Genomic DNA, 144,179 nt, shown 5'->3' with positions numbered 1-144,179 from the left:
TAGTCTCCAACCGAAAATAAGCGTACAATAAAATATCCCATAAATACAGGAGCACAGACAGCTACGAATACCTTCCCGTCAGACACTTTTTCTAATAACTTGACTAGCATAAAATCATCACTGCTTATTAGTTTTTTGTTTATCATTAATGGTTACTGTGAACCAAATTCTACATTAAAAATTGATAACATGTATTTATATTTTGATTAATTGTAATTCATGAATATTCTTTAAATTGTATTATATACATACATATATCACTATCTGTCAAAGTTAAAAAAGCTTAAAATAATTAGATTACAGTGAAAAAATCTGACTTTCCCCAAATTTTCAGTTATTTTATTAATCATTAGGATCGCGAACATCAAAGGCAAAGGGAATCCGCTTCACCACAGTCCCATTGTCAAGTTTAAAGCTTTTCGGGACGGCATTAAAGCCAGGGTAATCCATGAGCGTTCTTTAAAGTTCTATGAAAGTGTTGTAAAAAAGGGTCACATCAAAATTCCACCTTTGTCCTGCGACAAAACGTACAGCCCCCTATAAGATGGAAAAGTCGGCTCGTGTCATAAAGAGACAACACAGCACTTGACTCGTGACTTTGGCCCGAGACGTGTCACTTAAGGGAACAAACGTACCAACCCCACGTAGTCACCATTTCTCACAAACAACAAATCCACACAACTATGCCACGCAGTTAGGCCAATGCGTGTTCACACAAATGGCATAAGTATCAAAGGGTTTAAATACATTTTTTTTATTTTTACAATTGATGGCTATTTTGAAAGCATGGTAAATCACTAAAGCAACTGTTTAGTAAAGTTTTGATGTATATAAAATATTCATTTATTTTATTAATGACTTACACATAAAAAATGTATACACATATTTGAATAAAAATAAATATATATGTATAAACAAGGAAGAGTCAATAATTTTAGGAAGCGCAGTTGAATTGATATTTATGTATTATCACAAGTTTCTGTTTTAGTTCTAATGTTACTTTCATGGTGAGCATCATAAGTGTCAATATAATAGCATCAAGAATAAGTGTTTGTGCATATTATGTATGTATCATAACAATTTACATACACATACTGATGTCGACGCTGTTGAGCCTCTCTAAAACTTTGAGGTATTAGCACATCCTCCTTATAGTTTAGATCTTGCTCCTTCAGACTATTCCTCGTTTAGTACACTCAAACATAAATTAAGGATCCGTCGTTATAAATAAGTTCGTACAACAGAGAACCAATACGTGGAAATTAAGCAATTAAAATAAAATTTACGGTTGTTTGTAGATAACTATTTCCTTAACCTCTATTCTTTCTGTAAAGCGTAAAACTATTTAATTGAAACGTAGCATTAAATCGAACAAACACTAGCTGGACAAAACCTTTAAATTCATTTCCGATTCTAGGAAATTCAGATACCCAAAACAATAACAGATTCCTAAACAACCATGTTAGTCAATCATTTTAATAATTCATGTGTAAATTTAATGTGTAGTGAATTTTAATTATTTTTATTACATAAATATGATAAATAATATATAAAGAAAAAGTAAGTAAAATATATTGCCATTGACCGCAATAAAATCTTATATATAAGATGAGATTATTATAATTTTGTAAATTAACGCTTGTCTTTTTTTACAAAAATTAGATAGGACGGAAGAGTGTAGTCTGTAACGTCTCAGACTAGTAACTCTGAGGATGCAGTTTCGAGCCCCCGGCAACGAAACTCGAATTTATATTTATAATAAAAAATACGCTCTTATAAAAAAAAACCGGCCCCAGCTGCAAGTTCTAAATTGTATTACACATAATAATTTATAATTATTAAAAAATTAAATGTCACAGATTCCCAGACTTTCAGTCTGGTTGTTGATACTTATTTTGTATTATCTCGTTATAACGCATTAGGCTTTACGCCTGTCAGGTTACAACAAAAGATTTAATAAAAATAAATACATATGTATGTACGTGTATGTATGCAAAAAAACGTGCTTAAAAATGTGAATGTGAAAAATTCTGAAACGCAATCGCGTACGATTTAAAAATCGCTGACGATAATAAATCTAGGTAGTATTTAAATTTTTATTTTTATTAAAAGCACTGCTATTATTTTAATATTTATTATTATTTTAACAAAGTAATACGATACAATTTATTAAGTTACTTTTACAAATGTTTCAGATTAATAAGTCCTTTCAGAATATTACGCTATTTTTTGCAATTTTTTTCGAAACATGCCTATATTTTTTTTTACTAATACAGTAGTAAATTTTGTTTTTTTATATTGTAGGATTAAATTTAAAATAGATAATTGGAAAATTTAAATTTAGCAATATAAAAGCTTACTATAAATATACTATGGAATTCAACTAAAAACTGGCGATAAATACAACACAGCCATTAATCCTCTAAAGGAAACAAAAACAGAATTTGATTTGTGCAAAAAATACAGGAAAAAAACTAGTATTAAAAACTCACATTCATCGTCTGACCAGGAATCTTTAAAGGAAGAATTAAAAAATAAAGGACATAATAAAAAATAAAAATAATAAAAAAACTATTGCCACTGTTTAACATTGATCTAGAACCAAAACAAAATAATAAAGATGTACAAAAAAACATAATTATTGAATTGAGTTCTAAAAATCAAGCTTCACTAGTTAGACAATAAATACCACAATTTAAAAAAGCCAAACATACTGTAAGGATGCATTTAATTAACAAATTTCACAGATAAGTCAAAAATAATGTCTTAAAATATGCAAATTGTAATGGAAATTACCCAGAAAATTGAAGAGGTTGTCTGATATATAAGCAGCTGCAACAAAAACAACATGCACAACTTAAAACAAAACAAATAGAACCAACCATCGCAAATACAACAGGTTCAATCAAGAACAAACCATCATATGCACTAAAAGTTAAAAATGACGCTACGCAACCGATCAAAATATTAATAGAAAACAATGAGTTATCGGAAATGAAAAATAATTATAAAAGAGCTAATGCAACAATAGCTCAATCTATTACAGTAATTGTCTCTAAAATGTCACAATGACTGTCTTACTACACATTGATATATGGAACGCCAACGGTATATCGCAACACACAGAAGAATTTTTTTTTCAACAATATCAAATATACGTCTGACTAGTCTCGAAACTTATTTACGAAAAAAAATACTGTGTTTATATTACGAGTCATACAGACTGATCTGCATACGGAGACATATCAATAATAATTAAAAACGATATTCGAAAAAATACATACAAGCGACTAACGTTAAAATTTGATTCTCATTCTGCCGTATATTATCCCCCAAAGTACAATATTAAAAATTATAAATCCTTTACAGCCTACTTGAAGCAAGTAAGCACACCATACGATCCTGCAAAAAAATCGCAGATTATCTAAAAGCACTCTAGCACGATTTAATTTTATTAACATCGACACATAAAAGTAAATTTAACCTAATAATGATGATCAAAATTGTAAGTTAATTATTTATTATTATTTACTTTGATCTCTACGTGGAAAATATCAAGGCTTATACAGATTTGAGTATAATATTATATATGGTGCTGATTTTTGCTCTTTTCACACTTGTCCCACATTTATATTTTCATAAGGGATCAGTTTAATAACCCCAGGCATTTTACCAGACAAATAAATTACCTAATGAAAAGGGTTGAATTTCAACGAGGATTAATTAAACGAACAAATTTATCCAATGACGGGATGTTCAGAAATTCCGCTGTTGTATTGGAATAAATTAATATTTTCCCCACTGGTGTTGTTGTAGCATATTGTGAAGAAGATAAGGGGTGCGATTCGTACACACACACAAAGCATGACGAATGCACGTAGGGTTGCACATGCCCCTTGATAGTTAGCGGTTCACAAAGCCTTTTCTTGGGTTTCACGAAAGCTTTGATGTCTTTAAAGCAAAACGGAAACAATCATAACTGGAAGGCACTCTTTAAACATACGCCACTAACATTCAGACAATCTGTGAAATCGTGGAAGCAAACAACGAGGATTTGCATAAGAGAGCACTCAAAGTCGCCTTTATTCATAGCAAAGAATACTTAAATATATACTCTTACTTCGACACGAAAATATATCAATTTAGGTGATGTGGTATTTTGATATCATAAAAACTATTCGCTTCACGTCATCATATATGTATATGTTTTCTTACGAAACTTTTAGATCGTCATTATTTACATTCATATTTTTTAACATCTTTGTGGCATGTGAGTAAATCGTTGGTGATATTTTTTTTTTCTTATAAATAAGATTTCAGTGCTGGGAGTCGTTGTTGAATGCAAAAGAGTCCGTATACTAAAATACTAATAACCCTTATTTATCATCTTCAATTTATTATCAGTTATATTAGAGACATGTTTTGGACCATGGAGCGTCTAATATTTTGTTCTGGAATATTTGTTTGATAAATCATAAATTGTGTTCCATAAAAATACTATTTCCGTACTGTATTTTTTTAACTAAGATTCTTAACTACATATATTTCGTATCATTCTGTTTATATTTAACCTATTGACATATGACATATTTTAATGATAAATGCTACATAGATAATAACATTCTTACATGAATCTGTTAATTATGTACAAATGTATTGCTTATAGAATTTTCAATTACGAATTTCCACTTTGTGCTGACGATTTTAAAGTATTTTCAATATTAAAATTAATTCTATTGAATGGGTAAGAACGTGCTTCATTGCACATATTTCGTAACGGATTTGAGTGATAAATTTCTATCTAATTGAATATTTCATTATCATATGTATGTGTTCACATACAATAAAATATGAAGCATTAATAATAATTACGAGAATTAATAATGTATCATCTTAGGGTATAAATATTTCATTTTAATTATTAATATAATTTTAAGGTATTTTTTCTTAAATATTATTGAATACGTATTAAAATGATAAAACTATGTATATATTATAGAATATTATTGAATTAAAAAATATCATAGGTTAAAAAATATTATTTGATATATTTTGTCGTAGTTAAAGATACAAAATCAAAACTTACTAATATTGTGCAACGTACTCCCACTTCCACTTTTCTTGTCGCTACAACTTTTGATCCCACTTCCAGAAGGGTCACTCAATACATACATATATTTAATAAATAAATAAATAATAACTTGGACTAGCCTCCAAATGCTTACATTTAGTACATATATACTTAATGTTTTATTCTGTTGGACACTAGCTACAGATTTTTATACTTTTATCTCAATAATATTGACGCAAATATAAATTTTCTTTAATATTTATATACGTTATTTCTGTAATTAAAAAAATAAAAATAACGGTAACGATCATGATACAATTAGTTAAATAAACGTTTATCTAAGCCTAATTGTCTGGAGCCAGAACAATAGACTTGACCACCTGACCACAACTTGCTGCTAGTTTCAACTTCGCTTGATTCTTGACACAAGTGCAAGTTAAATTGCATATTCAAGTATAAATAGTTTAGTTGTAATGGTTAGGCTAATATTTAGGTTTAGGGTAGAAAAATGCAAATAAAGGCAATATTAATTCAAAAATATTAACTACTATAAACCATTATATATAATAAATTTATTATTGATTTTTATATATTTATTAAAATAGCGTTTAACCTATAATGCTACAGATCATCATCTATCCATGAGTGCATAATATGGTTTTATGGTCTTAAATTTGCTGAGCATATTATTTATAATTCAGTGTTAATTAAATACTGGCAATAAAAAGTTTATACAAGAGATTCTGTGACGCATCGTACAGACATTAGTCGATTCTTACTGGCATGAATACATTACGATCCGCTCACACCTTTTCGCGTGATAGCGAAGCCTAGTGGTCATGTGTTCACGCAATTTTGAGGGTTATAAATAATAACTTGAGATTGTAAAAATGTTGTGTAAACGTTAAAAATGCGTTCATTTAATGATGTAAATATATATGTATGTACATATATAATTATTTTTGTAGCGAAAAAAATATAATCGTTTGTCAAAAAATATAATTTTTTTTAAATTCCGCAAAAATGGCAGCCCTGATATGTTAAGTCCAGTGGTATATTTAGTGACTATTATCTAAAAGATCTGGGTACAAATCGTAGATGCTCTATTGTGTTTTTTAATATTTCTTATATAATATATAATGAAAATTAACATTAAAATCTAATAAAGTTTGTGTAATTAATCACTATGCACTGTAAAAGCAATTTATTTTTTTAGAAAAAAAATTAGCCACCTATTGATATTTTTTATTTATTTGTAAGTCATAGTTAGTATTTTAACTAAATTTAAAAAAAAACTGTTATATTTAATTAATTTTAAGACATAAATAATATAAAAATGTTTAACATAATAAATTCAAAATTTCATTTATTGTTTTCATTTGTTGCATATCTATTTTTCACAAAATTGTTTATTATGTTTTATTTGTTTTATTTACATAGTTTCGCAAATGTTTTATTTATTTTTTTAAGTCATAATTTAAATCTTTGGCTGTTCTCTGGTGACTGCGTGGCTCTTAAACATTGCAGATTGAAACTAGAGTGCTGCTCAGCTTCGTGTTTTTCTCTTAACAGTAAGTCATGAATGTAATATTAATTTTAATTCTAATATAAATGTAAGTCGTGCCTTTGAATGGTGTTTTAGTAAATTATGTTTGTGAGCAACCTCAATGTTCTTAAACTTCATTATGTAATAAAACGTATTTTCTTATGGGAGGTCATTTTTTTATCGAATATGACGTTTACCTATGGCGAATACCTTGTGTCGTCATTGCTTTAAATATGCCATAAAATGCGATTTTTTTTGTGGTGCCAAATATATTTAGAAATCTATTCCTTTTTATGTGGGTGCATTTTTAAAATGTAATGCTATAAAATAAATTGATATGCGTATTATTAAAATTCTGATATTTAAGATTAAAAAGTATATGTTTTTTAATGTACTATGAGTACCACAAATTTATTTGTTAAGTTTATAAAAAAATACGCATATATTTAAGAATAAATATTTAGTGATTATTTCGTCAATTTTTAATACACATATATTTAAATTTAGTGTACATGTCAGGTTTTTAAACTATTCCATCTCATTTGGCAATCGAGAATTAGATTTATTTATTTTCCCTTTTTGACTTTAAACAGTTCTGGCAAAATTTATTTCTTACGGGAGACTATTGTATAAATATTTATAAATTTTTCTAATTTAAGAAATTAATGCTTTGTAATTGTCAGGAATTTACAGTTTTTAACTAAAAGTTCTAAAGAATTTTTCAAAAAATCCTTCCTTTGGTATATTTTTCATTACTTTTTCAACCGTTTTTTCCAAGACGACTTAAGGCAAAATAATTTTAAAAATATTTCGTGAAACCATGCAAATCCACTTAACTCAAGAATCGATGATTACGACAAAACAATACTTAAATTCAAATACAAACATAAAATCCCCGAGCACATATTGCTTTGTAGCAGTTAAACCTATTGTAATGGCTTTAGTTTAAGGTCCACAGGATTAGGTTTGAAATTATACAATTTTGTATATGTTTTATATTTCATATGTGTATGTACATATATATGTTTTTATATATATTATTGGAATCTCAGGATTCATCGCGATTTACACTTACTTTATTTCTATATTTCGGTTGTGATGCTCCAGCCATGATCACAAACTTTCTGTAACTAAAGATTAAAAAAAATCGTGTCCATAGCATTACAGCCGAAATATAAAAATAATATTCCAATAATATTAATACTCGCGAACCTTCAAAAGTCCATATGTATGTATATATATACGTATATGTATATGCGTGTATATTTTTCTTTCTTTATTTTCAATTAAATAATAAAACATTATTATTTTTGTACCATAATTACGAATGAGGAGGAATACGTGAGCGATCGTAATATGTGCGGAAATAGTTAGATTTTATTTTATTGAATAATTTAAGTATGGACTGAGTGCGTTGATGTTAAATCTTAGGTGCTCTATTGTGCGTTCGAACAGCACTTTACTCGGTGGTTTTCTACTGAGATTATTCCATTGCTAAAAAAAGCGTGCCTTTTATTATGTTATGTAGTTATGGAAGAGATCGAATTATTCGTCTGCTCTCAAAGAATTTCGGTCATTAAGAGCGCGCGTTAAGTCTGTGATGATTATCTGTCATCGCAATTATTACAAAAGTTAGTAAAAACACAGATAATTAATAATCCCAAAGCGTTCTGAAAATTCATTTCCACTAAATGACACTGAAGGTGATGATGGCGACGATAAAAAATTATACGCTTCATAAAATATTTCTGACGGTTCTGTTTTAGAGAAATCTTATTCGCTTACTTCTTCTTGTTCTTGGTCTTCTTGGTCTTGAAATTGAGCGTTAAGATCTTTAGTACGGCTTTATTTTTTCCAGATTTCATTTTAAAGAGTTGCAAAGTCAGTCTCGCTGCTCGTATTTGGCCCAGGTTGGACTTTTAAGGAGCCCCCGAGGAGGTGAAATACTCTTATGATTATCGGATGTCATGGTTTTAAACTATCTACGACTGCTTAAATAACTCAAGAGTTAAATCTTTCGAGCAACCGAGGTACGACCATTTTTTTAATAATAACCCATAGTAAACCTTGTCAAAGGCTTTCTCAAATTCTATATATACGACGTCTACTTGAATTCCCGCATCAAGTTATCATTTTAGTGAAATACAGAAGGTTAGTATCAGTGGAACGGCGGGACGAAACCCACGCTGTTGGTAGAGCAAAATTTTACGAAAGTGTTTAAAGACGTATCAATTAATAATTATTTCGAACAATTTCGCAAGATCTGACAACTCTACTTCCTCCCCTTTGGTACGCCACTGTATTTAGCCAACAGATTATTGCGTATTTAAGTATTTTAATAACTTCTTACAAAGTAAGGTTCTTCTTAAACAACCAAGCATCTGGCGAAAGTGCATTTTGATTTTTATCAACTCTATAAGTCACTAAAATGAAAAAAAATTGTACGTTATTTCTGGTATACTTTTATAAATTTAAAATTCAGATTAAAAGCTTTCAATTGAGCTGAATTTTAACTAGTTAATTCGGCTTTCGGATAATATCTAAAAGCTGATTCGCCAGTCAAAAATATTCAACATGTGTGCCTTCGTTTGCGGTCAACGAGTTCCATTGTGTAGTTTAATTGAAATTCGCATACAGACAAGTATATGTACATATGTACAATTAGAACCAAAATACCGCGTATTATAAACATATATATTTCATCTGAAAGCAAACATATTATATAAGTATATTCCACATATTATATATAATATTCCACAGAAAGAGAATATCTTTTCTCCGAGCTCATTTTTTCTCATCTCTTCCGCCCCTTGGGTTGCAGAAGGGTTGTGGAGAAGGGCAAGAAATGCACGAACAAATGTGTGTAAGCAAGCGCCACTTAACAGAAGTGCCGTTTTGAAATAACTTTTATGATGATTGGTCGTGTTGTAGAAGCGTGTTTTTGGCATCTGATATGATTGAAAATATTTTTTTTACGATTTTTTAGCACTAAACCAATATCGTGTGTGTATTGTACGTCCATCGTGATATACAATACGTCGATTCTATATTGTAATAAATGCGTATAAAAGAAGCACAAAGGGCACATACATAAAACTATTTACCAAAAAAAATATTCAGTCAATATTATCAGATTATTTTTTTTTAAATACTTAAAACACAGTTTAAAAATACTTTTAAATACTTAAAACACAGTTTTTTCATCACCTTTTTGAATTTAATCAAAAATATCTCATGGCGTTCATAGACAGTTATTCTAAAACTTTGCAGTCAGCTCGTATGAGTGATATCGATTCAGTGTTAAAAACATTATCGATAATGGAAAGTTACCCTTGAATCTATATCTAAGATTGACGGTGCCATGTTAATTATAAAGTAATGTCTTTGTAATTTTAAGTGGTGTATCTATATAGAGCATATATCCATGAATTCGCAAGTTAAAATATTCGAGATATCACGTCCAAACACGGTATCGAAATCGTTAAGTAGCAAGCCGCCTCTCGGCGAACTATACTATTTTTTTTGATTTTGATGGTGTATCGTTAAATCTATATTTCTATTTGAGTATAAATTTTTGTTATTTATCAACAGCTTTATATATATATATAACAGATTTTAAACCGATCTAAATATTTAGTCAAACTTAATCTATAAAATCCATAATCTAAGCAGATATGTAGTATGATTCTTCAAGGTCCAATTTTCACGCCTATCGATCAGAAAGAAAAAACTATGTCTCCGTGGGTCGCATCCCAGAACTAATCCTTCAACCCGGCTCAGTGCGGGTTTATGAAGGTCGTAAATTCACGTTAACCACGGCGAAAACTTAACTAAAATAACCTTCTTGGCATTGATTTATGCAATTAATTTCGGATATGGATTCGTACGTGTGGAATTGGATGAAATATGTCCACATTACATAATAAGGTTTCATCGGGCGTCGACGACACGAACAACGTATTTATTTACACTTAGGATTATTGTTAGACGTACCGGAAAGAAATCAAATTTTATCGTATCGTAAAAATGGTAATTTGTGCGCTGTCTTTGCAAAAATATCTAAACATAAATAGTAAGGAGCTGATATTTAAAAAAGTTCTGTAAATGTTTATACTAGATTTATTTTTTTTAGTTTAAAAAATTTCCATCAATTTAAAAAACTCATATATTATTATATTTGTTTCTAAAAATCAATAAAGAATTTTTTTAACTAAAAAAATACTAAATTTTATTGAAACAGTGTCACAGTTTTTGCAAAGATGTGCTTAAAAATTCTGTACTAATAATTACTTACGCAATTTTGATATAATTATTTATGTCAATTAAAAAGTCGATTAAATGATTTATTTTCCTTTCTTTCTCCAGTCTCTTATAAACCAGAATTCTGCAGTGATTTTGGGTTTTGTTGCTTTGCTGATTTATAAAGTAAATAGCTGCCAGAAAATCTGTTAGCTTTACAGTTTATATAAATAGTTATATTGTTTAACGTTTAACCTTGATTATGAAAGTACAACACTTCTGATAAAACAAGAGTTTGTTTTCTGCTTTCACTACACTCTCTGGAAGTTGTCCGAACCGAAGTTCAACTGAAGTCGGCCAAGGTCGCCGACTTCCGAGTAGCAGCCACACTGCCACAAATTTCATATGCCGTCCGGATGGTGGGCGTGAATGACGTACGTACGGCGGCTGTTGTCATGTACATATTTGCGCGCGATCAAAAAATGTGCGAAATAATCGCAATTTTTAAATTGTTATTTTAATAAAATTACGCTACTGATAATTATATAAGTTTGTGTGGGCTCTCACCAATACAATATCAGTGAAAATTTTTCGGTCGTAAATATTCAATTTACGCAAAATCTTTATCGGCTCTTGCAAAATGCCATAAGGCATAAAAATGATACCTCAGAAAACGATCACCACATCTGTGACTATCCTAGAATTTGTCGCCTTCGATTCTAAATAAGAATTCGTTATGGCATTATATAATTCGTGACATTTATATAAACCGATCTAGGAAAATACATAAGGATATTCGAAACGATTTTTTTAAACAAAATCAAGTACCACTAATTATTTTTTAATTATGTAATTTTATATGAAAAAAAATATAATAACGATATCTGTTAGAAGAATATACTATCAAAAATATAATTAGTCCCTTTTGGTGCCCTAAAATATTTAAATATGTCAGTAAGAGTCTGTTAAAGTCCCGGATAAGCATGTGGTATTATAACTTGACCACGTGACCACGATGCAGCGCTTGACGTGCGTGTTAACCATAGGACGCCTACGCGCATATTGAAATTAAACCGAGCTACTCGTTCTATTTCAGTTTGCGAAAAACCATATCATTATCTCTCTCACTCTCGTCACTTAACACGCGAGAGAGCGAAAGGTGAAGTATCTCACTGCTCGCGCTTGAAAGAGCAGCTCCAACTTCGGTCCGTTTGCCGACAATTTTCGGAAGCGCTCAAAGCTGGCCAAGTCGACTGAATTACTCCCACTTTACCTCCCGTTCTTGATAACCTCAGACAATTTCCGAGAGATTTTAAGCCGAACTCGACCAAAGTAACCCACTATATTCTCCGTCCTTGGCCAACTTCCAGAGAGTGCAGGCATTAGGGTGACCTTTTATAAGTGAAACCATTGTTGATGACAAAAAAATCAAATAGCGAAATTATAAAAATAGTAAAATAAATCTAACAATCACATTCACTAATTGTTTTTGGTAGATATCTGATAACAAGTATTTTAAATAGACTGTTAATAACATATGCCAACGCAAAATTGATGAGTAGATTTAAAACAATAAATTAAGTTGATTACTTTCTGGTACCGTAATTTACTCACGAATGACGCAATACTCGACCAAAATGTATACGTCATAACAATAACAGAGTTATTGTAATATATCAGAGGGTCGGCGTGTGTTGAATTACATTATTATCAAGCGTTGATTCATCGATAGACTATCGCCGGTTCGGCGGCTCTCAAATATTTCAACCCCCGCGGTCTCATAATGCGATAAATCTCGCCGCCGAACAAATTTCTAACAGATGAGTGTGTGTGACGCTAAAATTCATGGAATCCAATAGGAAACCGTGGGATTCCTGGCGTAGACGCGTACATAGGTACTCCTGGGAATTTCAATTTATTTGGACCGACGCACTTATTTTTCAATCACACCAGCCATTTTACCTTTTAACCCTTGCCGGCCGGAGCGGGGGTCGGTTAAATCCTTTACAAATTGATTTGTGGCCGGGGCAGGTCATCAGCGGACATGTCGTTGGAACGCAATTTAGCGTTTTTGGAATTTAATTTAATATGTGTGTGTTTGTATCGTGTGTAATGTGTTATGGAGCTGTTCGATAAATGTTTACATATTATATATATTTAAGTATATGTACATGGACTTTTTCATTTAATTATAAGTCTAGGGAAAACAATGTAATTTGTTTTTGAGGAAAGATACCATTTAATATTAATTATTCGAATATCGCATTGCAAAGTATACGAATAATCAAATACTATATTAAAATTAAGACCGACCGAACATGAAATTTCAGTTTATATTCAGTTTCAATCGTTGTCAATATCAGCAAATATAATGCTGTTTGTTCATATTGAGTAGACATAAGACACAAGCCATATTATCTGTTCGAGTGCCTTATTTTAATTTCTTTCCAAAATTTCTTTAGCTACCAATCATATTGAGAAAAGGTTGCGACTTAATGCATATCCATAAAAACATCTATTAATCATTTTAAACCAGAAGTAATATATTTAGTAAAGCTGGACGTCAGAAAAAATATTATTGCAATGTCCTCATATTTTTCCCTATTATTTCAGGTGCCTCAAATAATTAGAAACAAAAATTTTTTTTTCTACATATTTTACAATTTACATTTCATTCAGATCAGATAATTTTTAAGACACTTAAAAATCTGTCAAAGCAATTAAACCGCAATTGTTTCTAACAATCGGACCATATAATTTAGCTTTAAAATTGACAGGTCCAAAAATAGGCAAAAACAATTAACTATAGCAAAATTTAGAGGTGTTTGAATCCAATCCTTTTGAAAAAAATGTTATATATTTTTTTAATACATAACGCACGGTAGTTCTATGCGATACTAAAAATTTAATTTTTAATATTTAAAACCAAGCAGTTAGGAGCGTTAACTCTTCTGAAAGTCTCAAAATGGCTAGTATTGGGGTCCGATCGAACTGATACATCGCTTGTTTTGAAGCTAAAAACTATTTTTTTTATATTTTATTTAGATGTATTTTAAGCTTCTTAACGTTTCATGTATAGCAAACTTTTTGTTAAAATTTAAAACTACTGAGTTATGAGTGATTGAATTTTTATACTTGTCGCCATTTTGCAAAAAATTTGACACATTGGATTTTGCTAACAAACATACACAGGAAATACAAAAGGAATCAAGCCAGTGACAAAGCAAGCCAGAATGTGATACACAGATACAAAAAAACGAGTTGTAAACGTTGCAACTAAAAAAGCCCTTTTTAAAAAATAAATAAAAAAGGCTTATTAAGTAAAATAGGAAACCACCGTGAGAAAACTTTTTTTGCAAAATAAGTCAAAGTACTCGCTATTAGTCAGAAAGATCAAAAATATTCGTTACAAATACCCTAAATGATACCTTGATAGTACAGGATTTTTAAACGGCAATTTCTTTTTAAAAATACCCAACATTTACTCTTTCATAATAGGCTGTTCTACTAAAAGGAATGAAAAAATAACTCTCATCAATAGATATAAATACGGTAACGTAAGGAATCATCAATCACTTCATTACACACTCCCTAAGAAACTTCCCCAAACACTTTTACTGAAAATTTGCGAGCCGCCGCTTCTCTCTTCGCACTTTTCGCAGTTTTAAAAGGCACAATTTATTATTTTTTATGTGTGCAAATAATTAAGACTGTCGGGTTTAGCAGGCTTAACTCTGGATTATGGACGTAGAGCTGTACCAGCAGATGTGAAGGGAAATCCGGTGGCTTTTGCGGTTTTCAATTGTCTGAAGTTAAGTCAGCCTCCGCTTAATTAAAATCGAATCTAATTTCAAATGTAAATTTTAGTAGAAATGTTTTTTTGAAAGTCTATAGAAAAGTTTTTTGCGAGTTTTTGTATTGATACACATGCTCCTCTTCATATGAAATTTTTTCGCCTCTTTCTGTGGAACGGCCACAATTATGACCCACTAGTTTGACTCACAGGTGAATCACTTGTTGATTATTTTTAAAATGATTTTTTTTTAATTCGTAAAAACTTTTCTATTAGTGCCATTTATCGGTAAACCAAGTATTTTATATATGTATATTTTCAAAATTAGATCCTGACGCGTGCAGAGAAATAACAGGTGACACACTAACTAGTCTCTGGTGTTTAAAGTGTTAAGCAGATTGCCATTGTCCCTTTAAATAGATTACGAACGGCCGTTTGGATTGCAATCCTGAATGCTAAAAGCATTTGTGACTGATAATCTAAATAATTTTTAACGTTTACTTTGACCTAATACGTTAAACGTTTTTCTGAAAAAAGATAAGCTAAAAATATAATAAAATATTTATATTTTTATAAAATATAAACATTTATATTTTTATAAATATAATAAAATATTTATATTTATAAAAATGCAATGTTTATTAGAATCTAGTAGCAAAAAATATTTCAATATAGAATAGTTTTTTTTTTGTAATAGAAAGTAATTAAAGTGACAAAATAAATGTTATTGATTATTATAAATGTAACTTCTAACATATCTCTTACTAAAATGAATAAAACTCAAAAATATTATAGTACTAGCTATAGAAGCAGCACTATTAAGAAATAATAACTACCTCTTAAATCAAAAATGCTCTTTGATAATACATTATTAAAGAGCATTGTTGATTTGAATTTTGTTATTAGCTACAGCTAATAGCAAAATTCAAATCAACCGTTATGAGTTGTCTCTCAGTTATATTAGTTTTCCGACAGAGCTTTAATAAAGTTTAAGCACTTCTGATATATAATTAAATAGGTCGGATGCATCGGCCGTCGAGTAGTAAGTCGAGTGGGAAAAGCGGAATTACCTAATATTCCAAAATATAGCTTCGCCCCGGGAAAACCCTCGAAGCCATCCTTCGTTAATATTAAATCTCACTCCAAAGTGACCCTTACACGCTCCCGGAGGAGGCCGTTGCCAAACTTTTCGCTTTCTTCTTGAGTGGATAGTTAAAAGTTATAAGGTTTTCTCCCAGGCATATTCCTGAGAAGCATAAAGCCCGTATTGCAAAACATACATATTATATGACGTGCACATTTGTCATGACGCCCTTTCACGTGGGGATTGTTTGGCTCGGCTATATTGCCGCCAATGTTTGCACGTGTAATATTTTCCTCCGTCTTCCGAGGGACAAGAAAATATGCAGTTTATATAATATAGTTGAAGTTAAATCGCCCTAAAGTTGTGCGCTGAAGTTAGTTTCTTAAAAAGTTTTTAACCAAAAAAATAAGTAGTACTTCTTGGTAAAAAAATATCGTTACAAAATGATGATGGAACTTGTTTGAGCATTAAAATATAGCTTGAACTTTGTTATAACAATTTTTAATAGTAGCTTAATAAATTTTATTTAATTAAATTCGGTATCAGTATATAGTATATATAAATCAAAATGCAGTTTGCATGATGTCGTAAAGAAGTGATCAAACTATGTTTTAGATTTCTTACAAACTGTATTTCATTGATAAATACAAATTTGTACAAATGTTTCTTAATACATAATAATAGATACGATTATATTAAATATTATATACTCGTACATACGACAATTCGAATATGACAACCTTTTCCAAAGATACTGTCTCATGGGGTAAAAGTTCCCATGCAAACTTGCCCCACAGCAAATCCAACGTTTTAGGTTCGACTATTGGTATTATGAAGCATACTTCTATTAAAAAAGGATAAGTGCTATAAAACCTTATAAAAATAAATCAATTTTCCACATTAATAAATTTAAATGTACTTCATATATAATATGTAATATTATATATTCGATCATTATCAGGAGAGCATAAATTATTTTTATAGCAAATTTTATGAAATTAAAATAATACTTACTGTATATTTATTTATAAAAAATATTGTGATTTTTAGTGCAATGATTTTTATTTTATATATAAAAGTAATAAATGCATCTGGTTTCAAATTATAATCTTGCTTAAATATCCGTGAAGTTTTCCTTAAATATTTGTAAGTGCGGTCTGCCCAATTTTCATACAATTAAACAACCCTTAAAAAAAAATATTTTTAATGGTAATTGTCTATTTTATTATATAATCAATTTTAAAATATTAAATTTGGTTTTCTTCATCAATATAAATTATTTCGTACACAGTAAAATCTTTCAAGATGTCATTTTTGCTCTTTGACTATAAATTTAATAGTATATAGTATTATTTTTTTTGTTATTATCTGGTCTATTTTAAATTTTCCCAAAACACTGTCAATGTACATTTTATATGTTATGTCATAAATTTTATTTTAAAAATTTAAGTTTAATTTTCACGATATTTAAGCAGAAACTAGTCAATAATATCCAAAAGTGTAACAAATTTTTTCGACAAAATCTTTCTAAGGGTTGCAAAAAACTATTTAATTTGCGTTTTATACATTTTTCAGTGTTTTATTGTAGGCGTAAATTCTTTCTAAAACATTGAAAATTTTATTGCTTTCAACAGTTCAATAAGAAATGTGTTAGATAATAACAAAGAGTGCGCTTCGGCTCCATATCATCGATATTAGTCATAAAATCAAAGATTTAAAGATACATTTAATAAAAAATAGATAAGATCGGTGCCCAAATATCTCCACAAGTGCACTAAATCAAATACCAAAACTCGGATTATAAATTTCAATAAACGATGTTTGCAAAATTGATACAAAGTAGATACGTAGGACTTAATCACATTTCTTAAAAATAAAAAAAACTATAGTTTAGCCAAAATCGCACCAAGCTGAGCTACGCCGAATCGACCAAGGCAACCCTTGGAAAACCGAGGCAAACAGTCGCGTTTTAATTCAACCTTCTGAATTAGTATAAAGCAGTAACTTTAATTTAAAAAGTTTAACTCGATCTGCGATATGCAATAATATGGAAAAAACAGGCACATATACATTATGGCTACATTTCCAACGGTAGTAATAAAAATATATTTTTTATAAAAATAATATTTCTTTTTGATATAAATATTTTACTTTAAAGCTTAAACTTTTGAGTTGAATATATTAAATAAGTATCATATTTATCTAAAAATATTTATATTTAATTTTGCCATATTCCAAGATAATGTTTTTTATTTGATATTGATTGCTTTATAAATTCGTGACATAGTTAATGCACCTTTTTATTCAATTTATACTATATATTGCACAGTTAATTTTAACAAGATTCAAAAAAAATTAGAAAAAAGCAAAAATAATATTTAAACCCTAAAAACTTGAGCTTCCTGTATTCGCACACATTGCTAGCTGCGGTACTTCACGATAGTGAGAGACCGACAGCTATTAAGATTAAAATATAATTGGAACAAATTAAATTGTATCATTTTGGAAAGGAATTTGACTGTTATTTTAAAGTTTATAAAAAATGTTTTAATAACGTATTTCAGAAAAAATTCAAAAAAATATTAGGTTAGTAAAAATATGTATCCATACAATTAAGTAAGTTTATTCTTTCTTAATGGACAGATTCAATTCTGAATATGTTTAAACTAACATTAAAAAAATATAGACCAAACCGTATTTTTACATAAAAATGGTTTAATAAAATTAATTAAATATAACTTCATTGAGGATAGTATTAAAAAGTTTAAGTTAAAAAAAAACATTAGACGTGTTTGCATAATGTATGTTATGAGAGTCTGACAGAATCAGAGAAAATTCTTAGTCGATTATTTTCTATCTAATGCAATATAATCTCCCATATGAATTTAAAAGCATATGATAGGTCTCTTGTGCAGACTCTTAAATTTGTCCAACCAAGTACAAAGAGAATTTTACCATAAAAATCCATTAAAAATATTTAATAAAAAAGTTAGCAATTATCGAAAATGCCAATTAATATGATGACTAGATTCTGAGTCGGATGTAACCAGTAAGCAACAACAACAAAAACAGATGTTGCTTATTCTTAAATATCTCAACTAAGATTGTTAGCCAGTCAGTTAGCTATTCAAGAAGTTTTCAACTATATTGTATTTTTTATATCAGGCATATTCGATTCGACATTTCGTTTTATAATAAGAACAGAAAAATATATTATGCTAACATGGATAACGCTAAAATGCTGAGAGGTAAAATATGCCCCTTATAACTTAACAGTTCAACTACATATAATAGAAAATGATGCCGTTTTACCATAGATAACCACGGCCAGACTGGATATTGAAAAAGTTCAATATGAAACGATTTCACGAGCGAACGCTATGTACTCAAATCGTTGAAATGAGTCAACACAGACTATGATTTTTAAGAGTTGACAGCTTTTTCTTTTACCGCCTGCAGCAGAGATTTTATTCACTTTTCTTAGAATTTTTTTGAGTATATTATATATATATTAATTGCAATGTCTGAAAATAAAATAAAGTACACTGGCGGTGCACTATTATACGGATAAAAACAAAGCTCTTTATGGAGCCTTTCGAGTGCAACGGCGAGCTTTCTGTTTGAATAGAAAATTGCACTATATCCAATTCACAAACGTACAGCACAATTGCAATCAAAACGATGTAATAGTTGCACGAGAATGTTTTCCTTTCTGAAAAAATAGCGAGCGATAGACTGAAAAAGATTTTAACGCTGATACTGCAGCTTGCACCTATCAAGAATAATTACGGCAAAATTCAGCGCCAACTACCGCAATATAAACTTCAATATAGATTAAATATATATATATAGTATTACAAAATATTTTACATACATCTTAACAAAATAGCAAACATTGCTATTTTGTGAATCGCGATGCTACTTTTTCATGGCTAATTTATGTGAGTAATATTGTGTACGATCATATGATCTAGCATCTTAGATTTATCATGGTTTATTTTGGCTATATATTTCCAGTTTATATTTTATTTTTTTTTTTAGCTATTTATTTATGAATAATATCAAAATTGACTTTAAAACAGCTGTACGTCCCAAAAATAAACTAATAACAAAGCCAGTTTTTTCATTCAAGCCTCTAAACTATTCACATAAGTCTTTATTTTTCGCTGATAAAAACACTTTTTTCTCGCCCACGCTATTTGTCTGATACGTGAGCACTATTTTTATCATCCCTCGGTCTCTATTTGTTTACCGTGTAAACACACCATTTTCCGAATTCGCGCCCGCATTGAAACACCCTCGAACAATGACGCGCTCAAAACAAATTTTGAACAATTGTAGTTCGAGTGTGCTCGCTCTTGTCATTGTTTTAACAGGTCCATTGTTTGCGCCGAAACTTTTTCATCATCAGCAGAGCGAAAAACACAACTTTTCAGCTTACAAACACCCCGTCGACGAAAAGAAAACTGATTGATGAACCAATCGTCTAAATAATCGAACGCTCAAAGTCAAACAAAACGCTCGGGTTGACAAAGTTCAAACGGAGGCAAATATACATACGCATAAACAGGTTTTATTTAAATGGAAAAATAAATATTTATACAGTCTTTTTACACACTGTAAATTTTTAACACTTTTCGTCTATGAGGTGTTACTACGGCTCAAATATTTAAGACCAAAAAATGAGTAACTAAAAATATTGCAATTTTTTCTAGACTCTACTTTTTTTAATATTCCTTGTAATATAATACATGGATTAAATAAATAGGCTGTAATTGTATATTTATGTTTCATAAATTTAATTTAAACATACTTTGTAAGAGCTTAAAATATAACTAAAGCAATTATATTTATGATAACCGCGAAAAGGAAAACGTAAAACACTATATAAAAAAAAACTTAATGTTTTTTTTATTATATGGTTCCTTATAAGGTTTTATATACATAAACATCCCTAACAAACATTGAAAGTTAATTTTCTAAAATAAATATTAGTGACGTACATTTTAAGTACTTTAAAACATACATATAATATGTACATATATATAATGAAATATTTCATATATTTTTTATTAAATCGATTCTTCCCCTTGTATAAATAAAATATTCAAAATAGTATAATCATTTCTATATATGTTTTATTGCTCTCAAACAACCACCCGGGAATTTGCTACCCTACGTTTTATCATCACCCCAAACAATGTGCTGTGAAATAATTGGAATTTATATGCAGGTTTATCGTTATTCCGTTTTTATTTGATTTCAGTGTTGCAATTAATTGGTTTTCAATACAACTGCATATCTAAGAGAGTAATAATTGACAACTACAATACAAAGCAATTGCATTTTTATTTTATTTTTAAAATCAGTAAGCTAACTGGTTATATAAATACTAAAATATATTTGTTAAATTAATTAATTAAGGAATAATTAAGGAAGAAAAATGTTGTTGTGTCAGGTCTAGCCTATGCTTAAGTCCACACAGTGTACTGTATTACATACATTTGTTGACGTAACACAATGTTACTAATTAAATGACACAGTGGTGCAGTAAAAACACAATTAAAAGGATTTATATGGATTATCTTTTGAATGAGATAATGATATTAAATAAAATACCTTTTTACCTTATTACCCTTTTCAACTGATCAAAGGATATAAAACACTCTTCTCTAAAATCTGGCATTTAATCCAACAATTCAGCACAGGTATCCTCGGCCATTTGAGTCACACTCGATGACAAATGCTTCTGTACCTACCCCTCCATCACTTTCAGCCTTCCTTTGACTCACGCTACGTCCCATAAAATGTACACCAGCAGAACACTTTGTGCAAATCCCATGGTGACTTTGACCGCCCTAGTGAAAAACATCGCGACCGCTATCATTAATTTTGGAAAATTAAAATTGCGCTCTCGCCGAGGCCATAGATTATCTTCAGCGGCGGTGACGTACCTTCATTAGTCATCTGTGCCCCACAGAGGAGCTTTTCCCTTTCAATGCGATTATAATGCCCGCCTCGAGGTTAAACAATTAAGAAAGCAAGCTTTTTATGTGAGGACGCTTAATGGTTACAAAGCGGGCCCCTTTTTTACTTCGCGTCCGAGACACAAAAAAAAAGGGAGAGGAAACCGAAAGATATCGCATGTTTATGCACAATGGAAGTTGTTATTCATGTTTTTTTCATTATTTATTAATATTGTTTCATACACTTTGAATGTGAATAAGGGCGGGTTTCTTACAATGGATAAAATAAGTTAAAATGTAAATTTTGTCTTAGAATTAAAGAGGCGAATTTTAAATTTTTTATTTATACGGAAAGAGCTTTGTGCTTATTTTTTTCCTGTAAAATCTAACAATTTATGGAGTGCCACAATGATCATATCTAGGTCCACTGTTTTTTAAGCTTATCTTACAAATAATTTATTGGACTTTTTAGTATACTCTAACAATATTAAAATATTGGAACATGAAATTTGTATGTATCAACCATCTAATGAACTTTTAAAAAGATTTTTTTTAATCAAAACATCGTATAAACATAAGGCTTTATTATTATATTTATTTCTTAATTCCATTCAGGAAACGCACAACATTTTTATTTTTGCGGATTGTCCTACGAATATTATTATACAAATTCACACCTCCGTACATTACTCCCCTGGTTGTGCTCGTTTTTTTATACTTCTATTAATAAATCTATGTACATCTTTATTTCTTATTAAATACCTATTAAAATAATCTGGTTACATATTATTTTATATCTTATATTTATTTATTTTATTAATTTATTTAGCTAACATAACTAATTTTAATTAAACATACATATAAAACATTATATAACATTAAATGACCTGATAATATAATTTATTTCTTAATGCACAAATGTTTCTTTATTTTATTTGCGAAACCCGCTACATTTTTATTTTTGCGGATTGTCCTAGGAATATTATCATACAAATTCACACCTCCGTACATTATTTCCCCTGGCCGTACTCGTTTTCTTATACCCAACTATCTTTAAATTGTCTCTATTTTTAGTAATAAATCTATTGACATAATTAATTCTTATATAATACTTAATAAAATATCAATATTTCTTGAACATTTAGTCATTCCAATCTTTCACTCATTCTTCTGCAACTGGTGTATTTTTATTTAAGACGACTCTCATTGCCCTATTTTGTAATTTTTGCAACATCATTTTATTATATGTATTAAACATATCTTATATTATTGCACAATAATTAAAATGGGGCAATATAATACTAATGTAATTTTTTGTGTTTAAACTTCATTCTGAATAATAAACTATTTTTTAGTAACTCTATGATGTAACTAAATGTGCTTTACACCATACATAAATTTTATTGTATAGAGATATAAAAAACTAGAATCTTTGCTTCAATACTTTAAGGTAATTACAAAATTTATTAACAGGTACATAATAATATTTTTACATTACATTGATTTTTAATAAAATAATTACGTAGTATTATTATGCAGTAAATGGAAAAAATACACTTAGTGTTATCTGGCTTTTAATCGATCTATTTTGGCTGGCCTTTAAATGTTTTATTGCTAGTAATGTGTATGCGATTTTTTAATATCGTAAACTTTGTACTATATTAACTAAAAACTATGTAAACTTTCAAGCTATAATATGGTATCAAACATAGAAATAATATTTTAGCAATATTTAAGGTAAAGCAATTTTAGGTTATTTTTTTAGATTATTTTTAAAGAATACTACTGTAGGGTATTTTTTTATTCATACTCTATATTTTTCATCCAAGATAATAATTCTATTTTTTACTTTTTTTTTATTGGTAAAATTTAAAAAAATCAAAAACAATGTTCCATGAAATATATTTTTTTATATACAATTACTCCTGAATATTCTTTATTATCAACTATTTACATTATAGTTATTTAAAACTATTTTAATATATTCATATATAATATATCTTTATAATTAACAATAAACAATATTCTTATTTAGTGCAAATACATTATTTTTTAACCATATTACCTAATTTATTTTATAAACTCAATCATAAAAATATTATGAAAATAACTTTTAATCATCAGAAAAATCAGGAATTCCGAAATTGAATATTTTTTATGGATCAAGATAAGAGTTTCAGTGAATTCCTAATAATCTCGATGTAAGAAAATCCTAATAATATTTTTATAATTAAAGCATAACAGATTAACAAAACCTTTTCCAAAGCAATAAAGATAATCTAAATAGAGATATCGACTTCTTGATAGCAAAAGTAAGAAAAATATACTCTTTGCCAAATTGTAAATACCATATTTTTATTTTAATAAGTAAATATATTAACATTTATACTTATAGATAAAATGCGTGTGGTTTTGCATTTTGTGTTTATAATATTTTCTGGTGTGACAATGATGGTGTTTAATATGCATTTTATAAGATTATTATAAAATTGTGTATTATATATTATTTTTATAGCTATATTACTAGTGTTACTTTACATCGGACAGACATTTATTTTTTTTATAATAAGTGCGCTCTTTCTATTAAATATCAGTCTAAGGGCTACAATGGCGGCCCTTTAGAGCAAAATTCCAAAATACGTTTATTAAATTTAATTTTGGAGTCCAGTTGCACTCCTAGATATTTAACGCTTGTTCTCTATTTTACGTTACTGCCCAGTTTATTTTGTAAATGAAGTAAGTAGTGACAGAGTTTGTCAAAGTTTTGTAAAAATAATTGCGTCTATTTTACTTCACTTGATTATAATTTTCCACCTTTTAAAATATTTATTTGTGATTTTAAAATATTTTTTTAAGGATTTAATAAAATAGCTGTATCATCAGCATATTTTTTTTATTTTTAGGATATCGTTCGTATACAAGATAAAGAGAAATGCTTCAAACAAATTTTCCTGAGAAACTCCAGATGGAATTTCACGCGGTATCGAGTGCTAATTATTTAATGAAACAATATAGTTTTTACTTTTTAACTATGAGCGTATTAAGCGTAGCAGATAGTCAGTGTTTTTGCATTCTTATAGTTAATTAATCACACCGTCATGCCACCATTAAAATATCCGTATATTTTTAATATTAAGATCAGCGCATATATGCTCAGTCAAACTATTAAATGATATCGAGTGATTTTTGTGGAATCAAAACTATTGCTTAATAATTTTATTTCTGTAACTGTTTTTTATGTGTACCTGAATAATATTTGACTACGAATATATTCCGAATCCCTTGAATAATTAACGAAAAAAATCACAGTAGCTTATCTCACATACTCGTACATTTATAGTCGAGAAGAAATAAAATAAATACAATTTCGAGCTGAAACTCGTTTGAGCTTTTTGAATTGAAAGTTTTCCTCATAAAAAAGTAAAGCCGGCAGTATTTGTAAATAGACGAGTCAGTCCCTTTGTAAAGTGCAGATAAGAAATTACCTCTTAACCCTAAGGTCGTACCCCGTTGTTTTCCACTGACAAAGGTTATCACAGAAGCCATTCACATTTCGCAAGAAACACTGACGGAATGGCAAATGTGCGTAACTTTGTAAATTGAAATGATTTGTTCTTGGATGTTGGATGGAAGGGGGGAAAACCCTAAATTTTTGAGGGTGATTGTTCTACCTCGGAATGTAACTATAAAAAAACTAGTAAACAATAGACAATATAAAGTTTCTCAAAAGCGTTATCTATAAGCGAACATAACGTTTGACCCTTGTAAAATCTTCTAAAGCGGCTCTTTAGTTTCGAATCAAAAATATAATTTACGGGCAGATTTAAGCACATGACACTATAAAGCACAATTAAAGCGTATTAGCCTTTATTATGTACCTAATGCAAAAGGGCCAAAATATGACAGTTATGGGTTTTATATGGGATAATAACTAATTTTGGTCGTTATGTATTCATTAAAATGTATTTATACTTGTAGTGTATATCACATATGTGTGTACGTGCAAAGGTGTGTGTATTTATACAGTGCGCGCTAAAGGGAGCGCCTTCCATTAGTCGTATTTGTTTTTACTCACACTTTTTGAAGTGAAATGTGTATTTATCCATCTAAATAGGGGAAACGCCCGAAAACGTATGCTAACTCTCTATGAGCGACTTTATCCGGAAAACTCCCGTTCTAGAGTTCCTCGTTCGAAGCTTTTAAAGCATTGGAAAGTTTTTGAATAATCACGTTTGAAATTAAAATTCTCGATTACATCGAAGGTGGGTAGGTGTGTTATATGAAACATCGAAAGCTCATTAGATGAAATGATACGTGGTGAACGAACAATTCATTAGTAGGCAATGAATATATGATAAAATTGTATTTTAATTATATAACTCACGCATAAAGTGAGCTAATGAAATTATTTTATATTGCTAGCTTCTGAGTTTTATATTTTATATTTTTTAATACAAATTTTGACTGTAAGATTGACACAACATAATTTAAATGGTTCACTTTAACACTGCTATGAAAAACAAACTACTGCTATGTTATTGTTACTAGCAAGTAAATGACTTACTGTTTCTGTGTAAATAATTAATAATAAAGAAAATCAATTCTACACCGTATTTCAGAATATTTCTCTAGAAATTTTTTGCTAATATTATATTATATAATAATTGTAAATGTTTATAGTATTTCATTTATTAGTAAAACTGTGTGAGTGTTTAATATTTTTTTAAACCCAATAAAATATTATATTATGTTACAAAATTATACATTTATTTACTTGAAAGTAATGTTTTAAAAATATATTAAGAACTAATTGTCTACAGTTAAATTCTGCTAGCATACAATTTACCTTTTTTTTAAAGTCATCTCAAATACCTCAAGCTCTTTAGTTAGAGTCTTATATTCACAATCACAATTAACTACAGATTTTAATTATTTTTAGCTGTCCGTTGTAGATAATCTTGCTAAAACTAGATAAAATGATATACATACCTAACCTAACCTAACCTCACACGTCACGATAGTCCAAAGCATAATATATTGTGCCTTTTTTACATGAAATATAATTTTCTTTAACTACTTAAACGCCAGCGACTCACCGGTGCGTTCTCTTAAGATTATTTTTTTAAAACAAGATTATGAATTCATAAATAAAATATATTTTTTTTATAATTATTAAAAAGATATTTTTTAATAATTATTAAGAAAATATTTTTTAATAAATATTAAAGATTATTGTACAAGCTTTATTATTCTGTAAGCCAAGTAGTTTATATTTATTTAAAAAAGGAGAAACAGACGCGTGAAGAGAAATAACAGGTGACTCACTGAAAAGTCGCTGGCGTTTAAAGGGTTAAGCAATGTTCATCTTCCAGTATCAAAATACTTTTAATTATATTGAGTTTCATATACGTTTTATAACAGTATATTTAAATTTCTTAAAATACGTCTAGATTTAAAAAAAATAGATTTGCCACAAGTTCAAGCAATTGTAAAAGTAAAATATGCTAACAATCATTTCTAGCCTATAAAAATTAAATAAAGTACTACTAGCGAATAATTGCTGGCGGTGAATTGCTGGTCATAATTTTTATACAGAATCGACCTCATTATTTAGATGAATAATATTGTGATTTTTTAGATATTTTGTCCTCTGCATATGGTAAACTTATTTTAATTTAGTTACAAATTTTAAAAATCTGACATAATAAATTTAATTTTTTTCTAATTAAATTCCATTGGTGCCGGACTAGCGTAACCAAGAACGAATACACCTGCTCAACAGTTATTTTATATATAAAAATAAATATTTGAGGTTCATTTCTAATTATTTAGACTCGGTAAATTGTTGATCCTTACCTCTGTTAGTATGTGAGCCATAGACTGGCATAAAAAGTCACTTTATAAGTATCACTTTATTTTTTTACTTCCATTCAGAACCTTTGCTGAAATTTAAGCTTTCGCTTTCGACTTGGAATATACTAAAATCTAGCGGTCCATAAAAAGCAGCCGCTTCCACTTTGACCTTTAGCTCTAGTTTAGCCGAATAGTCACTTTCAATCTTTAATTGAACTTGAACTTCGGGATGACTTTGAGACTTACGACGCAACACAATGGCGAGAACAATACAGTACGTGTTTATATTATAATATATGTCCATTGTTATAATTGTGTGACTGAATTAAAACTCTAATATTATTTTTTTCAATACGCCTCATGTTGCATATTATTATAAAAATATTTTCTGGCTTAAATTCTAAAAATGCAATATTTAATGTCAGAAATTTTACATTGGACAAATAAATTTACTCTGGAATGGAAAACGCGCCCGTGTCGGATAACGTTACTAGCGCCACATATAACGTTATCCAATTCGGGCATTTCTAAATGATATACAATGTTTTCTTGGGATCATGGCGGATTATAAACAGGGGCTGGCTCTTGTCGAGATTTCGTCCCTTGTTTCTATCCGCTAGGGTGGCACTTAAAGCCGACGAAAGGGTAGTTGGAGTCTAGTTGGGGGGAAGAAAATATTGCAGTCGATTGCAATCTATGCATACATTAAAGGGCTGAAAGGCGAAACGCCCCCCATCATCGTATAAATTTATGATATCTTTGGGTGAAATTCAAATTTGAATACTTTATGGTGTTTAAAATGTTTAGTTGACTTTAGTAAGAGCGATGTGTGGAGCGGAAAATTTTACTTTATGTATGTATGTATATAACAATACAGTTTCATACTTTTATATGTTAGTGACTTGTTTCTGAGTTTAAGATCAGCCTTGAGAAAATATCTGCTGGAGATTTATACTTATACTAAGTAGAGTTTGAAATTTTCTGAATCAGTCAGAAATTCTCATGAATGAAGGTGGTTAGAAAGTTTTTCGCTGTGTCTATTAAACAATGTTTTTGAAAAAATTTGCAAAATTTAATTAATATTTGCTAATAATTTTACATAATTTTTGCATTTGTGTTGAAAAAGTTTCTATGGTAAAATATACCACAAATTATATTTAAGTCTGGAGCCTTTGGCAATATATAAAAACAGATTTATTCTTAAATTATTTTTGACGAATAGTTATTGTAAAAATTTTTCGAAATTAATCCATTAAATTAAATATTCAATTGCGTTTTAAATTTTACTATTAATTTAGTTAATCGATTTTATTAACCTTTTTCATACAAATTTAATTTAAACTTATCATAAATGACATTGCACAATCTTCAAGTGTTTAGTCTCGGCGTTGTCAAACCTATTACACCCTTCTTATTTTATTTATTTTCTGAATGCTACAGCTTATGTAAAGCTTTACAACCCCCACATCCTTGACATTTTTACTCACCATTTGTGTCGAAATCCAGCTATGAATACGTCTTTCAGCGAATTTTAAAGGACTCAGTAATGCTGCGATGATGTAACCCCGTTTTTCTTAGTTGTTTTTGTTTTCTTTCTTTCAATTCTCGGTCTAGGTTTTATACCATATCTACTAAGCCTTTTGAAATAAAATTATTCACTGGTGCTATGATTCGATCTTTGATCTTTACTTCATCTTAAATAGATTTTTCATGCCAGTTATAATAATACGATATTATAATTAAATTATAATTAAACTGTGAGCAAAAAAATATATAAGATGCTCCACTATTATGTCGAGGGCTATACATTTAATTTTACGATCCCAACCGCTGGGCTGCGTCTTCTAAGGTGAGAGGTCAACTTTACTTACATAGTTAAATAAGAACCCCCTTTGAACATTTTTATAAGTCTAATGAGGTTCTTCTACATATCCACACAATCGCGTAAATGACATATACCTTGACTTACGTTGTATGAAACGTCTCGAAAACGGCTTTTTAATCTACGTAAGCGGCGCTCGGTCGATTCTCTTGCTGCAATGACCGAATCTCATTTAAAAATGGCACGAAATCAAATTTCCGCTCCAGCGCATGCACAGGGGATGATAGCAGATACCTATGTATACAGAAGTGGGTATCGCAAATTAAAAAGTTCAGCCTTTTCGACCGAATCGAATCGGTTTTGATGCGATATCGCAACTCCTTGTAGAAGAAGACTCCGCGGATACTTGAGCTGGTGGCATAATGGAAAGAATCCTTTGAAACGTCGCCGGTTCATTAAGGACGTTTAGTGTCGAGGATCGACCCCACTGCCCCCCAGGAAATTCGCCAAAGGCAAATAAGAGGATCTCTTTGTTCCATTGAATGGACTCGAAAATTCGCCGGGCCGAAAAGATGGGTTTAATTTTTTGATAATCTGCATGGCTACGAAAAATTTATAGTTATCTTGATAACTCTGCTCTACATGTATACAATTTCTTTTTTGTATATAATTTATATATTTACAATATGTAGTACATTATGCAATTATAAGTAATATATACACCATATATTTTAAAAGATATAATATATATAGTTATAAGATACGATTCCCTGTTTTCTTTAATCAAATTATTTTCTACAAATTAGTTTTGGGTCCGGAATGTTTTTAAGAATCACGATCGCTTCCTCTTTTAATGTTTGTTAGAGCCAAGATATCACTGGTCGACTAACCTATGACTATCGCCATCCAGCTTCTTAATACGCTAGCATTTAATGTCAGCTACGAGGAGCTGATCTGGGGTGTATATTTTAATTTTAATATTTTATGATTTTTTCTCTTAAATACATACATTATTTTTATATTTTTGTGTGTATTATAATAATACAATATATTGCTTTTTATTTTGACCATCATGATGCATTGCGATAATCTGTCAGATACACTATATATTAAGTTAATTCTTACAATATTCATCAAGTTTCGTTACTTATTTATTGTCATGGCAAATTGGAAATTTGATTGAATGGCAATTTTGCCTCAATCAATATTAGTGGACCCAAATATTTCAGCAGCTAGTGAGATTGAATAATAATTTGTACTGTAGTAGTTTAATTATATTTGAGAATTACAAAATTCAACTGTAACTTAAGTCGTATTTTAAATAAAAAAAACTGCTTTTACTGCCTTTTACGATAATATTTACAATATAATTCGATAAATGTGTATTTGGAAAGGTTGTTAATTTTGTTAATAAAATATTACATTAACTCTGAATACATCAGTTGCAACGTCACAAATGAGCGCGGACAAATGGGCGTGCGTCAAAAGAGCGCTGCAATATAAGCGCTGCGTCATAAGAGCGAAAAAATACTTGGAGAAAATTAAGTAATGAATATTTTAGAAATTAGGTATACAAAATAAATGTAAATTGTGAAAAAATTACAAAGAATAAAAATTCACGGAATATATGCGGTAAAATTAGTATTTTATGTGCCAGAGCGTAATGACGATTAAAATGATTAGCCAATAAAAACATTATTATTTATTAATCATTACGTACATATGAAAGTATGGCTCCCCATCCCCATATGTACGATATACATATATTTTTACTAAAATGAAACGCTGTTTTTAATTTATCATTAGATTTGTTTTGTAATGTTTCATTAAATTGACAAATAATTATCGACTCGACTTGCAATAAATACATACAGTTATAGGGCAGGTATATGGCTCGTCAGACCTTTTTTTTCATTTATTATAGACAACTACACTTTATCGCGAATGTCGGCTGAGTACGAATATTATATAATATATTTTTATTAATTAAACTATTACTGTTTTAATCGTTTAATCTGTAAGAAAATTTATATATTATTAAAACTACACATATGATATATGTTTGTTAATCGAAAATTTCTATATGTATGGTCAGAAATGTGCCAAGACGTTTGGTTAATTTAGTAATTTAATCAATTATTGTGTTTACTATACATATACATATACATATGTACGTATTAGTCGTAATGAATCTTTTCCAGCAGATGTTCGAGCTTTTTTACTTGAATTTTACAACTTCGGTGAAAGGTACATATTTGCAGATAAGCAAATAGCAAATAAAAATTTCGTAAAACTTTTTTCGAAAACATTTTTTTAATTTATAATGGATAAATAAAATATAATATTCAATTTTCACAGTATCGCGGTTGGTTTTGAGTTCCTTCGGTTTAAGGAATTTTTGAAAATTTTTATTGGTATATTTTCTATTGTTAAAACACGAAGATGCCACGACACCTTAAGTCTGATCATCCCAGAAGATGGGCACACGTGAGAATATAGGCTTTTACATGTACAAGGTGTCTATGATGAAAAAAATCTATTTTATATACCTAATTTATTAACACGATTATTTCATTAATTAATTTACCCACTTTAAACCCTTTCATTGTTGATATAAATACCACGAATGACTTACAACTATCTATAGGGATTAATCTTCCTAATAGATTTACAGATTCACCAATTACTACTTTAAGTTTTAATGTCGTAAAAATAATTTTAAACGAGTGCGTATAATCCGTGTCATTCACCAATGTCATGCATTGGTTGCACCTGGACAGCGATGATTTTTTTTGTAAAGGGTTACAATTAGGTATTTAAAAAGTCCACTATCTTTTTGATAATCATAATTTTCAAATGATTTTATTAATCTTAAACTTTGCGCTTAAAATTTAAATTGCGCTTGTTTTCGCCATTCACGATAAAGTGTAGCAGTCTAAAATAAATGAAAAAAAGGTCTGGCGGGCCACATACCTGCCCTACAACTGTACGCATTTATTGCAAGTCGAGTCGATAATTATTTGTCAATTTAATGAAACATTACAAAACAAATCTAATGATAAATTCAAAATCAGCGTTTTATTTTAGTAAAAATATATGTATATCATACGTATGGAGATGGGGAGCCATACTTTCGTACGTACGTAATAATTAATAAATAATAATGTTTTCATTGGCTAATCATTATACTCATCATTACGCTCTGGCACATAAATACTAATTTTACCGCCTATATCTCGTGAATTTTTATTCTTTGTAAATTTCTCACAATTTACTTATATTATGTATACCTAATTTCTAAAATATTCATTACTTGATTTTCTCCACGTATTTTTGCGCTCTTATGACGTGCTCTCTTTTGTCAAACGCTCATATGACTGTCTGCGGATTTGACGCACGCTATTTTGTTACAGCGCTACTTTGGTAAACGCTCTTATGACGCAGCGCTAATATGACGGCGCTCATTTGTCGCACGCTCTTTTGACCGGCCGCCTACATCAACATATATCTATAAAAAATCGTGATTTTAAATGGAACAGATTTTAAAGTTGTAATATATTATATGTGTATATCTAAAATAGTTACATATAATATGGTCAATATTGACCTCTTTTTTATTTTTAATATCGAAGTTTTCTGCTTGTTTATATTTCATTATATTTACATCTTAAGATAGTTTGTAATATATTATGTCATGGATATGTATTTGAGATTCATATTAAATGAAGGATTCTTATACGGATTTAGTTCATTATTATTTCAGAGAAATATTCATATAGCTTTTATTGTATAAAGCTTCTAAGAAGAATCTTTCTGCAAATAGTTTTATTCCTATTACAGACTCATGTTGTACAAATAGCGTTTTTTATTACTTGCTTATAAATAATTTGAAAGGATTTTTTTATTATTATTATATGGATTGAAATGTTAATTTATATAGATATGTACTAATTGATTATTAAATTTATATTTATTGTATTGTACTATGAATCTCGAGAGAATTGTTTGAGATATAGTGCCCTAGGCAGTAGCTTTGTATCTATGAACGGGCAACTTTAATAGGTAAAAGTTTTGACGTGATGAATCAAAGAGGATGTTCAAATGCACTAAAGGAAGATGTAAGATCTACATAATAGTATTGAGAAATAGTAATCTAATTCTACAATAAATTAAACAAGCTTTTTTACAATAATTTGCTTTATTTGCGAATATTTGTTACAAATAGATGCGTATCCAACACATGATATATTATTTACAATAAAGTATCTTGTTAAGTAGACCAAATATCACAGCGGTTAATAAAATTATTCTCCACATATTTTTCCTTCACACGTATTATTAATTTTACACGCACTCCAATTGTTCGTCAATTTTGTTATTTTAATTATTAATAATAAATATACATGATTTCTATTATATATATATAAATTATATAAAATCGTCAATTTTTTGATCTATCGAGTGATTTGGGACGAATGCAGTTTTGTGTGAAAATAAAACGACTTTATCGTCACTCTGCGTGTTCAACACGTTCTATATAAATATATACATAATTCGTATCTGGCATACATATATATTTAATATGTATACATATACAACTCCATACAAAATTAATGATTTAAGACATAATTTTTTTCGTATGTACAAAATATGTTTTTTTTTTTCTTCTTCGTTTTAGATTAATTTATACATTAACAAAGACTGAGAAAATAAATTTACATTCATAAACATTTAATTAAAATTAATTATGTAGCTCATCAACAAGCATAGTAATGTTAAAAAAATGAAAACCGCTCGATTCTCGTTCAGTGGTGTGCTCGAACCGCTACCTGTAAATTAATAATAAATAATTAATAATCAATATATTGTAAAGTGTTAATTTGGAATAAAACTCATGCATCAATGTGCGTCAAATCAAATGGGAGATCACATATTTAAGTTGTATATACAAAATAAAAACACAAAACCCAAAATAAAAATAATATGTGAGTCCCAGTATTATTTTCTTTATTAAAAAAATATCAAGGTCGATCTTTGTGAGTCTGTCGTGTGTTATAAGTGTCTGATAATTGTCTGTGAATATCTGGAAGTAACAATATTAAATTTTGAAGGTTCTTATACAGCTATTAAATACACTTGCCTGGCCCGTGAACTTCCAAAGCATTGTCGACAGCTGCCGTTAGCTGTGCTGTCGGCATGACTCCTGGCAGCATGAGGCACGCACAAAAGGTAATAAATTTCAAGCTTATGATATAGAAAATATACACAAAAAAAAAAAAAAGACAAAATAGAAAATAGAACCTAGGAGATTTACGACCGTTCGACCCTGATTGCGAAAAAGCTCGAAGAGTTCGAGCACATTTTTCGTAACATACTCAACACTATAATAAATCGATAAATGCAGAAAGAGCATGTTTATGTACTAAGGTACTGTACAACATATTTTAACTTAAGAATACAAAAATAATTTTATATTTGAAATTAAATGCTGATTTTTTCCGTATCATATTTTTCAAAAATGCTGCTCGTTCACACTGTTCCGATTACATTGCTTTATTACATTTTTTATTTTTCTTAAGCTTTGCCTTAATTAAATATTTACAAAAAATATTATATATATATATTTAAATGTAACATTAAAAATTGATTATATTTAGTTTTAGATTGATACTACTGTTTATGATGCGCATATTATTTATCAGCCATATTGAAAGCGTAGTTTGTGTTTTTTGGTCAAGTATTGACAACATATTATGTCACGCTAAAGAATTTGCATTAAATTTTATAATAAAAATGTAATAAAGTAGTTAATTTCTGAATAAGGCTTTTGGCGAATATGTCTAAACGAAGTGTTTACAATCGGTACAAATGTTTTAAAGAGAGTTGTAAATACTTATTATATTTATGGCACCGAAACAAGATTAAAAAATTACGTCAAGTTTAATTAAAAGGCAAGTTTCTCTTCACTCTTTTCATTTAATATAACAGTTTACTTAACTATTAATTCCTAATACCAGGTAATACGACTAAAAAGTATTATTAATTCGCAGTTTTACATCAACAGTACAAAAAGTATCTTAGTCACTGATTAACGTCCCATATAAGCATTTGTGCATTTCGTTCAATCAACAAAGAATATGTTTTCCTAGATTTTCCTAATCCCACGGAAGAATATCGCCATGATTAATTCAAATAGAGCTAGGTCGTACATATTAGGTTTTAAAAAATTGTTATTATGAGCAATTTCAGCTCAAATAAATTATTTTATATAAATTCAACCAAAAAAAATATATCTGAAGCGCAATCGCGTACGACTTAAAAGCCCCCGTCGATAATAAATTTATTTATATCAAATAGTGCAAAAAATAACATAAATATTTGTAGCATAAAACAGATATTGTATTTTAAGCATCCAATGCAAATTTTTAAAATATGATTAGTCATAAGAGTATCATATACATATATTATATATCAGTGGCGTGCGGTGACTTTTGAAACAGGGGTGGGGAGAAACAAAAGCTATATTTTTTAAATTATTTTCTGTATTTGAGCAACATATTATGTATTTATTTTTTTAAAATAATTTTATTCGACGCTTCTGCTTATAAAAGTCATCAATAACCACATCATATAATATATTGTCTTTCATTAATTTGTCTAAAAGTATTTTTTCTATTGATATTACTGCAAGAGTTGACAATCTATTCTCACTTTGACTATTTCTAGTGAATGTATTTATTCATTTCAATTAAAAATTAATTTTAATAAATTGAATACTTCCGTTAAAATATAATTTAGTTAAATTTTAATAATCACAATGCAATTTATAGCTTTTAAATGGAATTTCGGAGACAAATATAAATAAATAAGTTTAGCTTTCAACCTCATTAAATTAAAAAAAGTTCCATACGAGCATTGAAGTGATATAAAAAGCGGTTCTGGAAAATTAAAAAAAAATGTTGGAAAAATAGACAGAATAGACGTAAATCGCATGAACCGTTGATGACGGACAAATACAAGCACGAGTAACGGTTGAAGATCTAGTACGCATGCGCGACCAATTCAATTCCTGATAAGCAATTCATGGCGCACGACAGCGCAAGACAGCTGACCAGCCAGCTCGCCCGCACTGCATTCGACTTTAGCCGCGCTCTCGGTATGGTTGTCTGTAGCCGTTTTTCTGAGCGATTACTTTACGATTACGATTCATAATTTTTACAACTATGTTTTACTTTTAAATTAAATCTAATATAATTATTTAATTGATTTAATAACTATATTTATATGTTAAACTATGCATTGATTTTAAATAATCTAGTATTTTTTCTACAATCACTTATAATTTTTCGGTTAGAACATTTATTAGTACTACATATTATCATTAATATCGATACAATATTTTAATTACTAAAAAAAGAAAAACCTTACTACAGCAGTCTGTATAATATTATTTTTTAATTTTAACAACAAAAAACATTTTTTTTAATTAAAAAGTTGAAAATTACGTATTAAATATAATTATTTAAATTTGACTACATAAAATAAAAACTTAGATGATATATAAATTTTAAAGACAATTTTTATGACGTATTAAAGAAAAAGCTTTTAATTTTAACTATAAATTATATTATGAACAATTCCATAAAATACAATATATGCTCCTCCATAATATTCTATAATTTTACTACAACTTGCAATATCTGAAAAATGTATATATAAGGTAAACCAAAAGTAACCCTAGTGCCCATTTTATATAAATATATTCCATGAACCATTAATGCAATGAACAAATGATAAGATAAGGTTCAATTACTTTTCATTTACGTATTACCTCAAAAGTATATTCTAATGTGCTGATTTTTCAAACGTAACAATATCATTGTATGAAAAGATTTTACATTTTTTTATTGATTTTATTCAATCTATGCATATAAATTTGCTAATTTTTCAAATTTATTATTCATTCTTTATGTTGTTTTTATAGTCGTGATAGTTTGAAATATATGTTATTTGATAGTTAAAAATAAAGAGACCGAAAGTTACATATATTTATAAAACTTCCGCATTTAGAGATTCAAATTTATTCTAAACACTTTATTTTTAAATTTTATTTTATATTAATAAATCAAATATCAAACAATATTTAATAAAAATAAAGTACACATTTCATTGAGGAACTGAAAAAATTATGCTCAAATTAAAATGTCGCTTATATTTTTTTAAATAACATAAATGCTGTATTTATATAATATTATTATTTTTCTGTCAAGTAAAGACTTTTCTTTGATTAAAGCTTTCATTTTATTTTATTTTACAATGTCAGTTATTTTATTTATATATTTGTATAGACAATTTGACTAAATTAAACATATTTTAAAAATAGCTCTCTTTTATATGGTACGCTGTGAATAAATTCCATACATTTTGAACACAGTAAAAATCAAAAATAAATATCCCATATTGCTGAGCTAAATCCGTATAAGGCAAATAAATATATTTATATCTTTGACTCTTTTAAATATATATAAGCTCTCACAATGTGTTCCTTAAGGAATAGATTTATAGCCGTCTCGCGCAATTGATCTACACCGACTATAAATAACTGTGAATTACTATTTACATAATTTACGATAATGGTAGTTTATCGACCGCTTATATTTGACCTATAAATTATTTGAAGCATAAATGATTTGGAAGATTTGATAGTACCAAAAATATTAAATTTATTTATATATATATAAATACTGCTAGAAAGTATCGTAACCCATTAAATATTCGTGTATATATTATAATTTGTTAGTAGTTATATTTTACCTTGTTAATTTTAGTACAATTACATTTAAAACGTATATTTGTATATATATATATTCTAATTTTACATGTTAACTAAACAAATACGATCAAAATGTTATGTAGAGAATAAGAAAATACCTGGATGGTATGTGAATTGCTTGCTAGCCACGTAATTAGCTTGAGAGACCATCATTTGGCAGACAAAATCCTCTTGGTCCTCCAAGTCCGAGTCCTTTACGACGGTTGTTCCTATGATGTCGAAAAGACCATCTGCTCCAAGCTCCACGTCAGTTTTCACCTCCTTAATCACATTCCTGGGGAATAAACGAGCATGGCATTAATTAAAGTTAGGTTTTATTAAGAAATATTTTCGGCTGTAACCCGTCGCGTAACTTTAACGGCGAAAATTTAACTGAGACATCTGTTTGAGTTAAAAAGCGATTTCGCTATAATGAAATTTTAGGGATCATTTTTAAACTATTTAATTTAAAAACGTATGTCTCTCTTGTATAACACCCGGTAGATTAAATTTTACAGCAAATCATATTTATCATATCAATATTTTTAAACAATAATAACTTTTTAATTTTATTTGTGGACCACGCAAAAAATTTTGATTAAAAGACGATCTGAAATTAATTACAATCTTATAATGAAAAAATTACAGGTGAGTTGAAAAAATATCAAATAATAAGACAAAATTTAAGTTGTATTTGAAGTATTATATGTTTATTGTTTAAACATAAGATTTTTACAAGAGTTAACTAATAGTGAAAACTCAGTATAGCGAAGCTCATGGGAGCAATAAAAAAAATTCGTTATATTGAATGTAAGGAAAATGACATATTTTTTTTTTAATTACCATATTACTACAGCATCGAAATAACCTCTTACAAGATTGTTTTTTATGCATTTTAAATATACTGTAATGAACACAATGAAATTTGTTGAAAAAATGTTTTATAAAAAAAATTGAGGTTCGGCGAAATACCTTGAATGTTGCTAAATCAAGGTCGAACTGAATTCGGAGAAATATTGTGTCAAGTTATAACGGATCAAAATATATCGTTATACTGAGATCAGTCTTCGTTACAATAAAAACATTTTTTATGAACGTTTATCAGGGACAAATTAAAGATTCGTTATACTGAGAATTTCGTTATTTTGGTATTCGTTACAAAGAGATTTCACTGTATCAGTTATTATAAAAATTTCTAACAGTTTTGGCATAGTTTATTTTATAATTTATGCTGTATTATTACCATATAATATTTAATAATCAGTAAAGATTATAAAATAAAAATGTCTTTTTAAACGTTAAAATATATCGTCTTTTTTTTTTAGCAGATAAACTAATGTTTACATGTTCCGTCTGCATTTAAAATTTTATTTATATTAAATTGTATTAAAAAATAAGCAACAAATCGTACATATTATAAAATTATCTTTATATATTTTATTACCATTGTAAAATAAATTTGATTCATGATACATAAAGTCACTGGTTACGACCTTTTATTGAGTTATTAAAGGCTTATTTTTGGCATCGAAGCTTATTTAATTATTCATTGACGATGTACTTAGACTATGATAGTTCGCACATTAATGAAAGGTAGCTTAAATATGTTTCAAACTTATTAAGACAAAAAACATATTATGTAAGATCTTTGGAAAATAAACCTAAATAAATTTAAACCAATACTGCATAAAAAAAGCAGATTTATTATATGTTTTTTTAAAACAGGAAGCCATTGTTTACTAAATAAAAGTATATATAAAACAATATATTTATAACTCGCCATTTTTTATGAAAGTATAAACATTATAGTTAAATTGTTTTTATATATTATTTTCCGTTTAACTTTTATATATATATATATATATATATATATATATATATATATATATATATATATATATATATATATATATATATATATATATATATATATATATATATATATATATATATATATATATATATATATATATATATATATATATATATATATATATATATATATATATATATATATATATATATATATATATATTATTTAACCCTTAAATATATTCTTTAAAATTCGTTGTTCCATCAGCACATACAAATTTTATTGCATTACACAAATATCAAGATCCTAAACTACTTGAAAACAAATAAAAAATTAAGTAAAGAATACCTCGATAGCTTAAATAGTAAATTAAGAATTAAATAATAACGATCTATCACAAGAAAATAGCGTTTAATATATTATTTAAATGCAGATCGTTGAAAATATAAATAAATAAAGTGTAACACCTCATACATGATTACACCAGTCAACATACACGGGTCAAGCGCGTCTGAAATCCCGCGAACAGTGCCCGTTGATCTAGCATATGATTTCTTCTAGTACGGATTATTTGCACGACGCGACACAAAACAAGACTATTTATTCGCTACAAGGACGCCACGGATATCTTCGACTAGGCCTCACCTTCTGTAGACTTCAAGAGTAACTGATATCTACTTTCGAAGGATTAATATATAAATTAATATGTGTATAGTAGATATTTTGCAACTAATCATGCAATACATAATTTATTAAATGTCTTACAGTATGATGTGGAAAGATAATATTACAATATGTAAATTATTCTAAATAAATTTTATATTTTAATTATTAAAATGTTACTAAGCAAAATGTCAATGAAAGGATAAGTTTAATTATTAAAAAGCGAACCAAAAATAAAATCTAATAATAGAAGTCCCGATTTAGTCTTGTCGTCTTTTATGATAAATTATTTTCGTAATATACGTGATCGTCAGATATAAAAACACGGTCGAAATTAGCCGAACTTTCTTTCTAACCACAGCCTTCTTCCCTTTCAACTATGCATAAATCATACGACACAGACACGTGGCGTATATAAATTAAGCTCTAACGGCGAAAGCTCATTTTAAATTCGAGTGCGACACGCACGACGGCAGCGGAGTTAAAAGCTTTCGCCGATTTATATATTATGAGCACATAATTAAACATTAATCCGGTAGCAATTTGCGCGATTGTCGAGCTTCAAAATGCATTAATGCAAGTCGGTTGTTATCATATCTTTTTATATTTCGGTCGATACGTGACACCGTCACATAAAAAATGCGCATAAATAAATACATTTATTATTTAATTCCATTTTTATACGATTATCAGCAACGTGAAAGTTGAAATATCAAATATAGAACTCAAAAATAAACACCTAGTAGTAGCCCATAGTGGACGCAGTGCGAAATAACAAAAAAATATACAATTCATAGGATAGTCTGATCCGTTTGTTTGAATTTAAATAGAGATCGTAAATAATACGTAGGTATAACATAGTTTCAATTTAACTTTTATACTAATAAATATGTAAGTTTACAAAACTTGAAGTAATATATATTACAAAATATAAATAGTATTAGAAAATAATAAAAATTTGTAACATAAAAATAATATTGCTAAGACCTAAAAATCTTGAGCTTCAACTTTATCTTGATACTAATTTACGTTAAAACACGAGGTAGATCGCATTAAAACTTAAGAGTAAACCGGGCAACTGTACCGAAGTATTTCCATCTCATGGGAATGGTTTTGCGGTACGACGTTTTCAATCCTAACCAGTTGTTGCTGCCAATCTAATTAACCGTGTTTTGATTGGTAACTGAAGATAAATAATGGGTTCTTTACTACAACGTGTCACTAAAAAATAAAGATATAAAATTAGACAAGCCCTAATAAGCCCAAATTTGTTTTGATTGCAAGGGTATTTTATAGTATAAAACACAATCAAACAATTACAGCTGAATGTTGTTATAATCAATAACTAAAATTAAACACAGCTCTTGTAAAGGTTAGACCTCAATTGGTAAACAGAAAGAGGGTTGATTTTCACTATGAAAATACATGACCTCATGTGGCGATGATGAACCAACACAAGCTAATATAATTGAATTGGGATGTTATTGAGCACCCACTTTGCTCCTTCTGATTATTATTTGTTGATTATTTATTTATTTTATTAATTTATTTAGCTTTATATCTAATTTTTGACATCAAGAAATTTTAACTAAACATCGTTTATCTAACATTAAAAATTAAAAAAGTTAAAGATTTTTTAATTTTTTAATCACTTTTTTTTAATAATTTTAACGTAGTTTCATTTTTTCTAAAAAAAACTACAAATATTATATATAATTGGTACAGATAAAATTTCTCAGTCATTAATTTTTCTATTTTTAAAATAGTTCTTGTTTTTAAAATATCATATTTTTTTTAAAATCTACTAAAAACGTCAAAACTTTCTCACGAACCTATATATGAATTAAAAGACTTAGTAATAAAATAGTTTATGGACTATTTAAGTAGTAGAAAGTAAAAATTAAACAAAAAATATAATAAAGAGAACCTCAGGGATATAAGTTGAGTCCATTACTGTTTGTGTTATACTACAACATATATCTAAATTATAATGTGGATGTATTTATAATTTATATAAATCATCTACAATATTTTTATATGGGTAAGAGTGTTAAATAAGTAATATAACTTTGAAATTATAATTTATTATATAATATTTCAATTATGAATTTAAGTAAAAGTGTCCGAAAAAGAGTGTATGGGGTTCCTGTTTTTATACTAACAGCCTTCCATAAGAGATTTTGTTTTTCGCTCGCCCTTTTCAGTGAAATGACCAATTACAAAAATGTGTCAATTTCTGACACAGAATACCGTTAGCCGTTTAGAATGACAACTCTAAATGCATGTGTAGTCTTTTATCAATGCATCTGCAACGGATACTTTAAATATATCTGATTCATTGCGCGTACTTTGACATAATCTGCAAAAAGCTTTTCTCACGGTGATGTCCCATTTTAGCAAAGAAGTTAAAATTAAATATAAATACAATCAAATTATTGTTATTGAAAAGGGAAAAATATCGTTGATGGACGCATATTATAATTAGCTAACACAATACAGTAATACAGTGAATATAAAAAATAAATTAAAATTTCAAATATGTAATAGAAAAGATTTGTAAAAAATGGCAGATAAAGTAGCGCTGTAACAAAATAGCGTGCGTCAAATTCGCAGACAGTAATATGAGCATTTGACGTACATCATAAAAGCGCAAAAATACTTGGAGAAAATCAAGTAATGAATATTTTAAGAATTAGGTAAACAAAATATAAGTAAATTGTGAGAAATTTACAAAGAATACAAATTCACGAATTAGTATTTTATGTTTCAGAGCGAAATGACGATTAAAATGATTAACCAATTAAAAACATTATTATTTATTAATTATTACGTACATATGAAAGTATGGTTCCCAATCCCCATCCGTACAATATATTATATATATATTTTGTACAAAAATGAAACGCTGATTTTGAAATTATCATTACATTTGTTCTGTAATGTTTCATTAAATTGACAAATAATTATCGACTCGACTTGCAATGAATGCATACAGTTATAGGGCAGGTATATGGCCCGCCATACCTTTTTTTCATTTATTTTAGACTACTACTTTCATATTTTTGCTAGGATTTTTATTTTTCAAATCAAATATTAAATGTGTTTATGAAATAGCCTATTGCTAAAAAAACATAAACAATGTCAATGATCTAGATCTAAAATCGTTGATGACTACCGAAGTATCTTTGGAGACCGATCCTAGAATCTGTGCCAATTTTCTTACAACGCATCTTACAACACACTATTACGTTTTACTGAAGCGCCTGATTATATAAATGATAATATATTAATATTTTGTATAAAAAATCTCATAAAACAAATTTTATCCAATTGATAAATTTGATTCTCCAGGCTAATTTGTCAAACATTGCAGAATAAAGAATTTCATATAAATTTTAAAACATATACATGTATTACAATTTTTTTAATTACAGACAAACATTTATTAAAATCAATTTGTTACATAAGCAGTAATTTCAATATAAATTTTATTAATGACTGAACTGCGTATTTAGTTGTCCCTTAATCTCAAACCCAACGAACTTAGAAGTCGATTATCTCAAAACATAGAACATATCATCTCATCTAATCACAATGTTTTTCTCAATAACATTCCCTGTCTGATAGTAGCGGGGGGTGAATTGCAGTGGTTTATAATTTATTCGAACCCGAATGAGGCTTTTGTCCGTCAATTAAGCGGCGTTGAATACCTCATCTTGTCCAACTGAAACACCCCCGTAGCTTCGAAACTACCCTTGCTATATTTACTTTGCACCCCGCTAATGTAGCACGCAAGTGCACAAACTCGACCCCGTCGAACGTCCCTCGAGGGTTCGAGGGCGCCGAATAAAAATGTCGATTCCGCCCCCGGCAATTAGCGCGAGCCGCCCCTGGACCCAGGAAATTGTTTGACGTGGTGTCTGGGTAGAAGCTTTAATTTGATCGTTTGACAATTTATTTTGATTATTTACTGATTTAATTAAGTGATGTACGTTTGGCTTTAGAATAACAGCGTTTATATATTAAACTTTAGAAACACTAAACTGACTAAAACAATCTCAATTAAGAAAATACAATTTGGAGTCTAATATTTATAAAATCTTTAAAAAAAATTGAAATACTTATGCAACTTCTAGAAAGTGGTTTGGTGATTATTAGGCACGTCGAAAATTTCATACAAGAAAAATTCTGATCATAGATGACCAATATACACATATATGTATATTCATTATATGTATATAAAAATAATATCTGTGTGTATGTAACAGATATAAATATGGTTTTATTAAAAAAATATTTTAAAATTATATATATTTAAATTGGTATGATACACTTATATTACCTTTGATTACATTATTTTTTTTACTTAAAAATAGTGCAAAATATAAAGCAGAAAATCAAAAATTTTCACTGTGTGCGCAATAATCCAGTCATCAAAAAAAGATGACGCTATCAATTCGCATATATAACGTTATCTAAACCAAATCAAACACAAACCATCAGTACTACCATATAACTATCATTAAATGAATTTATTTTCAATCGTCAAATGTCAAATCTCAGTCCTATTCGTACTTCAATTTTGGTATAATTATTGATTGGGTTTTTCACTTAGAGAAACATCGCTCTAGTTATATAAAATAAGATTTTCCATTTAAATATAAAATATATTTTATACTTTTCGTTTTATATATTCTTGCTTATTATTCGTCTCAGTTTCATATCAGATTTGTCACTAATTGAATTTGCGGAACTCGGGCTCTTTCGAATCGAATACGATACAACCCTAAAAACAGGGCGGGGTTGAACCTTTATTTAAATTTAACCCTAACCCGTTACCGACTAAAATGTTATTTTTTTATTATAATAATAAAATATATATTATTACTCAGACCAAAACAAGTAATTTTATAACTGTCTAAGAAGCACAATAAATTCAGTTTTTATATTTTACAAAAGCACAATAAAAGTATTTGCAGATAAGCGGTTAAGCTGAACCAGTAATTGCGAAGAGAGAAGCGGCGGCAGCGGCTTCTGCAATTTTTGTTGGTCTAAAGTTGAATGCGAAACTAATTTCGGATGCCTTAAACTTAAGGGAATGTTTAAGTGTCAGAGAGAAAGTGATTATTGGTTGCTTGCGTTTCAATATTTATATCCATGGCCATATTTTTTTCGGTGGGACGTCTAATTATACAAATGTGGTGAGTTTTTTAAATCAAATTTCGAACAGCCGTTTTTAGGAAAGCGACAGAGCGACGTTTTGATTTATAGTGTGTACTTTGTGATTTAGACTGTTAAAATGTTTCTCACTGTTGTGTCGCATTTTACAGAAAAAAACAAACTGGCCTTTTTATGACTTAACAACAAGTTAATCCCACATTTTTTTAATAGCAGAGTGGTTCGATTAATAAAATGACAAAGTTGTGTTACGTGTAATCTTATCAATATAATGTAAAATGTGAGCCGTTGTGTTTGAAATTGGTATAAGTTTATTTATTTATACATAGAGATATTTAGAGGTTTGCGTTTTAATCAACCTAAAAATGTTGGCAAACGTTAATCAATTTGGGTAATGTTTTATAATTTAATATGAAATTTTAATATGCAATAATAATTATTAAAAAAGTTACAGAGAATAAAACGATTTTTTATTTTTAATCCCTAATAAATATTGATCTAAAAAACTATTTTTTTAAACGTAGTTATTATTGTTTTAAATAAAATATATATATATTTGTATTTATATTATTTATTTTTATATATTTTAAGCACTAAGTCAAAAAGTCGGATCTTTTTGACTTAGTGCTTAAAAAGCAGTATTCACTAAAATGAGGAATCTTTCTGATTACAATACCAAAATTCAGTGCTAAATAATATAGAAAGCGTACACAAATTTAATACCCGTTTCTGAGTGCTTTAGAAAAACCCTTTCCTTCGCACAGCGATTGATAGCCAAAATTTTCAGACATGCTATACAGTTCATTTTGGGTAGCCGGTAAAAAATAGAAAGTGTTCCAAAGCTCACAAGTTCACAAAAAAAATATATGATGATATAATCAGTAATAATTGAAACTTGTTTAAATTTATTTTATTGTTTTTATTTTTAATTTGGAATATTTTCCTAAAATAAAATTGAATAATAATTTTAGTGTATAAATACAAATAATTCAGACAAACACTAATATATGTAGGTACATTTGTATACACATAAAATATCACATAATCTTAAATTTTGAGACTGAATTTATCTAGACAGATTGCAGATATTTATTAAAAATCAAATGCGTGAAAACTAATGAATAATGAACAAGTCCATTCGTTACGCCAACGCACGTGACGATCGGAAATTCGGGCGGTTCACCCAAGCAAAAGGTCGGTGCTTGTAAAATGAGGTCTTTACATTTGCCGAGAAAATCAAATAACAAGTATCCTATGACAGAATTGCCAAATCTTCAAATTTTAAAATTATGACCGTAACACAAAATCATTATTATGTGAAAGTTACCAGTCAATAACAATCTGTTTTCAGCCTTAAATCGTGGCATTAGCCCAAATTTCGAGAATATGTAAAGCAAATTTTTTTTGTTTTAAAAATATATTCCATGTGAAGCTTCCACTGAATATAAATATTAAACTTGGGAAACAAGTATTCAATCGAACTCGCACTAAGCTGAGCTACGCCGAACATCGACCGCTATTTACCGAAACAGAGGAAGCAGCTTTACGACTGACTTCTATGAGACGCAGACAAGTCCATGAGAAATATAGTAATCTTTAATTCACTAATTTATTATTGAATTTTATATGCATATCTGTGTATATGCATTCAAATTATAATGGTATAGCCACGCACGAATACTATCAAAATAGCCCCATAAATTTATAAATATTCATTTTCTGAGTAGTATATTTGATAATATTGAATCACCTATAAAATACATTAGATCATAATGCGTATATATCGCCACTTACGATTGCACTTAGTCACTATGTTACTAGGGTCACCTTAACCATTACGCCGATACGCCTCTTGGCTCAACATGGTTTTTCGAGGGTTAAACGTTTACACAGACAAAAAGGGCATCCCAAACCGAACTTAGCACGATCGATGCTCCGTATAAAAATTGCAAAGATCCGAAAAATAACCCCTTCTCGATTTTTATATGTAAAAAGCCTCCCGTGCGACCCTACGCTCGCGACAAATTACGTTTACCAGTCAAAGCTGACAAGGCGATTTTTTCCTCGTTCTCTCTCTCTCCAAGAATCGTTCTTATTCCACATTTATACAAACGTTTACGTGTATGTGTGTATATTTTCCATTTTCATTTGCTTTATTTTTCTTTATTCCGTATACCTAATAAAAAGCGATTGTGGCGCTCCGGTCACGCTAATACCGATCGAAACGAGGGGATTGAGGTACGTTACGTATTTACTCGGCGGAGGGCGCTTTACGTATTTACGCGGCGCTACACACAGAAATCACATAATAAAGCTATTCGGTTATTAGTCAAAGTTCAAGGGTCGATAATGGAGGTGATAAAGGAAAACTTTTACATTCTGTGCACTTGACCAACATTTATGTATTGTGGTAGTTTTTCAGATTATCCACTGGCACGAAACAGCCTTTGCCGTGTAAATAGATTTAATAACGATTTGTATACGTTTGATCGAGTGCAGGGGTTTGATATATAACATAAAAATACATTAATTTAATTTTAGAATCACTGAAGATTTTATGCATAATGTTATAAATAAATTACAATTTCATTTAATTTGTAAATTTTATCAATAAAAGAACCTGATGTATATTTTAGGAAAACTTAATTTAAAATGTGACTTTATGAATTAACAATATTTAGCGAACGACTAAAAGCATTTTTATATTTTAAAATATTAATTTCTATGATAGCATAAAATTAAGTACGAAATTCATAGCTTTTTCTGAATTAAGAAACTGCGCACGTAGTTAAATTTTACTTAATGCATTCTTTATATTATTTCACTCATAAATAATATTTTTCTAAAGAGGTAGAGATGTTCATTTTAAAATGCAGCGCTATTTTATCGCTACAAAAATAATACTACATGATTTACAAGCTGAAAGTTCAATAATTTTAACAAATTGTGACAAAATTCGTTTAATAAAATTTTAATATGAACTACACTCATCCTTCGATTTACGCAGTAAATACGTTCCAAGAAAAATCTTAATTTCGTAAGTTGATGCAAGTAACGAAATTCAGGTGTACTTTTCAACGTTTCTTGTAAGGAACAAACTGTTCAGCGACACGCGTGCATTCCAAAAAGCAACTGCATGGGCAATGAGAGATGTTCCAGGTGTAGGTCAAGTACAAAAAAAAGCGAAGTTTGATTTGGAGTATTTAGAAAAATATGTTTTTCTTAACTGCGTAAATTGAGGATACGTTTTATAGACACTATTAAATATAATTCTGTCGGCTACAATTATATATGCATAAAAATTATATTGCTACAAATATTTAAAACTCTAATTTAAATATATAGTTAGTTGATCTGTAGTAACACTTTATAACATGTGTATTTTTATATTATTTTTGCCGATAGAAATCGAAATCTAAATAGAAAATAGAACATGAGATATAAAAAAACTTAAAAATATACCTTAAACCAGGGCTTCCCAAACTTTTTCAGCGACGGAACACTTGGCAAATCCAAAAATTTTGGCGGAACACTTAGCTTATTTTTTACGCTGAGTAATTCATAATAAAATAAAACATGTTATTAAAGAAATGTTATTAAATTTATTTAATAAACATAAAAATACAAATAAATAAAACTCCTAATGACTGATGATTTTGGGTTCTTAAATAAATTTTTTTTTTATATCAGGCACAATTTTGGTTAGTTGTATTTTCATATCTGCAGCGGCGTGGAGTCTATTTCTGTATTTTGTTTTTGTTGCAACATACTTAAAAAATTCCACTTCGCATAAATACGTCGTGGAAAACGGAAGTAAACAAACCAGAGCTTGTTTTGACACCTTGGGGAACTCTTCAGTCAGACTCGCCCAGAAATCATTTAATGGCTGATGTTTTTGTTTCAAATCAGAGTCATTAACTTAATTCTCATAATCCCTTAAGCCCACTGGTTTTACTGTCACGGAAAATGGATTCCGAACCCAGGAATCGTCCTTACTAGTTTTCGGAAAATACTCCGAAAGAGTTATTTTCAAGTAATATAGGTGTTCTAAAAATACTTGTCAAACTTTTTTATCTACTTGAAAATTCAATTCATTTAAACATTCATATCCAACACAGGAAAACAATCAAAATTATTAGATTCAACCGATAAAATCTGAAATTGTATTTTTTTATCAAAAGATTCAATTTTATCTCTCATATTAAAAATTGTAATACTTTTTTCTTGTAATTATAAGTTAACATCATTTCACTTTGTAAAAATATCCGCCAGATATGCAGATGTATCAACCAGGAAGGATTTGTTAAAAAAATTATAAAATGATGTTGCAAATTATTTTTTGCTTTCAAGAAGACTAATAATTCATTTCGAAGTTCATAAAGTCTTAATAGTACTTTTCCTCTGGATAGCCATCTCACTTCAGTATGTAATAAAAGTGATTCATGTTCACTACCCATTTCATCGCACAAAATTTTAAATAATCTGGATTGAAGTGGTCTAGATTTTACATAGTTTATCATTTTCACGGCTACTTCATAACATTTTTTAAATTTGTGGAAATTTTTTTAGTCAACAGTGCATGCCTATGCAAAATACAGTGACTGCTAGTAGCATATCTATAGTCTATTTATTTTCAAGAGTCAGTGCGCAAGAACATTGTTTAACGCGTAATCATAACATGCTTTTAAATTTCTGCCCTGTGATTGGTCGTTCGCCGTAAGATCAATCGTTTCATTGAGAACGACCAAGCACAAGGCAGAAATTTAAGAGCACATTTTGATTACGCGTTAAACAATGTTCTTGCGCACTGACTCTTGAAAATAAATAGACTATAGTCACATAAATAAAATTCGTATAACAAGCACTAATATCGTGTGATTAATTAACAAAAAAAATATTGTTTAAATATGATAAAATTTTAAAGTTAAAAAAAACAACACCGACTTATGAAACTTTTCTCTCCAGATTTGATACACATCAATGTTGAATATTTAACACATATTTTCAAGCTTTTTTATCAGATTTATGAACAATTTTTATGTATTAGCAAGACTAACAATTTTTTTAATCTACTCTAAATTTTTGTGAAATATCTATTTAGGCTCCGCGGAACACATATTTTGGATCCGCGGAACACCAGTGTTCCGCGGAACATAGTTTGGGAAACCATGCCTTAAACTATGCAATAAATTTTTTTTTTGAAATCTCATTTTTTTATTTACCTAAAATATAATAACTATTAACATATTAAATATCATTTTTGTATAAACTATAACATATTTTATAATCAGAATTAGTAACTTATACAATTTACGAAGACCCCAAATATAATATGATTCACAAACAAAATAAACTGATTGTATCTGTATCATTAATGTTATACTAAAACGTTTTTTTAGATAACTACAATTAAATTTTATGCTTATTTTTTTGCTAAAAATCATATTTTTCTAAAAAAATTACCTTAACAAAATACTCAAAAGAATATAGTATATATTTGGACATTTTAATCTATATGTATAAGTTTAAAAGTATAAATTATAAATATTAAAAAAATAGGTTTTTTATTAATTTATGTTTATTTCTTATTGAAATTATATTTTCAATAGTAAAAGTTTAAAATTTCACTAATTTAGCTAATGAAAATGTAAATATCAAGCAATCAATATCCGTAAAGTGTGGTTGAAACTCAACTTGACAGTTGCGAAACGTCTATTTGCTATTCAAACCCAAACCTAACCTAAACAAATTAAGCAAACCCAACTTGACCTAATGAAAGTACAAAAAATTAAATTATATTCTTACAAGGAAAAATATTTATTTATCAGTGAAAATAAATTGTCACTGGTAATACACATTCACTGTAACATATATTATTAAATATTGAAAGTTTACATTTTACATGTAACATAAAGCTGTATTATGCTGTAAATATTTTTTTTTTAATTAAACAAATTTGACAAAAAGGTGCTCAATTTAGAATACTTGAACTGCGTTTTTAAGCACACCTCTTAAATAGAAAATGAAATAATAGCTCATTGCTAATATGGCAAAAAAATACGATTTTATAAAAAAAAATTTAACAATATTCTGACAAATTTTACACTAAAAATCATACTGCAAAAATCTATTTTTAAGGAAAAAATATGGTTTATTAAATCTATAAAATCAAATTTTGTCAGAGAAAATATTTCGTCGACTATTGTATAATTCTAAATATAGATCGAATAACGTTAAAAATGTGTGTTGTTATTAAATCTCGTAAGTTATTAAAAGTTTCAAAAATACGCAGTTAAAATAAGACGTTCTATAAAAATATAAATATATGATTTTGGTTTATTACTTTCGATTAGTCTGTTTTAATATATATTTTAAGTGATTTGTATTTATTATAAGTAAAAATAAATTAAGCTTACGATGCAATGATTTTTTTCTAAAGTAAGTTTATTTACACTATAATTAATACGTAAATATGTATTTGAATAACAAAAAAAGTATATGATACATAAAGAAACTGTCGGTCAGTTTAGGTTTTATTTTTAAACTAAAAAAAATCATAAAACAACACAAAAAATTAGTAGTAGTATAACCTATTTTAATTAGTTTCAAAATGAAAAAATGAATTAAAAATCTACTTTAATATTTATAAATGTGTAATATTTCAACATTTTTCACAAGAAAAACTTAATTATAATTTTACTTAATTTAAAAGCTTTTACAATCACCTCGCACGTTTCAGTTTAAAACTTACAGCTAAACCACAATTATTCTTTTTAGTTTAAAACCGCTCCAAACTCCCAACTAATTAAAAATGCGAGATTATTTCTTATTGTTGTACAGTACTTTTTTAATTAAAATTCATTCCATCGACTACCAGTTCAATACGAGAGTAGAGCACAATACAGATTAATTAAAACACGATAAAAAATATTATTGAATTAATATAATATTTGTACAAAAATTGAAGCTCTTCTTCAGTGATTGAAAGTGATTTAATTTAACAAATTAAATTATTTAACCACAAACGCTATTGAAATAAAATATAAGAAAAATAAACCCACAGCCAGCCATAATTCATTCATCATTTCGTTAATTGAACCCTAACGAGCTCCTTTGTCTGCGAACATTATAGAGTATATTTATAATATTAATCATTACAGATATGTACGCATTACGCATGATAAAATATTTTTATCTCAGACGAATGTATTATTTAATTTCAGAGCATTTTTCAATACCGTTGATAATTATTAATTATGTTTGAACAGAGTTCGTCTCCTTTGTTCCTTCGTGCTTGTTTATTTATTTTTTTCTGCTCGTGTAAATATAATATATAATACGTATTCTTATGTATAGTATGCGATGGCAAAAAAATCGTAATATCTTGATTAAATAATATTATGTGAGATTAATGGTGTAGGGAAATAAGGGGACGAGTCCTACGCTTTTTGTTTTATATATTTATATATTAAAATGTATTTTTGTATAATTTAATTTGAGAAAAATGTCGCTAATTAAAATTATCGTGAAGAAAACATGGGAAATGCGTGTTGGGAGTTGAAAGCGATCGGAAATTGACCTGAATTTTAAGGTTTTTCAACGTTGGAAGCACGCGATCTGAGTTTATTGGGGCGCTGAAAGGTTTTCTGAGCATTATTGTTTTATAACATATAAATTTTTGTGTATGCAAATTGTTCAAAAATTAATTTAACTTGGATCGTTGGAATTTCAAAACCATATATATGTTTATTTTTATTAAAGCGAAACGTGCATGCTAAATTTTCTAGTAAAATGTGTAGCGTATACAAGTAATTAAAATAATATGCAATAAATGTATCAATTAATATTACAAATACTCATATCCGAATAGCAATAAATATATTATATTTTTTAATATTTAGATTGTGTTACATAATTTCAGCAACAAATTTTTAATTCTAGTATAAAAGTATATCTATGTCTTATCAACAAATCTTGTGTATATATATATATATATATATACAAGACAATGAAAAATTATTGAACCGTTTCTCAAGGAAATTCGTGTCTAGACATTTGGGTACGATTATGTATTTATGTAAGAGGAATATTTAGAAAGAAAAGATACAAGGATAGTAAAAATAGATGCGTTTTTACTTAGTTAGCAACAGTATCATAGTAGTTGTATGTTGTACTTTAGATGTGTGTTTAAATTTAAATAAATTAATAAAATATCATAAAACATTTTTTTGCTTTCAAGCAATTACAATATGGACATGTTTAAAATAACTTAAATTAATTTGAAGCAGAAAGATGTGACGTTTATGATAAAGTAAGAAATATAAAACCGTAATTTGTTACGTGTCAATAAATGTCTAGAATTGTCTTTTAACAATAAATAAATAAATTTTCGTGAATAAAAAAGAGCAGATGCAAGACTTGTATTATAATAAAACCGAGATACTCTTTTACAGACCTATTACAGACCTATGATAAATATATTTATCATAGGTCTTTTTGTAACATAACATGCGATGAGCCTAATGCATTACAATGGAGGTAAAAACGATTATCACATATATTTTATTAATTAATTACTAATATTTAAGCTACTATTTACTACATAGCTTGATTATTTTAAAATTGTATCACATTTATTCACGAGATTAGAAAAATCTGGGGTGATTAAACAAAATTATAGTTTTAAAATCATCACTAACTCTGATTTTTCAGATACGTTAGAAATTAAAAAAAATAATCTGGTAAAAACCGCATGAATTTAAAAAAAATTTTAATATAAAAGCGTGAAAAAACTTTTTATTTTATTATCCATATTGTTTTATTGTATGTATATTTAGAAATATATTGTCGTTACATCCAGAATTTTTTTTTAATTATTAATTTGTCAAATTATTGGGAAGAGAAGGGTTTGAAGACTTAAATATTAATGCAATCGAAGTAATAACTGAAGATTGATTAGTTAGGCATATTTTAATATCTGAATCGGATCATAAAAGTGAAATCGAATCGCTCAGTAAATCTGTCAAACCATCATTATTTACTGAAATTTTTTTAAATGAAGCTCTCCAGCTAGCCATAAAATTGAAAAACATTGTGTTAAAAATGCAGTTTTTTAACTTGTCCCAAACCCTAAAAAAATTAAGACCGCAAAAATGTAAGTTCATCGGTTAGCGAGTGGTTAATTCTCTCGCCGACCGACCCCAAGTCAGTTGATAATTAACCTTCGACCTGCAACCGCACGCCGCTTGCTGACCTCAGTGTATATTACAATGTAAAACTAAATATATGTTTATGTGGATTTAAATACAACAATATTAAAGCAGTTTATAGACATTATACATAAATAAATTATATTTCTCACTATACTAAGTATGCATGGTTGATTCTTTAAAGGGTGCGAAAATAGTTTGATAATGGCTAGTTACTATTCATAAAATTAATATTCCTTAAAGCACAATACGCTTAAACTTTACAATATATAATTTAATTCAGAGTCTATAAAAAGTTATATTAATTTAATTTAATTTTCTACTCACAGTATACATTTACTTTCGGAGCATTTATATTTCGCTTAGATAGACGTTGTCAACAAATTACTGTTGTTTAAAGTTCAGTAGTTTGACATTTATACTGAAATACACAGAATTCGATCTAATTTTCCCAAACCACAACAAACTAACATCTGACTTGATCAACCTACGAATGCCAAATTTCAATTAGGCAATTTTCGCCGTCTAACCTACGCCATACGCTATCATTGAATAATGCACGGCATCATCAATGATGCAAAGATCAATTATTCATCTCAGAGCTAGAGAATTTAGTTGCCGTTGCGCGAGAGAATATTTTATTTCGGCCGTTTCCTGCAATTTGTATCGAAGCAAGTGACCGAAATTAGATTTATGGCTGAACGGAATCGTTTCTGACACCCACCTTTTCCTCGTGGCGAAAAACAAACATTAAAATGACACTCACGATGGAGATGTGATTGTTAAGGTCGGCTGTGGATATACGTCTTCGGCCAGGCAGACCAGCTTCACTGAATCGCCGTCCTTCTTCTCGTGGTTTAGCTGGAAGTTCTTGCCGGGAGCTAATGGAAAAGAAAAATATATTTTAAATAATTTGTATTAACAAAATGTAAAATAAATTATCCCAATTTCAGAAAGAATTAACTTCTAAATTTATATAACAAACAATAGTAACGCAAAAATAAGTCAACTCTCGAATTACAATATAATATCTACAATACACATCGTGCACACAAAATAGTTTATTTATTTATTTTTTATTGCTAACATTCAATAACGGTTTTAAGTTAAAGTTCAATGCTATTTAACTGGAAACTTAACACTACTAAAATTTGGATAAATGTCTTTATATTAAGGCATTCCATGTTATTGGTTCTATAATTATTTAAATTTGGTTTTGTAGAAGTTCTATTCCATTAAAAAATAAGTTAATTTATTGTCTTGTAAATTATTATTAAATCATTTTTAATATAATTTTAGCTTTAATGGTTGAGATTAAAATATGTATTTTTAAGACTAAATTTTAAAAAACCTTGTTTTCTTGGAAAGCGTATGTTCTGTTTATGTTATATAATAACAATATATTTATGTAATTTTTATTTTACTTTTCAATGTAGTTTTAGTTCTATGAAAGCGAAGCGCGAGATTATGTAAGTACCGCGCAAAATAAACTAAGTCATCATGGTAAGATTTTAAAGCAATAAATTAATATAATGTTATACAAAAACCATTTAAACCTAACCTGATTAAAATATTAAAGAAAAAGTTGTGTTTAAAAATTAAAATTATATTAATATTTATTTTTATTAAATCTAACTATAATATTATTTATTTAAAAATAATATTTTTAATGTATTGTTAATTTTTCCGTTTTGATTTAAAAAATATACGTTTTACTTGAAAAAATATGAGCGTTTAGGTAAAAATATGTCTGAATGGAGATAAAAATGTAATAGTAGAAAGAATTTCGTTTATGCAATTCCTGATTTTTTCACTTCGCCAGCCATCCCTATCATAAAAATGGAGCCGGTAAAACTACATACCAGAATTACTAGAAATTGTTAGGTACTGTTAGACTTGCCTGAGATACAGCAATATGTTTCTTTTATATTGACACGTCGCGCATATTGTACAAAAATATTGAACATATTAATTTAATTTATTTTAAATTTACATTATATCTTAAAATCTTATGGCGAACAGGATCTAGAAAATGACAGTATGGCACTTTTCGACACTAAAAGGTTTAACAGTTAACGAAAGCCAATCTCCATAGTCTAAATCACTATGCAGAGAGAAGGAGTTTGTAATAGATTTAATGCATTTATACATCAACATGCAAAAGAAAACTTGAATTTGTAACTGCCGTATTTATGTCATTAATAAATATTGTGAAGAGCAGATGGCCTAGATTGGACCCTTGAAAAACACTGTCAACGATCGCTTAAATAACTTGAGAATAGTTGAAATAAATTATAAGCATGACAAACTTTGTCGAAGGCCTTCTCAAAATCTACTTGAATTCCCGCATCGAGAGATTTTGATACGGTTTTGGTGAAAGACAATGTTAATATTAGTGGAACGGGTGAGACGAAACCTATGCTGTTAGTCCAACAAAACTTGCCGAAAGTAAATAAAAGCGAATCTATGAATAATTATTTTAAAGAATTTAATAGGAGCTGACAACACTGTGACATTATACATAATTTGTCACCCTTTTTATGAATAGGGGTGACAAATTGTGTATAAAATTTGGAAAGAGCTGATAATAATGCAACTGGTCTATAGTTATTTACGCATAATTTTTCGCCCTTTCAAGAAATTATGACGCCTTGAAAATCATATTAAAAATGCGTGTTAGAAAAGCAGCAAAACTGACTTCGCAATTCTTCAAAATAAAATCATTCAGAAGAACACTATGTCTTCAACTTCTCAAAGCCGTATCAAAGATCTGAGCGTTCAGTTTCTTTGATGGTCTGTACTGAAAACTAAGTACAATAAGTACAAGAAAATAATAATAAATTTTAAACAAATTTATTAAATAAAAAATTGCATTACTACATTTTATATTATTGTTTGTAGAAATTATGTCAGAATTGTGTTGTTGTTTTATAAATATATGCAGTGTTTTTGATCTTGGTTTGCTTCAAAAATCACAGGCTCACTAATTAAATATTTTCCTAAAATAACTCTAATAATATTATAATACGAAAAGCTTATTAAACGTTAATTAAAACTAATTTTCCAATACTTTCAAAGATAAACCTCCAATTCAAAGACCCGTTCGTGCGCAAAATTTGTATTAATTTTACACGCGAAAACCGTGCAGTTAAAAGCATAACCCACCATCAAGCTTAACATACAAATTCCTAATATTATCCACAGCCAGCATAACTGCACACACATACTTTATAATCAAATGCCGTATGCTTTCTATACCGATTGATAAAGCACATTATTACATTTCCAATTATAATCGTACTCAACGTTTCAATACCTTTTACAGTTAATTTCAGATAATTCGAACGAGTTCTGTTTCACGTTATTAATAATAAAATTTACCGGCAATTATTGTATAGTAATTAACCTCTTCGCACGAACGCATTGAATATTAAATGTACTATATACACTATCGATTATGGGCAGTAATTGTATCGCGCGTGCGAAGGCCGCATTATATGGATTTTGTGTCAAAGCAATGCTTTTTATTCATACTATGTATAGAACACAAAATGTGTATTATTATTATTACTATTATTCAGTGTATTTCTTTTTATACAGTACGATAATTCGAAACAAACAACTGAGAACACGATTATCGCAGTGACTGTAAATAATGTTTTATTGATGAACTGAAAGGCAAAACTGTGTCATAATAATAAATGTCCAGTAGTAAGTAAAAAATGTCTGTAATATATATTAATAACGCTGAGTGTATAAATAAGATTTATGTAAGTGCTACGAGTGTAATAAATGTTTTATTTATAGGTTAAGAGTACAAAGAATATGATTTATATATATTTTATTTTATATAAATATAAGACTCGATATTTTTAAGTAAAAAAAATGTTATACTACTACTTAATACAATTTAATTCTATTGTTAAAATTGTAACGTTATAAGACACGCTGTTAATCAAAATAACAATTTCTTAGAGTGGTTCTACCGCGAATTACGTCTTATTTTTCATATTGTATAATAGACGTAATAATATAATGTAACAACTTTCGCAAAATTCTTGGGTAAGATAATATCCTGTTAAACAACAACAAAATATAAAATAAATATATACTACTTAAATATTAGAAAAAATACCTCATCTTAAAACTTATTTATTATGGAAATGGTACAAAGATTTTCTCAAGTTTCAAGTGCTTATTTATATTGTAACAGTCTTAAATTTTAATCATGATTATATTAAATATTAATTTTCTTAAGTAGCTTATTTGAAGAGTATTGCAATTGAAAAATAGATAAACAATTTTTGTTATAATAGCTTAATTTCAATATTATTTTATTGAAATTTATAGGATTTAAGAACTGAAATTATATTTTGCTTCGTTGTTAATGAAACAGTTTTATTCTATATTTTTAATTCTGTAGATAAAAATATTTAGACAATTCAATGAATTATTTACAATTAAATAATATGTATAAAATTATTATGATTAAAAAGATGCATAGCAATAACTTCATGAATTTCATATTAATAGGCTCGTTTTATTTTACTAATGTCGGATTTAATAATTGTACCACTTTTCTATTCAACAATTGGACCAAACGACAAGTTTAGAAACACACAACGAGAAAACCTTTATGCAGATTAAGTTAAAGTAACTGGCGTTAATCAAAAATAATACAAGTATGGGAGATCTTATTCTTTAAACTCGCGTTAATGACTGTGACCAAAAATGATCATTCATCAACAAGGATAAACTAGACAATAATGAAAAAGATGGGATCACACAAAAGCCCTAGTTACAGTTAGAAAAAAGGGTTTTACATAAATAACACGCAAGGATTTTCTGATGCATTGAATGAATATTTCTTTGTTACTAAACGGTCACGGGAAACAATATATCACCAGAAGACAAAAAAAATCACCGTAACGCCACAATATTCCCGTTGCACAATTCGATTTGATAGAAGGATGTCAATTAAGTAAATGTTATACATATTTCGTTGTTCTAAGAAACGTGTGCAACAATTGGCTGGATGATCGCTGTATGATTTTGATTCGTCAGCGAGTTTTTCAACCCTTATTTAATTTAGGTTTGTCTCCAATGGAGATTTGAACAGAGGAATTGACCTCCAGACACTGAAAGATCTTCCACGAACATCATATCTGCGCCAGCTTTTCCACCACTGCTCAGATAAAATGATACTCGCCCATCATAGTAACTCGCAATATATAATCTAATAAATTAAAACCAGTTTCGGCCTGCGTTTTACTGGCTGCGAAGTCACACCCCTTATGGTTACTAAACCTTAAACAAGTATCCGTCAAAAATTCGTGTTCTGATCTAAGAGCAATGCCAATTTTTGACAAACTTTTGTATTTGTCTGTTCCACCGAAAGGAACAGAAAACAAAATCTGTTATGAATAAATTCTGGAACGCGCGTAACCAACGAAAATTTGCTTAGACACTTATACTGACATTCAAATTTAGAGTACAAGGTATCAGCAGTTCAAGAGCTCTCCAACTTGGACTCACAAATTTCATACAAATTTTAACCAAGAGTAGGCCGACCAAACTTTGAATCATCGAAAATATTAGAAGCCGCTGCTTCTCTCTTCGCATCCCCTGGTCCAGCTCAACCCCTGGAGCCTACGGACGCCTTCACGGAAAACTTACATACATAAAAATGTATAAGACGATCTTAATTACTGCACAACGTCTTTGTCTTTGAAAAACTAAAATAAACACCCCTGACACGAAGATCAGGACACCATAATTTATAATGTCTAAAAATAAATTATTTTAATCGATTGCAATTAAGTGAACCATTACTTAGCTGAAAGTCTAAATAATATAATGGCTAGTAAAATCTAGGCGTAAAAATGCCCATCGATTGACGCTATATACGGATTGGTAAACTATATACGTCAAAAGATTCCAAAATTGTTAGAATCGGCAATGTTTTAATTTATGTATATGGAATGTAATATTTTGGGTTTAGTAAATTGTTGATGTATTCTATCGCATTCCTTTGTAATTGTCACCGACCATTCGGGATTCTGGGTGTCATAGTCCACCACGCATTTGTATGAGTTATATATTTATTTTTTCAATATTGTTTTGAAACAATGAGTTTAATAACTAAGCAATTGTATAAGTATCTTTAAAAAAATATATTTTTGATTAAATAAAATACTGTCTTGATTAAGTTGAAATAATATTATTAAAACGTTTTTCTTTGTATATTGTTCATGAAAGAATAAAACTGAACTTTTTTTCAAAATTTTTAATAAAATAATTATACTTGATAAAATCGCGGATTTAATGATAATAAGGAAGGGTTGAAAATAAGTATTGAGAGTTAAAAAAATGTTTTGTGTCTTAAAATAGCTGTGAAGCTTATTATTGATCGACGTGAGCGATATGGATGTAGACCACCATGTTTGGATCATAAACACACGTTCTTAGAATATAAAAGTGTGCTGTTTCAGATGAGCAATTTATTTAATACAGTCGATATTTTTTACAAAATTGTGTTTGGGTATGTAATATTTTTAGTATACGCATAATGTTTTCACTTAAATCGATGTTAATTAAAAGCCTAGAAACAACCTTACATTGTAAATAAAAAAATATTTTTAAAAATATTTTTTACTACATATAATAAAAAAAATGAATAATTAATAAAATAAAATTTAATTTATACAATATATATATACCGTTCATACATATTAAAAAGGGCACGTGAAATCAGTATATATATATTTATATATCGGTTTCTCAAAAAAGCTTGTTTACTTCTGTATTTAAATTTTCCCCCTTATTGAATTATAAACATAATTATGAAGAAATATCCATTAAAATTGTGGTATTTATAACTTTTTGTTTTCCTAAATGTCCATTTTATATAATGCAAAAAAACATTAATTAGTAATTGTTAATTAAATAAATGTATTTGCTCTTCGCTAAATAATATTTTTCAGCCCATCAAAGATACAGAATATAAACAGCTGTGTTTGCAGTATATTTCTTTAAATTGAAATTTTAAGCTATTCAATTATAGTACAGTGTATTCTAAAAAAATAACGCGCAATAATATATAGTATTAGTTTCAAAATAATATATATTCAAATTTTCGCACAAATAAATATTCAGTCAAAAACATTTATGCATTTGAATTAGTGTTATCTATTTTGTCTTCCACCTTAAAAAAATCAATAGAAAACAGTATAAGGACGACGTAGGATATTACTGAAATTTTAGGAGCGATTAACCTAAAATGAAGTGCAAATAAAACAATATTTTTATATAAATTTATCTATTAGTTTTTTTTTTAAATTGTTTTGTTTTTTTAAACAATTGGTGTAATTTATGAATTTGATGTGGAGCACCCTGTGAACATTGTGATGAAATTACTCACCAAGACTTTCTAAAAGCTTATAAAATTAATTGATCAGCAGAACTCGCATCAAGCGGAGCTACGCCGAGTATCGACTGAGACGATTTTTAGAAGATGGAAAAATACACTTCGCTAAAAAGCAGGGTTTGACGCTTTAATAATGGCCTACACATCCACCGGTAAATTCTATAGAGCATTTATGGTCAAAATAATAATAAAAGGTTGCCCAACACAATTGCAAATTCAAAACTGAGCTGCGAAAAAAAAATACAGATGGAATGGAGAAAATTGTCTCCATCTACCTGCAAGTGATTAGTTGAAAGTATGCCAAAAAAGGTTACAGCTTATTAAAGCTGTAACCTTTAATTATAAAGCTTAAGGTGGACTTACTAAATATAAAAATAAGCTTAAAATAAACACATTAAACAACCTTGATCAGATATTTATATTTTCACTATTTTTTAGGATATAACACACATTTATTGGGATGCCCTCTTTTAAAATTTAATAATAAATATTTTAATTTTACTTTTTATTTTTCTTTAAATGTATTAAATTGTAATGCAGAAAAAGTTATTTTTTACTTATGCGGAATTACGTAAATAAAATTTAATTAAAACAATAATTCACTGCGTATATTTTTTATACTAATATTTAATGCACAAAAATAATATGTAAAATATGTATCAAATTTTTTTTAATAAATTTGACTCTTTACATGTATAACAAAATAAGTTTATTTACTTAAAAAAATAAAAGGTTACTAGAAACATATTAATCCAATTCAGTAGTCGAACTTAAAATTCCAGTAACGCAGATACAAAAAGCGATTACATAGTCTCTGACTCGTGCTTAAATTTGTTGAATTCAAGTGTTAAAAAAGGTTCAAGGAATTCGGTCCAGATGCTAGTATTGACTTTTTCTAGAGCAGTGCTATTCAATCCTCAGAGATCTTAAAGCTGTTCGCACCGTAATAATAATGCAATATTTATGTTCATAGATATGCATAAATTGAAAGGATGAACATGGCCAAGCGCATATCTCAAATAAGGTGGTGTTATAATATAAACAAGTGAAAGGAGGAGCCGAAAGTGCCATTACAGCATCTCAAGGCCGGGCAATAAATACAAATTATCATAAAAAACTCATCTCACTACAAGACGTAGGTACGGAAGGGAAGTGCAGATTATGTTAAATATATAATAAAACCATTCCCGATGCTCGATTTTGGCACGTCTCGGGGCGGTGTTCGCCGGAAGCAAATTTATGCCGCAAAACGTTTTATGGCCGCATTGAAAAATATAAAATACAACACACTGAGTCTCGGTACACAATGATTCATAACAACATATTGTAAGTTTCAAACTGGAGTAACGTAAATACGACGTGAAAAAAAATTGGCACCGTATATGGGAATTTGATATGCGAACATATGTTGGATAACATGTGGTATGTTTTGATTTGAAGAGAGAATAAAGCGAATATTTTGATTAACCTTTTTTCAGTACCCGACAAACGTATCTTTTCATGCAGCAATACAATACAATAACACTATTAAATAAATAAACTTTACTTTTTAATTATTTAAAAAATAAAATATTAAATGAAAAACTTACAATATTCAATATTTATAATTTATTTATATAAATTTCCTAAAGGAAGGCAATGTTTCGGTTTATCTACCTTTCAGAATTGAAGAAAGTTCAACGTCCTTTATAGTTCTATATCGTCTAGCCAATACTGTGATTTAAGACAGAACCTAAATCTTTTTTATTGTCATATAAATATCATGCGAAACAGCCATTTGAAATCCGTGAAATTCAGCAACAAAATGGAATGTGAATCTAGTGATTTTTAGTGTGGGTCAAATTTTTCAACACCGACTTTTGCTTAGATACACAATATCGTTTTTATTACGCCGAAGAATTAATTCCTGACGGGGTATTTAAAAGATGTGATTCAGAATGACAATAACGTATTTTCAGGCCAACTCGAAAAAACCCGACTCCTTGTTATTATCAAATAAATATATTATTAGACTGTATCTGCATAAATTCGAAATCAATCAAATTTGACAACGTCGTCATTGTACAGAATGTGATATCTTGGGCTCCAGTATATGTTTAAACTTGAGTCAGGAGTAAGGTAGTTGTTCTAGATAAGTTTTCTGACTAATTTTATGAAGACAGGTCTATAAGGAAGTAATTTATTGATTGAAGTAACTGAATGGAGTTAATTTCTGATTAAGATGTTCCTTTCAATTTTTGATTCGGGTCAAAACAGATTTTTTTTATTATATAATCTGCGTAACGGTGGTTTAGAAGTCGCTCAAATTCAGCCATGTCGTGGTTTTATAGAATTTATAACATATGTTTAGGTATCTAATCCACTTGTTTGGTGCAGATATTTAGGCAAAGACTTTTTTGTGCCTTTGTTTATGTATGGTTCACGATTTTCATGCGAGTGCTTTTGAAACTGTCAATAGATACTGTTTAATAAATGTCCGCTTAAAACAGCAATGGTATAACCTCAAGAGAAAATGTAAGTATAATACACACAAATAAATCATATTATTATAATTAGGTTTTTAACGACTTATTTTTCACACAGATATTAAAAAAAAATTAAAGGCCAAAGATTGCTAAAATTTAAACGTTTGATTTTCATTAAAAGTTCATATTAAATCTCGAATACGATAATTGTTAATTAATATAAGTAAATAGCTTTTTATTTTTTGTAATGGCAGATATTTAACGAGAGCTTTCGAAACAATAGACAGAATAATAATGTTACAGAAATTAAATAAATGGTTTTAAGATAGCGTAAAATTATTTAAAAAAAGAAAGCAAAAAATCAAAATAAATTATGTGTATTTCAAAGAGAAAATAATATCTCATGGTGTACCACAGGGGTCTAAAATGGGACCATTGCTGTTTATAATATATATTAATATTATAATTAATATTATAAAAAAAATGTAAAATACATCTGTTTGCGAACGACACATTAATAGATAATTAAAATGTAGATAATTAAAATAATGAATTAAATATTACATAAATATGGGTAAAAAGTAATGTTTAAATTAAAAAATAGTATATATATATATATATATATATATATATATATATATATATATATATATATATATATATATATATATATATATATATATATATATATATATATATATATATATATATATATATATATATATATATATATATATATATATATATATATATATATATATATATATATATATATATATATATATATATATATATATATATATATATATATATATATATATATATATATATATATATATATATATATATATATATATATATATATATATATATATATATATATATGAATAATAATTATAAAAATATGTTAATCTAGATAATAATATAAAAATAATTGTAGATAACTCCATTATAGGATATGTTGATAATGTAGAATATTTAGAAGTAATTGTAGATAAAAAAAATTTAAGGATCATTTTAATTACATATTATAAAAATAGTAGAAAAATAAGAATATTATCGAGGATCAAAAATATGTTAAATTTAAATATTCTAATTTTTAACATAATTTTTTTTTTTTTTTTAATAATCGCCATTTTGCCACAAGATGGGGGATTATGCTAACTATTAAACGATTTCTATCAAAAACTACTTTAAACAAGTAAAAATATTAGAACATATAAGTAAAAATAAATAACGTGGCTTATTAAAAAAAACATGCATTAATAAATTAAGAAATTAAGATAATACATTAATTCAGTAAAAATCCTGTTAACATTTTAACCTAAATAAAGAGATGCTTTTTATCGTTTATAAACAAACTAGAAAATTTTAAAATGTGAAAAAAGTACATGGTTGTGTAATTTTACAACGTTTTATTTTTAATATACATTTAATAGATCTTTGACCTGAAAGCTACAGTAATTAAAAAACTACCGACGAACATTTTAAAATGTTTTTAGTTGAATAAACGGTGGAATTTCAACATTTATTTAAATTGAAAAAACGATAAACGTTAACAACATAATGTTCTTTTTGAAAATAAATATTAAAACACGAAAATTATTACATTATCATAATTATGTTTTACATACTTATAAATAGAGCAATTATTTATTTTTGATAAAAAAAAATACAGATCCAAATGACAAAACATATTAATAAATTATCACTAAGAACATATTCTTTACTTGCTAGTTATATATATTAAAACTGTTTTTAGCGAAGCAATTTCAAAGAAGCACTTTTTTTCTTTATTATATAATAACTCATTTAATTCAATAACGCCTAAATACTTAAATTAAAAGTAAATAAAAGTGACATTTCCATTTTTAATTTTAGACGTTACATAATTTATTCTGTCTCGTTTCATAGCTATAATAGCCTTAGCGCAAAGTTTTTATTATCATTCAATTACTTAGTAGTTAAATAAATACATTTAATTAAATAAAACTATATAATTAATTTAACAAACCGCGTAAATTTTTTAAAGCTTAAACGACCGTTCTTGAAAGGTCAAACAGGCGACTTTAATAAAATATGATATTTATGATATTATCAGAATATTTTAATAATCTATCATACCGTCTCGTCTAGCCAAAACTAATTCAATTCAAATGTCAAAAGCAGTCGCAATAATTACTCCATTTATTTTTATCCACGTAATCTCAATTGTCACGATCTTTGTTATACAATAATATTTTTAAAACTTTTCAAGGACAAGTTCGCTTAGCAAAAAACGCGATAGTCTTTGCGGAGCACGAAAGCGTAAACGTTAGCGTTAACGTTACGCGAAGCGCATCGTAATGTGACCGTTACAGCACGGTTGGGCATATAGTGCACTTTCTAATTTACGAAACCGACATGCATAAAATGTAATAAAACGGTATGTGGTATACATCAAAAAAATAAATGTAGAATGTGTACTTACTGAAAACCAGCATCGAATTCGATTTGTAGTCTTCGTCGTCGAACGTCGAAACTACACAAATGTAGTTTCCTGTCATATTGGCTCCCGGGTTGAGGATCTTGAGCGCTCTGTGAGAATGTAGGGAGTCTTCTGTAAATTTAATTTAGCATCAGCTTCGATGTTGGTGTGAACGATTTGGATTTAGGTGCAAGGAAAACATATTTTTAAACGAAATCGAGTTGAGCCTTTTTCTATTTATATCTGTTGGTGGTACGTTACTGATTCAACATAACTACAGCATAAAAAGTCGATTATTTTGAGAACAAATGATCTGAGTTATGTGTTACTAATTAAAAATATAGAATATATACCAATTAACACATATATAATTAATTTGATTATATGGAAGTAATGTTCCAAGCAAAGTTTGGTGTAAACTACTAATTATTTGTATTTTACAAATAGTCAACGTGTATAAATAAGTAGGTTTTCTTCAGTTTACAAGTATTTAAACAATTAAATGTAGATAGTCTAACAATCATATGAACATAGACGAAGACATGTGTTAAAATTTTTTCTTATACCTGACGTTTGATAATTAAATATTTGGGCCAAAGTAACGTGAAAGACTAATTAAATGTTTGTATGTACATAAATTACTCTTTACAATGACACTAAAGTTTTATCATTTTTTATGATATATATCGTTAATTAATATACTGTTTAACTCCCTTTTTTAATCAAATTGCTTAATATCAAGTCTCATAAAATTGATAAATACATTAAAAGAAAACGTACGTAGATGGACTGCTTATTTTCTGCAAAAGAAACAAGAGGTAAAAATCTAAATAAATTTTAAGAGAACTACAGTTTTTTTTTAAGTTGTATGCTATGATAATATCTTGTAAATTTAATTCTAAATCTAACAAATTTAATTTAAAGTAACCTTACGTTTTATAACTATTACTTAGGGTTAAATTGACCACTGCTTAGTTTGCAAAACATTGTTATGTGTGAAATTTAACTGATGTAAATTTTAAATTAAAGTTTATAGATTATATTAGAATAAGTTAATACATACAAAAACCTTATATGTTATTGAAACTGAACCAAAGTTCAAATCTGATCTTTAAAAATATATTTAAATCCATTCACTTATAAATATTACAAAAATATACTAAGCGAATGGTTTTTCTAAAAGTTTTTCACGTGGTCAAAGTCACTCGTATAAATTTTCATACAATATGAGCTAACAAATATTTTATGAACAATATTTTTTGCCGGTATGCTTAAAAATAAAATATTCCGTACATGTAATTTTAAGAAGCTTTTTTATTCGAGTTAAAATTAATATAGTAAACTCCCATATCCATATATAACCAATTAGGTTCGTAGGGAATAATACAATAAAAATTTAATAATTGCTTTAAAACTTGTCTGAATACATACATACACGATATTTATATTTTTTAAGATTTTTAAATATCATTATTTTGTACATGTTCATAGATTTTTTATATAATATATGGAAGACTTTTAATGATATTTATAAAGAGAAAAAAATCAACGATAATTATCTATAAAATAAGGAGAAGCTAAGAAAACGAAAAAAATATTAATATTATTACTCGTCGCACGACGACGAGCGGTGGTACACGCGGACGTTTATCAACGCGAGAATATTTCGTAATGCGAATTATCTGTACCTACACAACTGTACTTATAATAATTTCTAAAAGTTTATTAGCAAAAAAAAAGTATGATATTTTATTATTTTATTCATCTACAATTTTTACGTCCGTTCCTATAAACGAGTAGATCTAGACAGTTTTCCTGATTTTTCTAATTGATAGATTGAAAGATAATGTTGTAAAAGTAAATGATTTTGTGTATTGTTAATTTAATGCTATCAGTGAAATACTGCAAATATTCCATTTTAATAGTATTATATTTTAACTATTTACTGATATTAATATTTTTTATTAATTATTGTTAAAAAATCACTAAACTGATTTTATGTATGTATGTCTCCTATGTTAGCTAAGAATTGAGGCATGTTTTGTCGGCGTAACAAACAAACAATTATGCGTATCCGAGCAGACGACCTTGTGCCATTTACATTAATATTTCAGAATAAAAGCATTGAAACTGTTGAACTTTACTTTACAACCGAGCAATACTGCATTATTAAATGCACATTTTAAAGAATAGCGACATTACTAAATTTAAAACATATTAGTTTTTTGTTGTTGTATTTAAAACATCATAAATAATGACCTTAGCAAACTTTCAAAAACCATAAACAGTGATTATGTTATGTCTTATTCCTTGTCGTCATCATACAACAACCACAATGATTTCACTTACAAAAAGCTACTCAGAATACTCATAAACAAAAAATCAATCTCGAATCACACATTTCATTGAATGACGACGTTGCCAATATTACCGATTTAAAATCTACCGAGAGTCAAATAAAATATGTATTAGACAAAAAATATTTCGATTCTGCCTCAGATCATCAAATTTAGTCAGAGGATCAAGGATCTTTTTTATATTAATTCTAATGTCATATTTTCGCGTTCATATACCAAATTAATGATGATGTTAACAATACTGATTTACGCAATTATACAATCTAATAAGATATTTATTAGACAATAGCAAAGAGTCTGGTTTAGCCCCAAATCATCGATATTGGTCAAAAGACCAAAGACAGTAAGGGACGTTATAATTAATTCTCAAGGTCGTACTGAATCACTCTCTATTGGCTTTATTCAGAACTAGCACTTCGCTTCAGACTTGGAACAATTCCATAGATCAGCAAAGTCGCAACAAGCGGAGCTGAGATGGCCCTTAGAGGCTTGAAAAAGCAGCAGCGTTCATTTTGACCGTTCGATCAGGTCTAATTAAGCAATCACCTAATATCTAGAGTTAAAATTTATTTATGATACGACTTGAAGATTACCAAGATGCAGTACAAGATGCGAGAACCGACAGTATTACATTTATAATTAAAATAAAAATATACTCTATCCAATAACGTGTCGTTAAAAAAATCTAAATAAACTGTAGTGATTTGAACCACCTGCAAAATTCATTTAGAGATCACTATAAATACCATTTACCATTATTTTAAAATGATTTAAATACACTCCATGTATTCTAATTTGTTCGATTTCTAAAATTTAGATGTGAATATCTGTTATTCAATGGTATACATGTTTACTAATTATAGATAAACGTTAGCTAATGTAAATTTAAAAAATAGAATAATAGAGGTAAGGTTAAAATAGCCCAAATATTTCAATTTCCGGTATGAAATTTTATTAATTTCTTCCTCAGCGACACGTTTCGGATATCGTGTCAATTTCCATACATCATATTAAATTTTTAAGCGTCTCACGAACGTATCACCGAGAAAATTCTCAACATTCGCGCCTCCACTTTGCGAAATTTAATATGCGATAATGCACACATGTACATACACATAATAATAGCACACACGTGTTTGCGCCACAGCTTATTAAAAAATATGCCACTCGACATTTTTTGCATCGTTCTCTTTTAATACGTCCTACTCTTTAAAGATTCACGTGCTTTAATTTTTAAAATACTCAACACATTCGCATCAAGTTTAGTCGAAGCAAGATAATTAATATTAATATATACTCAACATTTGAATATGCGTATTTTTTGCAGTTGAATCAGATATAACATTCTGTTTTATAATAAAAAGCAAGCCTCGTTAATTCGTTTCTGAAATTACGTTACACATACATATGTATGGGATATGTCAAAAGAACAAAGATCAGAGATATGTATGTCGAATTTGTGTTAGCATTGTTACATTGTACTACCCACAATAAAGTTCCCTGAATGTTGTAATTTTTCCTGGATTTTCTCTGAGAGTACTACGTGACAGATTGTGCACAAATATTATTTTTAATATTTTATAGTAATTATTTTTTAACATATTTTTCAACTTGTTTGACAATAACGTAACACATTAAATTGAGTATTTCTTTGTGTGTGTTTTTATTTGACAATAGTGAAATATTAAAAAGCGAACGATTTATTCTCGAAACAATTTCGAGAATAGCAAAGTGCTTATTTGACGTAAAAAGATTTCTTTACAGCTTTTTATATTAAATAATATTCTATAATACAATATTAAATCTGAGTGAAGTCTCAATAAATTATGTCATGATATATAAAAATCACTTGTATATATTGTTTCTGATTTCTTAGCATTAATATATCTCATCTCGAAAATAAATGCTAATAAGATACTTAAATATATTAATTTCGCTTAATATTTACATTTTATTAAGACTTTTCAACAATAAAATAAGCAATATTTTAATATACTACGTATTTAATAATATAAAGTTAACATTTAAATACATTTTTTTATTATAAAATCATTAGCAACCGATTTGCGTTAAATTTGAGAGAACGTAGATTTTAACGATCAAAATAATCAAGTAGCGTTTGTGTTACGTTTTTATTACTTATTTCACCGATAATCTTTTCAAAATTAAATTAACAAAGATGATTTTGCGACAAAGTTTAATTTCTATTTTGGCTGTACGCCGGTTGTGACTTAAAGTTGTGTTTAAAATTTAAAATGTGTACAAAATCATTTTGGCCGGCGGAAAAAAACTCCATACTCAAAATTTAGGACTTCTGTTTTTTTGTAAATATGTCTTTATATTTATTTAAATCCATGTTTTGCAACTCATATTCAACATATTGCTACTCTTTTGCAGACAATGTAAAATTTTACAGTTTAATAATTGAAACAACGTACATTAAATAATTGAATTTAAAAAAACATATAAAATCCCTGTTTGCTACTTTTTAGTCTTTTTTAAATTATTAAACACAAATTTTAGGATTTTTTCAAAAATATTAATTACAATATTTTTCTGTTAAAATTTCAATAGTTTATTGTATTTTATTTAGTCTCAACTATTTGTAAACACTATTTCTATTAAAAGATTTTTAAATATATAAATTCACAATCTTTTCAATATGTCTTATTATTTATTTCATTTTTTTTACATCCACACATCTGTAATCGATATAGTTTTAAAATTGGAATTGTGTATGTTTTTTCATCTTAATAATATGATAATACTTTTTCAGTATTATTACATTAAGTCTTTTCAAAATTTGTGGGAATAAGCATATTTTAACTATAAATTGCAAACTTTTTAGTATATTTTCAGAAACATTTCTTATGAAGTAAGAAATCGTTATTTTTTCTTTGGAAACGATCGAGAATAATTTCTCGAGCAGAAACATTACTTGTATATTTATTAATTTATCGTACTTCAAAATTAAACTTAGTTTAATAAAGTATTTATATTTTAATATAAACATTTAATTGATAAAATGTAATGAAATTATAATTAAGCGTTGCAATATTTTATTTTTAATTAGAATTACGTAATCCTTGATAATATACATATTTTGATTTATATGTTATCTAATTAAGTTTCGATTAAAAAATAACGAGCATCCGCGCTAATATAATTGACAGTTTAACGCAGTCGTATAGGCCGGCGAAAAATAATTAAGTACACCGGCTAGTCAAAATCTGCTTGAAATTATTACTTTTTAGCTAAACTTTGCTAACAATTCAGGTCTATCTTATTATGTAAACATTCATTTAAATATCTGTATTTCGCAACTGATTATTATTTTGGCAGGCGGGGAAAAAATTTGTACACCAGCTAGTAAAAATTATTGATTGAATTTTGAATAATGACTGCAAAAAGACCTTTATAAATATGTCTTCTACAACTCGAATTATGTAAAACATTAATTAAAAATTTTAATATTTTACAGATTATGTAAGAATAAATATATTGTATTTAAATTTTAATAATAATTATATAACTGCGTTAAATTAATTGTGAAAGTTTAGCTCTATCTACATTAAATTAATAGCTCATTTATTTGTATGGTTCATCGTTTTTTAAAACGCTATATAAATATTAAAAATATGGTGTCTTATCCATTGATCATACAACATTGAAAGCATACATTAACATAGTTCCTATAAGCTAAATAAATTTGTTTTTAATTTTTCTGTATATTTTACATGGCAATATAAAATCAAGATTATTTTTAATTTGACAAAAATTTCAATCTAAATGGATGTTTTAGTGATATGTATTTAAACTGTATAATACCTAAAAATACACTATTAACCCTTTATTTGCCAAGCTAATATTTTAATGTCAATATATTACATAATAAAAATATGTTACTTAGTTCTAAAAAAATAATCTATAGCTTAATAAAAACGTAATGGATTTTTTTGACAATGTTGACATCGTATCACGCAATTTTCGCTTAAGTAGCAAAAGTCCGTAAATACGAGTTTGGCAAGTTAAGGGTTAAATCCAAAACTCGTATTTACAAAAATATACTACTTCTAGTATATAAAGGATGCTTTATTCTTTTTTATTAAAAAGCATTATTATAAACAAAAACTTGTTTTAAAAAACAAACTTTCGAAAGAGAATTATATTTAAAACATTGCCATTAAGCAAAAACTTTTAATATTATTGGTTTCCATAAGCTTTTTTATGAAAATACATATAAAATGCTTGACACAGCTCATTGCGGATCAGCGAAAGTAGAGTTGAAAGACCAGAGAAACTTACACATTTATACATATCTAAGAATTCAGAGATGCAAGATTACCACTACAAGGACTTTGTGCTTGAGCGCCTGCTAAAACACTTTTGATCAAAATAAACTGACACCTAAAAATAAATCTTAATAAAAAACAACCACCTAGCACTATAATGCAAAAGCATAATTTTCTGTTTTTTTAAATGCTTCTCGAAGAGAAATCGATAAAATCAAACAAATGCACTAATTAAATCAAATCCTTAAAAAACAATAAATCACGAATTACATGTTATAAAACTTTTAAATAAACATACATTTAAGCAAATAAATGCAAACTAGGCGCTCTTGTGTAATAAAGTGGTTAAAATTTTAAGTAGAATAAATACAGATCATTTTAATAAAGACGGGTAAGAAGAAATTATTCGTAGAAGCAAGCAACACGAATATTTATGGCAAATAAGTCATTATAGCTGAATACCCCTAAAGGTAAATAATATGAAAAAGCTTAAATAATTATGCTTGCACCAGATGCAATTTTATGATGGCTAAAGGTTAATTATAAGGATGAAAAACAACTAAAATATTTATGGCAACAAAGTCATTATGGCTGACCACCCTTAAAGGTAAATAATATAAAAAATCTTAAATCATTATTTTTTCACCAGATGCAATTTTATGATGACTAAAGGTCTATCATAAGGGTGAAAAACAAACGAATATTTATGGCAACAAAGTCATTATGGCTGACCACCTTTAAAGGTAAATAATATGAAAATGCTTAAATACTAATTACACTTGTACCAGATGCAATTTTGTGATGACTAAAAGCCTATCATAAAAGTAGAAACCTCGTTTAACCTAATTGCTTAAGATGATAAAAACATACACATGATTTGTTAGAGCTACTGAACATTAATTATCGTTACAACTCCAGATACTTTTACGAATTTTATTAGGGTAAAATGAATTACTTTTTGAAATACTAAACATAAAAAAAAGATTCATGAAGCATTTCATTAGCTGGCTAATTATAAGTTTAAATATAGAATGCATACGTTTTTAGATTATAAAAGATTTTCCTCGATAAAATTAATTTATTATAAATTGCCAATAGTTTATTGATAATGTATCGTTTTTAATCTTATATTAAGATTGTATATTTTATATGTTGTATTACGCTATTTCTCTATTTTAGTCCTCCCCTTTTTGCTGTTTCTGTCAATGCATGCATATCCAGAGGGTTATATAATATATAAGGTGATTTTCGACCGGATTATATAAGCAAAACCCTTGTTCCAACGACCTGGATCTGATTTCCAGGTCTCGCATAAAACTTTCCCCAATTCCATCACACAGGTCGACCTCTATCCGTCCGCGAATAATCTGCCAAACGAAAGGAAAAGCCGAAAAAGACGTCAGCTTCCGATATCAACGTCCATCAATAAATCGATGTCGGTCGCTCTCCCACCCCGCCGTTAATAAATCAAGCGAAAAACATAAATTGATTTTTATCTGTGACAGCCACGTCAAAGTTGAGCAGCAGCGGCTTTCAATTACAGCCCGCGGTCCGATCGCGGCAACCAGATACGCCTCGATGTCATACGAGACGCTCGTCTTAACGTAATTTTGCCGTGTGTGCTATTTCGTTAGTAACAAAATAACCAACAATTGTGAATGTCGTATGTCATTAGGTGAATATTTCGTGTGTGTGATAAGAATAATTAATAGTCATTGGGGTTAGGGGAAGGGGTGTAAATGTGACTTTGTCAAAGGCAAATTAATTTTACGCTTGTCATTTTTATGACAGTTATATGAGTCAAATAAATTTTACTATCAATCAAAACAAACACAATGTATCAGTGGTATAAAGCATAGTTGACTAGTATTATATAATAAATTTTCAATGATGTTTATTAACTCAGACCAAAATTTTCATAAAGGCGAAAAACTGCATGAAAAAAGTAAATGGCAGTTATACATTTTATTATAACATAGCCCGTAACCATTGGATCGACAAATAATGTACTAATAATTATAGACATGTCATAAATGCTTGTTTAATACATTCATAACCACATAAAAGACACAAAAGGAAGATCGGAATTAATGATAAATAAATAAATAAAATTTAAACCGATCATGACATATTGAATTTTTTTATAACTACACGGAGTAATTTTGTGATGAATAATCAAAATAAAATCAATTATGACATATATTGATTATCATAGATTTACAAACTTTAATTCCAATCTAATATCTGACTACTTAATTCGTAATTATTGATTGTGTTTACTTGGTTGTGTAGCATTGTTGCAACGAAAGATTTACAATAAATAAATTATTTTGTGTAATAACACACAAATGACAAATCAATACCAACTTCAAAATATATACATTTTAAAATATTACTTTATCCCCTAAGAAACAAATGTTTTCATTGTCACTGTACAAACGTGAAAGAGTGCAATTCGGTTAATAATGCAGTTAAAAGCTGAAGCGTTTTTAATCCTCTCGGAAAAACTTTTCCAATTCCGATTCGCAAACCCTCTGTGTATTATAATGATGCAAAAAAAATTCACCCCGTCATATTTTCTTTCTTCTGGGACCCTCCTTAGAAGTACCCTCCAAATAATGTCAGTCTGAAGATACTTAGAAATCAATTAATTCGAGGGGAAAAACGTTTTATCATTGTTGTTTCATATTTGCTTAAAATAATATATTTATTTTACAATAAATTTTATTTTTATCTAGAAGCTGTCAGTTATTTGATATTGATGTAATCGAACATCAATAACGTTTCATCTCGATTATAATATTAATTTTGTATAAAATATTAATAAAATATTGTGGGTAGCAAAGGCACAATATTCAAATTACAAAAAAAAAAAAAAAACTAACGTGCCTTTAATTTTTTTTAAAAAAAACATTAAAACGTAAATATAGCATAATTTTGCATATTAAATATTTTGATAAAAGTATTCAGTTCACTGCATTCTTTTTTTCATTGAAATATTGTTTAATTTTTTTATTAGATTATTAACGTATATTGATTATGATACACGACACTTTTGATAGAGAATATCGCGTTGATATTTTTTGAGATAATGAGATCATAGTTAATCTTACTTTTTAATTTAAGACAAATATAAATATATATGTGTGTGAAATTTAAATAATAACGTTGCATAAATATCACGATATATTATTTATGATATGGCAGTAAAATACCAAAGAAAATAATAATACATTTTATGTATATCAGAAACTGTTTTATTGCCAGCTATATTTAATATAAAATATTTATGTTATAAAACTATCGATTACTACCTCATATATAGCAACAACTAACTAGATAATTTTGATATAAAAAAAATTTAAAAAAATAAAACCTTTTTAATGCATTAAATAGTAATATAATTATGGCATTTTTTAATAGTAAAATATATTAAATATTTTGCGTTAAATACCCAAAAAAATTGACAGCGCTGCAAGATTCTTTATTGAATTTTTTTCTAAAGTCTGTGCTAATTTAATGTGAGTGAGATATAAGAGCGTACGCACCGCACGCTCTTGTCTCTCACTCACTCTCATCTCTTAACATACGAGCGAGCGAAAGAGAAAGTTTCTCACCGTACGCGCCTCGACAACACAGTTTTTACAGATCTGAATAGCTTAAACTTAAATTTACAAGGTTTCGGCACAAGTTTTTACGGTTTTTTTTTGTTTTGATACATAAAAGCCTTTTTTAAGTGAGATGTAGAGACTACAGCTAAATATTTTTTTATTAAATTAAATTTTCCTTAAGTAAAAAAGTATCACAACTGCACAAAATAAAATAGAACCCACGCATAAAAAATACAAACATATTTTAAATCGTTATGTGACTAGTTCGGCGAAAGATTTTAACAATTTAAAAGCTTGGAACAGAAAATTAAAATAAATAAAAATTCTGATGTAGTCTATCATAATTTAGTAACTAAGTGGTTTCAAATGAATGTAAATTGATGATTTGAGGGGGGGAAATGCAGAATTTCTAGACAGCATCTGGGGTCAAGTTGTTCACTTAAAGTCCAAACTTAAGAATCTAGAAAGAAATCGTTTAAAATATGAAAGAAAGTGCCACCACAAACAAAAAACTTGGTATGCTTAAAACCGATTACCAGACATTTTGAACATCCTGAAAAATCTAGCGAAGGCTTTACTCACAGTTTTTTCTTATATGTACTTTTTTGAAACCTTATTCTCGGCGTTATATAATATTAAGACCAATAAAAGAAACTGATAATTGAGACTTGAAGTGCATGAAGTAGCAACCTTCAATTGAAGATTTTTTTAATAGCAATTTAATAAATAAAAAAGACACTAATTTATTTATTAAAAAATGTTATATATAGCTTTTTTAATAAATAAAAATATTACAAAATTATAGACATTTTTAGATGTGAAACTGGAACAATTAAAAATGTAAGAGAGCTTATTTTTCAGAATATTTTTACAAATTAAATTACGCTAATATTCAATTAAATATTTAAACCAGAACAGATAATATACATTAAATAAAATGGAGACACCTAAAAGATGTCAGTTGCATTTTACTCAAAACAGAAAAGAAGCATTCGATAATATTGCAATTACTCGGCTTAACAAGTGCGTATTCCTTAGCGATTTTAACCGTAAACAACCGTAGTGTTTGATAGTATGAAAATCTGCATCCAAAACAATATATTAACATACAAAATTTCACGCATTCTTAAGCAACAAATATTTATTCTTTTTTTTACTTGGATCATTATTTAAGGACATTTCTCTTTAGAGCTAATTTTCACACCTTAGCAAGCAAAATCTAAAATAAATATTTTTTTATAAATTATATTTTATTACAAATTTAATTGAATCACCAAAGCTTGCCACTTTTAATGGATAAAACCAAAGCTTTTACAGCCGAGAGAGGTTTGTAAATAAGCTTTCGAAAGAATAGCCCATAAAAATCGGTTCAACTATGAAAAAATTGATAGTTAATTTATGTTACCAGATTAACGATAACTACATAACGTCATCATAGTAATAAAAACCAATGAACGTATAAACAATTTTGTAGTAACTGAGTTGTAAATTCACATAACATAATGTACTTTTTGAGCAATAAATATACCAGTCAGTAAGACACACATTACGTATCTTAATACTTAAAATAAAACTCCTTAATCCGCCTTTTCTTACCCTTCTGGAGTAAAAATATTTAAGATATGAAAGTAAAAATAAAATCTAGTCATAATTAAATAATATTTGAATGTTATTCTAGCGAAAAAAATATCTGCCGAATTAAATGTTTTGTTATATGATTGTTTTATGTTATAAAAAAACAATATAAACTTTCTATGCTGTTTATTTTAGCTTAAAAAACATTAGAGCATTAAATTTTTCAGACTTTAAGTCAGTGGGAAGCTTAATTTTAATTAAAGCTGCTGCCAAAAAGACTATGTATGTTAAAAAAATATTATCATAATAAATTACATTACACAGACTCGGTTCAATTTAAAGGGGATAAAAATACAATATCAGTCATTAAGAAGTCTACAGCTGCACAATATTTACTCTAAAATATGAAGAATTTCTGGAATTTCTTCAATTACAATTACATTTCTTCAATTGCATTAATATAAATATTTAACATGTAGCTAAAACTACTGACTTGATTGCATAAATGAGCTCAATATACATATAAAAAATTCTATCAATAATGCGTCTTTAGCAAATTTAATTATTCTGCCCTGAAAAACAAATAATACGGGGATGTTTTACCGTAGCGAATAAAATTATTTGTTATTAATAATAAAGGGTTTTTAAAGTATTTTTTTAAATATGAAAATAATCTTTAAAAATATATCACAAAACAATTTTTTAAATATAAATTTTCTAGTCGAGTGCTTTATTTGAAGTTTATGTCATACAATGTACTGCTTATATAAATATGACATGTATTTGTTTATTATAGCATGTCGATAATGTTTATTTAGTACAAAATGGCGTAGTACACCCTCCATAGTAATTCAGCGCCCCATACACAACCTAATAAAGCCACTCGTTTTTTTTTTCTTTCTTTAGGAAAAAATGTTTAAGCCCGACGACATTTATGGCGTTGTTGCACTAACAAATGGCCGCGCTTTTGAAGCACTTTATTTTTATGAAAACGAAAAATGGAATAAACGCACACCGACAAAGAGCGGGCGGTATAACAGCGCGCAACGCCCGTATAAACATGTCAAAGGTTAAAGCCTTAATTAATTCGCGCTTTCGCCTCGTTCTTCTCACAGTTAAAAAAACAATTTGAGTAGAAATATATTTTTCGAGTGAGCACAAAAAATGACGCCCTATTCGATTGCACAGAGAGTCGAATTTAAGTGATTGAATCTGAATCCGCTTTTTCCATCTATGGATCGATACATACACATTCTATTTATATATTTATGAAATACGTAATTCTGATAATGAAATTTGATTAGGATCATAGGAGTGTAGTAATATTCAATTATCTACGAGAATCAACCAACGATTAAGATATTATTATTTACCATAAAAATCGGCAACCAAATTTCTACTGTAAAGTGATGAAAATAACTCATGACAGTATATAATGGTATTAAAGCAGTCTCATAAAAAGTCTGTCAATTAGACTGTGATTTAAAAAATCATTTATTTTTGAAGCGTTAAAAGCGCCATAAACAATCCAGTAATAAATCTAATTTCTGGAATTTTGGTAAATAAAAACACTTTTTAATTGCCAAAATTGTTGCCAAAGTTGAAATTGTGCAGCTGTGGTCTTTTTTTCACATTTAAATCTATAGGAATAATTTTTAATTATAAGTATGTTTAAAATATATTTTAGCAGTAGATATAACTAAAAATAAATTGCATATGCATTTATGATTCAAAGTTTGAAACACTTTATGATCCATTATTTTTTTATTGTCTTGATACTTTTATTGTCATTTTTATAACATTTGTATAAACCTGTATTTTTCGATTCTTTATAACTTTACAAATATATTCAAATATTTTATGGTTTATTATTTGATATATAAATAATAAAAAATAACGATTATTCGCAAACTCTACTTAGCACATAAACCAGCAATGAAAATGTGAAACAAATAAGGTGCTTAATATTTGGTATCTCGTAGTATCCATGCGAGACAGTTTTTAAATTTTTGTCATGAAACTTCTGAGCAACTATTAAATTGAGCTAAAATACGTAATAATATGTGTTTGATTGTGATTTAAAAATAAATCTTTGCAATGAAAGCGCCCTGAAGAGCTAACATAAAAAATGCACGTCAAGTTCGGTCAAATACTAAAGTTTTCATTAATTATAACGGTTTAGTTTATTACGAATTCATACATTATTAGTTATTTACTTTATTTTATGCCGTTTACGTGAGGCAGAACTGCAGAAAAGCATATTTTCGATTTTACTGGTTCACATTTCACTACTAATTCGTGATCTTTAGCCAAAAATGACACCGCCGTACTCACTAGATATGGTCTTAAATGACTATTTTCGGCCTTTACGTGACTTTAAAAAGACAACGTTTTGCAAATTTAGAGGAGAGATAAAGGCAAAATCACCGAACGAGTTAGACTATGTTAGATAATACAATTAACAATTATTTTTGGAATTGAAAAAACCGCTAAGTATATAATATATTTATATTTAATTTATATTTAAATAATAAATATAATTCAATTCAAAATTTATAATAATAAAAATTAAAATAAAATCAAGGAGAGGGACAATTTTAATATCAAAGGTGCAAATGTATTTTTTTTTTAGAAGGTTGAATTATCATATTAGAAACTTTTTTTTGATAGTAATGTTTAATCTAAAAAATGTTCTATATATATATACTAAAATTTTAAGGACAAGACTATCCTTAACTCTATGGTTGCCGAAATCTAATACATTGGCTTTTGCTACTTTGACATAAATTAAAATCAGAAATCTTTTTAATGGGCTATGTGGAAATTGTTTAAGCATACATATATTTTTTATCATTTAATAAATTGATTTTTTACTATAAAAAAAAATTTTTTTTAAATATTAAAATACCGGTATAAAAAACCCTACTATAAATACTACACAAAATATTTATAGATAAAGGATGACACAAATCCTAACAATAACAGTAGTTTAATTTTATCTCCGCAACAAAAATCACACTCGATTGACTTCCGAGCTTTAGATAGAAGAAAAAATATATTATTTCTTCAAAGATATATATTTTATTATACCAAACGCTATATACATCGAGAGACGCAGTAATACGAAACCTCTCGACGGTTTTATTGGTTCGTTTCGATTATTTCCATCCGAGGAAAAATGACGGGACTCGACGCGACGTAACGTACCAACAACTCTACTTTATGCGCGCAAAAAACGGGGGGCGACGTTTTATTTTATTTTTTATGAAAGTAAAAATGTCTTTATTGGAACTTACGTGAAGCTTTATAGCCTAAGTCCAACTTGCCCTTGAACGGGCCGACGTCCTGCGGGGGTTGTTTGTGTATCCATTGGTACACGGGATTACTCTTGTTATTGAAAAACCATTTTACTACGAGGCCGTTGCTGTTTTCTGCCGAAATCACAAAAAGAACAAAAGTAAATATTGTGTTTTAATCTTGAATAAATAAACACTGTATACAGGATGAATTCGTTATCATATTTAGATCGTTAGATTGTCAGTTATATAATATAAAGCTGCTTTAAATTAGATACAACGCTATATTTACAGGCATAAAGTAAGTTGTCTGTAGAATTTAAAATAGCTAACAGGTTAATTAGTTGATATATAAATTATATAAATCAAGGTTAAAACATATAATAGCTAAGTAACATGTTTGTCAATATGTCTATAAAAAAATTTAATATTTATAATACACTACATACTTCTTTCATTACATAGTTAATATTTACAATATATTTTATTTATACATAATTATTGATATTAAGAAAATGTTTGTCCTGCCTTCAATACACAATCCATAGACTATACAATAATATTTCTTGTCAGGCTTATCGCTGTGCTTATAACGCTTTAACCGTCTGCGTGTCTTTAGAGGTCAGAATTCCCTTGCCACCTACATCGGATTTAACTCCAATCTGTCGTTTTTATCTTTATTTTATATGTCATCATTTATTACAAATTATGTAACGTATCTCATTGTTTTTTATTGAAATTATTAGATTATTTCAATGTCAGATTTTTTGGCTGTATTCCAGATTTTATTTCATAATGACAGTTGAGATATTCGATTGATTAGCTTCAATGTTTTAGTTTTATTTTTTCTTAAATTTGAATCCATTGTATAAATAATAAATATATTAATAGTTGCATACCTAATATATTTTATAAAACAGTCAGTGCATACAACATCGTTCAACGTGTTATCATCACGTGCTAATCGATTTCTACCCTGTGATTGGTCGTTCACCGTGGGAGTATTCAGATACACAGGACAGCAGTATTATGCCCTTAAGTTTTGTCCTAGTTTTCTGTGGACTTTTGGTGTTTTAATATTTAATTATATTTGCCATGATTTAGCCCTGATTTCAGTTATTTGTATTTTTTGTACTGATTCTTAATTTTTTAATAGATCTTCAATATGTTTCATTAACTAGTGGTAAATTCTCTTTAGGTTGATTTGGTCTCATTTGCTTAAATTCTAATTTTTTAGGCTATCCTTTAGATATTTATAGTTATTTTGGTTTAAGTTTGATGTGCAATAAAACGCTTCACTGTCAATTGTTTGTCAATTAAACACAATCTTGCTAATTATTGTTTAGAAAATATTTAAAAATAACGCAGGCAACACTCGAGTGTCTTCGCGAAAAGCCTTTTTATATTATTAATAGCTTAATGATTTTTTTACAAATTTATCTTTACCACTTTTATATTGCATTTGTATCATAATATTTTACTTTTCTCTACATTGTCTTTTGAGAGTGGTCAACCATAATGACGTATTGACCGTTAATAATCATATCGTCTGTCCGTATGTAGGTATATTTTTACGCGTCTCAAGAGTATTTTGTCAGTAATTTTTGGCTATTGTGGTTTTAGGTTGCTATGCAATAAAACACTACATTGTAAATTGACAGCCAATAAAACACAATCTTTCTAATTATTGTTTAGCAGATAATTAAAAATAATGCAGGCACCACTCGAGTGTCTTCGCGAAAAGCCTTTTTATATTATTTAGAGCTTGATGAATCTTGTACAAATTAATTTTACTACTTTTTTATTGCATGGTTATTTTTATAGCATTTGTAACACGTTATTTATTTTTTCTCTGCATTATCTTTACGGAGTGATCAGCCATAATGATTTATTGGCCATTAATAATCGTATTGTATATATCTTGTTTTTAGTCAAAGGAACATATAATTTTGTTTTTCTCGACCATCGTTTTTTAATTTTGAACAGCCAACTGTTATTGCATAAAAGTCTTGTTTGAGTCGTTTTGTTCAATACACAATCTCTGCGCTTTTATATAAATTGATTTCAATTATATCTGTGCATTTTTATTCAGTATTGGTGGCAGCTTTGTAGATCTCGTAGAAGTATCTTTTTTTTAAGCAAGTACAGTACTTTTTATATTGATATTATTCATCTATATACCAATTTAACTTCCATAACAGTGGCTTTTTGCTGCAGAAAAATAATTTCATTGAGAAAAATTAGTTCATTTTCATACAGAGCAGCATTTCATTGCTATAGGATGTGAAGCACATGTCTTTTAATCAATAATATTTTATGCTATTTTCATCCTAAAAAAATCGGCAATTGTTAATAATTGTGATCGTTTCATATTAAATAAAACTTTGAATATGTTTGGATGTTAAACATTTCACCATTCACTAACATAAAATATATTCAATATATTTAAAATAATGTAATAAACTATATAGCTTTATTTTATTTATAACCCTTTCAGTAATTAGGTCAAAACCATAAGCTTTATAGATAATAATCTTCATTTTAATAATGATAATACTTCATTGTACTACATTTTTTATATGTACATTAATTTAATAAGGTGTCTTTAAAAAGCATTATTTTTATCTTTCATTTAGCGATTTAGACGTAGAAAGTGTATTAAAGGCAGTAGGCATAATAATTGTTAATTTTACACTTTTTTTAAGTTTTTATTTTGTACCTAAAAAATCTTCGTTTTTGTACCTTTAATATATATTATATTTTTTTAAATATACCTATTTTTTAACATTAAATATTTTAGCTACTATTTAAAATTTGTTATTGCTACAAAATATACAAAGTATAGAGTGGCAATATATTGTAATAAGGTTTAAAAACTGATATTAACAGTTTTAAATTTATTATTTAAATATAAGCTAACATTTTTTAAATTCATAATAATTGATATATATGTTTTAAACCAATTCATCCTGTATAAACTAAAACACTAAAGTATAGTTAATGTATATTAGAATAACTTTGACCTATTTTAAAGTTATTTTGAATGATATATTTATTAGTAATAATCTGTAATATTAGACTGAATTTAATGGTCATCTATTAAATGTGACGAAGTAGGTCAAAGTTATCCCCACACAAATACACATTTTCATATGAAACATAAGCATCCTAATTATTTATCTATTACATAATTTTATTTAAAGCATATGTATTTTTAATATAAAGAAAAAATTTAAATTACACTAATAATTAATGTATACGTAGTACGTTTTTTTTTCATTTCAAGATTATATTGTATCTATTTAAATATGTTTTAATGTACACAATTAAAATTTACTTACTTTAAAATTTAAAATTATACACTGCATTATTTTTTCCGTGTATCCTTAATTTGTAAAGTACATTAGTATATAAAAAAAACAAACAAACAAACTGTTTTCAAAGTTGTATTCGCAGTCCAGCACGGCCTCTTGGCTACCTAATTCTACTAATGGAGGAACATCCAGTCTTGTAATATGGACCCCGGCGCAAACTGTAACAAAAAATATAAATATTTATTAAAAAATATACACACATAATATTATATTATATTCTCAAATAAACACAAGTTAATTTCCAAGTATAATGTATGACGCAGATTACACGCAAATATAAAATGTAATCTCTGGAGACTTAACCTGTGGTTAAATACAAAGGACGCGATATTATTACGGCATAATGAACAATATATATATAAAGAATTAACGAAATGAAAATGAATTAACCTCTCTCGTGAAAATGTGTGAAGTGGGTTAACGTTTTGATTATGATTTACACACATTTTCGAAAAATATAAATATTCATAGAGAGTACAGAATACAAAAACCATTTATTATTTTAGCCTGCGTGTATATTTTACAGAAATTTCAAAAGCTTTTAAAAAATGTAATAATTATTTGAATAAATTTAAGAATCAAAAATGATATACCTTTAATGATATCGCATATACAAAATGAGAAGATAAACATATGTTTGATATTTACATATTTTTTTTAAATAAAAAATAAAATTGTGCATATTTTAAAATAATTGAATTATTACAAATATTTACAAAACTTATATTAAAGTAAAAATTAAATGATATTTTGTACTATATTTTAAATTGAACTAAAAAGACTTGAACAAATGATAGTATCCCCAAATATAAATAGATCAAAAATACGTTTTATTAGCATTTATACGGTTTGACCGACATTAACCTCAATCTTCATACGTACTAAGTATATATTACATGTTCACATTAAAACATACTTAGTTCAATCTATCGTATATGTAGATGAAATCGGAAGCAATGATAATGTTTATGTATTATAAAAGGCAAAATTCACTTTTCGACCCCATCGCCCGTCGCCGTGAATTAAAATTTTGAAGATTTATGATTGTTTATCTAATTTAATCAATGTATTCTTCTAATCTTCCACACGTTATGTATATATTTCATTTTCATAGTTATAACACACTTAGTTAATATGCAATTCAATTATTTTTATTCGGTCAAATGACGAATTATTAAAAATTATTGTCGCGAAACAAAAGTTTGTTATTAAATAACAATTATTTAAAACCGTTGTCACGGTACTGTCGGCCATCTTGTTTTCTATTTGAATGCTTATTTTTCATTGGTCGAAACAACAGAACGCATTACCGGTGTCTCGGAAAGCAATGAAGCAAATTTAATTTTTATTATTATTTATTATTATATTTAAATATATTTCTTTTGTTTACGTGTATTATACACCGTTCATACAAAGCGATTATATTTACAGAGTAGATAATTGATCGTAAAATGTTTAATTTTAAGTTCTGCGCGTCTGGAAACGACTGCTTAGAACAATTATATATAAGATTAGAACAATTATACATAAGATATTATTTTCTAGCCTCAATATTAAAAAAAAAATAGCTCACAAAGCATGACAATTCACTGCTATGGATTGTGTTGCACATACAATATATTTCTAATAATTTACAATAAAATTATGACTTTGTTTTAAAAAGAGAAATATTATTTAGTTTCAGTAATTAAACATTAGATCAAATAAATTTCAGGAACATAAATTCGATTTTAGAGCAAAAATGCACTGCTATAGATTGTCTAGTATTGTGACAAATTAGGTTTATAATATATAAATGTACAAAACTGCCAAGTAATTAAAAGCGAATTCACAATAGTACCGTAATATAATTATCACCCAGCACTAATGATAAAGTTGAATATAAATAAAAATAGCATAATTGCGAATCAAAATCAATCGTAATGTATGTGAATGGTCATTTGTGAATTTTGTAAATTTTAATTTAATAAATAATTTACTTTTATGTTTGAACTGGAGACGAGTGAGTGTGTGCGTTGATGTAAATCTACTCTCCCGGCCTTCTATAAGGCGCTATATGGTGCATTCGTACAGTTCTTTATTCGAAAAATTTAAGAAACGTTTCATTTGTAGAAGATTATTTAGTTATTATCCGTTCTTCTATCTTAAAGTCTTCTTTAAGTATTTTTGTAAAATGAAATAACATTATTGGACTATAAATTCTAGGAGCATAAAGCTTTGAATCTATCAACGTTTTGGTAAAATATTAAATAATATTAGAGAAAATAATTTAATTGCGTTTAAAAAATCTCTCGTCCGACAGACAAGAGCCAAAAGAAATATTTGCTTTAACACAGTCAGTTACAGAGCTATTAATTTCATCATTATTAAAAATTGAGAAAGAGGTGGCAAGTTTGCGTTTACGTCCCTACTATTAGCTCTATAGCACATGTTGATAATGTGAGGACTTGTTTGTGTAACATAAAAAAATTATCTGTAGTCTTCAACATTAAACATATGGTTAAAATTATATTTCACAGTTTAAGACGTAATTTTATTTATTGAAAAAATCTGACGGTTCACCAAAATACTCAAACATTTATTTATATTAAATATATAATAATAGAAATCCATATAATGAAACTCTGCTTAATTAACTCAAAGACTTGTTTTATAATAAAGTAATTTTAACCACATAATTTTTTTATCAAAAATTGAATTAAAAATCCAAGACAATGCACTGCTATATATTGTGTAGTACATAACCTTTACCTAGTAATATGTTATGCATATACGTTTAACTCACACATTTTTTAATTTAATATTTATTACATTATAGAAGCGCGACAAAATTGATGTTTGAACTTTTGACTAAATCTTTTATAGAAGTTCAATAGAATTTATTTCTTTAATTATTTGATTGGTTAACTTAATAAACATATTAAAAACAACACAGAATAAGCAGTAAAATGAGTGAAAAACAACTTACAAACTTATTTTTTTTTAAATAGGCAAATACTAACTATTTAAATACTGATAAAAATAAAATATGTAATATTATTGTTTAAAAGAAATAATCTATGACTGTAACAACAACTTTAAAGATCACTATAGAGTTTTTAATATTATGTGCCATCAATCACAAATTATTAGGTCATCATAATAACCACTTGAATAACGAAAAGAGAAATTTCCCACACAACAAAAGCATAAATCCATTTACTTAAATTAGGACCAAACACATAACACAACGAAAGAGAGATGTTGCTACTACAATAGAATAGCGTCAAAATATGAAATATTGCACAAGAAAATATACACTCTTTCAGCCTCAAAACCCGAAAGTAACGATTTTCAGATCATTAAGAAAGCTTGTATAAGTGTATGATATTACCTAAAAAATAAATAAATGCAAATACATATTTTTTATTACAGAATGCTCAGATTTTAATTTATTGATGGTGACCATAATATTTCAAACGAAAATTCAAAATTTATTTTATTTATAACCCTTATCTTCTATGGTTCAAATTAAAACATACGCCTATGAATTATCACTAAACAATACGACTTAAACATAAAGTTCCCTGAAATTTTTTTAAGTTTCGATTGGTCTCTAAAATAAATAATATTTTAAACTATCTTGAAAATTCACAATTTTAATTAATAACAGTCAATAAATAATAAAATGAAAAGTTTTGCTGAATAACATTAACCTTTAAATTATTATTATTAATATACACATTTAAATCATTGATGTACCACAACAATACATTTAGAGACCGTACAGACCCTTTGTATAGTAACATTAAGTGTTAATAATGTATACTGTAATAAATTTAACCATTTATTACACACACGTGTATGCGGGTGTTACTTCACATGAGATTTGGGATCGGAATGGATTTAACAGTTGTTCTGAATCTTTTATTTATATACAAGGATAGTATAAACTATTTATACGATTTTTTTATATCATAAACACGTGATAGTAAGCTGTTAAAAAGAAATTTAAATGCTGTCTCTCCAAACGATAATAGCTGCAATATGACGTATGTTCGCTTCAATTTTAAGTGTGGCTGTAATTCAGTTTGGTTTATGTTGTGCTTTAAAAGCTCGGGCCAAAGGGGTCGAGGTCAGGGGCGTGAAACTCAAAATTGGTTTTAAACTCGACGCTCGTTAAGTCTCCTCGTTTATGCGCCATAAATCGCCTATTTGCGGAAAATCAACAAAATTTATTAACGACGCGAGCGGGAAAGTTGTAACGTTACGTAAGTACTACGCAAATATGGCGATTGCAATGGAAATTTACAAGAAACTGTGAAAAGTATACATATATATATGTATACACATATTGATATGTACGATAAAGTTAATGTAACCATTTCGTAGCATTCCTTAATGTGGAATCCTAATACAACTTAATATTTATTATTATTATAAAGCATACAAAGAAAATTCCCAAAATATTTGTATGTGAAGGAATGTGTTTTTTTCCGTTTGAATATTCCGTATAGCTAGGATATGACTCACTGAGTTTCCGTAGAAATGTGTACCTAAAAATATTTTTAATGTTAATGAATAATTTTTTATGTAAAATTATTTTGTATTATGATCTCAGACTGATATAACTGATCAATACATAATTATGAGTTTATCTTCAATATGGAACTAAAGCCATGAATTTTAAATATTATTTTTAAATTACATATGCTTTATTAAACTTAATATGCCGCTTAAAAAAGTAGACAGATTTATTATTAAAAATGGTTTGACAAACTTTGATAAAAGTTCCAGTTTATTTCTCTCGTATAATGTAAAAAGCTTTAGTAATAAATAAATTATTTAAAATGCAAACCCTAGATTGGCAAAATACCAAAAATCATACACTTTCATGTAAATTTCTTATAGATACAACAATTCGGACAACCCATAAATTGTCATGAAAACATAATAATAAAAATAATAATTGAATTCCATATCACCTAATATTATTTAGGTTATCAATGATCTAACGATTTTTTTTGTAACTATTTGGAGAAATGTCAGCATTTGTTGTTTTTTGTGTAAGGATTTTGACAAAACTAATTAGAAATCTGCAACGCTGCAGTAATTCGTCGTAACAAGATATTATTAATTGATAATTCAGTCTAAACAAAACATTTTAACACCAAGAGTTGCACAATAGCCACGCAAAGCTATCAATTACCATCAATGACTACAAAAATTCGTCAATCTTTTTTTTATAAGCCTCAAGAAACGTATTAAAAAACCATTAATAGCCTCGCATCGATTATATTTGTTTGAAATATTCTTTGCAATTGTTGTACGACCACCTTTAGAAATAAACTTCCACAAAGGGAAGATTAAGGTGGAACTAAGCACTAAATTTTTCGATTGGTTTTGATCTATATTCGTCCAAGTTTTTACAAAGGACTATTATAAAGTATGTGAACTTACTTGATTTTTAGAAAAATTATCTTCGTCGAAAAATTTTGGATAATTTTTAGAAAAATTAATGAAAAACATGTATTGTGAAAAACACAAAGAAAAAAATTTTAGTCCCGTTTCTTTTTTATTGAATGTTAAAGCAGCTGTTTATCAGAATCTTTTATTAACATCGGTCGTAAAAAATAGAAGTTAAGAAGTAAAAAAATAAATATAAAAAATATAGAAAATACGCAGATATTACACTTTTTTTAGTCTGAAAAAATACGGAAATTTAGCAATATTATAAAAACTGTTTTCTTATTTTCTGAATTATTAAGTTTAACGCGCGATTTTACATAAGAAATGACTGTCGAATGTCATTTTTTTTAGAGATTTGTAAGCTAATGTAATTGTGTCGGATGGCTCAAAAGCCATTTTTTATTAACAAATTCCTCCGTTATTTAAATGCATTATTATCATTCCAACATATTTTAGCGTTTATTCACTAGGTTCTTTAATGTGTTCATTTTAAATAATGGGTTTCAAGTAAATTAACCCTTCGAGTAGTGAGTCAGAAATATTATTACACTTTTGTGTAACAACAATACCATCTTTTTATAAGAAAAATATTACACATAAACACATTTGTCAATTTGTTAATTTACATATATTTGTTAACTTTTCCATAATTATTTATGTTATTATTCATAGTAAATTATACAAAAAAAAATCAGTGATTTTCAACGATTCATTGCTTTGATTTATTTTACTACATTTTGGTATTAGTGTGTAATAATTTATTTTAACACTTTTCAATTATAAAATTAAGTTAATTTATATTACATGTTTTTATATAATATATTTGACTTCTGTGATTTTTTTTAAAATCAAATCAGAAGCTCTTAATATTTTTTATAAAATTATTGTAAAATATTTTTTGCTTAATTTATTTATTTTGTACAGTAATTTATTTCTATTATTGTCTATTTAAATCAATGCATTAAATTAATTAAAAAAATATTATATACATAACTATCTGGAGTACCGCAAAATAGTAAAAGATCGACAACCGTACATGTACGGCGGTACCGCTCAATTTATATAGCTTCATAAGTAGGGTAAATTTTGCCGCATAACTTTATTTAATTTAATAATGTGCCTAATTGTTAATATTAACAATCTGATTACTTATCATGGTTGCCACACAGCAATAAATAAATAATTATTTATAAACTTTCATTCTATAAAATTCGGTAGTCAGATTAAAAAATACTTTTTTTCTTACTATTTATATCATTAAAAATATATTATAGAGATTAATATTATGATAAATAATACACCGAAATTATTAGATATGTATATAAATTTTAAAATAGCAAAAAATAAATAAATGTCATATTAATGTAAATAGTTTTTATCATTCTATCGATCACTTTAAATTATGTTTATAAATATTTTATTAATTAAATAACATAGATTTAATAAAATTGGATAATAGTAAAAAACTACTACAAAGAAAATCTCCTGTCATTCAGTGACAGCAGAAGATTTTTTAATAACGTGGTAAATTTGGCTTTGAGATGATCTTTCATCATCTTAAAGTTTTGGCTAAAATCCAAATCGTAATTAGTGTTACATGAAAACACTATAACAGCATTTTAGACATGAAAAATCACAAGCAATTCTCAAATAGGATTGTTATTTTTTTATAAATTCTGATGATTACATTTAAGCGTTTAATACTATTGCAAAAAATAATTCATGTACTTGAATATACTAGAACAATTCCATTACACATAAGTGAACCATATTTTAACAGTGATACATATATGTAAAAAATCAATATAATTTATTATATATTAAATATAGTACAAAATATTGCATAATAAATATTTTAACTACAAAAAGTACCTAAATTTAGAGCATAGTTATGGGTAATCACAATAGTTTACCACTCGTGAATCAAACATTTATCACGTTTGATGTCTACCCATAAACTTCATATTATTAGTATTTATATACATACATAACATCAATAATGATAAACACATGCAACACATATGTGTTTCAAAGTCTGTAGATACTTTATTGTTATTCATGAGCTGTATGTTGATTTTAGCTAGAGAACGTATTCCCGTCCGCTTTGCAAACGTTCTTGGCTCGTTTATAGCTAGCTAGAGCAACCATCGCGGTGACAAAACGTTAATAAACCTTAGGCTATATTTACTTAATCCTGGTGAATGAAGAGGCTAAAGCTAAATAATTTGGGAAGCCAAAATGTGTCGTGATCCGGTGTTACCGACCCAACTATATTTGATTGCATCCAATTAACGATTGTTTGGTTAATCTCGTTATCGCGCAAACCCCAACTGGGTAATATATATTATGGTATAAGTAATAATTATACATATCTAACCTAATCCCCAACGCAAATTCCCTACTCCTTAATTTTGTTTTTTTTTAATTGGATTTTTCTCCAAATATGTAATAGTTTTTAATCGTTTTAATTGCACAAGAAAGAGAATTTGTCAAGTCGATAGTATTATAATAATTTAATAGGATAGTTTGTGTCGGGACCGCCAATAATCGTTGCGATGAAATTAGTCGCGAAGTGTCTCATAACATTAATTGATTTATTTGTGTGCCTTTGATCTTCTAAAAAATCGAAAAGCACTTGCATCTACATCTTAAGCATACATACTCATGCAAAAATAATTTAAATAAAATTTTAAGCAATAGTTAGTAAAAAATAAGTCTTAGAAATGTACTGAAAAATACTAAATAATTTTTTTATTTAATTTAAGTTTTTTTCTAAAATATATATAATCTATTTTTTCATGGTAATGATAAAACATAAATTTCCCATGTGTTATTTTATTTTATTATAAATATTTATTAAAATGTTATTTTGAAATAAATTTTCTATATAAAACTTCCTCTAAATACAATCTGGCATATATTTTTACTCTGCATAATAGCAAAATGGAAAGACACAGCGATGTAATTCATACTCTAGTATGCTTATTGTTCTATAAATTGTCACTATTACAAAGTAAGTCGTTTGCTACTGTAACAAGTGATAGTTATTATGTAAATAAACATATTTATGTGTATACAAAATTTTTTCTATATAATATCGCCCGAGTGTTATAAAAAAATTGTATGAGACTGTATTGTACGAATATTTTTTTAGAAAAGTAATTTAAAATATAAATAAATAAATATAAATAAGACATTGTCATTTCCAAAGTGTAAAAGTTGTAAAAGACTTTTATGTTTTTATTTTGGTTATTTTAATATATGTACATTATACAAAATATATTAATCAAAAAGTTTTATTATGATTATAGCATTATTTATAATAATTAATATAAGATTGTTTTTAATGTGTTTAAAAGCTATAATATATTCATTTCAGCATTTAAATATTAATTTGTATGGCTTTGTATTAATTCTCAAGCTTAACAAACTTTGTTAAATTACTATATCACTATATTTGATATATGCAGTCAAACTCAGATTGAAAGATAATATCTATTACAAAGTTAATATTATTATAATATAATTTACAAGATCCAATCTCGACTCGTTTACATTACATTTTCATAATACTCGAACTAGTGTTATGTTTATATTAAAAAGTATTTATAAAATATGAAATCAGCAATTCAAAGAAAACATTGAAATAAATAATGCGTTATTTTGTAATTAATACATATATTCTATTCAACTCTAATTTGCTAGCTAAGATAACTAATAGCTATTGTAATGAAGTAACGATACATAATAAGATTTTATGTATAAAAATTAAGAACAAGAATATTTGTAAAATATTACAAATGCATATCACTATTAAAACAAATTTATGGTAGTATAAAGTTTAACATTTTTGCCTAAAATAGTTATAAAAATTATTTAAAAAAAATTCAAATGTGTGACTACTAAAAAAATATTAGCAGCAAAAAAAATGTTTTTTTTGCTGCTAATATTTTTAATATTATTAACGACCCTAAACTTTATCAGCTAACACATATTACCCAATCTTAAGTCAGTGAAATTTTAGAAGCACATGATTCTATCGAACTTTAGTTGCATCTCTACCGTACACATTACAATAATTAGTTACTATTCACTAACTAGGACAACTTAAGCTTAATTAAACAAAAAATATGTTTATATAAAATATAATAATTATTCACTATATGAACCGCATATTCCTTGAATCATTTCCTATTGCGGTATGTATCACAATAGTGTCATTTCATGATGCATAATAAATCATTGTTATCAATATAATATTCTCTTCCGCTGACATGTGTGTGAATGGAATTTAACCAGAAAATACTTGTATATCATAATGCAGATAAAGTCATAAACTATCGAAGTAGGTTGAACGTTTAAACCTAAAAACTTTTCGACATAGTTTAAAATTTAAAACGCCATCATCCCTTCTCAGACTCCTTAGAGGTAAGTTTCTCCATCTTCCATGAATAAATAACGCACCCTCTAAAGGCGACGATTATTATTATGGCGGTGCGAATATAAAGTGGCCATTATTCGGGTGATATATAAAATATTTAGATAGATACAGTTTTTTTTCGGTTAAATGAAATCTAATGTGCAACGCTCTCCGGCTCTCTGTGTCCTTCGGACCACTTCGATATTTATTGCCTCATCTCGGCGAGTGTTCAAAAATGCAAAACTCGATGAATGCTATATAAACAAAATTTTAACGCGCAGTTAACTGGCGAAAATTAACCGCGAGTGAGACATAACCGCGTTCTTTCCGAGCCAATTATATTCGACTGGTTAATTATTAGCGACACGGGAGCAGAGATGGTTTTTGTATTTTTATTTTTATACAACGTCAACAATGTCATTAAAATTAATTATCTGAACTTATATAAGTATTCGATAATATTTTTTGTGGATTTTTAACGTGAACTTTGCCACTACGATATCTTAAAAATAAATGCGATTAATTCAACACAGTATATTCATACAATTTAATTGTAGTAATAAATGTGTAAGTTTAACTTTTGAAAATATCGTCCGTGTCTATTCGACGTAAGCTTCACTGAATGCGAGTTCAAGATCGAACTATCGCGTATTCAAAGTCGAAAATGATTTCAGGTTAAGAATTACTTTTTGCAATCGAAAAATTGTATTTTTGTATTTAAAGTAATATTTAAATATTTCACCGCTCACGGCATATATTTTTTAATTTCCAGTATGTGTTAAACTCTTATAAGCCTTATAAACTTTTATGTTTTATATTTAATTTATCCATCGATTTAAAGACTTAATGCCACATAAAGATTCAAAAGATGCCACCCGCATTAAAAGGGTTAAAATTCGCACATTCGTTCTTTATAAGTACCATTTTATATTGAATTTCGCTTTATATGAAATATATTTAATTTTCCTTTTAACCAGGCCGCTAAAACGCAGTTTCATTATACGTACGTAATAGACTTTAAACAAGTTAATCGCCACAAATATCTATACTGGCTTCGTACATATTTAAAAATAAACTAAAACTGATCTAACTGACAGTAAATCATGTATGTTAAAGTAATTTAATTTAACAGCTAAAGACTAGTATTGTACCTTTTAAAAAATAATTTAAAAAATTCTCGTAGTATAAGGCAGGCGCGTCGCCTTGTTCTCGTCGCTTAATGCGTTTTGGAACCCACACGCCTTCTCAATATTTTTTGCATGGTAGACCACGAATATCATCAACGATAATTTTTGGTGACATACTTCTATGCTTGTCTTCAAATGATTTAAACCTGGAAAAATCCAGATTTAAATCATTTGAACCATTTTAGTTACAAGTGCATAAAAACACCTTACTCGAAACAAAATCTTTCATTGAAACTTGAGGTGTTTTTTTGTTGTCATATGTGTAACGAGCTCTCCAGATGTTAATCCAAGCACTACCGAAAGAAAGAGATGCAAACCGAACGACAAATTAGTCGCAACTGAACGTCAAAGTTATTCACTATAAAAACGTTCTTTCAAGTGGGTACCCCTAATATTACGGTAAGATTTAATAATTACCTGGAATTATCAAATTACTAAAATTCATCGTAAAATATGTTAATCTATTGATAGATTTTGGAAACAATTTTTTGACTAGTCTGTGCCAACCGCTGGAGATTTGTTATCAATGGTTCTTAATTTATTTATTTTTAAAATCAAGGACGTCGCAATAAGAACACTCTTGTTTACAAAATAAATACAAGGGCATTTAATACATAAAAAATGAGGGACAAGTTTGATTTGCTGGTTTCGTTAAATTCACAAAATACAGTTGAAAGAACCTAACCTCAAATTTTGTATGGATTCCTAGTCCCCTATAACGTAGTATTCTCAATCTCTACGCTATAGGGGTTCGACTGAATTTTGATGGTATTTATTTTATAACAACAGCATTAAATTTCAACAAAAAACTGTTCATTTTTTAATTATTATTTAACGTTACGAACTATATTATTAGTATCATATATTGTTTCATACTGTTATAGAAACTTGGATCAGAAGCGATCCACTGAAAGCCAATTTATTGATTTTGCTTGCGGTAATTACGTAACTATGTATATTTTTATTAATGTCAGTCTTTTTTTAAGTATGTAGATTTTTACACAAGTTCTTTGAGTCCAAGTAAATGTTTTTTTTCTTGCATATTTTACATTTCAAACCCTTTAACTCTATTTTATTGGAATACTGAGTAATTAGATAAATTCGTATAAATGACGCTATACATATGGCCGTTTATACAAAATGAAAGAAGCAATAAATATAAAGATACTTTCATATTTCTCACAAAAAAAAACTATTTATACGCATATAAACACACGCGTAGAGTCAACCGACAATTTATTTCAGAGAGTGACTACAGTTTATTTATGTCCATGGAGACGATGAAATCATGTGAAATAAAAATATACATATGTATACACGCAAACATTTTTTTATTATAAAATTCTCGCCTAATTTAAACACATGTGCTTATGTATAGTGCATTCGATAAACGTGTGTTTAACTCGGTCGGTTATTTCAAGAGGGTGAACGTAAACACATCTACATAGTTATAGAGAGTAAGAAAGCAAACTGAAAGTTTATGACGCCATAATACACATTAAATGCGCATTAGCGCCGTTGAAAAAACTGTGATGATTTAAACCTTAAGAAAAATATACCTCTGGTTTTTTTTGTAAGTGTTTTTCTATAAATCCTTGAGACAAACTATCGCAGGATTACACACATGGCCAGTTAACCTTCGCCTTTTAAGGATTAGATCACAAAGCCAAATAATCTTTAAAAGAAAAATGTGTCTGTGAAATTATATAAAAATATAAAGTTGTAAATAATATATATTTTTAGTAATTTTTGTGCAGAATATCAAGTCAATTTGAAACACTTTCGTCTAATAAAAATTTTAATATACTTTGCAAGTCAAACTAGATGATGCATGGTAGATTATTTATTACTATCATCACTTTTTATATAGTATTATAACAGCATTTCTAAATATACATATTTTTAGAACTTTTTATTAATACACAGTCACTACATATATTTTATGATAAATCACATGTATTTTTGAAAGCAAAAGATAATATATTATGCATATAATGAAAGTATATGATTTGACAAAAGAGAACCAATAAAATGCCTAAATTATATTCTGGAATTTCTGAAAAGGATATATGCAAAAAAACACTATACAGCACAGATAAAACAATAAAATAATATTTGGTTGTTTGTATGGTAAAATTAGAACGATAATTGTATGTATATAGCCAATCCTTTATAGATCCTCAAAAAACATATTTTATGTTTTCTCTACAGTATACATGATATAAAACAATAAACATTCATTGAACGGCAAATAAAATACACATCAATCCATTAGATTTAACGTCAATTCTCAATAAATCACAATAAAGACTTCCTGCCATGTCACATCTTTATTTCAATCGAAGAAACTCGTGTCATAAAAATGAAAACACTTGATTGAGTATTTTATTTATAAACTCTATCTTGATTACATAAAATACTATTTCAAAACAATGACCTTATACTTTAACAATAACCTAACTAAGATGCTTTGTGTTCGATATTTGTAATTAAATTTGTATTCATTGATATGCGATTATCTCCATATTTATACATGAAAAGAAGCTCCAAATCGAGGTCAGACTGCCGATTTTTAGGCACATTTCCAAAAGTAAAGAAGACAATTTAGAGCAGCTAGTTGTGATGTAAGAAAAAAATCGACGTGTCAAAAAGATTTTCAAAAATACGATAAAAAAATCATTACAATATGAAAAAAATCATTAACAGTGTTTTGATCCCCAACATATATAATTTATTGTCATTAATACATTTGTACTAAAATAGTAATATAATTGTCATAAAAAAAACAATATGAAAATATTTACAAATATCTAATAAATCAGCAATTTATTTATTGTATGACGCTGTGACAATATCATAGCAATTTAACTAATTAAAATAAAAAACACGGTAGTAATAAATCATTGCTGTTAACAAATATTTTATCTTATCTCAGAAGTATTTGCTTAAATTAACCGCAACGCTATTATTTTTACTATAATCAAGCAAATGTTTTTTTTTATACACATATGAGCTAAAGAAGCTCATTATTTTTTTTAGTATCTCATATGTACGGCCTAGATAGATTTGAATTATTCATCATTTATCCGTGAGATTAGGAAAATCTAAGAAAACATCATCCGTGGCGATCGATCGGAAATATAATTTTAATTTAATCAATAATTCTGATCTCTGACACGATAGAAATTAAAAAATACTAGGATATATATGTATATATAAAACTTAAAATTATAGCTCTTTTAAAGTAGTCATAAAACTTGGAAAACTACGTTGAAATCAACAGTATCAATAAACCATACTTTAACACAAAAAAGCGGTCAGCCTCAAATATCGACACCGGGCAGGTAGCGTGCATCCTACAATTACACATTCTCGAATTTTAACATTGTTACCAGATTAATTCCAACGCGAATAAATCAGTATTAAAATAAATTGATTAGTAATTAAAACAAAATGATCAGCATTTAATTTATAATTTAAATTATTGACAGTAGCGAAACACCGATTTACTGTAAAGTTGTAACGTCATAAATTTGGATTAAAATATTTTTTTATACTGAGATCAGTTTTCGTTACAATGAAAATATTTGGTATAAAAGTTTTTCGGGGACAAATTTAAGATTCGTTATACTGAGAATTTCGTTATTTCGGTATTTGTTATAAATATTTTGCACTGTATACATATATTTACAAATATATACTTTTGCCAATTACATATTGGCAATCAATAAATTTAGATTATTTTATTTTAAATTTCAATAAAAAGCTCAAAATTATTGAACACGTTAACAATTTCGAATACTTTTTGCTACAACAGTTAATAGACTTTGATGTCGCTGATAATATTTCAGCGATTTTAATGAACTCTCATTTGTATAATACAATATTTAAACCAATCAGAGCTGTTTTGATTGATCTTTTGATTTTATTCAAATTATTAAGATTGTATTATAAATTATATGTTATTTTGCAAATCAAAATAATTTTATTTTTATACCACACAAATTTTAATTAAAGATGTTTTATATACAAGTACTTTATAGTGTGATATAATATTCCTTCCTTTTATAGTATATATTTCATATAATTTCTCAAGCAGAAACTTTCGTCACTCTGCATAAAACAGCTTTTGACGTGTGGTTTTTATTTGGTTCATTCTTATGGGAAATCTTCATTTCATTCCCTCGGCATTTTCAGACCTCAAGTCTTTCCATACTATTGCTATCGCTTCTCAAAATATACAAAAGGAGATTAAAATATTCGCAGCCTATAACAAAAAGAATAGAGACTAGACGCTCAATTTGTTTCTAATGATATGTGAACTGCCAGTTAACCATTAATTTGTTAGTTTAATAGAATTTTATGCATTTTAAAAACACTAGGAACGCGGTGTGATTAAAAAAAAAGGCGAATGAATTTTTATAGCAGCAACTGCTGCCGCTACATTCATTTGAAGTAATAAGTCCAATAGCTCGATCCGTTGAGATAGTCAGTGTCAAATCATGTATTTTTAACAACGCGTTAACATTAAATTGCAAAAAAGTGTCAAAGAAGCTCATAAAATGTATGGCGATAATTTGGATCAGACTATAACAGAACAATACTATTCTAACTGTGTGAATAAATTAAATTAAAGCGAACTGTTCCAACAATATAGTGCTTGAGCACACATAGAAACAAGTATTTTATCAGAACAAGATAATGTGGATCATTACAGTATCGATGGACCAAGTGTACTTATCAAAGAATCCAGCTACTCTAAAATCTAGATACAATAATCAAGAATCAAATTTAATTTTCTAGCACGACTTTACTACACAAAGACAATTAGTATTAATAAAATGAATGTCGTTCAAATTAATCAAATACCGCTACCCAATTGTGCAACGATTTTCTCCATTTTGCTGAATACCTTTAATAGTTTAATTTTATTACTCATTACTATTTCGCAAAATGTTTGTGCGAACGTTCGCGTCACGAGAGAGCGCTTGCATTCTTAATTCACTTTGGGGACTCTCGGGTCCCTTAGATCTTATTAAACAAGTTGGCCAAAGTTCTCCTGGGATAATCGGATCGTTCGGATGTTGCAGCTTTATTAATGGAATCTAACATTCCGTCATAATCCTGGCGGGGAGCTCGAGTTACTCTCGATGAAGTTTCCTCAGTGGAAAGTTGCGTAATAACCGCGTCTTGACTACTGCTTCTCACTTAAGGTTAAGCGATAACCGCAGTTTTAATTATTTATTACGAATATAATTTAATCTCACCAGATTTATTGAAAATCCTTACATACTGACGATATTTTGCGATATGTTATGTTTTTAAATAATTAAAAATAAGTACATTTAACTAACGCAAAATTAAATCATTTAATAATTTGCGATCGATTTTTAATTATATTTCTATATATAATAGAAATTATTTAAGAAATAAAACCATATAAAATTTTAAGCAACTGAAACTTTCATATTTTGATTAAAGCTTAAACAAAAAAAAAAGAGAAAATAAACTCTTAATAGGTTTATTATATTGAAGATTGCTTCATTATGCTTCAACGAGCTTTTAATAATAATGAAATGGCGCCGTCGTTTTGCTCGTGTGTTCGGTTTTAACTTTGTACGGTATAATTTTAATTAAGAGTGAAACGTACATCTTAATTTATTTTTAACCGTCTGACTTATTAGTGAAACGTTAAGTAAATTTCCTTTAAAGTCAAGAAAATAAAAACAATTTCATTATAACAAGTTTTAGCCTTATATAAAGCACTTTTACTACAAATCTACCTTGTATTTTATTCTGCTTTTTAATATATATTTAATATTTTAATAATTTATTTAACTAATTATTTATACACTAGACTAACAGAATATAAAAAAGATTTTAATATTATAATATAGGAATATTAGTATACAAATTCACCACTCATACATCATTCCCCTAGCCGTACTCGTTTTTTTTATACCTAGCTATCCTAAGTTGTCCTTTGTGTTTATACTTAACACATTTTTCATCCTAGATAATAAACCCATTTTTTGACTATGTAATTACAATGTTAAATTTAATTTTTAATTTACAATTACTCTTAATTATTTTATATTAACAACTAACATAATAGAGTTAACTATAACTATTTGTATATTATTACCTAACATATTTTTATAATTAATATACATGTTTTTTAACCATAGTTCTATTATACTTAATTCATTATTTAAATTATATGCATTAATAAATAAATTAATTATTAAAATAAATGCAGAAATCTGTACCGAAAATATGAAATAGCAAATATGAGCCAAGTATTGGTCACAGTTTATTGTTCAATTAATTATAATTAACCAAATATGTACAACAAAATGTAAATGACAGGATTGGGTGGCGGAGTAACATATATAAGTCTGAGAGTCTTCGCTGTGGTCGTCGATGATTGCACTGATTTGTTGGTTGCCATTAGCTATGTACTAGAAAAGTGCTAGTCAATGATTGGTGGTTTTTAATACTGATCATTGGAAAAAGTTTTGACGAATTGGAGACGAGATTAATAGCATTATGGTCCAACTTATTTGTCTCGTGCTGCATCTGTATTCGAACATATGCGACTACCATGAGCTACGCTATCTATTCCTTATTTTAAGCTAACCAAGTTAAATTTATGTTCTGATGTCCCGAAACCATGAGAGCTCTTTTATTCTTAGCCATCGTTTGCCTTTTATTCTACCCTCCATTATCACCTGTTGACGGCAATACTCAGGGCCACGGAATTTTCTGCGCTTCACGGTACTAAGAAGCTCTCTATTTTTTTTTGAAGCAATAGCGTTCCTTTCAGGAGATATTTAGCTTACTACTAGGACCATTCACGTATCGCATCTATACATTAATACGGACCACATGAAAAAGTATATAATTCACAAACGTAATTTAATCACATTTTCTGACAACATTAAATGTTTTTTTTATGTTTCTGGAGACATTCCTTGCAATTGCTATTTTTAATAATTTTTGCGTTAATTGATCATGTTTAAAAATAAAAATAAATTTTGTTTGGGTGACTGCTTAACAAACTGGAACTTTGCCGCAGACATCGATCGTGTCGGCTTAGGTAGAGAGCGAAAGTGGAGCAATTCATTGGACCACAAATGACTATGAAGCATTGTAGTGTTATAGCCATGGATCACTAAAGGGCCAGTTGGTAAGGCTATGCTCGAACATACATAAGAAGCGGGTGGGAACATCGATAATATCTTTACTCCAGTCCGATACTTACAAAGGATAATTCAAACAATCCGATGCAAGGACGAATTTATTTATAAATTTATAAATATATCTCTAAGCATTACAAAGTCACGAATGGCATGTTTTTAAAATTTATAAAGATTTAATTATTTTATTAGGCATGTTATTTTTTAGTTTGAGTGGCTATTGTGCAATTCTGTGTGTTCTGCCAAATTAAAATATTCATTGATAAAAGCTAAATTATTGTCATGTATGCAATTTCTAAATGTAAATAAAAAATAAATTAAGTTTTGAATTGTCAATAATATTGGTTATTTTACTGAGATTTACTGTTTGACTGTTTGTCTGAAAGTAACTGATAATTTATTTTTAATTAACTGACCATTTTGATGCCAATGAAACAGAAAAAGTATTTCAATTTAATTTTTAATATTGATTGTGAATATATTTATTATGTAGTATGAATCACATTTTTTCATATAGACTTTGATACATAGTATATATTAAATTAGTTTTAAACGGAGTATGGAGTATTTAAACTCCAAATCATAATTTTGCTATCACTTGGAATAAAAAGTGTACATCTATAATTACGAGTCTTGTGCTACAATAATAAAATATTTTATAAAGCAATATATAATGAAAAAATAAATGTGAAAAATACTAAGTATTATTTTTAATACATAAATAAATTAAATAATCATAAAATAAATTAAAATTAGAAAAAACTTCGTCGCATCTTACGCGTTAAAAGCGCCATAAATCAAATTCCATTAGTCATTACACTATATTTGCATTAACACATTCAGTTTAAGAGCTATTCATTTCACCATTATTTATAATTTAGAAAGAGATGGCAAGTTTGGGTTAACGCCTCAACTATTAGCTCTAAATCACATGATACGAAATTATATAGATATTATTTTCTAAAATTTTGGCTAATTGTAATAAAAAATTTTAAAGTAAGTAGTAAACACTAGACTGATATTAAATACATCTATGTTATTGCTTATAAACTATTATCATAGCTTACAATGCACGACTATACTCTATTTTCGTTAACACAGTCAGTTCGAGATCTATCCATTTCATCATTATTCATAATTGAGAAAGAGATGGCAAGTTTGATATACATATCATTTTGATTATATTTTGAAAAAAAAATATAGAAATTAAAATCAATATTATGTTTTTTTTTTATATTTGTCAATTAATCAGAGTAATGATAAGTATATCGAACGTATATCCGTATCGTGTGCTTTAGAGCTAATAGTAGGGGCGTAACCGCAAATTTTCCGTCTCTTTTTAAATTATGAATAATGATGGAATGGATAGCTCACGAACTGACTGTGTTAACGCAAATAGAGTATAGGTATTTTTTATGCCGTAACGATAGAGTAATTTCTCAACCACTCGATGCTTGTACACAAGTACAAAAAATGTATTAGATTGATAGTAGTTAAGTGCAATTTAAATACAAAAGTTTTTTTCCTAAGAATCGACGATATTTAAAATCAAAAACTAAAACAAAAACTAAAATCGAAACTGCGTTTTAATATATTCAAAGAATTACACTTCACTGTTTTACAAGAGCGCACGAATTGTCACAAATCAGATCAGAGATTGCGCGGAAAATGATCTTATTATAATACACGTTCCTATAAATAATTTTGATTCAGACTTAATTTTAAAACGTGGTGTTTTCGAAATAATTTTCTTGCCAAAAAACATTCTATCAATAACATTTTATTACAGAGCAAATTATACTAGAAAAAATTTACAAACACATTTATTACTTCAATACGTCAATTTTACCAAACATTAAGATTAACATTTAGATATTTTTTAATATAATGTAATACAATTATAAACACATGAACAAACAAACACAAATATGAAAAAATAGCAATTTATGACTGAAAAATACCAACATACGAAAATTGTGGCATAAAGCATAAAATACACGTATAAATTGAGCGTATTCATACTTAAAACCCATAATTTTTCCGCGTGAAAGCTCTCAGAAACCTCGATTGAAAGGCGAGATTTTTTCAACATACACACACGTTACCCATATTTTCTCGTGCAATATATAATTATACAAATATGTACATACGCACTTATTCCCATATAGATTTTCTCCATGCGAAATTTTCCATTATGCCTACTGCCGAAATATTATTTTGTCTGGAATTACGCCAAAATACCGAAGCGGTTGGAGCATGAACACATCGGAGACGTTTATAATTGGTTCCTGACACACAAACGCACATACACACTCCTCTGAATGCGGCACAAGACAAACTCTGGTTTGTTTATCGGTCAACGAAACGATTTGCCTGACCTTTAACTGCGATGATTTACACTTCACTATCTATAATAATATATATGAAAGCACTCATGTATTTATCTGGCCCAAGCGGTATTCCATTCATTCATTATCAAATATTATAATATCTTCAAAAATATCGTTGACTTAATCTTTACCGATATCATAATAAAACACCATTCATTCCCACTAAAGTTTTGACACCCTTCTTCGTGTAAAGTAAAATTTGTATAACACGACCTATGGTACTCAAAGCAAGATCTAATCTTTCTCTAAATACCATCAAGAACTCACTAAAAGGATCTCATAAATCTAATTGATTTATTTGTCTCGTAGACATTTTAAGAACATTTTGCGTTGCAAAGAAATGCTACTTTTATTTTGACTTGGAAAACGAAATATTAATTTATTGTGCATTTATTCCTTAAATTGATTTTGAATACAACAAAAATATCTTTAAAAGAGGAACAGTGAATTGGATAAACATACTTTGAATCATATTTATAAGGAATGTACCTCATTAAAAGTTTTGCTAAAATACCAATGAAAGCTGGTGCAGAATTTTTTTATTTAACTTAATGTTAAGACAAAAATGGATATTTGGGCAGCTATATTTATAGTATTTTTTATTGAAATAATATTTTGTGCGTGACAAAGTTTGCCGTTTGTCATGATTTTAATAACAATACCGATATTTTTTGACGAGTTATAAATTAATTTTAATAACTTAAAGTGGAAGCTAGGAGTTTATCTCTTGTAAAGAATAAAAATAACTTTTGCTTGTATAATCTAAAAAAATACTTTTGATATTTGAATATTTTTCAACAGAAAAAAATAGAAATTTTGAACATAATGTTAAAAACACTCAAAACAGCAGGAACAATCAAACCAAAGTTTAGAACCAATTTAAAACATTTGAAGTTTTATTTGTTTGCATTTTTAAATATATATGCAGATATTTTATTTATTTAAAATGAATTTTCAATACTGTTTTGATTGTTTATTTATTTCATACTTAAGAGACCATTCGAATATTTTTAGTTTTACTATATGATATGATGTCTAAAATGTAATTATATTATTTTTAATATAACAAATATTTTAAAAACCCTGCTAAAACCCAAACTTCAAAATAAATTTATTTTATATTAAATTTATTAGTCAGAATTTATATTAAAATATCAGAATATAAGCGTTCATAATAAATATTAGATATTTGGTAACAATCATTTTGACAGATGGACAGAATCATTTTTTTAGTCAGTATATATAAAGAACATTGTTGGATGTTGACAAAATCATTGCCGCTCTGTCGTTATTCCCACTTCGTTCGTCGCTCTGAATACCTTCGCGTCCTACATCGAGAGTTATTCATGGAGTATTCAAAGTTCTGACTAACACTCGCTCGCACCTAATCTATCTTACAGTTTTGGTGAGAGTGAGATATTTTATATTATATTTCTAAAATAAATAAATTATTGCCCATTTATATTTATAAGTGTTACAATATTTTTTCCCATTCATATGATCGTCCTTTATTTTTATTCTAACCATTTGATATTTATTCTGATCCTGAATAATATAATTACGAGCGCTCATTATTTTTATTTTAATCGTCCTATATTTTTGTTCTGACTGTATTATATTTATTTTGACCGAAATTTGAATTTAATTTTGATTTAAATTCTGACCATTTAATTTGTTGCATATAAATAATCACATAGTATATTTACATATGTATAAAATCACAAAAATATTAAACGAGTCTAAATGTATAGACCGATATGCAATATTACAATATTACAAAAAAACAATAAATGTACTTGAACCACTTTCATTTATAACGGTTTATATACACATTAAATATATGCAGTTTTAAATGCATATGGTTTTTATTAATTAAGTTTATTTAACATATTAAATATGAATCAATAAGACAATGCGAATTTCTAGAATATATAAAATTATTTCATTTTTTAACATAAGTTGAATAGCACTCTAGTTTTTTTAACAAAAAGACTAGTGCTATTCACGTTTTTTAAAATAATCCTACGATATTAAAAATTAAAGTTGTAATAATATTTTTTTAGTACTAGAAGCTAAAGACAACTATTTTAAAACCATGTCGAAAATTAAAAAAGTAATTATTGAAAATCATAATATCGTAAATATATACTATGTAAATGATTTATAATAAAATATATAAGTTGCGACTTGGGATATTTTGTAATGTTTGTATTAAAATCTACTTAAAACTGGTCATTGAAAGTATTAAGGTTTTTGAGTGATTTCAGACTTAAAAGATAATCTATTCAATAACTTTGTCTAGACATATTTAATCATATGCATGAGAATATATAACACAAAGAAGATAAACTATTTGAATATTTAGAGATACTTGGTAGCTATTAATTAATAACAGCAATAGATTTTTTAACATGGATACAATAATTTTATATGTATAAAATATTTTTTTTGTTCCATTTTATACAAAAAATTAACCATTTTCTAATTAACTATATATGTACTGTGTATCATTATCTATTATAATAAATTAAATTTATACAAAAAAAAATTGAATATTAAAGAAAAGTTATTTGTGGCATAAATAAATAACAGGATAAAACAATTGATATGTATACACTTACATTGAAATACAAACCATGTTTATGTTTCAAAGTATAAATTGTGTGTGCAATATAAAAAATGTAAAAAAATAACATAAAACTTTGGTTTACATTGGAGTATAAGTTATACAAAATTTGATAAATTTATGGTATATTTACCTGATAAGCACACCACCACCGTAACGTGGAAAAGTAAACAATGGCACCAGCTCTTCGACATCTTGTAACTTTTCATATCGACTCTTTTCGATTATAGTCTTGTAAACTTTAATTAAATGATAATAATATTGAATTAAAATATTTGTAACGATGCACGTTCACTAGCAAACATCGCCGGTCTGCGAAAGTCCTATCGTTCTTTCGGTATCACGTATCCATACCTGCGAACACTTTTACTTTAACGCACTGTCTTTATCAGCGTATTATGTAACTACACTGTTTCAATGTTATGTGTTTTTATATATTTTTTGCAGATTTGCATATTGAAAATGAAGAAATTTGCATTTTTTTCCCCCGCGATCATGCCGTGAAATTATAACGTTTCGACATGCAAACGCGCACGCAGGGAATTATTCAAAATTGCTTATATTATATCGAAAAATGCTAATACGCAAATAAAGCACGGAGTATTTATAAGCATTATTCACTAACGACTATTTAAACCGTTATATTGAAATTTGACAGATGTCATAAAGCCAATTAATTCGACCAGCTGCCTTTACATTTAAAAAAATATTTATATTTTTCGTTATACATTACTGCATAAAGAAAAAAATATTATATATCATACAATAACAATTAAAATAAACTATAATATTGAGACTCTTTTATAGATTGAAATATATTATTTTTATTCGGAAGAGAGATGTACATATGTGTTATGATTTAAAACAGATGCGATTCGCCAAAAATAAACGATCATGGTCGAGTTTTAAAGTGTTAAATACAAAATACTTGACATTCGTCATAACATCAAAAAATCGAGCGTCCTTTATTTACAATATCGCATTCGTGATTATAAACTTGTCGATCGTCGATCGAACGTCATAACAGCTGAATTTACGACCATTAAAAAATATTCAACACCTCACAGATTTAACGTTTAGGATCTGACATCGTGAATCGCGGCCATGTCGAAATTTAAATTATGACGCTAAAATTTTTAAGCGCTACGATAGCTCCACGTGGGCGCTTTCGCGTACCGTAGCATGTCAACTGCGAACCGTCCCGAGCGCGAAAAGACGTCGCAGTAGCAGAGCGTCCGGACGCGGACTGTCGTCGCGACGCCGCTCGGTCGGCCGGGGGCGGAGAGCCCGAAAGGGGGCGGCGCGGGGGCGCCGCGGCAGGAAAATCCCGTTGCACCGATATAAACGGAGCGAGAAAAATCAACAGGTTCGCGCGCTCTTCTCTCGCCGCACGGCGCACGAAGCGTGTCGACAAATTAATTTCAGACGGTTTCGTCGATTCTTATAATAGCTTCTTTAGTTCGATTGATTATTCTGCACTTGACATATTTATTTTTAATCAACCGTGAGACTTGTGCCCCTTATTTTTTTCAGAAATACGAGAGAATTTTTCAATTTCTTAGGAAATAAAAAAAGCGCACTGTAATTATAAATTAATTACTATTTGGCATTAATAAAGGTATATATAAACTAATAAATAGTTTATTTTACCGTATGTTTTATACATAAACATTAATAATATTTATAACATGAGTAATAGGAAATTTTTTATATTTTTATTTTACTAAGGCTTATTTGATTTAAAAATCACTTTGCCCCTTCGCATGGAACGTATTAAAGTCTAGATACTTACTAACTTCTACATAATAATTTATTTTGAGAGACTTTGATAAATCCGGACTTTTCTGCATTCAACATCGCCACCCGAAACTGGTACCTACTTAATATACATGTACAATAAAATTCATACCACAACTATCCACTAACGCCTTTTTGTGACACAACTCGGAGCTAAAATATGAAATATATATATCAGGTTGTCTCATAAGTCTTTGCGTATTTTATTTTCTTACGTTTCCAAAAATGTATAACTTTTTAAAAATTAACTCAATAAGATAATGTTATGCATTTGGTGGGATATGAAGTGCATAATTAATTATAAATTATTGGATTATATGCAGACAATTACGACAGACAAATAGCGTGCTCAGCTTATTCGTTTAGAAGCGACTCAAACCGTAAAAAGCATTTCTATTATGAATTAAAGAAGGGTAATTTTACACCAATACAGCACTGGCCCTCGTGTATCTAAGAAGACGATGGAAAAAAGCAATGCATTTTCTTGGGCACTTCTTTCTCATCCAACATATTTTTTAGACATTGCTTCAAACGACTAACATCTATTTAGATCCCTGAAGCAGTTTATAATTGGAAAAAAATATTTTACAAAAACAGATATAAAAAATTACAATAAAGAATTTATTTATTCCAAAAATACATTATATTTCAAATCAGATAAAAAAAATTATTAATGTGTGGAGAATAACTAGAAAAAAATTAAAAATATATAATTTAGTATTACACGTTTTATTTTTTAATTCGTTTAACCCGCACCTTAAAAAACGCAAAGAGTTATTTTATAAAGGCGTGTGCATTCAATCACATAATAAATAATGTAATACGCAATAGTTTCGTTTGAACATTCGTTTGCTTGAGATGTCAGTCGAAAAATCTGTTCATTGTCGACATCCGGATCATAGCAATTGAAAATGGACGTTTGGATTATTATAGTCAATCGAGTCGTCGTATAGTCGACAAAATGTCATCCTAAAACATTTAGATACAACACGTGACATAAAACACGTGTCATCATATCTCATTATATGCACAAACTTCATTAACTTCCCAGCTAAACAAATCAGATTATTGCTAATATTAAGTCTAATTATAGATGTGTTTCGATTAGATTATGACAAAACAATTAATGTTATTATTACTTTTTATATGGAATAGTTAACTTTACTATACTTTTTAAGATCATTTTTAATCTTTATTATAAAGCCAAATTTGCAGCAAGGTAATAATAAAACTAAAATCATCGTTTTTAAAATACAAACCAAAAATGCAACTTACTGTTCCTGAATGGGATAAAAAATCTTATTTTTTAAATCGTTTTATAAATTGTAATAATATAAACACCATGAAATTAAACTTTCATTGAATAAAAGAAAAGTTGAAAACCGTAAAAAATATGTTCCTACTTTAATAACCCTAAAGGAAATACGTTTTTCTAATTTCGTAATCCGTAAATCTTGTTGTAAGCCTGTGTCAGTTGATGAAGGTAACTCTTGTTAATCTGAATTCTAAGAAGGACTGAAATATATTTGGCTGAACTTTTTCCATTATAATCAACCCAAAATACATAGCTGGGTTTTAGGTGAATATTAATAATTTTAATTTGACAGAGGAAAATGTCTACTTCGTAAATAAAGTATTACATAACTACTTTTTTATTTCGGCGTAAAACCATTCTATTTGAATTAAAATAATATTCTTAAATTGATAAATTAATGAGTCCTATTTACGCTGACAAATCCGAAACGTTGGAACATCTAAAAACCAACATCCGCCAAGTTATAACCGATATACCATCCGAAATGTACGAAAAAGCAATCGAAAATTACATCGAAAGGATCGGCTGCTGCAAAAGGTCAAGAAGTGGCCATTTAATTGATATTATTTTTCATTGTGATGGCGTCATGACAGTTCCCAGTGTAGCCACACCACCACTCAAAATGAGAAGCGAATGTTTTTAAGAACTGGCAACACTCTCTCTCTCGCCGTGGCCAAGGATTAGCACGCAACGTCCCCGCCAGCTCTCCGAAAAAATATTATTTTATTTAATAACTATCAGAACCTACATGCGCTATAACACAATTAACGAAATAGATCAAATGTTCGACAACTCAAAAAAAATAGAAGATATTCTTAAGTTAGTAGGTTATTTTAAAAAAAAAAGTTAGAAAACCCTTCACCTTAGTTCACTTCTTAAAATAATAATAGCTAATGATGTTTGAAACGAATTTGATATACATAAATATCGGATCCGTAACGGCGTTTGTTTTGTGCGGATTTGCATATAAATTAAATAACTAGAAATAAATTAACCGCGACGAATTATTAAGCTGATTGAAATAAAATCTTTGCGTCTTGAAACAACAAATATAAAAATTGCAACGCACACCCGTTTTTGAGATAAGCGTTAAATGATAATAAAGGGTGAGCTTTTCCAACATTTTGTTTCATTCAACGAATGAATTCTGCGAATTTCAGTCATAGTAGATACCCGATAAACATTTATACACAAATATTTTTTGAAAGCATAAAAGCATTTTTTGTTTATAAGAACTGTCTCATTGTCTCGCATTTCGAAACAAAATAAAGGCGCATAAGGAACTGTGGATTTTGGAGCGACACTAGTCAGTCGAGAATATTGAGAAAGAAAACGACAACCTGAGTTGCTCAAATACACAAATTGTATCATTGTAAGATTTTTTCAATTTTCATTCAAGACAGTATAAACAAATATTTTATCAATTATTTGAATATTCATATAATTGAAAGTCAAGCGAATAATTTGTACATTTGACTGAGAACCTTATATCTAACCCTGATGGCAAAAACAGTGTCAGTTTTTAAGCGTAATGGTGACAAACAATATAACTATTTATTTGTTTTGATCTCAGTTTATCGTAATTGTTTTTTGTTTACAAACTTGTACAAGAGTAATGGAGAAATTGCGTCCAAGAATCACATTTCCCCCAAATTTTAACAACAGACTACTACTGTGATAATATGAACAGCCAGCTAATTCAATTATACGACTCTTTATATCCGGCGCATTTATAATTTTCAAAAAAATATTTATATTTTTACCCAAGGAAGCAGATTCTAAAATACGTGTTTCGAATAATAAATGGAATTTCGTATAGAAAATTGGTTTTAGACCTTAATTTGGAGATGAAACTCGATTTATGTAATTTTTCGAAATAGCTGAGTTTGATTTAACGAGGACGTAAGATGCCCCTAATAGATCGACTGCTTATTGAATGAGACGGGGAGATGGGTTAGAAAGAGGGAGACATAGGGATATGTAAGCTACCTGGATAAGCTGAGGTAAAATAAAAAATGTTTGAATGTGAGTTCTTGTCCGAAATAGCTGATGTTTCGAATCTTCGCCGCGTATTCCTTGGTGGTTTTTTTTATTATTATAACTCACAGAAGCTATTAAAAGGTTTAAAATAACTAAAGGCAGTTGGTGTATATATAAATAAAAAGGGACTATTAAAGTCCTAACCTTTTTTAAGGTTTGTGAACCCTAGGGGGTGTGAATTCGCAGCAAGTGATACGCTTGGTGGAATCTAGATAGAGTTTTATTAGATTATATTACAATTGTGACAGACGATAAATGGCGATATGTTTTCTCCGAGGAATGGTGGAGAAGCTGGCGTAGGGATGATGTCTGTGGAAGGTCCTCAGAGGTCTTGTAGGTGCCTACAACGAGAGTGTCTGGAGGAAGTTACTCTCGCTGCGATGATCGTGTTCGGAAGTCTCAGATCGTCTGCCAGGTGGGGTGAATCGGTGAGTCTCTTGAGTATCTGCCGAAATCTGCGAGTGACTGCTTGTGACTACCCCCTTATCATCGGAGTCCAGGCTTATGTATCCAGAGCTGCAAAGCTTGTTAACCAGTCACAATCATGTAGCGATCATCCAGTCAATAGATGTACTCATTTCTTAGAACAGCGAAATAGGTATACGCCTTTAGAAAGCGACATTTTCTTAATGTGCATTGACTGCAACGGGAATCTTGTGGATCCGGTGATTTATTATATCCATGACCATTTTCTCAACAAAGAAATATTATTTCAATGCACCGGAGAATTCTTGCGTGTTATTTATTAAGGAACCCTTTAGTTCTAGTCATCACGAGAGTCGTAAGCTATTGTGTAGTCCCAATCCTTTAAGCTATTGTATCGTTTCCTTGTTGATGAATGATCAATTTGGTCATAGTAAATTAACGGGAGTTTTAAGAATAAGACCCCACATTGTAATTTAAACCTAAATTACAAGTACTCAATGACAGTGTCGGCAAACTTTCACCAGTTTAAATTATGACTATATATAATATAACTATATTATTATAAGAAAAGTAACAGACAACAACATAATCTGTTTCTGTCCCATATTATCGCATTGGCCCGTTGGTCAAGAGTAGAAAAGAACGAAAGCACCACCCCTATCTCTAAAATAGTATATAATATAAGCGCGAATAGCGTACTTACGATACTTATTTCGACAAAATCTTACATCTGAAACATTTACAAGTCAGAACTTAATTCTTCCACTTCGCTTCCAACTTGGAACAAACGAGAATGTGTCAAGTCGGAAGTGAAGTGGTAGTTCAACCCCTTTTAAAAATGTCGATAAATTAATGTTACTTTTCCCATCAATTTTTCTCTGAAACACAGTAAATAAAAACTCAACTCGAGACTATGCTACTGACCAAACATGTTCCTAACCCAACCAGCAACGTTCAAGTCCCCACGGTTTGATTCCAGCAAGATTACCGTGACTTTTATCTGGCGTTCACATCTCCGCGCGCATGAATCGCTCGCAGGTTGCGAGCAATCACTACATCCAAATTTTGCATAATTTTATACATTCCACAAACTATCTCAGAGTTTAAATATTCGAATAAAAAACAGTATTAATGGTTAAAATATTATATTTGATTCAACATTTATAAATAAGAGTTGTGTTACATATTATATGATTTTATAATGTGAGAGTAATCTATCGTTAAATACTATTTGATCAAATATGCTATTCGGTTGAGGCTGACGTCTCTCCTTAGTGGAATTAACAATATACGATACCCGCTCTTTAATTTCTCCCTTTGGTATATCGCCACGCAAACTCAACAATCTCACAAGATGATCTTCTGTGATATCGGGACACTTATCCAACAATCCATGTAAATCCAAAGACAGCATATCGATATCCAAACACTTCAAAACTTCAGCCAGCATGTTTATAATCTCGAAAGGCCAATCCATATTGTTTATATCCGGAGCCATTCTGGTGAAAAACGATTTGATCTGATTCGATTCCCTCAGAATTTTCTGTCCGGCGCTTTGAATCTCTTCCGGTGTTTTGAACGTCGTTCTTTTGGATAACATAGCACCGATGTAACGCTTGCAAACAAGATTACGTCCTTCTATTATTACATATTCATAGTTTTTGGCTGTTAAATGATTGTAATCTTGGAAGTAGTCCTCCAAGGTGGCGCAGATTGTATCGATTAGATTGGGAGGTTGAAACCATTTAGCGGTGAAAAGATCGTCAAAGTGGGTGTCCAGATCTAGGAACGCTTCTTCGAGGAGAAATTTAACGGCTTCTTTTCTGAGATTCTCGAACGTGTTCAAAAGAGCTTCGACTTTTGCTTCGGCTTCTGCGTGATTGAGGATCTCTCCCATCGGCCAATAGCGCCGTTCGGTCTGACGGGCCAATTCTTGCATCTGTCTACAGTTGTTCACCACTGTGATGATATTATGAGTGAAGAATGATGTCAGACTTCTATCTTTGAAATGTTTATTCTAAAAATACAACAATTATAATATTGTTTTAATATTTGAGTGATTTTAACCTAATTTTTTTTTACCTTGTACTGGATTACTCCCTCTCTATACATCCGTCCATAGTTTGTGACTTGTTCGATGCTTAATAACAACGCTTTGAATGTCAATTGCTTTGAAATTGTACTTGTTACCTTAAAAATCAGAATATAGTAATTATAATACAGCAAAGACCGAGGAAAATAGAAACAGTGCATTGATTATCAATATTGATTTAGAATGCTTTCTAATCACAATACATCTTAAACTAAATACCACTTCAATTGTCTTCAGTTTGTTTCATATAAATAAAATAACTTTACAACAGTAAAATAATATAAAATATACCTGTAAATTTTGATTAATCATCTGAAAAACAATGATTGGAGAATGGGTATGGTACGCCAATGTAGTCGGCTCTTCTTCTGGTTCTAAATCTGCTGCCCAATCAGATTGTTCATTTATCAATGTCTTTTCCATCCATTCCATACAATTACGTTCAATGCGCTAAGATAAGATTTAAAATTAAGCATTACGATCAATGAACATACATAAAATTAATTCAAATTTTATTAATAACCTGCAAATATTGATCTTGCATATCATTCAACATTTTATCGGAGAGTAATGGCTCCAATCCTGATAAATCTATATTCAGCTCTGAATTATGCATTAGCTCCGGACCAGGATATGTATTCAATATCCAAGAAAGTAGTGAAACGTATTCATTTCCTTCAATTCCACTCTGAACAACTTCTTGCAACTATAGAATACATCTTCATATGAACATGTTTTTATTTATATAACATAAATTAACAAATACTGACACTAGTCGATAAACAAGTATGATACATTTGCACATATTTGTTGACGATATCGTAATGCGGCGGAAAACACGGTACACACAAAGTCTTGACGACGCGCAAATCTTCCAAAATCAATTGACGAGTCAGCTCTAAGTAGCGCACCAACCACATTTTATTATCTTCTCGTTCGTCAACCCTCGTGCCTTCAATGCGTTGAGCTACAGACATTTCTAAGACTTCAAACGCCTTTTTACGCCAATTCTTTGGTCTACCGGGTGGCATGAAACCACTTTGTTTATGTTGCTGAAAATATATTTTGTTATACAAAGATGCAAAAGTAAGAACTTGTTAACTGATATTTATGTCGAAAATAAATTATAATATCCACTAAGCTAAGTTGCTTTTGTTCTTTAGAATGAATTTATTTCTATGGTTAGTTGGTTATTACTATAAACTACATAGCGATCATCTACGTCGCTCATTTTAATATGTAATCGCAACAGCCATTCACTCAATGGTACATTGTTTGGATTGCTTTGGAATGAAAACCGCGAATACAAAAGTGTGTTTAAATTGATTTTATAACCTCTTTGACCCAATAAAGTTTAATGTGACATTGCTTAAGTATTTAAAAGATTTTTCGCTGTATCGAGTCCCGGGAATTTCAGATCAAATTTAACCCGAAAATCGACTTGTAAAATTTATATAATATTTCGTACATTTAATATTTTTAATAAAATCTGCATAGTCGAAAACGCCCAAGTAACCTGTACCCACTTGGTATACAAGCAGATAACAAGTGGACAGTTACATATAACTCGTCACGTCGGCAATGATACAGAAAAAATTCTTTCATATTTAGATTTACCGATCGACAAAAATATTCTAAAGGAAAGCATTAAACGATAATAAATGGTGGGCCTTTAAAATATTTTATTTCGTTAAACGAACGAATTTTGCGAATTTCGGTCATAGTGGATACCGCTGTTAAATATTCTATACTCAAATGTTTTTCGAAGGAGTGAAAACATTTTTGTTGTTGAGAAGAAGTGTCTCATTGTCTTGGATTTTGAAACAAAATAAAGGCGAATAAAGGACCATGAATTTTGAAAAAATGACTACCTGTGTTACTTAAATGTAGAAATTGTTTCATTCTAAGATTTTTTCAAATTTCATTCGAGATAAACGATTATTTTACGAATATTCAATCAATTATTCGAATATATATTATATATGGTTGAAAATCAAGCCTTTCGCCAATCGGCTTATATTTATAAACATTACACTTCATTAAAAAGCTAAATTTCATCAAATCAAGGGTTGTAATTTCTGTGTTTGTGACAAATTAGTCTTGTACAAACTCAATTGAGTATGTGAAAAATTTTACCACCTTTCTTTTAGTGAAAAAATGTAATGATGACGTCTTGATTTGTTGTCAACAATTAAAGGTTTACCAATTGATTTGAAGATATCCTTTCAATTAATATTTCAGATTGGATTTTGAGGGTGAGGCAAGCGTTTATATTTATATTATATGTTATTGCATATCCACAATTCTACTTAGTTGTAATATCGATTCCCATAATTAACATAAGGTATAGTTGAGATAGATATAGAGCTTTTACAGAGTAAAACGCCGAAACTTATTATCAATTAAATAAGTATAAAAATAAAAAATTATTATAATCGTATTTAAAAATAAAACCTGAAGTGCTAAATGATCGCGATTTTCTTCCCGTTCTATTAATCTCAACGCCGTAACGATAACTGTCGGTTCTTTACGAACAGTATTCAAAGTCCTCCCCAAAATCAATCTGATCTGTTTATCCAATAAATTCGATAGCGTTTCAACATCTTCGAAGTAAGCTTTAAGCATAATTTTATCATGATTAGATTGATTGGGTAATTTATGCAATTCATACAATAGATCGTCTCTCGAATTTTCCAAATCCGTCAGATACTAAAACATAATTAATTATATCACAATATATTCACAGTCAAATACATAATTTGATACGTACTTGATGGGCATATAACAATTTTCCGTCGCTTATCCATTGCTTAGTCTTCTCGACGCTCTCTGGCACTGTAAATATATGTTTAAGACTATCCATAGCTGTTACATATTGAGAATGGCGCATGTTTTCTTCTCGGACAAATTGAAGCGAACCGCACAATGGTGCTACCGATGATAAGGCACCTTCTAGCGAGTCTAACCTATAAACAAATCACATTATTTTAAGAACAATAATAATTAAATAATTACATACTTGACGCTTATGTCTTTGATGTCGTTAAGACACTCGTTCAATTGATTCAATCCAACTTTGACGCCGTCTAGTTGACTTTGCACAGCTGATTTCAATTGAGCGTCCAACAACGATTTTTTGTGTGTGATTCTTCTCTTGTATTGATCAACCTAATCATTATGTTTTTTTTTTTAATTATTGATGATTATTATTGTATAAAGAAGTTGATGGTTCTGTCTTAACCTTTTCTAGCTGCCCAGGACGCTGCATCATGTTGACGACAGTCTTCAAGGCAGCTTCTTGAGCTTCTTTTTCGATCTGCTCCATGTTTTTGTATGGAAAATAACATCAAAAAATGGGACAGCAAAAGGGCGCTGTCACTTTGACACACGGCCTAACCAGCGTCAGTGCTGCCACTTGGCAAAAATATTTTACTTTATTGGTTGGGGTAATATCGAACATTACTTTTAATTATCGAGAGAACGAAATATTTTTAATCGAGTGTAAAACGAGATCATGCTACGCCTTTTTGTCTTTGTTTATGCACGCACATAAACGCATTTTCTTCAAAGACTCGATGACGTCAAACACGCGCGGCCTCTCAAACGTTTTTTACATTTTTTTAAATTAAACCTAAATTCCTAAAAATTAAACATATAACAAATAATAATAATCCAGGAATTTTATTACTTTATGCATTTAAAACACAGCTATGTGACAAACAAAACACGAATTTAATAAGACAATTCTATTCTATAACAATTTGAATGTGCTAAAAATGCTTTATTTTGTATTCATTTGCTGCAGAACTGCGAAATATGAGTATGAAGATCTCAAAAGCTGTAATTTCAATACAAACATATTATTTTTAAATTAATTAAATATATTTATTTACCATATTCTAATACCGTAACAAACGTCTGCAGAGAGAGTGGAAAGAAATTTCCGGCTTTGGTTATGATCGGTTGCTTTAAACGCTCCATGAAAATCAACAAAGTGGTTTTATAAGGGCGGTGTCTCTCAACCCAAGGTGAGGCATAAGCTGCTTCAGATATTTCATTGCTCTATTGTAAGCAATAATCATATTCATAAATAAAATAAGTGATATAAGCATATGTAAGTATTAATTAAATACTTACAATTGCTGATATATCATTACCGATACGACAAATAAAAAATATTTGAGCCAGCATTGCCATTAAATACAATACTTTTGAAGCGAATTTCAGACTTGCAGGATTTATCTTGAATATTTTAAATAATTAAAATAAAAATTAATAACAAATGTTTGATTTTACTTACAAGGGTTATTTGAAGACCAGTAATACATATAATTCCAACGCTAGCAGCAAATTGTGCCAAAACTCCCCAATGGAAATTATTTTCAACAGTTTTGACAAATCTAAAATATTTTTATTTAATAGTCACACAAAAATATGGTACAGATATATCAGACTTGTAATAAAATATATTATTTTTTCTGGCTTAAAAGCACCTAAGAAATTTATTGTATAATACATTAGAATGATTTTACCTTACGATATTTTGATGATGTTCAACACAGTGGTTTAATCTATTGCCTATCACGTGATCAATTTTATCTAGATGCTCTTTTACGAATTCGTCATCTTCTTCATCATCGCCATATCTTGCTTTTTCATCCAATTGAACTAATGCAGTTTTTTGTGCATATTTAATCAACTTCTCAGATTTGCTTCTCATTTCTAACATCACCTCTTCTTTTGCATATAGATCGATCTTTAGGAATTAAATGTTTTAAAAATTTGCTTTCTAAAAAGCTTTTCACTTAATATGAAGGATATTCGAGAAGCTTTTTTACTCGTTTGTGAAAGGAAAATCATCTATACAAAAGAAAATGTGATGCTGAAATCCATTGCCATGTTTTTACTTATAGCAAAAACTTTATTAATATGAAAAATGTATTATTTTATGTGATTATAATATTGAAAAGATAGTGAACCATAAAAATGTATTTTCAATTAAACCAAAAACAAAATATTTATATCCTTACTTCCCAAATATCCCTCATAATTTATTTCATACTGACATTGACCAAGTTGTCCATTAGTATCTGAACTTGAGCACATCCATTTGCCGTCATCGCAGTGGACAGTCTATCAATGCTAATATTGATCATGGCACTAAACCAGATGCAGATAATCTGATAGGCGTAAAGTAATTCGTAGTATGGAGTCGTTTCCATTGGCAGGGGATACCTGTTAATTAACAAATTAAGATTTATGCTGACAGTTGCTTACGTCTGCATTGCGGACTATGCGATACAAATTTGTATTATTTTAAAACAGATTTCAGTAAATTAATTTAAATTTAAATGGAATTCTAGTAATAAATATAAAGTTTTTTACCAAGCTTTGAAAGGCAGAACTCTCTCTTCTGGAGCAGCGTCAATTAAGGGGAAAATTGCCCACAGGATAATCGTAAACGTCGACATGAATATGAATAAGAAAAATTCTACCTTTTGAGCAAATACGCTTGTTTTTATGAACCTAAAAGAATTAAAATATAATAAGATAATTTTTATAATATAAAAAAATAATAATCAATCAATAAATAGTCGCAATGGAAAAGTTCGTTATCGAGCGTTCCCACTGCAACTGTGCCAGCACGATTTTATTGCTTTTGACGTAAATTTTTAACTTCTGAGAAGTGATAATTGTTTTGCACCTCCTATTGACCAAAATTCGGTTTGAATATACTTTTGCCAATTCTCTTATATCAGGATTCTGTATTAATATCGGTGAGGATAGCTATCATATTTTTAAAACAATGCAGACAAACTTTGTAACAATATGCGAGATGTGACGTCTTATTTTTGAAGTTGTTGAAGAATAGTGTCGATAATTCGTCGATGCTGGATGACTTTCAAAGTGTCCTAAAATGTCGCGATTGCGTCCCTTATTCTTGTCAGTCGCAACATGACGTCAGCGTTAGATAGCGCTCATCTTGTATAAGCTTTCTTGCTTCTCAACGAACTTACCAAACATAGGGATATTTTCGGCGATAACTATAAGAAGCTGTAAAAAATATGTGAGATGGTGCTCATATTTTTCAAGTGTATGTACATCTTATTTTTTTTTAAATAATATTTTATTAAATAGTGTATGTATGGATATGTATTTTAAAGTTGATGTGCTGTATATTTATGTATGTATCAGAAATATTAAGTAAAACTTGTTTGTATAATGACCATCATGATGCAATGAGAAAGCTTTTCATGATGATCACACAAAACAGTATAATTTGCTTCAGTGATATTGTTAATATTACATACTATACAATGGACGTTTGTTCGGATACACAATATCGTTTGTTTACGCCGACGAAAAAAACTTCGTTTCTTAGAAGATTTAGGGGGCACAAATCAATCAATTTTAGTGAATCTTTTGCGACTAATTTCGTCTTAACAATTATGGGTGGTCGCGACAAATCTAAACACAATCTTTTTCATTTTAATTTTATGTTTTTAGTACTAGAATACATATTTTTTTCTACAATATTGATAATATAAGCCAAATATTTTACTTAATTTGTTTTAATCCCTATTTTTAAGAACTATGAATATGTAATAAAAAAAGTTTTTATATAACATACTAATAGTTGTGTTAAAAACATACCTTACTACTCACATCTAAATATTTAAATTAAGTATAATATATCCAAATTACATTTTTTCATGTTTATTTTTAACCATTGCCTTAATTTTTCACTGTCCTCAAACAACCTTTAACGATTACAGTGATAACAAATAATAAACGCAAAATAATAATAAAAAAACAGTTAAAAAAATACATAGGACGAAGTTTAAGAAAAAAATTTTCAAGCCGACTAATATCTCATAACAACTGATTACACAAGTGTTAATAGTTCTATTTTACACATTTGTGAATTTGACTTATTTAAATTTAATTATTCGGGTGTCTTATAATGTTGATATATGTACATAATTATGTACATACAGGTGACACAAAAGCAATAAATGTACCATAAGCTATAGAAAACTCAGTCCAAGTCCTTTATATGTAAGGTCATAACATCGTTGTAATTAGTTCAGCGGATACAAAAAGTGATATTGAAGACATCTTAAGAGCTGTTAATACTATCTAGACAATATATTTTATAAAAACTATATATTTTATTAAACAAAGACATACTCAAACATGTTTTTAAAAACTTTACAGAAAAGGAGTAAATGCTTTCATTTTTGATGTAATTTTACATTGAGGATTATCGAAATATCTTAAGAATTAATTACTCACGCCCATTGCGCATCCTTCTGCGGGAAGAAAATCTCATCGTCCATGTAAACTATGACGTCTTTTATCCCCTGTTTCTTCCCGAAGAACAGTAATATCTTGATACATAAAGTGGCTTGTGTCAACAGTAGGAAGGAAGCTTCGGCGATTTTCTCGATGTCGCCCAAGGCCATGTACATGTAGATTATTTGAAAAACAGCGTACATGTATTGAGTGAGGAACAGGAACCAAAAGGAATAAAATAAGTATGAGTATTTTCCATTCTTTGGCCTCCCCCACAAACCGAAAACGTTGAGGACGTTCAGGGGATAAGTCAAATATATTTGCGTAAGAGTCTTATTGGGCGAGCCAACTTTGTTTGTAGACATTGCGATGGTTTATGATTTTGCTAAGTGATTGAAAGCACACAACATGAAAAACAGGGCTGAAAACAGTGGCGGTGCGTGTTGTGGATAAATTAAAATTGTTAATTATATACTAAAAATATCAAAAATTCACGTCAAAAGCAATAAAATCGTGTCGGCGCCGTTGAAAATTAAAAGTGCTTCACTTAATACACGCTACGTCAATAATGCAATGAGTCCCAATACAAAAAGGCACTCGGATACATATACGGATACGATTCGTACTCCCTCTTGTAGAGATTTCGTTTCGACACGCCGAGAATCCAGACAATGGAAACATATTCGTTACATATACAACTATAATAAAATGTAACGTTCAGTTAATTTATAATAACTTAATGATTAATTTAAGTTAATATTATTAATATAATATAATAGTTTATTAGACTACTACTATGTTTCCAGTGATTAATGTCGCAATCAGTGTATTTCGTGACACTAATTGAACATGATTGAACGCTAAATGCATAAAATATCAACAGAGAATTTTGAAACTAGAATTGTTAATATTTTCGCGACACATTAATTTGATTATAGGTTGTGCCTTCGTTGATGGTTCATAAATTGTTTTAAATATTTAATTATATAATAATATATTCAGAGAATCAGTGTAGAATATTGTAAATCATTAATATTCCAGTCACTCGATTAGCCCTCCGTTTATTTTGTAATTAATCTACTAGATATGTTGTGCATGTATTGTAAATCAAAATCTATTTATAAATATGTTTTTGTACTTCCTTGGAAAGGTACATTATAGTAACAATTTTTAAATGTAATGATCAATGTAGTGTCTAATGTAGTGCAATGCATGATACATCATAATCTAAATTCACTATTTTCGTATAGTGTATTATACATTAAACTAATAGTATATTTTTACTAACACAGCAATATTTTTAATGACTTAAAGTGTTATCAAGATAATCAATAAAGTAATAATAATTTATTTATTGTACTTGACTAGATGTTAATATAAATTCCTTGCTCCTTAGTTAAGACGTTATTTTTAATAATATGTCTACAATGTAGCAAATATCTGAGAAATAATTTTGATCCCATCATTTTTTTCATTTAACATAATACCTATTAGATTAAATTATATAAAGGTGATCCCACTTCAGTTTTCGAAATTTTTAAATCACACAAATTTAAAGACATCATCGATTTTTTTTAATAATCGACCATTTTACGTATTTCTTTAATTTTGAAAAATAATGTAATTGTTAAGCCGCCTCTGAACTTTTTGCAGCAGCCGATCCTTTCAATGTAATTTTTGATTACTTTTTTGTACATTGGTTGGTTTTGAGGTGCTCCAGCATTTCGGGTATATCGGCGTAAACACGACTCTCACAAAAATCCAACAGTGTCAAATTGCCAAAACGGGAAATAATGAGATCTGGGAACTTTTCACGCAAAATATCCAACGTTGCACCTAATGTGTGGCAAGTTGCGCTATCTTGATGGAACAACGTGTCTTTTACATCAGTACCTTCGATTTCGTGCTAAAAATAATCTGTTATAGTGCGCCCATAGCACATACCACTAACTGTCACAGTCCGACCTTCATAATTTTCAAAAAAGTAAGGTCCAATGAAGCTGCCTGACCACAATGCGCACCAGTCACTTTTTGGACATGTAAATGTCTCTTGTTAATCACATAAAGATTTTCCTCGCATCATATGCGGTAATTTTGATTATTTAAATACCCAGAGAGGTGGAAATGTGCATCATCAGAGAAAAAAAAATCTTTGTAAAATCAGCATCAACTTCCTGCTGCTCTAACAACTAATCTGTGTAAATGTTTCGCTGTCTATGGTTTCTGGGCTTTCGGTTCTTCTGTTTTCTGAAGTTTATACTTATATATGTACAATTTTCAATAATAAAAATACTCAAAACCTGCGAACGTTGACAAATCAACAATTCTGGGTCTTCGGCCATACTGTCACAGCAGCAATATTCTTGGCAGAAAGGGCGCTACGATACTGCATAGGCCTTACCTTGTTACTAAAGCTGCCAGTCTCTTTGATTTTTTCACTACGTTGCGAATTTTTCACTCAGTAAGACGATGAAATTGACTATAGCCTATCTATAAATCTCGTACACAGTTTGTACAAAAATTTTATTTTTGTAGAACAATTGAATATTTTTAACGCATTGAACGATGGCTAAGTGATTCATTTCGTAAATGTGTTGTTGCAAACTACACGTTTTAAAGTGCTGCCAAAATAAAAAAAACTCGAGTTAGACCACATTGTACAATAATTGTTAAACCACAATGCGGTCACTAATTAAGAGTACCTAGATGAAAACAAATTAATACCGTCTGATAAATGGTAAATATTGAGGAGTTGTCAAACACTCATGTTTTTATATGCGGTACTAAGGGGAGGGGGCAGACTACCCCGGGCGTCATAATTTTTAATATGGCAATAAAAAATGAAATAATTATAGCAAAATCAATAACTGCTCACTCGTATCGCACCTGGTCATAAAACGTGGTGTTAAGTCACGCTTAAAATAAAAAGTATCGCTCAGCCGGTACTGTCAGACGCTTGTTGAGCGTCCAGTAGCTAATAAGTGGTCGTGCGTATTGATCGCCTTTACGACTACTCGATAATTATTCAAATAAACGAAGCAGTTCAATTTACTCAAAATGTAAGTAATAGCGAACTCTCCTTTTACACTTTTCATTCATTGTTTTGTTTTCACAAAAAGCTCTTTCATAAAATAAACATTTAGACATTATGCTATGAAATATTATTCAAATTGAATTAGTAATAGTATAAATAAGATAAAAAATAATTTCTAAATAGAATGTTAAGTTTTGATGCAATAAATTAACACTATCATATTGTACGCCTACACTGTCCTTGTTTCATTATATCAATCCAGATGTTGCCATTTGATGTTCAACATCAAATGTTTAACTATCAAATAGTACAATGTTCGTTGTTTAAGTTTCTGGTTTTGTGTTTATTCAGCTGATAAAATATAACCTGTTTTTATTATCATAATTTCGTTAAAAGTAAATATTTTCCCATATGGATGTAGTGGTGGATCTATAACTATGCAGATGTATAATGTCCTATTACAGAGTCTTTCAAAATTGTTCATATGTGTATGTATACTCGTCAGATACCTGATCTTTATGATGAATGCTCATCTCAAATCAAAAGTAAATTTTAATATAAAAGCTTAGTTTCGTTTATTATCAAGGGTATTGAATAACAAAAATTATATCATTTTTAAAATTTAAGCAACAGGTTCTATAACGGTATTGTTAGTTTTTACTCGAGTTACTTAAATGGCTGCCATCTTGTTCAGGGTATATTTTGGGACTTTTATCAGTAAGAGTAGAATATTTATTATATGCTGATTACCTGAAAGCGTTTCAAAGTTTTTCCAGAAATACCTTAAACTGCACATGTAGCTCGTTTTTAAACAATACAATTTTTTCAATGCAACTGAGCTGAAAATGTAAATTTCTTTTGCATAATTTTCCGCTGATTTGCTGTTTCTTGAAGAGATGTAATTTTGTTTGAAATGTTTTAATATGGAAAAAGAGTCCATGTACAAATTTTCCTTTTCCTTGTAAGTTTACATTAAGAGAGTTAAGATGTTATGTCAGTCAAAAATGCTAGATCCCACAACCATATGGGATCTGAAAGTTCTGGAACTGACCTTGATTTTTCAGTCATAAATATATCAATTACGTTTCGTAACTCAAAGAAACGTTTTATCACTTTTCCGCTGCTCAACCATCGCACTTCAGTATGGTGCAATAAATCGCCATACCCAGATTCAATATGTTCAAGAAAACTTTTGAACTGTATGATTAACTCCAGCTTTTCTTATTAAATTTACTGTAGAATCGACGATAGACATCAAGAATAATAAATTAAGCACCTCTCCACATAAAGCCACACAATGTAAATTTATAGGTGCCTCAAAACATTTCGATTTAAATAAACTGTTAATTCGACCAATTAAACCAGTGTTAGAACCGATCGTATTTTTCGCACCCTCGGTAGTTTTTCTCAATTTAATTCTAATTCTAAAAATAGATTTTCTCCAATTGTGGTATTATTGAGGCTCTTTAATGTTGCTCATTCTTCAATTACTTCAAACTGTGAATTTATCTGTAAAAAATTAGTAAATTTACTAGCTTTTTCTTTAAGTTGAGAACAGATATCCAATCCCAAATTCTCAACTCGAGGTGTAATTGTACTTAAAGATAAACTTACGCTGGCAAATGTTCGTACTGAATCAGGACATACTTCTTCTGCTATTGCTAATACACATGGTTTTAACAAATTCGCCTTCTGTAAGCGATCTACCTTCTTCAGCAATGATTGTTGCGATATCGTAACTGGCTTTAACCACGGCTGCATTCTGGTCTGTAATTTTTTTAAAAACAAATTATTTCTGAATTTTTGCACGAATTATCCTTGGAACTTCTCATATTTTTCACCGTGTTTACTAACATAATGTCTTTTCAAATTGTATTCTTTGAAAATTGACACAGTTTCGTTGCAGATAAGACCCAAACTATTGTCTCTGAACTGAATGAAAAAATATTTCATCGTCCACTAAATCGTAAATATTTTTTTGTTATTCAAATACTTCCGTCTTTTATTAAATAAGGACGGAAGTATTTGAATAAAAAAAATATTTACGATTTTTCTGAGCTTCTCTAATAGGCCTATTTTCGAACATCTGGCATGGACCCATCTCTTCTTATGCAGCGGTTATACAACATTAAAAAATATTTGTACTAATTTAATTTAAAGCAAAAAAAGTCTGCATGATAATTCTCAATAAATCAGATAATTTCTTGAGAAATGAGAATTTTCGATTAGACATTTTTCTCGAGAAATTCTCGAAAAAAAACCACTGAAAATGATACTTTTTTTAGATTCACCCAAAACATTATGTATTGTATTTATTAATTGCTTTTTATAATGTTTATTGGTTTTCAAGTTTTATTTAATATAAATATAATAGCAATAATTTATTATTAAATAACGCGTAGTTTGATATCCCTGTAGTATTCTGTGTGAGTATGTAATACGCACACACTCAAACAAATTAGAAAGCTTTTATACATAAACGTTATTACAAGATTTAGAATACAGGAAAATACATAATGTAATATAAAAAAATTCCACTGGCAATCAAGATCTGGAAAATGATACGACATAACACCTTTTGATGCTAAAAAGTTAACTTCTAAGTAGCCCATCTTTAAGTCATTGGCATACAAAAAAATTTTGGAAGGGTTGTCATTAAATATTATTTAAATAAAAGAAAAGGAAATGATTTAAATCAACTGATTTTTTATAGTGTTTATTGAAACGAAATGATAAGCATGACAAAATAATTGTGATATAATATTCGTTTATTGAGAGTCACGTTGAGAGATATAGGGGTGGTAGACAGGAAGTGAGCCAGACAGATGGAGAGGAAGACAGTCAGACCTCTACAGGTACATCCTGTTTCTATTAACTGCTAGATAGGGGCAGTGTGTATTGATCTAAAATTATATTATTATTTTCTTCCATGATACGTTTATTATTATTTAATTATAATGATATTTGAACAAAGTTGTAAATGATAATTATTACGATAAGTGTTTATCAATATTATTTTGCTGTTATTTTTTCATTGACAATATATCATATTATTATGGTTAGATCGTTAAGAAGATAATCCGCCTTTAATATTTAGCATTGCTTTTTTAAGGTGGCAGTATATAACTGTAAAAATATTTGATTTTATCTACAGACAAAAACTCAGAGCTTAAGTCGAAATATTTTTATTGTATTCCAGGTTGTTAAAGGCGTTTTTGTGTGTATTTCTATGCATGTTTCACCTTCCGATTATTTATTCCACGGAAGACAATTACTATGAATTATTGGGCGTTGAGAAAACTGCTGATATTAAAGAAATTAGAAAAGCTTTCAAACAACTGGCGGTGCAAAAGCATCCTGATAAAAATAAGGTATTATAAACTATTTTTTATAACTATGCATTGCTATGAAATTAATATTATTTATTATATTACAGGATGATCCATCAGCTCATGAAATATTTTTAAAATTAGCAGAAGCATACGATGTCTTGAAAGATCCTGTAAAACGTAATGAATATGACTTGTATGGAAAAAATACCGTTAATTATCACCAGCCCAAATATCATAGCTTTAACTATTATAAAGATTATTTTGGAATCTATGATGAAGATCCATTAATAGTCACACTGAACGAAAACGAATTTGGTAAATATTGTATATTTATTGTATTTGTGGAAAAACATTTTATTTTTAATATTTGTATTATTTAGATAATGCTATCGGAGATGGAATTTGGTTCGTAAACTTTTATTCTCCACTATGTTCGCATTGTCATCATTTAGCTGCCGATTGGAGAAGCTTATCCGAATTGCTGGAAGGCGTTGTAAGTATTATACTATACAATAATAAATATTTCGTTAATATAAATCTATCAAATTATTGTTTCAGGTTAAAATAGGTGCCGTTAATTGTGAAGATGATAGGGCTTTATGTTGGGATATTCCTATTCATCAATTCCCTACACTTCTTTTCTTCGAAGAAGGGGTAAGATTATTATTATTCTGATTATTAATATATCGATCGATACATAACGATACTTCACAGAGCAATAAACACTCCGGTGAAGAATACGATGGAAGGCGAACAACGGAGCACATGGAAAAATATATTTTGCATAAAATCGAACATTCCATGCATATTCCGGAGTTAATTGACTTTAGTCAAATGAGTCATGTTCCTTGGGCATTATTTTTATGTCCTTCTGAAGCAGACTGTCCTATTCTTGAAAGAATTAGATTAGCCGCAAAGATGGTTATTGTAAAATTGGATTGTTAAAGATAAAATTTTTAAAGTATAATTAACAAATATTTATATTTCATTATATATTTTAGAATGGCCTAGTCTCAGTCGGCTATACGACAAATGCTCAATTTATAAAAGAGATACGCAATATGTTTGGTAATATAGATACAAAACTGATATTTTGGGATCAAAAGGAAAGCACTAAGGCAGTGTTGAATGAATTTTACTACGCAAATAATCTGGGAGATGGAATTTTAAATATGCTACCAGAAGTTCAATCATTGGATCATGAAGAATTTAAGGTTTGTGTAAAATTTATTCATATACTAGCCCCATAGATTTATTGCAGCCAAATATAAATCTTAAGCTTGTAGTATTTGAGTCTATATTGCAGCTTTCTCGCACAAATCACTACTTGCTATTTATCTGCTACAGTTGCTTTTTATGATCTATTTTTAACAGGCATATAAAAAAAATCTGAGCTCTATGGGTGCTGTTTAAGAAGGTACTACTAAATCGTCACTGAATTAAATATTGTATTGAGGTTTTAAGATACTAATAAATAATAGTCATGGTGTTTGAATACTTCTCACAATCAATTTAATATAAAAAATCTTATACAATACATAAGTTTATTTTAACTTTATATTAAATTCTTATTACATATTATTTAGGCAATTCGATCTGCACTAAGAACCGATAGTGATATTCCGTGGCTATTATGCTTCACTTTAGGAGCCGATAAGGAAACCAGCATCATTTTAAAGAGACTCGCCGGTAGATTGGCTGATTTCAAGATAGGTAAATTGATATAATTTATTTAATGTCAATGTTATTATGATTTTATTATACTGACATATTGCAGGGGAAATAAATTGCGGTATGAATACCGTTCTTTGTGGTTCGCTGCGCGTTACTGGTAATCCAATGTGGGGTATTCTAAAGAAGGGCGGTGCCTTCGAAGCTTACACAGGACAGTCTACGCTGCATGCTGTTGAACAGTTTGCTATGGACGCCCAAGAGGCTATCAACTTTCACACACTATCGCCTATAGACGTGGAGCGAATAATTTCGCAAGGTATGTTATTTTTCAATATCAATTTTAAATACCCATCGAATATGATACGATAAGTATAAAGTGAAATTTTGTTGTCACAAGTGTTTGCTAACATTGCTTCATTTATTTTCAACGTGTTATGCTTAGATTGGTCATAGTAATGTTGCACAAATTTACATAATATTACACGATTCAAAATAGTACAGCTTGTAATTTATAAGTTATTATTTACATCTTTCGATTGTAGGTAGTTATATCTTTACTATTATTGTAAATAAATACTAGAGTATTTCTAATATAATAGTCATAAATTTACTAGAGCTAGCTTTAATAGCTATTACGTATTAACCAGTAAAATTAATTAATTTTAAAGTGTTGATGCCGAATGGTGTAAGTTATTTAGCGAGATAGACGCCAGAAGAGCTGTTCGATATATATGATATTTATTGCATAAACAGCGGCGGTGTCGAATGAAGAAGAGTCCAGGTTGATGCAAAGGGATTGTAACAGGCGGTCAGAATCGATGTAGAGTAGTAAAGAAAAAACAGTGTCTCTGATTTATGCTGGTGTGATCTCTCTCTATTAATGAATCTTTCTCTTCTTTAAAATGTGAGAAGGTTAATTTAAAATAATAGCCATAATACTAAACCCCTCCTCTAATTAAGTAAGAGTATGTCTCCAGGGTGCTCTTTATAAGCGAAACCATTATGGTCGCTACAAGTAACAATATTATTTGGTGTGCAAAACAATGCGTGCTGTTTTTTTTTTATGCGTATGTCTAAATTCATACAAAAATATATAAGTATTAAACAAATGACAATTGTTTTGTTACTCCCTAAATACTTCGGTGTTTCCAAAGATAACGATTTATCTCATGTTTTTGTTTGATAAAGCACCTTCTTCGTTTATCACTTTTTACTGGGCTCCCCCATACCTATCAAAAAAAATAATGATTTAAGCAATAATTTAACCTTAAGATATTCCTTACAAATAATAAAAAAAAACACGGATACCGAGTAGTAACATTGTGGTTATTACAATTCAAGTACAGGTGTAATGAACACGCACAATACAACACTTATGCGCAATAGCCAGTGTTCCTAATTTACAGACTTGATCTTACATACGTTAGCTAAAACAGAAATTGCAAAAGGCAGAGTTACACCATCAACCAGTATATGGTGTTATTGTATCATAATTGATTTTATAATAAAAATATTTGAATATATATGATTTAAGCTTATAAATTTACCATTATCACGTTATAGACCGCTGACGCACATGTGCGTCATTTATAAAACTATAATTAAGAGCAACTGCCTCACTTATGTGTCCGTTGTAATTATTACATCAATTATTAAAAAAAGTAATTAAATAATATATGTATTTACATCATCACATAATTGTATTTTCATGTATGATTTACTTCAATTTGCTTAGTTTAAAACTGTTTCTGACCTCTGAATGATACTTACCAGTGGCAACACCTGAATAAACCTTTTCTTTTAACACTATTCCATAGTCAATAAAATGTTATGTCTTGCTCATAAAAATACATAATAATTACGTTAATACCTAAATATAAAATAAAGCAATTAAAAAGTAGAAAACGCTAGTTTTTTATGTATGAAAACTTGCGTTTTTATCTGCCTGTATAGTGAAAATAATATTTAAGTAGGTTAACCATCTGAGTCCCGACCTATTTTTATAAATACAGGCGGCCCTCGACTTTCGCACATAATTGGTTCCTGAAAATGTGTGCGAATGTTAAATGTACGAAAGTCGAGGGAAGTAAAAAAAATTGAAATTGTGTGTATCTTAAAATATTTATTTATCAAGTAAATATAAGATGCTTAAGAGGCGTTTAAGAGACACGTTTAAGTGGGGTTTGCGGGTGTTTCCTTTGAAAAGTTATCAAGAGTTAACTGTTTTCCACTATTCTTTTTCTTTTCTTCATATAGTATTTTATAGCATGCTATGTTTTAATTGATCGCCCTACGCACTTGAGATATGCGTTCTCCATTGGGATCACAATCTTCTATAATATTTAAAAATTTGTCAAGGTGCGTGAAGGCTTCATTCATATTTTTCATTGTTAAAGAGTTTTCCAAAATAAACCTGTCTCTTAAATTTTTAAATTTAATTTTTTTTTAAAAAAAAATTAAATTAAAATTTTTTTTTTTTAAATGTGCGAAAGTTGAGGGCCGCCTGTAGCCCAAGTTCGCTGATAAAAAAAAAGATTTTTTTTAAAAAGTACTATTTTTATGTTATTTTATTAAAAATTTTACACACAATTACATTTGTAACTGTATTATAATATTTATAACTAATATAATTTCAATGCATAAATAAAATAGTCAAAACTAAAAAAATATTTTTTTACTGATTTTCAATTACATTCATTTTTATTTTATACAATTTTGTTGACAGTATTTATTTAATTGTTCCTCTATGTACCTATCATATGGAAAAAAAGATGTACTATTTTCATAAGACAAATCCTTCTAGTTTTGTTAGTGGAATGCTAGTAATGTTTGTCTTAAATTATTAAATAATTCTAAAACTATATTGGTTGTAAACGGATATTTTAAATTGCTAAAATTTTTTGATGTAATGAATCCAAAATAAGGCAAAACGGTAAATATATAACCATTAGAATCTGCGAGTACATATAAACGAATAGCCCATTTTGAAGGTTTTTTTGGATTATTATTAGTAATAAAACTTATTTTACTTTCAAATTTTACAACCGATTCGTCTATTATGATATTCGGACCGAGTACATCACATTTTTTGAAATTTTGATCCAGTAATTTTAAATATGGATTGACTTTCTCAATTCTATGCCGCAAATCATTACCTGTCTCTTCAGCATACTATTCTTCAAGAATCTATCTCTTAAAAATTTATCGAAAAAATAAAAATTGCAGTTGAAAAATAATCCTGCATACATTTTATAGGCCACAATCTCATATTAAAAATTACTCCAAGAAACGCATTAATTTCATCAAAGTTAACATCTAATCAATTATGCCGTGTAGATCTTGACGATCAAGTCATATTTTAAATCCGTATACTTGCATATCGGTTTCTAAAATAATTTTGCCAACATCAGTGTAAAATAATTTAAAATAATCAATAGGTTATGTACAGTTTGCAGGTACTTGTGGCTCAGGATATTTATCACTTGGTGACAAATATTGGTATTGATTTTGCACACTTTCATTACCAGTTATTATTTTCCAATTTTCTGATGTGGTTGTTCTGATTCGTTTGAGGTATCGCTTCTTTGTCGCTCCATTCCATTTCGATTCACATCAACGGGCCTAATTTCGACGTCACTTTCTTCACTATCATCAAAAAAAAAAATCAAATATGAAATCTTCCCCATCAAAGAAAATTATCGTAGACATCGTAACTACTTTTAGGACTAATAAATATAGAATAAATAAATACTTTTGTGTACAAGTTCCAACAATAATAGTAAAAAACGTACTTAGACAGTAACTTGGTCTTTATCACAGAGAAATGCACAATTATTAACTGTCAACCTACTGATAGTTATAGATTATGTTATGATGTTTGAATATTTCTAATATAATAGTCATGAATGTATTTACATATAGTTTAAATAGCTATTTTATATTAACCAGTAAAATAATAAATTTCAATGGCGCTCCTCCGCACTCAAATGGTTAAATAACTATTGTTACAATATCGATAATGATGGCTAGAGCTTCCAAAGCTTTTTTCTCGGAAAATTAACCTATTTTGTGTGCTTAAAATTTTTATTTTAAAATTATAGAAAAAAAATGTAATTTCATTGCTTATAAATATAGTATTCATAGTAAAAAAAAAAACAGAAATAAATAATAAAATGCACGAAAAAAGTATGTATTATATTTGAGAATAAACATTATTTTTGCAAAAAAAATTATTATAAATTGTGAAAAATTTTATATAAAATACATTTTATATTTTACATTATGATAGATAAAAACAAATTCATTGCAAAAAAAAATACAAATGGATTATTATTTTATACATAGCCAAAATTTGGAGGAAATGCGTACAATAGACCCCCCCAATAACACGGTAAATTGTGGACGTGCTATTTGGATGACCGTTACTTTATGTGTGAGCGAGCCAAATAGAGGATTTCTCACCACATGTGCCTGATATATAAATACGTATTGCAAAAAATGTATGAGTATTTTCTTGTCCCCCAACTATATGCACCAGAATAGCACGTCCCTGATTTACCGTGTTATTGGGGGGTCTACTGTATATTCAAAATATAATACAAAAATATCAAAAATACCACAAGCAATTAATTATAAAGATAAGTATTGCAGTTTATTTATTTAAAAAAATAATATAATAAAAACACTAATGCATCACGTGTATTTAAAAAAGTATTTGCAATGCTAAAAACAGGTTGGTTTACAGTTGACATTGCTTTAATTAGTAATAAGGAATTGTATAATTTTTCTAGATTTATAGTACGCTGCTTAGTTTATTCAAATAATTTAAAATGATTCCTTAGAAAAAGTCATAATGGATGATATATTTTTATGCATTTCCATAATTTAGGCATTTTTTTTTTGGTGCTTTATTTTTAATTTTTGAAAAAAAATCCTATTCTAATAATTTAAAAATAATCATAAAAAATCGGTTAACTGAGTAAAAAACCGTTTTTTTAAAAATGATAGAAAAAACAGTCAATTGTGTTGGGACCAACAATTTAACTACCGCTAATGGTCGGGTACAATCACCTCATATTATTTTCTTAAAAATAAATTTGCATAGCAACGAAGAAATTATTATAGACATGTTAAAAATTAATCAAATTGTACATAATTAATTATTTACACGTGTTGCGCATTAATATGTAATTATCATTATTCACACATGTATCAAATTAATTTTTACTATAAATATGGAATAATTGAGCAAATAAATATAGTCATAAGACAGTACTCAATTAGTCGTTAAAACTTCCATCTTAATATTTCTGGAGCAACCGCCACACCGTTTCCTGACTTCCGCTAACAACAGCGCCCCCCTGCAGGGTGGGCGCTAGAATTGTATTCGGTTTTAACCGATTTATAGCCTACAAAAAAGACAACATCTAATGTGCTAAAAATATACGAAAGTGACACTAAAATACAGTATTTATCAAATTTAAATTGCCATTATGTAAATGCCCGGCCATCGCCCATTTGAGTAAAACTGATATACACATTCATAAACCTCAAAAAAACATTTAAGGTTACTCAATTACTACTGACCACTGGATCGAGGTCGCTTGCTCATACTTATTTATTTATTTTAGGTTCTCCTTGGATGATCTGTTGGCTTTTGACTGGATGTCCTCCTTGCAAAAAATTAATTACACCTATGCGGAAAGCGAGTGGCCATTTCACTCCTGACGTAGTACAAGTAAGTCTCATTAATCACATTATTATCCCTTACCATAAATCTAAATAATATCTTATTTAAAACAATTTCAGTTTGGTGTAATTGATTGTAAATTTAACCCTTCAATATGTAACCTCCACCGTATAAATTCTTTTCCTATAGCCGTCTTATACAATGCATCTAGCACAATAACATATACAGGAAATAAGAATGAAAACGAGATAGTTGAGTTTATTCAAATGCAAAGAGAAAATTTAGGTAAAAATAATATTAAATTATTTCATGTTAACAATATGTATATAAATATATTTATATAAATATGTTACAGTAATAAAATTAACTCCGGATAATTTCAATGAAGAAGTTATGTCTGAAGACGGTGTATTGGAAGCGTTTTTGATAGAATTCATAGCTCCAAGATGCGCTCCATGTCAACGTTTACAACCAGAATGGATAAAACTGGCCAAGAAGGTACTTATTAATTAATATAACAAAAATGTATCTTTGTATTATACATACAATATACGAAAATCCCATGACATTTTTATTTTTAGCTAAGCGACGTAAAGACCTTAAAGATCGGTTATGTCGATTGTGACCGTTATAGCGAATTGTGTCAAGGAGAAGGAATCACCAATTATCCTACAATTAGAATGTATCCTTTAAGTTTTAAAATATTCAACGAAGTTAAGTGAGTATATTTTTAATATAGTATATATTTTAATTTCAATATATAATATATTTAAAATAAAATTAAAAATACGTTTCCACAGAGAATATCAGATTCCTGCGATGGACTATTTATCGCTTCAAAAATGGGTCATATCTATAATGTCGTCAGTTACTGTGAACATGAACGCTAATAATTTCCTTCAGCTATTGTCACAGGAAGGGTATGTATTTATATTTTTGAAATAAAACTTACAAAACCCTCCTGCGGCGGAATCTTATTTTCTTTACTTGCATTTAGAAATGAAAACAAAGATTGCATTGCTCCTTTTTCAGGCTATAAATTGCATTAAATGACACGTTAGACATTCTTATTCAATCTAAAGACTGTTATATAAATTTTGTATTATTTATAAAATTATTTACAGAGAAACGAGGACATGGGTTGTGATGTTTTACGCTCCTTGGTGTGGATTCTGTCATCAATTTGAACCAGATTTTCTGCTCGGAACCCAAGTATGCTAATTTTGCTTGTTAATGCTTAAGCACAAGACTTTAAATATATCTTGTTTCAGAAATTAAATAAGATTGTCGTCGCCGGTAAAGTCAATTGTCAAAACGAAGGCGCTTTGTGTCACTCCGAGTACATCAACAGCTATCCAACTGTGAAGCTATATCAAAAGATCAACGGAAAGACTAGCTTCAATGGGATAGAGATCAACGCTTATACATACACGGATTTGGTAGAAAAAATAAAGGTGTTTACCGGAAGCACTACTATCACTCCCGTGGATCACGATGAGCTTTAATTATTTAGAAAAACTGATTGTATTGACTAAATTGCATTTCCAAGGTTTTGAATCTCAACAGTAAATAGCATGTATTCCAGTACTTATACTCAAATTTACTACTAATTCCAAAGAATATTTATTAAGTATTATTAGCGACTCTTTTATAATTTATTTTTACTTTAAGAAATTAGTATTTTAAACTATTGGTGTGAATAATAAAAATAAATATGCATATCCATATTAAACATATTCAACATTGAAGAACTGTGTTTATTACCACTTTCACTACTACTAAACTACATTCCTATGCGTAATATAAAGATGACTCTCTTCTTATATTATATAATGAAGAGTACTATTTAAGGAAATTCTATATTAATTTATTTTTCCGCACAGGCAAGATCAGTGGTCGGCAAACCGGGGAAAATTACCCCAAATGGGGTAAAAATTAAATGTTTGTGAGTAATGAGCATTTTGTCGTTTAAAAATATGCAATTTTTCTTTCTTTTTTTTTTGTAACTTTTAATAAATGAATTGTTCTTCATTTCTGTCGAACCAATGAATATATACCGACTTTGTAAAAAGCTAAGAGCATTTCTTTATCAGAAATATGCAATTTCATAAATACAACATTATAATAAACGCCTTAAAGGAAAAGAACAGAGAGCTCACATATATCAGAAGAAACAAAGAAATTATAGGATAGTATTAAAAAACCTGTACCCATCGTCTGATCAAGAGAGCCTAAAGAAAAAGCTAAAAGATGAGGGTCATATTGTGAAAAACATATTCCAAAGAAACACCAAACAACCACCGTCAATGTTCTTATTTAGACTTGGAGCTAAAAGAAGACAAAGAATTAAAAGAGGAGATGGACTTCAATGGAATAGAGATCAACGTTTTCACGTACACGGATTTGGTAGAAAAAATAAAGGTGTTTATCAGAAGCGCTTTTATCACTCCCGTGGATCACAATGAGCTTTAATTATTTAGAAAAACTAAAATCGTATCGACTACATTACATTTCCAAGGTTTTGAATCTCAACAGTATTATAGAATGCTGTATTCCAGTACTATTTACTATTAATTCCAAAAAATATTTATAAAGTATTATTAGTGACTCTTTTCTACTTTATCTTTACTTTAAGAGATTAGTATTTTAAACTATTGATGTGAATAATCAAAATAAAGATGCATATTCATATTAAACATATTCAACATTTATTAACTGTGTTTATTACCACTTTCACTACTACTAAACTACGTTCCTATGTGTAGTATAGGGATGACTCTCTTCTTATATATTTATTTAAAAGTAATACTGTAATAAGTTGGATTCAGCTCCAAATTCAAGATATAATGAACAGTACTATTTAATGAAATTATTTATCTATTTATTTATCGACACATTCTGTCATTTAAAAATATGCATTTTCTTCTTATTTTTTTTGTAACTTTTAATAAATGAATTGTTCCTTATTTTGTCGAACCAATGAATATATACCGACTTTGTAAAAAGCTAAGAGCATTTCTTTATCAGAAATATGCAATTTCATAAATACAACATTATAATTAACGCCTTAAAGGAAAAGAACAGAGAGCTCACATATCAGAAGAAACAAAAATGAAATTATAGGATAGTATTAAAAAACCTATATCCATCGTCTGGTCAAGAGAGCCTAAAGAAAAAGCTAAAAGATGAGGGTCATATTGTGAAAAACATATTCCAAAGAAACACCAAACAACCACCGTCAATGTTCTTATTTAGACTTGAAGCTAAAAGAAGACAAAGAATTAAAAGAGGAGATGGACTTCAATGGAATAGAGATTAACGTTTTCACGTACACGGATTTGGTAGAAAAAATAAAGGTGTTTACCAGAAGCACTTTTATCACTCCCGTGGATCACAATGAGCTTTAATTATTTAGAAAAACTCAAATTGTATCGACTACATTACATTTCCAAGGTTTTGAATCTCAACAGTATTATAGAATACTGTATTCCAGTACTATTTACTATTAATTCCAAAGAATATTGTTAAACCCTTAATCCGCAATGCAGTGGCAACACTGGCGGGCGTGCATTGCGATCGTGGGTTAGAGGGTGGGAGATCCAACGGCGCCCGCCATTCCAGACAGACGTGTGACCGGAGCTCAAGCCGACTACTACAAGCGACTACTCTACACATACATATATAAATAGAAAACTCTGTGTGTAACAATATTTATAAAGTATTATTAGTGACTCTTTTCTACTTTATCTTCACTTTAAGAGATTAGTATTTTAAACTATTGATGTGAATAATCAAAATAAATATGCATATCCATATTCAACATTAATTAACTGTGTTTATTACCATTTTCACTACTACTAAACTACGTTTCTATGTGTAGTATAAAGAGGACTCTCTTCTCATATATTTATTTAAAAGTAATACTGTAATAAGTTCAATTCAGCTCCAAATTCAAGATGATATACTGAACACTACTATTTAATGAAATTATTTATCTATTTATTTATCGACACATTCTGTCATTTAAAAATATGCATTTTCTTCTTATTTTTTTTGTAACTTTTAATAAATGAATTGTTCTTTATTTTTGTCGAACCAATGAATATGTCGATGTTGCAAAAAGCTAGAAGCATTTCTTTATCAGGAATATGCAATTTCATAAATACAACATTACAATAAACCCATTAAAGAAAAAGGAGGCAGAGCTCACTTATATCAAAAGAAATTATAGGTTAGTACTATAATATATATATAGTAGTTAGTACTATATATAGTAGATCCTAAAAAAAATGCTAAAATGTGAGGGTTATATTTTGAAAAATATATTCTAAAGAAATACATGAATGTGGAAGAAAATAAGGAAATACTCAAGATGAAATTAATTATGAATACCGTTGAAGCCCCACAAGTGAAAAAAGAAACACCACAGTGCACGAAATGCCAAAGATAATACTCATACTGAAACTGTAACAAATCGCTAAGGTGCGTTAAATTTTCAGGAATGCACTTGACAAAAAAATATGAAAAGACAAAAATAATGATGTAAATTGTAATGGAAATCATCCAGCAAATTACAGAGGATGTCTGCTGTACAAACAATAACACAAAAAAGAAAAAGCATGAAGAAGAGCAATTACATGAGGAATATCTACTGGTAACAACCATTACAATCAAGGATCGGTACTGATCACTGACGCTCTCCGCAGTATATTGTCCCCAAAACACATAAAACTTTAAATTGTTTTAATAAACTGGGAAATAAATTCATTGCTGATGGCGATTATAATGCCAAGAATATAGTATGGGGATCAAGAGTAAAGGTAAAAAACTGTACTAGGCAGCAGTGGAAGATAACTTGAGTTTGATCTCCCGACATATTTGCCAACAGACCAGAAAAAGTTACCCGACATGATTGACTTGTATCGTCAAAATCAACCAAAAACTATCTGAATCATGTTTTAAATCATCATCAGATCTTGCCAATCTTAGTAAAGTTGCAAACAAACAAAAAAATACATTTATAAAACTGAAAAGTGTTCAAAAAAGACCAAATGATCAAATTGGATTTACCTACCTCTAAAAAGTAGCAAATCAGGCAATTGAACGATTAACAAAAACGATTCAAACAGCAGCTTGGAATAATACTCCTAATGTAAACAAGCTGCAAAATGCGAAAACAGTGTCAACAAACCAGATCAAAATTCGACAAAACAAAGCCATTAATGAATGTAAGGCTCTATTAGAAAAGTAAAAAACCAATCAATTCAACATTACCTGAAGAGCTTATCGGCTACAAAAACCAACGATTACACACTATGGAAAGCCACGAAAAAATTAAAGCAAGCAATATAATACACTCCGCCAAGAAAAAACTCAAACAGAAAGTAGGCCAGAAGTGACAAAGATAAAGCCGACAACTTTTCCGCTCACATAAATAATGTATTCACACCATTGTTACAAATTAATTATGTTGAAGCATCCTGTCGGAAGACTCAAGTGATAATACAATACAAAGTAAAAGAAGTTATGCAAACAATATGTAAATAAGGCACCAGGTTTTTAGTCGATAACTGGCAAAATGTTAAAGGGAATGAAAGTAATCACCTTTATATATAATGCTATATTAAGACTTCAATACTTTCCCACTTCTTGGAAAATTGCTATCAAATCATAATGATCGTGAAACCGGTAAAAACACCTGTGGAAGTAAATTCTTACAGACCAATTAAGCTTACTGCCTATAATGTCAAAATTACTTCTAAAGTGTTTGAAATTCATAAGCGAAGAAAAAAAACTTATTCCAAACCATTAATTTAGTTTCAAAAATTAACATAGTATAATAGAACAAGTTCATAAAATTGTTACAAATATTAACATTGATTTAGAAGGAAAAATTCTGCAGCATTTCTTGACATTAGCCAAATGTTCAATAAGGTGTGGCATGAGTGTCTGCTTTATAAATTAAAGTTATCTCTCTTCACAACTTATTAAAGTATTGGAATCATGCATAAAAGGCAAATATTTCCATGTAAGGAAATTGATGAGGAATACACAAACCTAAATGGGATCAGTTCAGAAGTGGCACAGAGTAGTGTACTTGGACCAATACTATTTTTGATATTGATTGCTGATCTCCCAAGAACAAGACGAACGACATTTGCAGATAACCCAGCTGTAATGGCTTCGCTTATAGACCCTTCGACGGTGATAACGAATCTTCAGAGGAACCTTGACAAAATAAAAGAATAATTTAAAAAGTGGAAGATCAGGATAAACGAGACGAAATAGGCACAAATTACCTT

At 28.5% G+C, this 144,179-nt stretch overlaps 4 protein-coding genes across 19 annotated transcripts; 1 reads left to right on the top strand and 3 right to left on the bottom strand.

Moving 5' to 3' along the window:
- Positions 1-33,855: 33,855 nt before the first annotated feature.
- LOC148230353 (uncharacterized) lies at positions 33,856-110,574 on the bottom strand. Of its 15 annotated transcripts, none has more exons than XM_088194905.1 (8): positions 110,359-110,574; positions 109,316-109,536; positions 85,972-86,070; positions 82,539-82,673; positions 67,411-67,539; positions 55,816-55,930; positions 38,306-38,481; positions 33,856-34,203 (listed from the first exon to the last, which is right to left on the bottom strand). In XM_088194905.1, the coding sequence occupies exons 2-8, from the start codon at positions 109,389-109,391 to the stop codon at positions 34,106-34,108; spliced, it is 828 nt and encodes a 275-aa protein (XP_088051031.1). In that variant the 5' UTR covers positions 109,392-109,536; positions 110,359-110,574; the 3' UTR covers positions 33,856-34,105. The 15 variants fall into 15 exon arrangements, with proteins under 15 accessions (XP_088051031.1, XP_088051030.1, XP_088051032.1 ...); XM_088194904.1 differs by having other exon boundaries at positions 109,316-109,421; positions 110,359-110,446; XM_088194906.1 differs by having other exon boundaries at positions 110,243-110,428.
- Positions 110,575-115,888: 5,314 nt separating this feature from the next.
- Sec6 (Exocyst complex component Sec6) lies at positions 115,889-120,253 on the bottom strand. Its single transcript, XM_088194295.1, has 9 exons — positions 120,094-120,253; positions 119,872-120,020; positions 119,623-119,818; positions 119,307-119,561; positions 117,623-117,904; positions 117,376-117,558; positions 117,144-117,302; positions 116,843-116,950; positions 115,889-116,777 (listed from the first exon to the last, which is right to left on the bottom strand). Exons 1-9 carry the CDS (start codon positions 120,175-120,177, stop codon positions 115,947-115,949), a joined length of 2,247 nt encoding a protein of 748 aa, XP_088050421.1. The 5' UTR covers positions 120,178-120,253; the 3' UTR covers positions 115,889-115,946.
- Positions 120,254-120,582: 329 nt separating this feature from the next.
- Positions 120,583-124,348, bottom strand: LOC148230351 (odorant receptor Or1-like). The gene is made up of 8 exons (XM_088193952.1): positions 124,149-124,348; positions 122,238-122,378; positions 121,919-122,087; positions 121,385-121,608; positions 121,153-121,252; positions 120,990-121,094; positions 120,759-120,914; positions 120,583-120,690 (listed from the first exon to the last, which is right to left on the bottom strand). The coding sequence occupies exons 1-8, from the start codon at positions 124,322-124,324 to the stop codon at positions 120,634-120,636; spliced, it is 1,128 nt and encodes a 375-aa protein (XP_088050078.1). The 5' UTR covers positions 124,325-124,348; the 3' UTR covers positions 120,583-120,633.
- Positions 124,349-127,098: 2,750 nt separating this feature from the next.
- LOC148230350 (endoplasmic reticulum disulfide reductase DNAJC10-like) lies at positions 127,099-139,625 on the top strand. Of its 2 annotated transcripts, none has more exons than XM_088194301.1 (16): positions 127,099-127,207; positions 130,382-130,553; positions 130,619-130,829; positions 130,895-131,007; positions 131,073-131,168; positions 131,229-131,435; positions 131,516-131,728; positions 132,101-132,227; positions 132,292-132,504; positions 137,819-137,925; positions 137,997-138,162; positions 138,233-138,375; positions 138,459-138,595; positions 138,678-138,797; positions 139,002-139,089; positions 139,149-139,625. In XM_088194301.1, coding segments are annotated over exons 1-16 (2,349 nt in total). In that variant the 5' UTR covers positions 127,099-127,205; the 3' UTR covers positions 139,383-139,625. The 2 variants fall into 2 exon arrangements, with proteins under 2 accessions (XP_088050427.1, XP_088050425.1); XM_088194299.1 differs by having other exon boundaries at positions 131,229-131,441.
- The last annotated feature ends 4,554 nt before the right edge of the window (positions 139,626-144,179 follow it).

The sequence above is a fragment of the Plectrocnemia conspersa genome, unplaced genomic scaffold (genome assembly GCF_051122295.1).
Source record: "Plectrocnemia conspersa isolate PC_06_02 unplaced genomic scaffold, ASM5112229v1 ptg000010l, whole genome shotgun sequence".
Classification (NCBI taxonomy): Eukaryota; Metazoa; Arthropoda; class Insecta; order Trichoptera; family Polycentropodidae; genus Plectrocnemia; species Plectrocnemia conspersa.
Note: the sequence above shows the minus strand (reverse complement) of the source record. Positions and strands in the feature narration are given on the sequence as shown.

What these genes read in the sequence shown, in the direction of transcription:
- LOC148230353 (XM_088194905.1), bottom strand. Translation starts at nt 109,391, where the DNA reads ATGAAAAGTTACAAGATGTCGAAGAGCTGGTGCCATTGTTTACTTTTC. An exon ending in CTTAGGCTATAAAGCTTCAC is followed by an intron (nt 67,540 to 82,538) that starts GTAAGTTCCAAT and finishes TTAAATTTACAG; the next exon opens with AAGACTCCCTACATTCTCAC. An exon ending in GCAATTCACATACCATCCAG is followed by an intron (nt 34,204 to 38,305) that starts GTATTTTCTTAT and finishes ATTAATTTACAG; the next exon opens with GTAGCGGTTCGAGCACACCA.
- LOC148230350 (XM_088194299.1), top strand. An exon ending in TTCTTTTCTTCGAAGAAGGG is followed by an intron (nt 131,169 to 131,228) that starts GTAAGATTATTA and finishes GATACTTCACAG; the next exon opens with AGCAATAAACACTCCGGTGA. An exon ending in ATTGGCTGATTTCAAGATAG is followed by an intron (nt 132,228 to 132,291) that starts GTAAATTGATAT and finishes GACATATTGCAG; the next exon opens with GGGAAATAAATTGCGGTATG.
- LOC148230351 (XM_088193952.1), bottom strand. Translation starts at nt 124,324, where the DNA reads ATGTACATGGCCTTGGGCGACATCGAGAAAATCGCCGAAGCTTCCTTC. An exon ending in TAATGGACAACTTGGTCAAT is followed by an intron (nt 121,609 to 121,918) that starts GTCAGTATGAAA and finishes TAATTCCTAAAG; the next exon opens with ATCGATCTATATGCAAAAGA. An exon ending in GTAATGATATATCAGCAATT is followed by an intron (nt 120,915 to 120,989) that starts GTAAGTATTTAA and finishes TGCTTACAATAG; the next exon opens with AGCAATGAAATATCTGAAGC.
- Sec6 (XM_088194295.1), bottom strand. Translation starts at nt 120,177, where the DNA reads ATGGAGCAGATCGAAAAAGAAGCTCAAGAAGCTGCCTTGAAGACTGTC. An exon ending in AATTGTTATATGCCCATCAA is followed by an intron (nt 119,562 to 119,622) that starts GTACGTATCAAA and finishes ATTATGTTTTAG; the next exon opens with TATCTGACGGATTTGGAAAA. An exon ending in TGATTAATCAAAATTTACAG is followed by an intron (nt 116,951 to 117,143) that starts GTATATTTTATA and finishes CTGATTTTTAAG; the next exon opens with GTAACAAGTACAATTTCAAA.